Source organism: Nelusetta ayraudi, unplaced genomic scaffold (genome assembly GCF_046127955.1).
Source record: "Nelusetta ayraudi isolate G7.1 ecotype Tasmania unplaced genomic scaffold, CSIRO-AGI_Nayr_v1 ptg000174l, whole genome shotgun sequence".
NCBI classification, from domain to species: domain Eukaryota; kingdom Metazoa; phylum Chordata; class Actinopteri; order Tetraodontiformes; family Monacanthidae; genus Nelusetta; species Nelusetta ayraudi.
The window spans coordinates 785,111-929,289 of NW_027466223.1; the positions used below are offsets into that span (position 1 = coordinate 785,111).

General features: G+C 47.8%; 1 protein-coding gene across 2 annotated transcripts; it reads left to right on the forward strand.

The window, feature by feature from the left end:
• Positions 1-36,844: 36,844 nt before the first annotated feature.
• Positions 36,845-100,607, forward strand: mmp16a (matrix metallopeptidase 16a (membrane-inserted)). Of its 2 annotated transcripts, XM_076014854.1 has the most exons (11): positions 36,845-37,456; positions 55,430-55,578; positions 56,957-56,971; positions 57,522-57,644; positions 62,603-62,907; positions 81,938-82,099; positions 86,134-86,351; positions 93,812-93,950; positions 96,477-96,627; positions 97,328-97,443; positions 98,765-100,607. In XM_076014854.1, the coding sequence occupies exons 1-11, from the start codon at positions 37,328-37,330 to the stop codon at positions 99,097-99,099; spliced, it is 1,842 nt and encodes a 613-aa protein (XP_075870969.1). In that variant the 5' UTR covers positions 36,845-37,327; the 3' UTR covers positions 99,100-100,607. The 2 variants fall into 2 exon arrangements, with proteins under 2 accessions (XP_075870969.1, XP_075870971.1); XM_076014856.1 differs by lacking the exon at positions 56,957-56,971 and having other exon boundaries at positions 36,846-37,456.
• Positions 100,608-144,179: the final 43,572 nt, after the last annotated feature.

The window sequence follows — 144,179 nt, forward strand, 5'->3', positions numbered from 1 at the left end:
TCCATGACGACGGCAGGCAGCGCTCGCCCTTACCGTTCGGTTCAACGAGCGACAGTTGGAAATTCAGCATCTTCCGCAACGCAGGATCTGGAGACGAAATCAATCAGATAATGATTGACAACCCCAATTAGTTTCTTTCATTTTCATTTTCGAGGCAGCCAGTCGGGTGCTGCAAATTATGACTATCATTTGATGCATCTATTTTTGCTGCCACACATTGGTGGATGGCGCTCCCCCCCAGAAGGTGGCGCCCTAGGTGACCACCTACATTGCCTGTGCCTCCAGTCGGGGAAAGCGTGGCTGTGAGCACTGCCAGAGGAGGAGACCAAAGTGTTCGTCAACCTCATTCACAAAGAAGAGTCTTTTTTTTTTCAAGAATGAATAATAAAAAAATAATACATTCTGTCTCCATACTTCAGTCTTGTTTCCATTGCTGCTTCTGATAGACATGCAGCAGCATCATTTGACCTAAACACATGTTATGATATTACGTAGCCTCATTTTTTCATACATCAAATCACCACATTTGTTAGCCTAGCCTGCTAGCTTACCTTTTGTACCAAATCCTTGTTTTGTTTTATCCCGACACGGCGCATCAACGCGAAGTCATTTGGTACAAACGAAAATGTGTCCCAGTCCATCTGCTTTGGGGATAACTGAGCTTCAAACTGCTTCCAAAAAAACACACACAGTAGTTGCAGGTCCAAGTCTCTTCCTCAAGGCGTGGACACGACTGTGAGGTCATTTGCATGCGGGTCAGCCGAGTCACTTGGTTCACACGCTGCATGTAAAATTGCTCCAGACTGCAAGGCTGAGTTGAATCATAAACTTTGATCGGACGCGGTGATCCAGATCTGTTTTGCGAGTGATCCAGGAATTTATTATCAGCCTCACCCGAACTTGGGAGTCGCAGTCCATGTTTGATGTCCGACAGAACCATGCACACTCCCATCTGTGTGAGTACGTAAGGATCTGTTCATCATCCCTCCTGTCAGTGACCTCATGAATTCTACACAAAGGCACACAAAGACGATAAGTCTGTACAATAGATGGTCTACACAGGAAATAAAACGGAGGAAATGTTTTTGGAGCAGCATTTAAAATGGAATACATTCAAAAAAAATACAGCGCACAGCTAGGTAGGAAACATAATATGGTGTTACATGTGGCCCCTATTTTCAAAATATGTTTGGGTGTTTTTTTAAAAAAAACAAAAACTGTAATTATGGTTCTTTTGGTGTCACATCTTAATAATGTTTGTGTGAGCAGCAGCCAAGACTGAATGCGTGAATTAAAAACCCACACATTGTTTGGACCTTCGGCTGCGGAACCCAGGCGGCTTTAGGAGACGCGTTTATTTGTTATTTGGAAGAAAGGAAAATGCTCACTTTGGTTTTGTTCGTGTGTATTTTGCTCAGCTGCCGTGTGATTTGTGCGCCTTTATAATTGACAGATGCCTGCTGTCAATCATGTCAACATGTGTGCCTGCGTGCAAAAACGTACCCCCCCCCCCCAACCCCCCCCACCCCACCCCCATTTTAGCAAATCCTACAAACATTTCTCCGTGCGGCTGTGGCGAGCTGATAACGAATAGGAACAATAACCATAAACACATCAAACAAATAAAAGATCGCCTTCCCAAACACTTTGCACAACCCTTCATCATTTTTAAAAGTGCCGACCAAGCCGGGCACGAGCCAATCCCGCGGAGGAACAAAGACCATAAAAACCAAAGAGATGTGCTGCTGCAGATAAACGGAGCACGTTGACTGAAGCAAAGCAGCCTGTGGCGCCTCGGGGGGGATTTATTATAAAGAAAATGAAGAGAGAGGTTTTCAGAAACGGACTGAAGTGCAAGTTCGTTGGAAGCGGTTGGACGTCCACTTAACTGGGTTTGATGGCGCGGAGGTGGGAAGAGACACAAATACAGTACAAATAAGTATCTGTGCTTCGCTTGACTATTTCTTTTTACTTTTACTCCCTACATTTGTACACCAATACATGCACTTTCGACGTATTTCACGTCTTTACTATGGTCGTTTTTGCTTGAAGTGGAGCTATTTGAACTGTGCTGTTGTGTAGTTCATCACGTAGAAAAACGTAAAAATGTTGAAAAGCTACATTTGTTATTGTTATTAATTGAAAGTGTGAACACTCAATGATGACTGACAGGTCATAACTGCCACTCATTACGGTTTGGTTGTGCTGGCAGTTGAAAAGGAAAACAAGGACTATGGTAAAGCTGTTAACAATGGTGATCTACATGCTCACGTGGGACGTCCGGTCAGTGCAAAAATAATCACAAGCGTATTGTTTCGTTAATGGCGAAGAAAGAAAGAAAGAAAAAAATTACCGTCAGGGCCCGCAAGGCCACCATGCTAACCATACTTGGATAAAGTAAGTTTTCCCGTAAATGTGTTCTTTTTCACGTCGTATAATATCCACTTGAATGCGTTGCGCCCATTGTCGAACATTACGGTAGAGGTTTTATCCAATCGTGTTTCAGCGGGCTCGTGTTGCCAGGTGCCGAGAAATCTGCCGAAGGCCTTCGGAATCAGAAGTGAAGGCTCCTGGCCCCTCCGAGTGAAGGGAACTCGGTCAGTTGCAATGGCCAATCAGATCTCGGGTCTGCGATGCCAAGGCTTTCTCGAAGGCCTTGAAGTACGTGTCCCTGTGATTGGATAAGAACCTGAGAGCCTTGCACACTGAACTCAGCTCGGAGATCCGGCTGCCGCCGCCATATTTGTGGCCGCCACGGAGAACCCACGACGGCTAAAGAAGAATATAAAGTTTTAGTTGCCGAATTATCAGCAAATTAAAATGCAATTATCGTGGCGCATTGGTGCAGCCCCTGGGCCAACGTGTTCAATAGTTTAACAACTTAACAGTTCAATAGTTTGTTTCGTTATCGTCTCGTTGGTCTCTCATACGAATGGGCAGTCTACTGGACAAGTGTTTGGTGAGTAAAATGCTATTTTCCAAAATAATATTGCCAGTTTATTAGGTTATTATTGATGTGTTTTGGTTTTTTTTTGTGTGTGTATGTGTGTCGCGGCATTCATAAAGGCATTTATCGTGGCTACAGGAGTTATCTATCTGCGATGCATTGGCTCTTTACACAGTATTTCTGCATATTAAGATCGTTTTTAGCACCATGAATGAGTTGCAGAGGCTATAAGCCCACTGCTTGAAGCCCCTGGGAAAACTGCTTGACGAGCACCTGCTTGACCCCCTCGAGTTGTTTACGAACTCCCTCACGTCACATTGTCCTCGGCAAATAAGCTCGCTTGCCAGATCGCCTAATCAATATTAATCGCAGTCGAATGAACAACAACAGAGTGCGGCCCATCATCTGTCCTTCCCGGCGAGCGGCTTGGACGTTTTTCCTATCGAGACGAGCGATTGCATCACCGCCGCAGTCATCGCCGTTGTCGTGACTCACCGCGTCGAGCCAGACGACTTTTCAAACTGACGCCACAAACCCGTCGTCCCCTCTGCTCTGCTCTCCGCTGCCGCGCTGTAACTCGACGTCCAGTCGAGCTGACCTTTTATATATATATATATATATATATATATATATATATATATATATATATATATATATATATATATATATGTATATATATGTATATATATATATTTATTTATTTATTTATTTATTTATTTATTTATTTTTCTTCCTAGTTTGCTTTTTTTGCTGCCGGTGACTCACACTGATGACTCCTGAGCTCCTGTTGTGATGAGTCAGCAGAAGATCACAACAGATCCAGCTCGGCTTGCGCCCGAGTCAGAACCGGCAGAAAGGCTGCACACTCAGCCTTGGCGGAGAACGACTCTTTCCGCCCTTTCATTTTCTTTTCTCGTCTTTTATTCGTTTTTTTTGACGTTTTTTTTCACATCTTAAACAGTTGATAATGATCATTTCGCTAATTTTATTCGTTGGTCTGGACTGTCCTGTCCTGTTGTATTGGAGAGCTGGGTACTTGTTGAAATAAATAGCTTTCTGTTTACTAAACCCGGATTTATCTGCACTTGGGTCCTAACTCCAACTACAGTGGGGTTGGCAGCAGGGATTGGCGATATGGACTAAAAATCTTATCGCGATAATTTATTGCGATAACGATAAAAGTAAAAAAAAAAAAAAAAAGTATAAAACAATTCAACTCCATTTTTGGGGATTTTTCTTTTTGAAACCGCACTCGAAAAAAAAAAAAAATCCTGTTACGCTGGAAACGACTGAAAACGATGTAGTACCTATGTCCGGCCTGGTGTGGCGCTGCAAGTTCACTCCCTGAAGGCGGAAGAAGAAGAAGAAGAAGAAGAAGAAGTCGACAAAATTAGCGCCGCAGGGAACAGAGGGAAAGAGCCTCGTGAAAAGACGGTGCGGACAAACGACAGAGTTGAACGTCTGCTTCGAGTTACTTTCCAACACAAAGCCCGAAAAGGTCACCGCTGATTTGTCTCCGCGTTGAAACGGTTGGACCAAACAACCGTTTCGAACTCACGGCTCCGGCCAATTCTGGAGTTCCCCATTCGCCGAGCGTGCGTGTTGGATTGAAAATGTTCACTCTGCCTTCGGGGGGGACCATCCAAAGCGGCCAACTCGACGGGGTTCTGATGGGGTCCGTTCGAGTCGGCCCGCTGTCAAATGACGCGGCAGCAGCACGTCGGATGACGCTTCTGGAGCTACAGTCGAAACTGTAAACTTATTACCCGTCTGAACAAAAGAAAACCAAGAGTACAGCGTGCATGTCTTTTTGGATGGCGGTAATAATTGCAGTGACATTAAACACCCTCTTGCTGTTATCCTGTGCTGCCCTGCCATTAGTTGGTACCAGACTCCTTCTGGAAGTGTCTCGCGAAAGTTCAAGTAACACGGGAGGAGTGTCGAGCTCTGAGTCCGCGGGAGTGTACCGTCTGCGGCCCGTGCGCACTCGCGGGCGCAGGCAGGTGTGTGATGCGGTGCAGCGGCCGCGGTGCCACCACGGGTCTTTTTGGTATTTAGCTTAAAGGTCGAGCTTGTTGGAGGGAGGGGCGGGGGGGGGGGGGCTTCATCTCTTCGCTCGCCGACAGACCCGCGGCTCGCGCAACAGGAGGCGCCCTCATCAGCGCCGAGCCGCTAATCGCGGCTGGCAGCATTGAAGTTCCTCTGCCGCCGAGGGAATTTTTTTTTTTTTACCTTTTTACGAGCGTCTTAGTGCCGTCTCGCCCGACTGCGGCTCGTCTCCTACGTCGCCGCTCGCGCTGCTCGCTGGCAGTCTTGTCTTCCTGATTACGCACCTTCGCAGACAGCTCGTGCCGGTTGCGTTGCGCGTGTTTGCGCGTGCAACGCTGTCTTTTTGCCGTAGAACAGGGATGGCGGATCTGGAATCGGCGACTCCTGAATAGTCGAGATCAGGATCCTTTCGGTGATTTTTCACCGTTGGATCTGAACTGCCCTGCGACGTGTCGCACAAAAAAAAAGCCTCACAGAGCATGAGATGTCACTTTGTTCATTTTTACCATCGGCTGCTTTTTTTTTTTTTTTTTCCACATGGTGAGTCTCGTTCGCTCCTCTCATCCCTCAAAAAAAGTCAGTGACTGACACAGTTCAACGCTCTCTTTTGCACTCCTTTCCTTTTTCCTGCCTTTCCATTGCCAATTTTTGTTGTCGCAAAATAAAAGCGGTATTTCTAAAAAATTTAGTACAATTGCGATTCGCAGGCGTTTCCGTTGAACGGTGTGAAGTGCATAAGTCATAATTTGCCGTAAAATCTCAAGATTTGCGAGAATTACAATTGCTTTCCTTTGTTTACGTTTGTTTTCTGTCAAGGGTGATTGTTTTGTGTATTTTAAAAATAAAAAAAAAAACATTCCGTCTCCTCCTCCGTCCGAACATAACGCACGATTTTCACTTGAGGGTGGACCCCCCCCGTACGTCACGTCTACCGACGCGTAAATGCAAAAAGAAGTTTTGCGAAAATTAAGTGTTTCCATTACCATTATTTTTCTATTGCGATATTTAGGTTTTGCACAATTCTAGAGGTCTGTCAGTTCAATTCTCATGTTTTTCTATGTTCAGAAAGCAAAGATAAAGCAGGAATTAAGCAGGAATTGAACAGAAATTTTCTGACCTACAAACACCCATCGAAATAAGAAAACCGCCGGCAGCGATCCCCTCATCTCGCCTAAATAAATTAGTGTGACAGCAGTGGGAAAGGAGCGAGAAGGCGTGACTCACTTGGCATTTCGCGTTTCCCATTACAACACAGCACTTGTTGCACTGTATCTACAGCATCGCGTTACCGCGAGAAGGCCCTGCACGGATCCACTGATGTCACCCAGCCAAGCTCCTACTGGATAATTTGCCAGCTTCTGATGGGCCTCTCTGGTCCGGGGAGATCGATAACTTGACCCCCGCCATCTGCAAATTGTTGGAGGCGAATGCTCACAAGCGCATCACGGCAGCGTGACGTCACAGACAAGGCAGCCTTGACTCTGAAGTAGTCCTCTGGACTTCAGGACCATGAAAAGTGATGAAGACTCCATCACGCTTTCCCACCCAAAGTCCAAATATTTTCATTTTGGGGGGAAGATTTTGCCCTGATCCAAAGCATTTTGAGGAAGCCGGCAACAACCAAAGCGCCAAGGAGCAGCAATGCCATATTCATCCCTGACGGATTTACGGAAAGTTCCTGTCTGGTTCTGTCTAAATCTGGCAACAACAAAAAAAATGTTTCATTACATCCTCAAATCTCAACTTTGTAAAGAAAACAAGACCTATATAGATAGATAGATATATAGATAGATATAGACTTTATTGATCCCTTTGGGATGACTCCCTCAGGGAAATTAACATTTCCAGCAGCAGTAGTACAATGGAAAAGAAGAAAGAAGAAATTTAAGCACACAACAATATATATATAATTTTATGTATTTTTTTCAATGCTCTGAGCCACATCTGATCTAAATGCACATTATGCAAATTGGATGATGATGATGAAAAAAACCACAATCTGTCTCTCCCTTGAAAATGACTTGCATCTACAACGGTGCCTCTGGCCATTTCGCAAGCAAAGCCGGTCCAGCAAGAGCAGCTTCTCCATCCACACACATCTGGTGGAGGCAGCGACATAAACAAAGTCCACAATTGTGTGTCAAAACGTGTAGAATAGTTTGAGAAAAATGAAAAGCAACATTTTACAACCAATGAAGGACAAATTCATAAAGTCTTTATCAGACTCTTTTATACAGTCTGGAAGAATTATTACTTGCATTGCAAAGGTCCACGTTTCAAGTGGCCAACTGGCAACCTCTCAGAAAGTCCTCGGAAAGTCTCGGCCGTACGCTGCCCTCGATTTTCTTTCTCCTCGCGCTTCCCCACTCGTGCGGCGCGCAGTCGTCCCACGACCTCGGGTGGAATTCTTAAGGGAGAAGAAAAGAAGAGAGAGTGAAATAAAAAAAAAAAAATTAAACCCACCTGCGAAGGAAACAAGCAACAGACTTTGAACATTAATCTTATTGCGGTGTTCCCCCCCCAAACCCCCTCCCCACCCCACGTGAAGAGGCGTTAGCGTGCAGGCTAGTACAATCAGCATGAGGAGTGTTGGAATGGCAGGTGGTTGCATTTTAAGACTGAACTTTGCCAATTAAAAGGGTGAAATCATGTTTGTCCAATAAAAAAAAAACAAAAAAAAAAAACATCATCTGAGCACCTTCTACTAATTTGTTTTGTGAAAATTAGACTCCCTGAGAATTGCCATCTCATACTTTGGCAACTGGAGCAAAAGACAGACGAACGGGAGCAGCGTCGCATCAGAATTCTCCCGAAATCAGCAGCTAATCAGCAAACAGAAATGCACGCGTCACGACTCACTTTGACTCCTGCTAGCGCCGCCAAAAGCCGCGCAAATCCAGCGCAGCCGCGCCGTAATCGGACGCACATGCACAGCCGTCGCGCACGTGCGCTGGCGAGCACAGCGGAGTGCCCCTCACCCACCCACCCACCCTCCCTCCTCTTTCCCGCTTCTTATGGCTGGCCAGTTGTTGCAGTGTGGCGCGGGCGTTGACGTGGCCGATCTCCCTAATGCACCCCCACCCCCCACCCCCCCGCCTACTGCAGAGGTCATAAATTAGTCTGCAAACGCAGGAGAGCGGCCGGGCCTCCGCCAAGCTCATCTGCGAAATGAGCGAAGTGGAGCAGAAAGAAGTCCTGAGCCTGAGCTGCAGTGTCAGGCCGTTCTTGGCGCGCGCCGCCGCCGCCGAAGAGGAGGAAGAAGAAGAAGAGATATATTGCGCCCCTGCCATCCGCTCCGCACTCCGGCGGACGGCGGCCTGCCCGCGTCTCCTGCGAGGAGATAGCGCTGGGCGATTGGGATCCCGTTCATAAACAGCATTAATTAGAATTTGCGTGACTAACACAAATGTAATGGGGTTTTCGATTGTTACGGTGGAAGCGAAAGATAAGGGGGCGGGGGAGGGGCTTGATTGTGCGAGAGGATTTTTCTTTGCGCCGCGCACAAAGTGCCTCTGAGTCTTAAAAGCGGGAAAGCGAAAAATAGATATGGAATGGAGCAGATATCGGTTTGTTTTTTTTCACTCTCTCTCTCTCTCTCTCGCTCTCTCTCTCTCCCAAACTCCACTCCACTGCAATTTTGTTTCGCTAACCTTTTGAACCGCTAAGCACATTCCGGAGAAATTACTAATTTCATTTCCACTCATAAAGCAAGCATTTATCTCTGTCTCTCCATTGTGTTCTCCAACGGCTTCTTTGTTTGCGTTTGATTGGAAGGTAATTGCCCACTGTTTTTTGGGGGGTTTTTTTTTTCTTTCTGCTAGCACTATATTTTGCTGTGCACACGCACAACCCAGGATAATTCGTAAAACGCGCTCTGCACAATCAAAGATAAAAGAAAAACAAAAAATTGAAGATGGAGCGGAACATTTCCGGTAGGAAGTCGGAGCTTTGCTGTTTGCCCTGTGCGGCGGCTTTTGTTGAAGTTGGCGAGAACAATGACGAGAAATCCCTCATCACGTTCAAGGCAACGGCGTTTTTTTGTGTTGTACCCGGCTGTCGTCACGAAAGGCAGCAGGATGAGAAAGTTGAGAAATGAGGTTAAACCCCAAGACGTGAGATTTTCAGCGCACTGGTCGGCCCATTGTTGGGAATGGTTGTAGATGGATATGAAAATGTGTCGGCAATTCAAGGGCTCTCAAAGCAAAAAAAAAAAAAAGATAAAATAAAAAAAAGCCTTCATCCACCGGTGCGGAGGACGTGTATGTGCACATATGTTTTAGTTTCAACATCTCGCTGCATGGAAACAAATCTTTTCATGAAAAATGCATTTCACCAACTTTGGCACCGGATAACTTTCTAACCCCCCCCCCTCCCCTCCTCCCTCCCCTCCCCACCCCAGGGGTTCCCGGAAACTTGATAGCGCTGCTTCTCTTTCATGTGCCTGAACAAATTAGTGTGAAGATGCACATAAATCAAAAAAATATGTCCGCCATGAAAATACGCTTGAAGAAGCTTTGAAAAAAAAAAAAAAAAAATTATCACCTCCTCTGAGACTCTTTTGCTATCAAACAAACAAGCGTTTTAAAAACATCAGTATCAAGTATTGACTGTATTTAAACATCGTGACTTCACCCCTTGGTTTGCTAATTAGAAGCCTAGCGTCGGTGCCAAGAGCTTCACGACCTAGCGTCGGCGCCAGCCTGAGTTTCTGGTTTGTTTTTAATCGGAGGTGAGCAATGATTGGGAGCGCGAGTGCAGGGTTTGCTCCATTGCTCATCCACCCGCTGGGAAGCCGACTACACTTACTAAGCCGTAGCCACGGTCGAAGCTTAATGGCCTTCCTTGGTCCTGGTTGAAACTAGACCAAATCAGAAAAAAACGGACATTGGGGGCGTATTTATTGTGGCGGTCTCTGCTGGCCAAACGATAGAATTGCAGGTTGTTGCCACTTTCGCATTTCGAAACCGGAAACTCCGCCCATCTTTATGCACAGTCAGCGGCATCAAGCTATTCTTTCAAGAAACCAGTTTTCTAACGTAACTTAATGTATCATAACAAAACAATGGATGGGTTGATCGTGACATTTTTCTTTTGGTAAATGAAACGATCACTTGGATGTTTGGTCATTTGCAGGCAGATTTTGATTGGGGCAGTACATTTATCACTACTAAATGGAATGGAATGCAGAGTATAATAGAATAGCGGTTGAATTAATAAACCGAGTAAAACTATTGGACAGGCGGGTGGTAGTGGGAGTGGTCATTGGGCGGGGTCGTAGAAAAAGGACATTTACGAGGATGGGCCGGCGTCTTTCTTTCAGATGGACTGTCTTTCTGTCCCGACTACCGAGAAACGCTCTCTCACACTCCTCACTGTTGCTTTTATCTTTGATTTCTCGAAGCCCTCGTCGCCAAACAGCGGGACGAAGCGGAACACTTCCTTTTGTCTCGCTCGAGCCGCGGTGGCCACTTTAATAGCTGCAACTTTTTAGCCGCGAGAGATGAAGGAAGTGAGTTCGGGGATTAGTTTAATGAGCCCCATCCCGCTGCTCTTCCTGCCTCATTAAGGTGACAGTTTGATACACACCAACAGGTGAGGCTGATTAGCCTCGGCTCACGCGCGCACGCACGCACCTCAACACCGTCTGCTCTCTGACTCTTCTGATTTGGCAAACTTTATTTCCGATTAATGTAATCGGAGAAAGTGATGTCATTATAGCAAATAATTGGTGTGTTTATGGGCTTGGCAGGTCCGTTGTTTTCTTTTTTTTATTGCTAAATTGTAGTTAAAATGAAGAAAAGGAAGACAACACAAACGAAACCCCCAACAGGGGTTTCCGATATTTCTAATTTCATGTATCTACTTTGCGTAACCCGTCATTTCCACAATTGCTCGGCTGCTGAGGTCGCGCGGGGAGCCGGTTTGTTTTGGTTTTTTTCGCGCGGTGCAAAACGACGACGTCTGTCGCTAAAAACCGTACCGCCTCTTGGAACCGTGGTTTCACCGGAAACCCCCCCCCCTGCATGCGCCGGAGCAACATGGTCAGCAAATGATTAAAAACGGTCGAAAATTTGGAATCGGAATTGAAGCACCGCTAGCGCTAAATTAGCGCAGTCACAGCATCGTCCACGTTGCTATTATTGTCATCTTGTCGGATATTTATTTTTCATTAAGGCAATAAAAAGGGAGTAGTCGGATGCAAGCGTATAAGCTCCCGTACTGTTCGCCGTCTCATTTGCCATCATGCACTCGACTGCATACCCCCCCCCCCCCCCCGCGTCCTCAGAGATTTGGCAGAAGCAACACTCAGCCATCTTAATCAGAGGCTTCACATCCTCTGATTCATTAACAGATCCTCCCCTACAGAAAGCTGGTTTCAGCATTCCCTCCCATGGCGCATCTGAACTCTCCCGGCTCGCTGTCTGCTGCAAGGAAGGGAGAAAAAAAAAAAAAAAAAAAGCCCACTCAGGATAATAAATGGCTGCGGGAGGCTGGCAGTATCTACAGTGGCCTCGTTTTTTAAAGGCCACTCTATCAGGATCCACCAGGCTCAGGCACAAAACTCTTTTTTTTTTTTTTTTTTTCTTTTTTTTTTTCTTTCCGGTAGCAGCTGGTGGGATCGCGCGCCGTAGCGTTATGGGTTCCAACGATATCACACAATCACGATGCCGCCAGTTTATTGCCACACGAAAGAGAGGCCAGCCAAATTCCATTCTTTCACACTTCCTGATTGGAAGACTTTGGGGGGGAGGAGAAGAGGGGGGGGGGGAGAAGGTCACTGGTTTGCCGAGGCAAATGGCTGTTCTAAAACGGTGAGTGTCGGGTTTGTACGAATGGGGCCCAGCTGAGATTACATTGGTACCGTGCTTGTGTTTCACTTCAGTGTCCATCACCAATGAGCCGATTTCATCTTAAACTTCAAATGAACCCTTTTGGAAAAACCACAGCAGTTCTTACCGATTGTAATGGTGATTCATTTGTAGTTTAGTATTATGAAGGTTTGTGAGTTTCATTTGTCCAGGAGAGATTTTTTTTTTTTTTTTTCAGGTCTTCCTGTTTTTCCATTTGTTTTCCAGGCCTCCAGCTGGTTTTGCTGGGGCCGTCTAAATTCTATCAGGAAGCTTGAATTTCGGTGTTATAATGAAGGGGCACAAACAAAAACGGAGAAATGTGCTGACGCACTGTTTGGAGAGGCTGGGTGGGTGGGGGTGGGGCTGGGGGGGGTGGGGCTGGGTTCTGATTCTGCTCTGTCTTGCATTAGCATTTTGTTTGGCTAATTTGACAGACGCGAAATTCGCGACGCGTTCCTTGACCCCACTGACATTCCAGTCGCTGAAAAAAAGCATTCCAAATCACATTTAAAAGACAAAGCAACCATAACTGTAAACAATGACGATGCCCTGCTTGGATTTAAGACTAAACATCTCAAACTGCTCCACTAAAAAACTTTCACAATTGGCTCAAAAAAAAAAAAAACCCTGAGATCTCTCTTTTTTTTTTTTTGTTTTGTTTGCACCGCTTGAAAAAGTTTGCACACCTCACTCAACATACAAACCATTTGCTTGAAAAAGATTAAGCTGCTTCCAACTCAAGCCTGAAGTGGGTCAGGGGGATGTTTGAGGGCAAGGCAAAGGGGCTTAGTGTGGGGAGGAGTGGGGGGGCGGGCTGAAAGGGCAGAGTGGGTCAGGGGGGTTTAAGAAAAAAAACAAAACAAAAAAACCCCCGGCTGTTTAGGTCATCGTCGTTTGAGGCAAAGGGACTCGCGGGTCGTTTTCATCATCTGCCGTAAGTTAAATCAAGTTAAATCGGGTCGAAAGGCCAGCGGCGGAGGAAAACAAGAGGGAGATCAGGCCGACAACTTACTGTAAGCTATTTACACGCTGGATGGTAAACATCTTTGGGATTAGATTTGCTGCGGAGCCGCGCGCACGGCTGAAATGTCACAAGCGCAAATGAAATAAGTGTCTTTGCTTTTCTCTCTTTTTTTTTTTTTTTTTTAATCTTTTGTTGTTTTGTTGTTTTTTTTCCCGCCGGTGTGTTCCTACTTTTCCAAAGTAGGAAGACATTGTCCCCCGAACCTCACTTGTGGTCCCATTTCACCTTAATGAACGATTGGGTTCTGCAAACAGTCCAAATAATAACAGTTTTTTTTTTTTTTTTTCATTTTGAACAGTATTTGGAGCAACGTTAGATGCATATTTTTTTTTAATAATATTGCAAAATTAGCAGTGTTTTTTTCCATTACAAGGGTTGAATTTTGGCTCGTCTTGTGTAAAGGAAGTTGTCAAGCTTGAGAAAGTAGACATAAAAATCAGCAAAGTTTGGTGTTTTTTTTTTTTTTTAATTATTATTATCATTTTAAATATAAAACATAAATAACTTTGAGCCAGTCGGAGAAAAACCTCCGGTGCCATTTTCATGCCGGTCTCTGTTTGAAAATGTCATCCAATTCCTGATGGAATCGTCATCCTCACTCGCCCTTACAGCTCACCCTAAGCTTCGTCTTCTCTTTCACTCGTCGCTTTCATCACAGCTCATCCTCTCTTCCACCTCACGGTGGAAGCCGATTGGCTGTGGCATCCAATCAGAAAGACAAGACATGGCAACCTGTCATCAGGTGTTTCATAAATCCGTTTATTTATTCCTAAATTTTTTTTTTCCCCGTTTTGCTGCGTGACGCTTGCGCCGCCGAGGGGGCCGCGCGGGTCTTCGGTGCCGTCCGCGCGAAAAACAAAAACAGAAAACAGAAAAAAAAAGAACAAACAAAAAAAAACCACGCACATATGCAGGGCTAGCGTGGACACGCACACAAACCACAAATAGGTCCTTTGTCGCTCCGGCGCTCTCCCACCAGTTCAAACATATGAGCACACACGCTGCGCGAGGAGGCCAGATGGAATCACAGCGTGGGCTGTTGGCCTTTCACACTCCGGAGACTTAATTTCTCACGGATTTCTTCTCCTCCTTCGCCCGTCGTCCTCCCTTCCCTCATCCCATTAACCCCATTTTCCTCCTGCTGCCGCTCATCCCCCCCCCCTTTGCCTCACCTCACCTCGGCTTTACCCCTCCTGCTCCGACCTTCTCATGGGCTCCCGTTCGGCAGGCGACGCGCCGCAAACAGGAAAAAAGTCAAAGCGCTTCCTCCTTTATGATCCGAAGACGCTTCGGCGGGGACCCCAGACGTGTGACGAAAGGTTCCGGAAGAGAAGGAAAAAAAAACAACAACGCTTTTCCCGAGAAATCGGAGACCAAAATCGGAGCGAGAAAACGAAAGCGGCTTTGGGCTGTCTGTGCCGTAAATATTGATTACAGGTTAAAAGCAATTAGGATAATGGAGAAAAGGGGAATAAAAAAAGCCTCCCGTCGGTGCCAAGATACGCTTAGCCTTGGCGAGCGCTTCACGGAAAAAAAAAAAAAAAAAAGGATGGCGACAAACCCTTGAGAGTCGACCGATCTCTGAGGAAGGGCCAGACGTCTTGCAAAAAGTTTTTTTTTTTTTTTTTTAAATATTATTCAGAGGACACAGTTCACATTTGGTGATGAACGTCCTGAGCAGAAGGAACTCTTTCGCCAGCTGAACTTAGAAGGTGAACTCCATATAAGCCCGGGAAGTGTTTCAGGAAACTGCCCCCCCCCCAACACACAGAGGATTTAATTACAAAGAAGAGAAGGGCCGGGGGGGGGGGGGGGGGGGATAAAAGAGTTTGAAGTCACAGTTCAAAAGAACGGAATGTCTTTTTGGTAAACACACTATTTCCCGTAAAATTTAAGGGTTTTTTTTTCTATTTTTTTTTTTTTTTTTTAAATACTGTCAGCGGTTAGCTCAGCTGACTTCCATCATCTGATTTTTGCAGCCCCGCCGAACACATCCCGGAAAGTCTGAGAGGGGCGGAAGGTTCCACACTGCTGGCTTCGGAGGAAAAACCGAGCCAACGGGAAATCCGGGCAAGCTTGTGACGGCGTTCTGCTGAGTTGACAGGAAATCCTATGAGGTGCCGTCATCGTCCTCGGGGGGGGTGGGGGGGGTAAGTGACAGCAATTTTACAGTGGCGGTCTCTGGTAAGTAAGGCCTTTGGTGTGGCCCTCGATGGGCTAAGCTGCATTAACTAACGCTAATGAAATGTGGTATGCTAGTTTTCATCAAGATGAGATGGTTGAAAGCCGCGGGTGCAATACCTCAGCATTTCTCACCAGCAGCCCCAAACTTTATTTGCACCACAGCCCAGTTTAATATGAGACAATATTTTCACGGACCGGCATGAAAACTGTGGTATTTTCATCGGGAACTTTATTAGCAGTGTCTTCTTAACATGGCAAAAACAACGTGACGTGAGTAACATACGCGTTTTTCTATCTCAATACTTCAAAGGCTGCAAGTCTTTTAATGCAGGGTGCTTGGTTGGAGTGGCAAAGCAGTTTTGAAGGTTTCTTTGCCTCATTAGAGAGCCGCCAGTCGCCGCGTGTTAAGCAGAGTTAGGTTGTTGCGCAGCATCCTTTGTCGAGATAAGGTTAGCAGTAGGGACTCCTGGTATTGTCTGTTAAACATTGCTTTCTTCTTTCTCGGAAGTCGTGGGCTCTTGTGTCTCCTCACTGGACCATTTCCTCTTTCCAAAGACGTTAGCTAGCGCGCTCGCTAGCTCGCTGGCTCGTGGGTTTTTAATCTAGCTCGTGACCGAGACGAGCGCCTTGACTTGCGTCAAGAGTTGAGCCACAGATGGACGTGACGGAGAGAATCCGGTCATTTTTCAAAATGAAATTGTTCAGACTCGGATAACAAATAAAACAGAATTAATTGAACGGAAGTTGATTACTGTTTCTGTGTGGCCCGGGACCAAATGACCCACGGACCGGTAGCGGTCCGACGGCCCGTTGGTTGGGGACCGCTGCTGTATACCATGTCTTTGCCATCTTTAAATGAAACTTAAAACCTGTCGATTTCAAAACGCACTTTGTTAAAGTTGTTTTATGGGTTCTCCCTTTTTCTTTTCTTTTGTAACAATTTATTGACCTTGATAACTTCTTTAAAATGCATTCATTTTAATTCATTTTTTGATTTTTTTTTTCCTGCTCTGGAACACTTTGAGATTGCTGAAATGTGAAGTGCAATATCAATACAAAATATTGTTATTATTGTTATTATTAGTAGTAGTAGTAGTACTATTGTCTTCTTTTAAAACTTTCCTACATGTTGCTTGCCAGTGGCCTTCTTGACGGCAACCCTGACATTCAATTAAACAGCACGGAAGAGTTACACCTCCTGGACAGACTCCAAAAAAACTCTCCCCGTGATTGAGAAATGTTTTCAGCGGCCACGTTGCGCACGGCCATCGGGTTCGACGGCTGCAGAGGGCTCGAGCAGCGTACATGCAGCTGTGTCGCTCCCTGTTTCAAGTCCGTTAAAGAGTTATTGGGGGGGGGGGGAGAGTTTATTGCACTTCTCACGCACAGGCACACACACACACACACACACACACACACATGCACACAGAGCCCCGCTCTCTTGACTCACTGTCAACATGTCATATAAATATTTGAGGAGTGATCCGGGGACAGCCGACCGGCCAGACATCGCCTCCTCCCTCCGCCTTCCTCCCCCCCCCACACCCCCACCATCTGAACTGGCTTCTCTCTGCTCTCAATGCGATCCATTTTCTGGCCAGTCGCGACCCACCGACACAGACGCGCGCATTCACCTTCTTTATCAATACAGCCATTCAATCACCGGCGCGCTGGGGGGTGCTCTGTTAAATATAATCCCCAAAACTAACAGTGGTTCTTTTGTTGTTGTTTTTTTTTGGGGGGGGGGGGGTGGAAAAACAGCCACACACAAGCTCAGTTTCCATTTCAGAAAAATGAAAATAAATACGCGCGTTTCCATCGGGTGGTTTTTGAGAAGATAAACCGGTCCGCTCGGCTTTCAGGCGGATTACCATATAACTAATGTAGCGTAAGATGGACCCTAATGAAATGTAGATGTGGTAGAGATCACGGAGCGGAAACGCGAGTCGCCCAGGCAAGTTGACAAAGCGATACTGGGGGTTGGGGCCTGCTTGCTGGAATTCATTGAGAAATATTGTTGTCGGCGCTATCGGTGGCCGCGCACACTTTCCAAACCCGAGCAATCCCGTCAGCGTTTGCGTCTCTGATAGGTTAAACTGCGTGTCTGGCAAAATCTTGGCGCAAGTCGAACATCGAGTCGAGCTAGCATCGTAACGTTTTGCTAACGAGATCATGTGTATGTTTTACTGTATTTTGGAAGTTATTGATGCAAGTTGATGCAACACCCCAAAATGTGCATAATCTCAATTTTATTTTTAGATTCAAACAAGAGAGAGAAAACAAGTTTCTTCTCAGTTTGACGAACTTTCGGGAATGCAGTAGCGAGCGGCGCTAACGGTATCATTTAAAGCCCCCGAACAACCGCCTCCGTCCACGTATTTGCACGTCCCACGACCCGACGTCGGCCCCTGCTTTTGCAAACAAACCTGGACCTGCACCCCTCTCGCTCCCGCCGTCGCGGGGCAGAAATGTAAACCCGGCCGACAGTTTCACCTTAAACAAACACAGGTTCGCCTTTTGGCCTATCGCAGCGTGCGAGCCGGGTTTCAGAGATGGGGCCCGGGCCCCAGTGGCTAATCTCAAACAGACAACATGCGTGCACGCTCTGTATATATATGCGCGCGCCGCCGGAGGCATGTGTAGGGGCTGCGCACATTCGCAAGCGTCCGTAAACACGCCCGTCCAAATCCGAGTCAGTGCGTATGCTCATCACGGGGCTGAGATATGATTGTGTCTGAGAGGAGGAGGGCGATGTCCTACTTTCATGTGAGGCTAATTTTTCACTCCTCCCACAGTGCTCTGAGGGGCCCAGAGGCGCTTTCTTCGAGGCACGGGCGGAAAAAAATTGACACCGCGCTCGTGTTTGGCGGCGATGGCGCGAGCGCTTAGCCCAGCGTAAAACTGCACTCGGTGACAAAAGTGGTCGAAGAGGCATCTCGGACACTTTCAAGATGAATAAACAGGTTGTTTTTCCCTGTGAATCAAAAACACGAAACTATATACGACGGGAGTGGGGGGGGGGGGAAGAATGAAAGAAAGCCGAGCTAATTTCCCTCTCTTGTTTCGGTTAAGCGCGCGGAAAATGGGAGAGAACGGTGAGAGGCGAGAAATTATAAAACCTTCCCCCCCCCCCCCCCCCCCTATCGTGCGCACTTACACATGTGCAGCACACACATGTTCTCGCGCAATGACCCCGCTCCGTAGCCTGACCAGGCGGGGGGGGCGGGGGGGCTCCGTGTGGCAGTTTGCCAGAAATCGATGAAACAAGATGTGGTTATGAAATATTCAGGCTCCGTCGCTGCCAGGCCCGATTCCTCCTGGCAGCACAATGACTGATGGTGGAGGGGATCTAAAGCAGGCGGCCGCGAGTGAAACGCTGCTAATCTAGAGAACCCGAGTGTTACGTTTGCTTATCTGGGTTCTGTCGATTCGGGTTGAATGAGGAAAACGCAGGTAAAAAATATTTTAATTTGAACTACACTCTGAAGACGGATACAATTTTTTTTTCTCCTTTTCTCACTGAGGAGAAAATATTCCAGCAGCTAATGTATCGTAAAAACCACGCCAATGTCGGCGTCTTGGCCGGTGACGCTCTCTGCTTTTACCCCGACAACGCTTTTGCGTGTGTGCGCTGAGAACGCGGAAGGAGGTTTAGCCCCAGTGATCCTCTGTTATGACTCTCCGAGCCGGGCCTTCCAGTGTGCTCGCGTGGCAATAACTCTGGCGGGGGGGCCTGTAAGTCAGAACGCTCAACGCCAGTCCTCACCGTAAGCCTCGGTGAGAGCGAGCGACGTACTCCGTCCGGCTCTCCTGGGCGGCCCGATGAAGCGTTTAACCACTGAGCGAGAGGGAGACTGAGCGTCGTCTCGAAAGGAGTTGTCTCGCCAGTTTTAGCACTCTAGCGTACACCAAAACAAACCCGGCTGCCTGCACGTCCTGAGCAGCCCCCCAGTGAACCCTCGCTGAGCAAAGAGCGGAGGAGTGAGTACACAGTATCGCAGCCAGAGGATGTCCCTCTTGGTTTTTCTTGCGTTGTTGTCGGACTACCGTTCTTAGTTGCAAGCTGCAAGGCTTCCTAGCAACATGCGCTAGCTGTCATGTGGCTTACTGGGAACACGGTATCGGGAACGGCAAGGGAGCCGTGGTACCAAAGGCGGTGATGGGATTTGATGGCGATAACGGGAACAGGACGGCTGGATGAAGCGGGTGGAAAACGCACATAGAGGGCGCTGTCAAGTCACTTTTTGCTGTCAGCCGCTAGGTCTGTTGAATGTTGGCGCAAACGATGGTTTTCTGGTTTCAAAATGAAACAAAAGCACAAGCCGGCACTGACGTTGAAACCAATCTTTGTCTGCAGTCGGTGGTACAAAACCCGAGCCCTGTGTCTGGTTTTGTTTTCAGTATTTAAAAAAATAAATAAATAAAAATACTCTCTGAATTTTAAAAATTTATTGAATGAATCGCGTTTCAACTCCTCTTGTTGCAAAACCTAAATATTTTACCCCCGTGTGCCACAACCACAACAAAAAAAAAAACAAAAAAAACAATCTCGCTGTTTTTGTTGTATCCAGCGATGACACCGGCTGAGTGAGCCAGCATGACGACGTTAAAAAAAAGAAAAAAAAAAAAAAAGCTTAGCGCACACAAGCCTTTTTCATATCCAGGTTGACTCCAAATCAAAGCAGCGCAAATTGACCAACTTATGACTTGCAAGGGATCAGCCGCGACCCGGGCTTTGGCGTCTTTGATCGCTGATCCCCACACCCGTCCTCCCGCTTTGCATCTTCAAAAGGATTCACTGAAGTTCGTGGATGAAGAAGAAGAAGAAGAGGAGGAGATCAAAGGGAGATTTTTATTTTTTATTTTTTTTTAAATGCAAAGCTGATGGAGTGGCCATGAAAAAGCTGACCTGCGTGTTTGCGTCTGTGAGCCATTCGACTATTATCATTACTTTTTTATGATCTGATTTATTGCTCGGCATTTATTCATTCTTGCGTGCCACTGCCCTCACACGCGTGCGTTTGTGCCGGGACAAACGCGCGTGTTGCATACGGCCTGACGTATTGTTCGGGAAGAAGTTCGGGAAGAAGAAAAAGATTGCTTCCAGCTTCAAAGAAAGGAAATTCCATTCTCGGAGGGGAGAGAAAGGGAGCGCGAGATCCTCTCCGTCTGCGCCGAACGTCATCGAAGGCCGAGATGTTGGGACCCGTGGATAGGTTTAAAAACCTCAGCTTCGGCTAACGGCCGTTCTGCTGTGCTACGTGTGTGGACTTGACTACTGCTCCACTGTCAGGCAACAGACCCACAGTGGCCCCTCTTAACCAGCGTTGTTTGGGATCGCTCCATAAAAGTAATCCAACGACTGATTACGCCTTAAAAAGCAATCTAATTACTTCTTCAACCACTTTGTTTCATAAGTAATCAGTCAGCAGCAGTTGAGAACGTCGTGTTTCCTGCACGCGACGCACGACGAACCACAATATTCTTTCCTTTTCGACGGGATGAACTCAGTGATGTTTGTATTTCCAGCTATCAAACGCAATCGCTGTTCTTCCCTTTGGCCGCCGCCATTGCTTGTCTTGATGCGCTGTGGCACATCACTGACATCACACGCGCAGCTGCATCATCGGTCTGCAACGTCGTTGTTTTCGGTTGTTTTCCTAAATTTCAGACAACTGCTCGCGTCAGAGTGCGAGTGGGAAGGAGGCCCAATAACGCCAACGCTGCAGTGTTGATACTCCGCCGTGAACAGTTTGTTGGACGTCGGCGTTCGGCGACTGGCTTTAAAAGTCTCGTTCATGATAAGATGAAATACAGGGCGATGGTGACACACGGTGATCGGTGATCAGACGCTCGCATAACCAAGAACCACTTTTTTTTCCTCTTTGATCGGTGGACATGCTGTCATGTATTTTTGGTCCCCCCCCCCACCCCCCCCCCGGCAGAGGGCAAAGTTCGAGCCGCCCACGTGGTCTCGCGCATCCGTCTCTGGCTCATCGGATTCCTCCTTCCCGCAAAAGTGCACAGTGCACGCGGCAACTCGTCATCAGCCATTTGGGCCCAGCCTGGAACACCAGATGGATAAAACAACAACCTTCAATTCTGTGAGGGGACGGGCGGGGGGGAACGGGGGGGGAAATCTTTAAAAATCGAGTTGCTCAGAGAAGAGGAAGCGCAAAGCGTCACTCATTTCAACCATCGTGAAAGGCAGAGTTGCCTGCAATAATTATCCATAATTTAACTTTGACAGACCTTCTCGATTGATAAAAAAAAAAAAATATCAATAGGTACATATCTCGGCTTTAGGTTGTTCCTACTTTAAGTTTTGTTCCTTGCCTTTTAGAGTTCATAAACAGAAACAACAACTGATTTATAGACTGATCTTCAAGATAGCTTCTACTAAACCTACAGGGCAAACACGTTGGGGGTTAATGTCCTCGGTGTGTCTTCCGTTCACCCGACGGGTCCTATAAATACTTTATAGCTTCAGCATGACTCTTAGGTGGGATAAAGCAGCCTGAACCAACTGATCACCGTGGGGAGCACAGTTAACCCAGTGCTGATGCTTACGGGGGGGGAAGCCAGCGTACTGTACTGGGCGGCCACTGGACGCACACAAGACGGGGCATTTGCGGTGACTACACGAGAGAACACAGAAAAGAGAATACATGCTTTTACATTGAGCGGCAGATAATAGTGACAAGAGGGCGGTGCATTCGTGCACCACCATGGAACCAACACTGCACCTTGCAAGAGCTCGCGGGCCTTTGACAAACACCCTTTTCCACCGACCTGGTTTCCAGGGCTGTTTTGGAGACAAGGTCTGACTTAGCATCTCTCCCTCTGCTTTTTTTTTCTTTCGCTTCTTGGTGCTTTGCGAGCACCAACTGGGGGCAGCGCCGAGAGCAGAAGTCTTTCTTATTTATCGTGGCTTGGGGTCGGGGTTCGCACCGAAGTGCAGTTTTTAAAACGGCAGCCGTGCGAGTTTCGTCAAGCTGCAATTTTTTGATGACCCGGTACCCCAGCGTTTCCTGGCACTGTGGGCTTTGGCTGAAAGTCAGAGGGCGCAAACCTCGGACCAACCGAGCCCGTATTTGAAGAAATCCAGAGCGTCTATCAACTTGTCAGTGAACCCAAGATGCTGAAAAAGAGCTGCAGGGACCGGGAGAAAGAGCCGGACCTGACTTTACCCATGTACAGGACGTACGTGGCATGGATCTAACTTTCTTGCCGGAGGTGAGAGAGTTGAACCCACGAATCTTTCGAACCAGCGCTCGTCTGAAGGAATAGGGGTATCAGAGACACGCGGGGAAGATTGTCAGAGTGGTGTTTGTACGATGCGTCCGGACCTCCAGCGGACTGCCAAAGCTGGCACTCTAATCTGACGGAGCCGCTCGCACCGGGGCTAAATTGCCAAAGTCTCTGAGTTGACCTCCTTCCGCGGGCACAGGAGGGAGTTTTCTACCTGCCGGAACGTCGCGCTTGTTGACTCAAATTCCACTCAATTACTTGCTCTGGTAAGTGCAGCGTGGTGCCGACGGAAAATATAGAGGGGTGGAGGCCGTTTCAGGGGCGCTGGGAGATGGACTCCCTGTGGCAACCACCTGTAAGGTAGCCCGGGATGATAACACCCGTAACCAACCCCCCGGTGTGTCCAATTTTTCAAGGTTTCACAGGGTTGCGCCATAAAACCTCAACCTCAAGGCAATCACAGCAGTGTGATTTTTATGCTCCTGTATACTGTGACTCCATAAAATCATGTTCTCTCCTCACACGGCCGCACTGGCGCCGGTGCATTAACTTTTTTTGTTGATAGTGATTGTTTTTTTTTTTTTTTTTTATTACTATTATTAATGCAATACTTTATCCTTCCATCTCTTATTGCTCCCGCCTGCAGCGAATGTCCGTAGCAGCGCCTCATTTCTTTTTTGCGCGTTATCGTATCGTTTCTCTCGTCGTTACTATTGTTTACGTACGCCGCCATTAAAAAAGTTTCCCCAGTTCAGCAATACGCACAAATGGTACTTGAGCAACTTCTGGGGGGTGGGGGTGGGGGGGGGGGATTATTGCCAGTTTGCCCAAAGGGAGACAAAGAAGAGTTGGCCTGTTATTTTATGATAATTGTCAGATTGTTGGCAAAACCGTTGGGTGTCTTTGGACTCACTGAGGGGGCTCTTATGACTGGAAGGTTTATTGGCAATCGGCCTTTCGAAGGGATATGGGAAGGGAGACGGCTCAGCACGAAGACCACAGTGAATCAACAGGATCCAAAGGGAAACTTTGTAGACATCATTCTGGGTGAGAGTGTACTTAGTTGTCAAGGATGACTTTTGAAGCTACTGTGAACTAAGCTCTTCCTGACAAAATCAATAACGAAATTGCATTATTGGGTGTGATCAGAGTAAAAAAACAACCAAACAATCTTTCGGATTTAAAATAGGAAAAAAAAAGAAAAAAAAAAAAAGAACAATGTGGCAAATGTATGTACTGTACATAATTACCAACGCTGGTGTACTTGCCACACGGACACAGACTGATAAGAATGAGAGTCTATCTGCGTCTTTCTTAACAGAACATATGTGAGTAGAGTTCACATTTGCCGCACATTTCTGAATTTGATCCAATAACACACTTCCGACATTCGTCAAGAGGTCTCTTATCTTCTTTGTCTCCCCTTGCCCGCGAAATTTTTTTTAAGGAGGCCAGGGACTACTCCGGTCGGAGGAGTTTATAAATTTTAATGGGAACCTGTCCGAAGCAGGTGCTTGGCTGGAGGGCATTAACAAAGTGGCCTTCTGAATCTCCTCCACGGTTAAATGAACATTTGGTGGAGCCTGTGTTCCTTTGTCTGACACAGCAGGTGAGAGCTTCTGCTCAAGTGCATCATTAAACCTTTTTTTTTTTTTTATTATTATTATTTTTTGCCGGGCTTCATCTGAAGGTATAAAGCGTAAAAGTGCTGCTAACAACTAGAGGAGACCAAAAAATGTATTTCTTCATTCACATCTGAAGAAGATGTGCATTTTTCGACCGTTTTGCAGGTTTCGAAAAGTGCGCCGTGAGATTGCAGGAATCGCATTGGATTCACAGCAAGTTTTAGAAAAAAAGTCGCACAAATAGCAGCCTACATTGTGTAAGCCAAGTAAGTGGTGTGTGTGTAGCGCAAATTGCTTCCAGAAGAGGTTCATTTGAACAGGGAACGATACTTGGAATAATTTGAGTTGGGAAGCTGTGACGTTAATAATTAGTAATTCCGTAGTTTTGTACATTATAATGCAGCATTTTATTCAAGGGGTCCGTTACGTTTCCATTTTAATGACCAATTTTCACCCTCTCTGAATAAAAACAAACAAACAAGCATAATAACATATTGCCTTGTGCTTGTTAGTAAGCGATACTCTCTCTCTTATACACACACGTTCATGTCATTACATTTCATAACAGCACTGAAGACAAAAAAAACCAAACATTAACGTGTAAAACAAGGTCGTTTCAAACTTTTTCAACTCCAAGATTCATAACAATCCAATCCCATCACAAATACATTAGGTCCGAAAGCATTTCATATGTGTATAATTTCCTCACAGCAGCCCAAGAAGCAGGCGCACGTAGACATTTTTGAATCGCAGTGTGGGATCAACTGTGTAATACTGTGCCAGGATTCAGCGAAACACAAATGCTGTATATGGATGAGCGACTCCCACGTACGGTCGCACACTGGCGGGGGGAGGGGGGGGGGTGCTGTTCTTCACCTCGTTTTGGAGTAAAGTGGGATTTCAGCCGGAGTTTAGTCCCCCGATTTACATTCCCATTCAGCGTTGTGTTGATAAATATCGCTTCCCTTAATACCGAAGCGCTCGGAGCTTTGTGTGCAGCCGCCACTGCGTCTCGCTGCCTCCTCTGCTGGACGCGAATCGCAGCAGGAGGCGTTCGTTGTTTTGTTTTGTTTCTCTCTCTCTCGCTCTCTCTCTCTCTCTCTCTCTCTCTCTCTCGCTCTCTCTCTTTGCCCTGCAGCTAATTTCTCGGCGAAAGGTAGGTTGCTACTTCGCCTGCATCGGCTCCATCTGGACGCCAAATGACAAGTGGGTGGAGGAGAGAGGTGGAGAAAGACACAGAGTGAAGGAGAGAGAGAGAGTGAGAGGGAGAGAGAGAGAGAGAGCAGAGGGAGAGAGAGAGAGCAGAGTCCCACCCCAGTGTCAGCGCTGTAACAGAGACAGATTGCGGTGGGAGGGACACGTCCCATTTCTAAGTGTGAGTAACGCTGTAAGCAGATGACGGCATTATCTCTGTCAAAAGGGGTGATGAGGGATAGAGGGATGGAAGGGTGGAGGGATGGACGTGTAGAAAGAGAATAAATGCAAAGAGTTGATTGTGAATGACATAATACGTCTGAATTGGTTAAACTCGTTGACTTGTTGAGTGGAGCAAGCGCCGCTCTTTGATCTGTCGTCTGTGACTATCGTGTCCGTACCTGTCAAATAAACCACATTAATAACGATACTAACAATGACAGTAAATTTGTTGCCAGAGGGAGCCTAGTTAGTTAGTTAGTTAGTTCGTTCGTCAGTTGATTTATTGTCCACAATGTGGAGATTTGTCTTTGGTCTCCTAAAACAACAAGCGGAACGGCAACAACAGCAACAACACTTGCACACAAACACCTTCAGGGCAAAAAGCGAGACAGCCCTGGCAATTACATTAAAAAAAAAAACCGCATCAACCAGACATGGTATTCAGTGCTCCAGTGGCATTAGGGATGAAGGAATTTTTAAAGATGTTACGGTTTGCCTCTGGTACTTTGTATCATCTACCAGAGGGAAGAGGTTCAAACTCCCCATTGAGTGGACGAGAGGGGTCGCTTTTTTCCTAAGCACTTCCTTGTAAATACGACTTAATCGTAAATTGTAATTGTTAATTGTAGCCTACACAGCTAGTCTTAACGCTTGTGTTAAGTAATTGCTGACGATTTTTAAGAACTAGCTTTAAATGAATCCCCCCCCCCCCCCCGGCTTCCTCTCTTCGTAGTTAACTTCCTGTCTTGGTCACAACTGAAGCCCAGCTATAGCTAATGCGCCATTCACCACAGAACATGCCGATTGGTTAGTCCATGCTAACTCCGTGTCGAAGTAGCCCGATGAGAAAATCACTGCTCTGGCGTTGCTGTGGCTCAGAAGACTGATTACAGTGCAACACCTGTTCTGCAGCTGGCCACGTCGCTCAGCGCCCACCCGCACGAACGGTCAACGATCCAATAAAACAACCCGATTCCACCTGGCCGTCCAGGATGAGCGGCTGGGCAGCCTCGATGATTATTAGCCATTAGTCCTCGGATTGCCTACCGTAGAATTAGAAGGAGCACTAAGTGCCGACGCGCTCACGCCCACTTTGGATCAAACGGGTGATGAGGTAGCTAGCAATTAGCGCAATTGATGGGAGTTGATTGCCTGGCAGCAGACCGTTGGTAGAAGACAGTGAATTAATTACCAGTGGGAGTGAGACCGTTTGGGCATCATAGTGTCAAAAATCACTGTTTGCTTTCATAATTGGGATTTAGGATGACAAAGGCTTTGCCAGGGGGACTCTCGCTCCCAAACCGTGAGGAGACACCATGGGAGGATGACGCAACAAGTGTAATCCGGGTCAAAAGCCTAAACCCGATCTCTCATCCCCGTCTGTGACTGCCGCGCAACCCCTCTTTGCTTGATTGGTTGAACTTTAGGATGTTTTTTCCGCTTTCCAGACGCGCTCCGGCTGCAAATTATTTAATACATAGATAATGTAATATTTGCAAGTACCCCCCCGCCGCCCCTCCCCCACAGCCGTCACTTTTAGACAAGTTTGACCTTTCAGGTGAATATATCCTCTTATCATGAATTCAGTTTTGATGGATTTGTTTGACCAGCTGCTGCCTCTTCCGCCCTGCCGCATACAAACGCGCGTTGTGATCACCACCGCCCAACTCCCCCGCCAACCCAACGCCGCCACCGCTGCCGCGCTCCTGTTGCTGGGGCATTTTGATTCGCTCCGTTCACTCCCTCGCTTCAAGCTGTGAGCTGCTTGGCAGCTCTCGTGAGGAAGCTGCTCACTCCAGAACGATCTCGGGACAAAAAATACTCATCCTCATCCACAAATCTGTCTGAAGATATCCATTCATTCATTCATTCATTCATTCATTCATTTATTCATTCATCATTGTGCGTGTCAGCTACCTCATTTATCTGCTCACTTTGACTACATCATCTGCATACAGTACAGTTCTCCGGATGCAAGAGGTGGCAAAAGTACTCACATTCTTTACTTGAGTAAAAGTGCAGATACGCGTGTGAAAAAAAAAAAAATGTTCTCTGGTAAAAGCCAAGGTACTGATTCAACGCCTTTACTCAAGTAACAGTAAGAAAGTACAGGTTCTGAAATGTACTGAAGTAAAAAGTGAAGTCATGCACGTTTTTAAGGTATTTTCTATTTGTTTGTTTTTCTCTGTACTGATAAACTTTTATATTGAACACCGGCTTTAACGATTGTGCAATGAGGTGCCGTGCGGTCGGTTGTGTTAAAGTGACAGTTCAACAAAGTCACCTGTTGCTGTAATCCCTGTAGTCGTATAAGCATTTGCATGAGCAGGTGCTTCCCTTTTCCTTCAGTTATCGGTGCCTGTTGTTCTGATATCCGGGGTCTACCAGGCAAACAAATTGGAGGATCTCCCTCCCTCAAAACTCATCAAATACACAATACAGCAATTTCAAAACACTCTTGTTGACAAGCTGTGACCTGCACATTCATGCTGTGAAATTGCGTATAATTAATCAAATTAATTTGTGTAACATTACGACGCAAGAATCACATCCTTGAGTAAACCACTGGGCCGGAGTGACACAGTGCAGACTTGAAGCTGTAGTTAATGACTTGGTTTGGGGCTCAGATGAATAAGGTTCTGGCTCCACCACTGAGTCCGCCGCCATGGTCAGACGCTCCTCTCAACAAACGCAGCAAACGTGCGCTTTTGAAATGCCTCCGCCCCCACAGGAATGTCTGGTATGTCCTTCTGCCCAGGCGTTTGCCTTGAAAGCAGCTCTGTCTCGCGGTGTTGCATTATTATTTGATGCGGTGGCGAATGTGCACTCGCGGCTCACTTCTCCGCCCGCTGGCTCTCAAAACAACAGGTGCCAATAGTTAAGGGGGACGGACCCAGTCATGTGACCTGTAGGGATTAGGAACTATAGTTCACTAGTGTGTCGCCAGAAATGTCACCACAGATTAGAATTATGAGATCATTAGTAGTTATGGCCAGTCTTTGAAATGTGTGAACTGTAAGAATGCAGCGCTGAAGAAGCAAACACACACACACACACACACACACACACACACAGTTTTAGTGTGTAATATTTGGAGATTTAGAGAAGAAAAAAGCGATTCTAGATTGAAGCGCTTTTTCACTTCCACTCCCAATCTTGCCAGTGAACTACAGTGGCCTGCATACACTTTTATCAATGTTTCAAAACAAGCAGTTTGTTAAGCTTTCATCTAAAAATCATAATTTCAGGCCAAATTTTATACACTGGACCTTTACCACCTTCAACATAAAAAAAAAAAAAACCCACACAAACTTAAACAAAAACGCTTAAACTCCTCACCCCAGTTGGCAGTCAGGCCATCGGCAGCAGGTGAACTTCCTGTGATGCCACCATAGGACAGAGCCGGCCGGAAGGAGGTGCCAGGAAATGACACGTCGAGGCGGCGCTGCCAGCTCTTGACCCAACACACACACACACAAGCGTGCGCACGTAATCCGTGTGCGTGTGCACGAGCCGTGAGGCTACCATATGTTTTCTCGCTACGCTCCCGTTCTGTCAGAGCGCGTCCAAAGTCCGACCACGTCCACTCTGCACGGTTACTGTGAAAATATAGTGGCATTTAAATTTTATTCATCTATTTATTTATTTATTTGATAAAAAAAAAATAAAAAAATAAAAAAGGTACAGACTTTGACACGCAGCTGCAGAATTCGCACTGTGTCCCCATTGCGAATCTTAAACTGTCTTGTAAACCTGAACCCAAGCAAGCAATGTGCCCTTTAATTGAGAAAGGAGACACACACAAAAGAGTCGGCTCGCGACAGTGTTTTTCCTTTCAAGCCGGCGTCCACATTTGCTTTCGCAGGATAATTGTGGCGTTCTCGCATGTCCGAGAGTGTAAACGTCGATGGCTGAGATAAAAAAAAAAGGACCAAAGTGCTCGTCGCCCCAGTGCGGTTAAGCAGTTAAAGCCGGGACACATTGAAACGCTTAATGGCCATCGCGCTGTGTGCGTGTGCGTGTGCGTGTGTGTGCGTGTGTGGCCTCGTTGCCGTGTGTGTCAGTCCGGCTGAAATACGGTTGGGGTTTTTCAAGCACTAAGATCAGGTTTTTGGCTATCACCCCCCCCCCCCCATCCACCTCTGCCATCTGGGAGCTGACAGTCACTCCTTTCGGTGCGTTCGGTTGTGTTGACACCCGAGGGCTCGCCGGTCTCCCCGGCGCTCCGCCCGCCTCCCCGTGACGACTTCATCCGAAGCTGTTTCGACTGGCGGCACGGAAAAGGATCGGGCTCCCCGAGTCGCGTTTTTTTTTTTTAAAAAGTCGGCGGCGTTTCTTATTTAAAAAGCCGAGGGCTTTTTGCCCGCAATTAGCATTTCTAAAGGCCTCTAAACACGTTGGTTTTAATGCAATCATTCAGCCGAGAAGCATCTGCAGGATAATGGTTTTCCCCCGGCGTATTTTCAGCTCATGATTATTCTTTTGCCGGAGGTAATTTAGCCCATTACATTTTTAGACTGGTAGCTAACACTTAGGCGCCCGGATTTTGTGCAGCAGTGGATGCACTGTTGTAGATCGTGATGCGCCCCACCGTACAGTGTGTGAATGGACACATTGACAACCTCGCACGACCAAAAAAAAAAAAAAGAACCTATATTTTTCTCCATTGTCACCATTTGGGACAGTGAGCTCCACGCCTGGAAGCTTCCAGAGGCGTCACCGAAAATAGGAAGAGGCAGAGGATTCCAGTTTTCTCATCTCTCCACTTTCGGCCAGAAAAATCAAGAGATTGTGAATTTCACATCCCTGCTCAAACTCTGACACGTGCGCTCCACTGTGAGTTGCAGCAGCACAGCTTTGGCCACAGACTGCTCGCACGCTGTCACGCCGAAAGTGTACATTGTTGCTGCAATTTTCTCTTCAACTCCCCCGAGCGAAACTGACAAAAACGTTATTGTCCGCCGAGTCCCTCCGTGCTTCACACTGTATGAACTCCGCTTGGTCTGCTCCAACAATTCAGACACACTTCAAAAAGCATGTGAACCCCCCCCCGCCTACTGGCCCCCGAAGTCTGGACTCCACTCGGCAAAGGTGTGCCTCTTCACTACTCAATGCAGCTCAGACTTAAGGTCCCCTGCAGCTGTGCTTCCTGGAATAAAATAACCTAGCATGGCGCTGCATTTATTCATTGGCTAACGTTGGCACGCTGCTATTACAGGGCTATTAGAGTATGCCTTCTTTTTAAGAAAAAAAAAAAAAAAAAAAATGCCCACTGTGAACTGGTGCCGTGCCCAGAGCCAAAACCCAATTTAACAATTTGGGCCAGTCTGGGAATCGCTTTGCTCGCGCCGCAATCAATCATAATTGCCGGGACCGGGGCACTAAGTGAATTGTTCATCTTCCTGCTGCAGCATTCAGCTACTGCTCAGCAGCGCGTCGGGGGCGCAGCGCGTTGTAAACAGTGCCTTGACATCGGCAGCGGCGAAGCGACACTTAAGCCTGATGCAGTTTTTTTTTTTTTTTTTTTCTTTTTCTTTTCTCCCTTCCTCAGCCCCACAGTCAGAAGGCACGCGCTGAAAGACGCGGTCGCCGGGGGAAGACGGCGCATTTTACATTAGACGGCTGACTGGTAAATTATAGATTAGTTGACAAACACAAAACTCTCTCGCCGCGCCGGGGGTTTTTTTTCTCGAGTGCTTCTCCGCATAAAGAAATCATTCATGACAGGGAGCACTTACAATAATAATGGCCGTATTTGGTTAATTAACAGTAATTAGCGGAACTGCATTTTTTTTTTTTTTTTTTTTCCACAGTCATATTTATTTCATTAAAACGCATCGTGGAAGGAAAATTATTACCAAGCGAGAGGATTCATTTCTGCAAAGTTTTGCCGCACATCCATTCACACGTTGAGTAGTTTGCTAGTGCGCGCCAGTTAGCAATGGATCCTGCCATGGGTGCTGGAACAGTGACATGCCAAGAACTGCACTCAAGATTTTTTTCAATTTTTCTTAATTTTTCAATTCGTTTTGCAGAGTTAAGGTAAAAACAAGGGCATGTTGTAGGTATGCATGTACTCCATGGGAAATATTGCACAGCTTGGTACCTGTATAACTCCTAAAAGAGATGATCCAGCATGAGTCCAGCTAATTTTAGCACGCTTGTGGCGTCACGTTCTCACATGGTCACTCAGCGTTTCCTTGCTCACTCAGTGGGTGTTTACCGCTTGCATATGTAATACAAGGGAAGGGGCGGAGCTACACTGATAGTTTACCTGCTGTGCTCGGCCGTGCCCTCCGGCGCTGTGCAAATCGCTTCTTGCCCCCCTTTGAAGTATATTTGACCCTTCCACCTGTTTCCTATACGTTGCCATTGAAAGCAGCCACTTCTGCCCCGCTGTCGTGTCTCCCGTCCAGCTCTCTCCCACGGAAGCTATTAACAGCTCGGTTATGGAGCCGCCCTCCTTTATTCCCATAAGCGCAAGCTTGGATGGGGATGGAATCTGTTGGCCACAGTGAGTGGGAGAAGGGGAGAGCGAGAGAGAGAGAGAGAGAGAAGGGAGGAAATTTGCTATGAGCGCCAATCGACCTACTTCCGCCTTTGCGGAGCAGATCGCTTACAGGTTTTTTTTTGGCCACCGGGCGACTGCGCGTTTCCCCAGGAAGGGGTGGTAACACATTGGTGCGGACTAAAGACTGCAGGATCCAACGATGCCGTAACCACGTCCAACCGCACTGCGTGCGGCGTGCGGTGTGCGGTGGATGAGGTTTTCATTACCATGATTCCGTCGTGATCTTTTTTTTTTTTTTTTTTTTTTCAAAATAACAAGCTGTTACATCACATTGCCATCTCGAAAGAAGGGTACTGAGCATTTGCTGAAGTGCTCGTCCAAGCACTTTTCGCAATTGCGTCGCTGATGTTTCTGTCACTGCAGACGTAAGTCCAGCGTCGATGTGTTTTTGTGGGTTGGATTTGCGTTGCGTTGCGTTCATACTTGTGCGTCGCTACTTGTGTAATCTGAACGGTGGCTTAGGATCAGGGTTAGCTTAACGTGAAGATCTTATACACTGCAGCTAGCACCGGGCTGAGACAGCACTTTGAGCCACATCACAGGAAGTCTGGAACAAATTAAAAAACAAAACAAAACAAAAAAAACCATCAATATAACTGGAATTAAAATTTAAAAGGTAATCAAAACCATTAAAATTCTATTAGCTGTGATATTAGATGGTAAATGGTAAATGCACTGCACTTATATGGCGCTTTTCCGGCACCTTCACGGTACCCAAAAGCGCTTTACAGAGGCCTCTCATTCACCCATTCACGCACACATTCATACACCAATGGTGATTAGCTGTGCAACGTCCACATGACAGCAAAAAAAAAAAAAATATATATATATATATATATCTGTTTGACTTTAGGTCAAATTGACTTTTCACAGTAGCCGCCAGTCTCCTCAGAGAACTTCTTGAACAATGTCCTCAGTGATTAAAATGTCCAAATATTTTTGCGTTATTTGCTCATATGGATCATGGACCCCCCCCCCCCCCCCCCCCCCCCCACACACACACACACACACGATAATAAGTGAATCCCGAGGAGGAAGAACAACAGTGTATCCCACCAAACACACGGCTCCGCGGCCCCCCCGCCATGAATTCCGCTCACGCTGCGCTCCGAGTAGCGTCTCTCCGATTTTCTTCTCCCAGGCCCCCCCCTTTTTTTTTTTTTCCCCCTCCTCCGAGTTGAAAGCTCATCTTATCGCAGTTCTGCTTGCACCAGCAGGAACGCCCCCCCCCCGCCAAAGCCTTTTCATCTCCTTGATGGGTCCCGGGCCATTCCGATCAATTGTGAACTCTCCATTCGAGCGGCCGACGGTTCGGTCGTCTTTCCGGCTTCCGACAAATCTAACTCGGGCTCGACGACGGGCGCCGAGGCTCCTCGTTTGATGCGTTCGAGCGCGCGAAAGCAGATCGCACGTATCTGCTCCCCCAAAACACACCGGTCCTCCAAAACCCGCACGACTAAGCTCGAGCTCATTATGTAAAACGCCCCAATCTGTCTCGGCGACGGCGACGTGGGCTGCAAACGGGCTATTTTTGTACGCGGCAGACTCGTTTTTTTTCCCTCTCTTTTTTTTTTTTTTTTTTTTTTTTGCTGTTGTCTCAACGCCAGCGGCCGAAGTTTCGGCAGACCAGTTCTCGGCTTCCCCGGGACCGGGGCCACATGGCAGGGGTTCGAAGGGGGATGAGGTGGCCTTATGGATTAGTGAATAGAGACGAGCCATCTGCCTTCTGTCGGAAGTTCCTCAGAGGAAGTTGCGATCCGATCGCTGGTGCGCGCTGACGAGCGGCTGACATCCAGATGTGTCGCTTCCCACGTCATTTAGGCCCCCCCGCCCCGGTGCTCAGCGACTCGCGTTCGGCAAAGTAATTTGGTCGGTTTAATGATTTACGAGTTCATGAGATATTCTTTCTATTTCTCTCCGTACAAAATGTCACACTGCCAGCCGAGCACAAGCGGAGGAGACATTTCCCGTTATAAGCGCCTGAGATGCTGCAAATTGTCAACATTCAACCCCTGAGCAACGCAAAAAATATATATAAATATGCATATAAAACTATACATTACAGCCTTCCGCGACACAATATTTCGTTTTTATCTTCCGGCTGTATTGATCACGGCAACAACAGGAGACGAGTAGCGATCGCTCTCTTTTCATGAGGCACCTTTCGAAGCAAAGTTACAAGGTGCCTCCAAAGTTAAAAGCCGAAAGCCGCATTACCGCGCATTTCAAGAACTCCCCTGTGACTTTCAGCAGACGCAATAAAGGTCGAACTTCTCACATTTCCGAGAGGCTGGAGACGGATTTGCATGATAAGCAGGTGCGCCTTCAAATCGAAAAAATAGCGGTAAAATAAAATGAAAAACAAGCGAAAAGCAATAGTGATTAACAATCATTTAGTCCAATTTGATCGAGATGAAATTCTTTCTTTGATTTAGACAAAAGCCATGAAATGAATTTGTTTTTCCAGTCAGATGAAAGTGATTTTACTGCGTAAAAGGCCCTTTTTTTCCTCCTTTTTTTTTTTTTGGAGAGAGCTGTTTTTTTTTTTTTTACCCAAGTGATTTTTTTTTTTTTTTTTTTTTACTTCAGTGCACTCGGCCACAGCTGGCTGATAGCACTGTAATCATGGCGAGGGCTCGTTCAGAGCACGACTTCTCGCTGTGCTTCCGCGCCGACCCCCTTGCCACCGCCGCAGCTCCGGCGGAAGCGGCTGTGAATTATTCCCATTTTGTGTTTTTTTTTTTTTTTTTTCTTTTTAATAACTTGAATTACACGGTCACTTTGGGGAGAAGTCAAGGAGCCGTTGTAGACGGCTGCTCTCTTCATCCGCGGCACTTATCCCCGCTCTCCTTATTTATCCGCCTTTGCGAAAATGGCGAAGAGAGAGAGAGAAAGGGAGAGAGAGAGAGAGACAGATGGGAGGCAGCTTTGCGACGACGCTGCCAGCAGATCCAGGAGGTCTGACTGGGAGCAGATGCAGCAGTTATGAGACAAATTCATGTTTGGACAAGGGATGCTTTTGAGGATCCTGGCTCTCGGCTGGTGGGAGGACCGACTGGAAAGAGCCAGAACCTTTCGAAGACATTTGAAGAAAAGAAAAAATAATAATGAGGGTGATTGAGGGTTGCGGGGCGCGAGAGAGGAAGCCGTTATGATGGATAGAGGAAGAGGCGACGGCAGAGTGAAGGGGTCGAGAGAGGACGAGGGGAAGCTGGCGCGGCTCGACCTGCCAGGAAACTTTTTAGAACGAGCTCAAGATGGCCCGGAGAAAGGCAAGCGTATATAAAACCGGTGTCGATTTTATCGCGGCAAATCCGAGGAGGATGGAGAGAGAGGAAAAAAGAAAACCCCCCAAAAAACGCCTTTTACATCATTGCTCAGCTGCCTGCCGGACTGAAGAGCAACCGGTGGAGTGAACGTAAACGCACGTCGTGACAAAACAGAAGCGTGTTTCAGTCGTCTTGACGGCGCAAAGTGCAGTAGCGTGTCTGGTGATGGTTGTGAAGAAAAAAAAAAAAAAAAAAAAAGGGAAAAGAAGAAGCAAAGAATTAGGTCTGATGTTGTCGAGCGAGTTGATTGCAATTGAACTGCAAATATGTGAGAAAAGAGAAGGTCAACGTTCCACTGGGGGAATTAAACATGGCTCGACTCGCTGTTGGCACGTTTGTTTGTTTCGCCGTTTTTGCAACAACAACAACAATAAACATGAATAATAATAAAAGACCGGCATAATAAAGCTCTTAATTCACTGCTGACAACTCCTGAGAAGAAAGCAGTGCTGTCTGTGTGTGTGTGTGTGTGTGTGTGTGTGTGTGTGTGTGTGTGTGTGTGTGTGTGTGTGTTTGCTAGTGCAAATAAATATCACGTCAATACGCTAATGGTGCGGCTAACCCAATCACACAAACGCGCGCCGCGCACACACACACACACACACACACACACACACACACACACACTCATCCGCACACATATTGACACACACACTGCCTCCTTCCATTTTACTCAGTCAGTCGCTGATTCGCCTCATTAAATGTGACCCTGCTCTGGGGGAAACGGAGAGAGGCCTGGGTCTGATACGGGGCTTTCTGCTCGGCGATGGCGGTGAGGTGCGACGTCGTCCCTCGTGCGGCGGGCATCTGCAGAGTCGCGTCAAAGCAGGTCAGCGCGCCGTGAGCCCTCGGGGTGATTGCATGGCGCGGTGACAGGATCTCCTCTCGGAAGCGATCACCTTGGATCCGTTGCCTGAGTCAACGGTGACTGCTGTGGCGGTCAAAGGCGTCATCCTCGCTTGCCGTAATAAAAAGCGGTGGGTACCTGCGGGTGTGTTCATTATGACGGTTGGGTTTGGAGGGGGGAGTGGGGGAGGGGGAGAAAAATCAAAGCATGAGTCCGTGCTTGTCACCGCCCTCTAGTGGAAAGATGTCGCTGGATAATGAAGCGAACGTCGGATGGGAGTGTGACGTGCACACACGAGGCTTTGTGTATTTTATGAGTGTATAAAGAACAATGAGTAGGCTATTAGGTCGGATTAATACAATTTTGTGAAGCAATATCTTTATGCATCAGACAATGTACGTCTCCGTTGTCTTAACAGTGAAGAAATGTATGTTTTCTTTCCGTAAACTGAATGTTGAGAAGTTGTCTTTGTAATGAAATACAACCGTACGAGAGGGGGGGGGGGAATAAACATCAAAAATTCCTCTTTGTCGAGACTTGCTAGCTTATTGACAACAAACCGGTGCTCTCGAGCTGTTTGCCAGCGTGCTCCGGCTTCGACAAAACTCGACAAATCGTCGTCGTTGGGACCGCGGACACCGTTTTTATAGGAGCGCTCCTCGTCGCGGAGGGCAGGAGAGGGGGGTGGCGCTAGTGGCAGTCGGCGCATGCGCCCTGGGCGAGGCACGGGGCAAGTAGAAAACGAGGGAGCAATGCCGCGCGGCGCGGAGAACGAGCAGGACGCGTTCGCTTGGAACAACGGCCGGTCGCGCCGGACTTTACCTCCCGACTAACCCCGCGTCCAACCCTCCGAGGAGGAGGAGGAGGAGGAGGAGGAGGAGCTGGAGCGGCTGACGGGCCGCTGACAGCAACTTAAACGCGGGGACGACGACGACGACGACGACGCCTCCTCCCGAGAGCGCCTGAGCGAGCGCGCGGTCGACGAGCGCCGCCTCACCGCCGCCTCCTCCCGCTCCTCCAGCCCGCCTCTGAGCAGAGACACACCGGGGAGAAGCGGCGGCGGCGAGGATGTCGCTGCCCGACGCCTGAGGATTTTCGCGTCCGCCTCGCACCGCACACCGAAGCGGTAGAAACACGAGAGACCCGAGTGGACGGACGGACCTCGGCGGCTGCTCCGGCGGCGGCGGCGGCGGCGGGGTTGTTTTTCTCCCCCTGCCAACCTCCACCTCCACTATGGTTCTATTGGCCGCCCGCAGCAGGAGATGTCTTCACGGCTGCTGCTGCATGGGGACGACGTGCTTGCAGCTGCTGCTGTGGATTTTGTGCGCCGCGGGCGGAGAGGAGCAGCCGTTCAACGTGGAGGTGAGTGTGTTGACATGGCAGCATCCTCCGCGAGCCTCCTATTCTCCTAACGGTCCCGTCGGTGCTCCTTGTTGTTGTTGTTGTTGTTGTTGTGCTCGGCGTATCTCTTCCTCACACAACAACGGGGACCCATTGTGTCATTCATAATCCTTTTGTGTGTGTGTGTGTGTGTGTGTGTGTGTGTGTGTGTGTGTGTGAGAATCGCTTTAAGGGGGAAGTTAAACCATACACACACGTCCTGGAGATGGTCAACCGTTTTTTTAATTTATTTATTTATTTATTTTTATCGTCACCAAGCATAGGACGTTGTGTGTGTGTGTGTGTGTGTGTGTGTGTGTGTGTGTGTGTGTGTGTGTGTGTGTGTGTGTGTGTGTGTGTGTGTGTCGGGGCAGCGGGAGCAGGAGCAGTTTCACTGTTGGGACTTTTCACTGTTGCCATCCCCGCCGAAACACACACGCACACACACACACACACACACACACACACCGATGTAAATCGATACCAAGTCAACAAACGCCTCCTGTCAGCGACTGGAAGTGGAAATTGTAATGGGAGTATTTTCAGTGCGGATCATGTCAACAGTCTCTCCCTGCCAGTTGTGTGTGTGTGTGTGTGTGTGTGTGTGTGTGTGTGTGTGTGTGTGTGTGTGTGTGTGTGTGTGTGTGTTTTTAATACACAAAAAGCTGGCTTAACTTTGGGTCTTTTTTTTTATTTATTTATTTTTTTTTCATTAAACTGTCAGGGTGGGCTTGCAGTCCCACGAGATTTTCAACAATGGAACTTGGGAGGCGTTTTGTTTTCCTTCGATATCCAGAATGCCTCTGGGCTACATGTAGTCACATCAATAAAGCCCTAAACGTCCCATCATTTTGTGCATCTCGCGTCTCGCCTCGCCTCTCAGAACCGACGGCTCCTGCAACCCGAGACGTTAAAAAAAACAAAAACGTTTTGGGATTTCAGATTTTTCATCTCCTTCTTCTTCTTCTTCTTCTTCTTCTTCTTTATCAAAGGAGGCCCTCTCTTTGTCGTCCCCGCTTTCTGTGATGCACGGGACTGCGACTTAAAGTGTTGAACTGAGCCCCTTCCCCATCGCTGCCTGTCACTCCTTGTCGCCCCGGGCACTGCGTTCACGGGAACACCACACACACACACACGCACACACACGCACACACACACCCTGGCACGTCTGCCAGCAGCTCGCCAAAGTCCCACGTGCGCGTGCGCATGATTTATGGGCTCTGCCGTGCCACCCTCGACGCAGATCGAGTCCAGATGCGGCCCGGCGATTTGATCCAACCGTCCGAGGCCGCACGACACCGACGTGAAAGATGCAGAGATTGTGTTCTTTTTTGTCTTTTTTTTTTTAACACAACGTGCACCATTTTTTTCTAATTTGGTCGTTCTTCTAATCTGACCCCCGTCCCACCAATATGCCGGCTGGCGTCTTGCAGCCTCGCCTCTTCGCGGCCCCTCGGCGAAGCGCTCCGCCGTGACCCTGTTCAAACTCCCAATTGCCTGCGCGTGCCACGAAACACAACAGTCGCTCCCCTAAATTCTTATCCGAGAGCCCCCCCCCCAAGACATCTTTTGTGTCTCAGGGAGAAAGGGAAACCCACGAGTATCTCTCCTTTGCCCGTCGCGCAAAGACGCCGCAACACAACATTTAATCCCTTGGGTCCCCCCCGCGCGTTGCGCTGCAAGATTTGCACCTGTCAACGTCCTGGTTTCCCAGAGCTTCTTGATGGCCCCTAATTTTGCCGTCGTCGCGGGGCGTCGCGAGGCTTAAATTGCAGACGTCTCAGCTGTGGCGGCTTTTAGCAAAAAAAAAAAAAAAAAGAAACCGCTAAGGGGAGCGTCTCACCGCCGGCAGAATTGTCCTCGGGCGATTGTTGCATTGTTTTTGCGCCGCAGACGCAAGAGTGAAAACTGCTGACGGAGCCCCGCTTGAACCCTGCTGAGGCTTTGGTAGCCGGACCAGCCGAGTGTGTCCCAGCACCACGAGATCAACCGGTGGTAACCGTGCAGACGAGGGTGTGAAACTAGAGCTCAGTGGATCGTCGACGTAGCTTATTAACCGACGAGCCACACGCAGGCGTTGTTGCAACCGCGCTATGCTTGGTACGTTTTCAAGTTAGGACGATGAGAATAAAGACCTCAGAGGTTTTTTTTGTTTGTTTTTTTTTTTTGTTTTTTTTTTACTTAGAACCCGCTCAGACGCCCTACCGTGATCAATGAGACGCGGATACAGATAGACATTGACGTATTTCCTTCCTGGTTTAAAGGCTCTTTTGAGAGCCAATCTGTTCGGCAATCGACTCGCTTCGCAACTTAATTCCGTCTCGAGTTGGCACAGCGCTCAGTGGGTACGCTTTAACGCGCTGTTTTTAAGCCCCTCCTCGTCTCTGCCAGTGGCGCGTCCTCGGACCTGAGGACTTATCTTTGCTGTGAGATGTCTGGAGCCGAGGTCGACTCGGGCTAAGGAGCCACGCTGACCCGTGTAGACCCTCTCCACCCCGCTGTGTTCTGCAGAAAAGTTTGGCGTCAGTCGCAATGTGATCGCACCATCGCACAGAAACGACCAAAGTTCATCCTTCACTTCTTTTTCGCTCACTGGAAATCAACCTATGCCAAAACCCCAGCGCCAGTCGGATTTTTGTCCAAGATGTACCTTGGACCAACAACCTTGTTTGCGGTTCCGTTAACACTAACAATCCTTGTTTCAATGCTATTTAAGTCATGGTTTGTGTGTGTTCAGTCGAATACAGTCTGGACTCGACATTAACTGTACTTTTGGTGAGTAAAACCAAAGGGGCGGAGTGACCTCGGTGTCGTTTCAATCAGTGACCAATTACCTTTCAGAAAATGTCAATATTGGGCTGTGTTACCTTTTTTCATCTGCCACTAGTTTTCCGTTTTGCTGGAGCCGCTCCAATGTAAATACGGGAAGTCAACTCCGGGAATCGCGCCCCGAACCCCGTTTTTTTTTTTGCGAGCTCACCTGGCCCGGAAATGGCCCGGGCGGCCGGCCTCCTCTGGAGGCTTTCGCCGTTGAACGGCGACCGCTTTATCGGGCGGACTTCCCGGATTGTGCCTCCGCGGCGGGCATTTCTGCATTGCCAATTTTCCCCCACCTCGATTTCCATCCGCGCCGGCTCACATTTTGCACAAAGTGCAGCCTGCTGGCAGCCGATAAAGCCGGTAATGCCAACTTGTCACACCTGACTCCGGGCTAGCGCCGGTGATGAGCCGGCGCGCGCTGACGGGCAGAGATGTTTCCGGAGAGCTCCTCGTCGCTCCTGTTTGTGCCCAGTGTGCCTCGAGTGCAATTCTTCTCTTTGGGAGTTCTTACAGTTTCCATTATCCACCCAATGGCCCAAATTTCATGCCATTTGTCTTGCGAGTTTAAACCCACATTGACGAAGAAAAAGCAAACGTCTCGGCTGCACCGAGTGAATTTTCGTTTGCGTTTTATTTTTTTAAGGAATCGCTATCAGATGGGGTGTTGGTATTTCAGCGGCGTTGGCAGAGCATTTCTTCAAGTCTTTTTTTTCCCCGCCCGGTCGTCCTGATATTGCGTAAGCGCCCGACGTGGGGCTAGCTGGCCTCGCGCACCTGTGTTTGGGTCTCCGCCGTCCCGTCCCGTTTGTTCTGAAGTGGTTTGTCTCACGCCGGGGCTTTCAGGCTCGAAGATAAACAGTCGCGCTTGGGAGATTTAAAGGCCAACCGCACTGCCCAGACGTCGTCGTCTCAACGTTCACGGTTTCCCAGCTTTTTGAGAGCAGGGGCGCCGTTATGAATTCGCAATCGCCGCGGCTGTGTATTTATGGCGGGCGCCGTTTTGTTTTCCCTCCCCCGTCCCAAAATGGATTGGTTGCATAAAGCCCTTTATTGTCTCACCCACTGCCGCTCTTCTTCTTTTGTATTCCTCCTCCTCCTCCTCCTCTTCCTCCCGTGCCCCTGGGATTTGCGGTGGAAAGAAATTTGACTCACAGCTGATATTTCTCATCTCGCCAGCTCGCTCCTCGCGCAAGCAAGAACAACAACAACAACAACAACAACAACAACAACGACGGGGTGGGGAGCGCCGCCGCCGCCTTGATTAAACTCGCGCGGAGGCATCAGGTGCAGGCGCCCGCGCTCTGAGTCACATTAAGTGTTTTGAGTCGCGACGCTCCCGGGAGGCAGCGGTAGAGTCGCGGCCGAAAGCTCTGTCCTCGCCTCGGATGGATTGATAAAAAGCCTCGGCGCTGGCCGAGGATTTTATGGCGTCTCACCTTTTCCCTCGCTTCGTCAGAGAACTCGACAATCGAAAGTGCGTTTGAATGTCCAAAACCGAGCCGGCGCGGAAGAATTTGGCTTCGATCCAGGTTTTTTTTTCTTTTTTTTTTTATTCTCTCTCTCTCTCTCTCTCTCTCTCTCTCTCTCTCTCGGAGCGGTACGTTGGCTTTGAGTCACCTCGGACTCAAAGCAGATATCAGGTTTGATCGGACGAGTATCGGGTCGATCAGTTTGATTGAGCTTTCTTCTCAGTAGATCGGACGAAGAAAACGAACAAAGATCAAACGCGCCATTTATTTCCATCCAACCGACGGTTACCTCGTAGCCGCCACCCACCACCCATTTTCTGTTCTTGTCATCTCGAGAGGCAGCTCACAACGACTGCATTCCCGAGTGCAGAAACCGGGCCGGCGGTTCTATTTTTCACCGCTCTGGCCTCACCGAATATATTTTAGGAAGGCATTCGTCCCTTTTCATCTTTTATACCCTCATTCATTTGTCTTTATTACATCATATTTTGACTCAGTCTGGAGTTCCTAGACGCGGTTATTTTTGGTGCGTCGCTACGAGCAGCCTCGCCGGTGTCCTCGTTGTGAAGGAATCTGCTCGTTGTTGTCGTCTTTGACACCTTAAACTGAGGAAACGTCTGAATGATTTTCTTTTTTTTTTTTTCTCCCACTCCGCTGTTTGTATACAAAGGATTTGTGTCATCAGTCGCAGCTCTGCCGAAGTCGCGTCGAGCTCCAACTCCACACACGCAGACGCACAGACAGACTTGTCCGATGCAAATCCGTGGTGTTGTCACCATGCGGGGGAACGTTGGCGATTCAGCGCTGTCGCCGGTCGGCACGCTCGGCCCCCGCCCGAGTAGCATTTGAATAATGGAAGGCAACGGGTGCGAATGCAAACGTGTGTGCGCGTCTGTCTGTGTGTATGTGTGTTAAAGGTCCCAGATTCTGCCAAATTCACTTTACCAATGTTTGTGTGTGTCTCTATACTGTCACTAAACTCAGCAGAGGGAGTGCCGAATGAGAAAAGTACACAATTCAGTTGTTTTTTTGTTGATTTTTGCCTCACTTTTAGAGGTCCAGTGTGTAAAATTTGGCATTTACAATTTTTCATATTGGTAAAAGCTTAAAATACTGCCCATAAATACTTCAATGAAAGTGTATACTCACAATACAATAAAAGTATTGTGATTTTCCTGGCCTTAGAACGGTTCTCATATATATATATATATATATCAATATATATATATATGTGTACATGTATATACATATATATTCATATATATATATATACACATAGATATAGATATATAGATATCAAAATAACCATACGGTATCCAGGTTTGTGTGCGCAGGCCACCGTAGTTCACTGGCAAGCTCGGGAGAGGGAGCGAATGAGCGCTGCATTCTAGAATGTAACCGCTTGATGTCGCCGTTTCTTCTCAAAGTCTCCAACTATCACACACTGGACCTTTCAAGAGCAGCGGCGAAGAGTGCACTTGTGGAAATCTCTTGCATCACCGCAAGGAGCTCATCATTCAAACACTGGGTTCCCACAGCAGGCAGCTAATACCTCGTCACTTTTTTTTTTTTTTTTTTTTTTTTTTAGCAGGGAGGCTGTGAACAATGGGCTAAACATGTTTTTTTTTGTTTTTGTTTTGTTTTTCCTGGAGTGTTTTTGTTCGAGGCTGCACCACTGGAGTGCAGGATGTGAAATGAAAGGTCGGAAAATTGGTACAATACGGACTCTTGAGAAGTGTTTCATTGAACAGCATTTCTTCATCGGGAACGGGCCGGTGAGAGTTTTAAACTCGTGCAATTCATTTTGAACTTCGTGGCCACGAGTGCTTCCGGCGAGACGTCATTGAGCCAATGTTCATTCACTTTCTTGTGCCTCGGTCGTGTGCAGGTCGTGTGTGTTTAAACTTGACCATTGCAATCTGAACGACCCATCACTTCAAATTAGCCCTCTATTGTTTATATTGTTATATTGTTTTTTGCTTTTGTTTACATGAAAACAGCGTTCTCTTTCAATGCCGCCGAGACTGTGTCAGCCTTTTTTCTCACTCCTCTGCATACACCTGTGCATGCGTAAAGCATGTATGAGGTATTAGTGTGCGTCTGAGCGCCGTCATCTACAGCAGCGGCCCCCCAACCTTTTCAGCACCACGGCCCGGTTTAGAGTGAGACAATATTTTCACGGACCGGCATGAATGCGCGATCGTTGACGGGACACTCATGTTGCTCGCTAGCCGGCTAGCTTGTGGGTTTAATCTCGCGGTGACGTATCAGGTGACCGAGACATGCGTCAAGAGTTGAGCGTTAGATGGAGAGGGAATCCGGTAATTTTTCAAAAATAAAATTGTTCAGACTCCGATAATGAATGAAACGGGATTGATTTTAACGGAAGTTAATTATTCGTTCTGTCCGGCCCGGTGCCAAATGACCGGTGGTTGGGGGCCTCTGAACTACAGTATATAAACATTCGCTTCTCGCCGGGCGGCCGTACGTGTTGCTAGCGTACCCTCGCCCGTTCCGTCACTCCGACGTCATTTGGCCCATCGACGAGAGGGCAGATTTTGAAAAAAAAACAGAGAACTGTCCCAGTGCTTCGTGAACACCTGCACTGACCTAAATGGATCAGAATCGCACGCACGGGCAGTGGCGCTGCTTGTTATTTATTTGCTGCTTTGCGCCGCTCCAGCGCGTCTCGTCGAGACGCAGGCTCTCTGGTTCCGCTCACCAGCGCGCGTCTTTGCTCGCTGCTCGGCTGCCTGTTCAATCTTTGATGTGACTGACAGCTGCAGCCGGCGGGGGCCTCGTGCGCGCGTCCTGTCAGTTGGGCCCGCGACAGAGCGACTTCAGCACACCAGGATGCATCTGGATGTGCGTGTGCGTTCTCTCAGCTTGTTGGAAAAGCAAGAATAGAGCTGAGGTTTTTTTGGTCCCTCCCAATGACTTCACAATCAGGTTTTTTTTTTTCTTTTTGGGACACAACTTGGTGTGAAACAGCCATCTTTTTAAACCATCCTTTCCCGTTGATGTGTAATTCCAAAAGTTGCTGCTGCAGCCGCTGCACTCGGATTAGCGGCAGTGGCAGAAACCTGAATCCACAGGACAAAGTTTCCGCGCAGCATCTTACGTCGCGCAAGATCGTAATTGGAGACCCTCCGCCTCAAGTGATCTTTCCAGTATCCCCCATTTAATTTCCATTTCATTCATTTGTGCGACGTTTTGTGCGTACGTGGTAAATGGACTGCGCTAGTATCCCAAAGCGCCTCACAATGGACCTGCTACCCAGCCCGTTGGGAGCAACTTGGGGTCCAATGTCTCGCCCAAGGACACTTCAAACACTGACAATTGGCACTGGAGAGGGGTTTCAATGTTCACCTTGGCGACCCTGGCACAACTCTTTTGCCAGCGGCCGGACGCTCGACCCGATGCGTTATTCAGATTCGCGGGTCGGAGGCGGCGGGTTCTTCTCGAGAGGGAGGGATCGCGTTCCGCCGAGTTAAGGCGCGCCAAAAAACAACAACAACAACAAACAAAAAAAACTTCCAGTCACGTAGAGCTGATGGATCCATTCATTTATTTATTTATTTGAAATACTGGGCGATGTTTTGCTTTTTTCCTTCTTCCTTTCAATCCAATTAATTTCCCGGACGCGTTTTTCCGTTGTCAAATGTCAGGATCTGAAGCTGTCAAAGCGTGAGTACGGCGAGCCTGGGCGTGCACAGCAGCTGTGGGGGAAACACGAAAACAAAAACAAAACAAACGTGGACGTAACCTTTTGTTTTTCCGTTTCGACCGTTCCAATCCTAGCATCTTTCCACCCATACCGTCACTGTCCCTCCTCTGTACGTCGTGTGCAAAACCCTCTCAGTCCGGCCTCTCCGCACCTGATCTCTAAAAACATCTGACGTGCGCTCGCTGCTCCTCTAATGTTTCCATCCCTGAAAAAATTACATTTTAACCACTCTGACCTCCCGAGGTCTCCTTTTGTACTTTCGTAATCCCCCTAAAGCAACCTCACAACGGACCTCGCAACAGCTGGATTGCTGCGTCCACTTGTGCATTCTTAGTGGATGCAGGTTGTGGAATTGCTTTTTTTTTTTTTTTTTTTTTTTTTATTTAGCTGAAGACATTTTAAAATCAGCCGGGAGTCCTTTCAGTTTAAAAAGGGGGGGTTGAGTTTTGCCCCAGGTCCAAGTTTTGCCAGAACCAGACGGACGTCGCAAGATTGTGTGTATTTTTTGTTGTTGTTGTTGCAACACTGCAACGACAATGAAAGCGGGAGTTCCTTTGAGGTGGGTGAAAAAGATTTCGAAAGAAGAAAACGTCTCCTCATCACAGCCAGTAGCCACAGTTTCGGCTTTTATTTGATGTTGAATGGCTTTGGCAAGAGTTTAGTCGAACCTCTTATTGGGTTGCATCACAGCTCAACCCTTTGGGTGGTTGGTGACGTCTGTCTCGAGTCGCCCCGCCAGCGTGCAGGAATTCTATTGGTCCCTTCTGAATTGGATTTTCACCCCAGTCTGAGAGAGAGAGAGAGAGAGGAGAGAGAGAGAGAGAGAGAGAGGGAGGGAGGTAACCGGGCTCGGCACACGTCCCAACCACCATTCCCCTACTTGAGCACCAAGACCGGCACAGTTTCAGGCTTGAAGCGCTGAACGCTGCCGCGCCGTTGTGGTTAATACGGTTCCGCCCACACGCGACACATTCCAAGAAAGCAGCGGGGGGAGAAGATGATTTTCAGGTTTATTTTGTTCGCTACATTTTGTTGGAGAAAAAAAAAAAAAAAAAATTCTGAGATGCCGTTTGAGCGCAAGTCAGGAGAGGGGTCCACCGTCCCGAGCCTCGCGCTGCTATCGAGTCCTGTTCATTGCCAGATCCCCATGAGCTGCTGAAACTTCACAACAGCTACTCTCTCTGGAGTCTGACCAAAAATAACAACAACAGAAAAAATTGGTAGCTCTGCAATGCATTTTTTTCTACTTTGAGTTATTAGATCTGCTTTGGGGGGGGGGGGGTAAGGAACAAAACAATTCATAATACTGAGTGAAATGATGAAGCAGGAAGCCCCTGCGCAGTATTTCTAGTGTTAATCTTGAGATAGGGGGTGTTAATCCAGACCGGTATCTTGGTCTCAAGCCTAAAAACATTCAGTAGATACTTAACCCGGGTGCCCGCTGTCTTAATGCAAATGAATTGGCACACTGTGTTCTTGCACGCTTGAGGCGGCGCCAAACGTAGGAACATAGGAAAACCATCGGACCGCGAGGGGGAAAATCACGAAAGGGCTCGACGCGACGGCGAACGAGGCGATAGCCGGCGAACGGGTTCGCGGGACGGAACCGAACGTAACCGAGCGCCAGTTTCCACACTCCGCTGCGTTACGCCGAGCGGAACCAAAAAAAAAACCCAAAAAAACGGACGGTCTCTCTCCGCGACGGGAGACTCCAGCGCTGCTGTTTTGCCCACGTGGACGCGCAGGAAACACTAAAGTGTGCTTAAGGTGAGTAATGGCGTTGGAAGTTGTGCGGCACAGCTCGTCTCTCCGCCGTCCCATCATGCCTATTAAAAAAGCTTCCGTGGGGCTGCTCACACTTGGAAACACGCTTCGCTCGCCCCGACACTGTGAATTAAAAGAAAAAAATGGTCTCGGGGACGCATCAAGAGATTTTATTTACCGGTCGGAGCCCGATTACCTCCCTGCCGTTTCTTTTTCCTTCTTCTTTTTTTTTTTTTTTTTTGATGATGTGAGGCAAACGTATAACAGAAATGAACATTTATTATTTACCGGTTCAGAGAATCTGAGGACGCGCGTCTTCCTTTAAAGGTAGCTTATGAAAAATTCACTCCGCCTTTGCCGTTCTCCAACCGCAGTAACGCTGCCAATTAAATTCCCAGAAATGAAACTCTCTCTCTCTCTCTCTCTCTCTCTCTCTCTCTCTCCCTCTCTCTCTCTCCCGCAGCTTTTACTCTGTTTGACTTGTTTTCCTGGTGCCATAAAGGTCACAGGTACCTCTCTCAGGTTATTAGCGAGGCCTCCGGCCTGATAGAGTAATATCCTGTTTTTCTGGAACTCTGGAGACTTGTTTTTGTTTTTGGGTGGGGGAGGGGGGATAATAGATTCTGCAGGGCTACGACCTTTAAATTATTTTTCACGCGAGGCGTCGTCGTTCGCACCGACGTCCCTCTGAGCCACTGACAGTGAGCCCGAATGTGATCTCGCCGCCGTCCTCGTAACCTGAGGTCCGAGCACCCTCCCGGCCTCTGATTGGCCCGCGAGCGTAAACATCAACGGCGGCAGGGCTGTCAAGCGCGGTTGCTGTCACGTTTCCATGCCGACCAGACCCACCTCTCCTCCCCCCCCGGGGTGGGGGGGGCGTATCTCATTCATAATGGAGCCACTCCCCGGCCCCGCGGGGTTTCGCCTTCTGATAGCACCTGTGAGCTTAATGAGCCTGCTTTCCACCCGCCGGGACGACGAGCCGCGCGGCTCCAAAGGTGGTGCAGGGACGCGTGCGCACGCATCTCGAATGCGAGCACGTCCCCGGAGTCACTCCCAGGAATCGGGAGTCTTCTTCTCTGCCGCGCGACTCCGAAAAAAAAAGTACTTTCCTTTTAACTGGGGTGACTTTGCCCTCATCTGACAGATCTTGTTGTAGTTATCGCTCAAAAGCAACAAGGGGTGCAACGATTCGTCGGCATATCCGATTCAGTTGACGACATAAATGTGTCGACTTAAAAAATTGAAGCGTCGACGCGTCGTGTTTTTGTAAATTGCTAATGCTAATTTGTACCTGCAGTGCTGTGCTGAGCGTTGACGGTGGCAGTGTCGCATCTTGCAACAAAAAAAAAAAAAAAACAGAAGAAGAACGGCATCTTCTCTGTAAAGGCTTGAAAACTCTGACCGAAAGTTTTGGAAATATTTAATAGAAATTGAAGCAGCGAAACACGTTGCAAAGCTCACCTAGCATTCCATGGTAGCACTACAGCTTAAATGCCGACACGCCCCGGAGTTCACAAATAACGCCGAGTATAGATATTTCGCAGGTATTTTTTTTGAATGACATGCTTATTTGTTAATTAATCGACAACCTGTGACGTGAGCACATAATACTTTTTTTCGCATGTGGGAAAATCATGGAACGAGCTAGCTTAGCAAACGATCGTTCACTTGGGTAAATGCGTGCTTTGCTAGCTGGCGTTTATACTGAATTGTAACACTTATCACTTGTCAACTGTGTTATTTAGGGCATATTAATTCCGATATTTAAGTTGTAAGAAATCTGTGTACGGTATTTAACTGTGATAAACATCGCATATAACCATTAAATCGTGAATTTACATACCTATATTTTACATTGAAAAATACAGTTAGGTTAAACAGAAGTTTAAAAATAGGTGGTAAAAATAAAGAAGTTCCTTGTGACTAATCGGAAAAACAATCGATAGATTTGTCGACAACAAAAATAATCGTTAGTTGCAGCCTTAAAAGCAACTTGTGTGTCCTTTGGAGGGAAAATGTGTGTGTGTGTGTGTGTGTGTGTGTGGGGCAGGGGGGGGGACCAGATGTTAAACCGCCGTTGTGTATTTGTTTATTTATTTATTCCTGTAAATCGCGTTTGCACATGGTGCGGCAGAGGTGGAAGTAATGTGCACCCCCGTCGAAATGGAGGCCAGCGAGGCCAGGCACGGCATGAATCAGAAGGCATGAGAGAAGTCTGCTTCAAAGTGGAGGGAAATCAAGTGGAGGACCTAAAAATAGACGCCGGTGCGCTCAGACATGCCTGGCCCTCGTCGCAACGCGCCGGTCGACTTGTCTTTGCACTTCAAATTGGTCTGTGTCCTAATTTTCGGTGGGACGGCGGGGGGGGGGGGGGGGGGGGGGGGGGATTGAGGGGAGTTTTAACCTCATTACAGCTGAATTATTAGATTGCACATGAAGGATGCGACATGCTCCGAATTAGCCGATTGCATTGGGCTGCGTCATCCCGGGGGTTGAAATCTGGGTGAACGCAGAAATAGATGAAAGAAACGGGGAAAATGGGGGCGGACTTGGCGGTTTCTGTGTTGTTTTTTTTCGTACATTTTAAAATGATTTTGTTTGATGTCAGTCAAAATTTTTGTTCTCTGCAGGGAATTAGCTTAGCATGAATCACTTACACTGACTGAAAAAATTTAAAATATGTCGCAGTTAATCTCTAAATATTAAACATGTTCTGAGTCTTAAAATCACTCATAAATGTAAATGCGTGTGTGTATATATATATATATATATATTATATATACATGTACATATACATATATATGTGTATATGTATATATCGATAACTAATGAAAGCTCAGCAACAAAAGGAATGTTTTGCTCAATAGTTGTACTTAATTTTCTTGGGCAACTTGTTTTGTTTCCTCTTAGCCTCGTCTATTTTCCTGAAATGCGGGAGGAAATAAACACGTTCAGGGCACAGAGTTGATATAAATGCGACAAGAGGCCTCTAATGAATAATTTTCCGCTTTGTTCCGGAGAACAACGTAGATCTAATACTTCCTCATTATCATTTTCTGAGGCGGTTACCCTCCCTGTTGTGATCTAACGCTCGTGTCAAAGCAATGACTGTGCCCACGTAGCGTTGAGTCTGACGTCTTGCCCCCGGCGTACTGCCGCCGTGCGCTCCTGCGGACCGCTAAACCACTTGTAAAGCAGCGCGCACACTAGGGACGGCCGCCGCACCGCGTCGTTACCGTTGCAGTCGCGAGAGGTCCGAACCGCGGCGCTGTTGGGGCGGCCTCGTCGTCCGTTTTCGCGGCGGAGAGAGAGAGAGAGAGAGAGAGAGAGGACGCGGAGGAATCTCGCCGGCGCCGAACGGAGGCTGCGGCGAGCGCGGAAAAGGCCGTTCCCACTTTGGCCGAACACCAGGAGCCATAAATCACGAGGAGAAGGAGACTCGGAGTCGGTGGAGACGGGGGAGAAGACGGCAGACGGAGAGGATAAAAGAAGCTGATGGAGGAGTGAAAGGAAGAAAGAATCAAACCAGCTCGGGGCTGTCCTGGCAACACGCGTGTCCAGGGTAATAAACGAGAGGGTGGCCGACTCTCCTGGAAGTGCCTCGCTCTGGCGTCACTTTGACAAACGCCCCCCCCCCCCCTCCGCCGCCTTTCGCATTACGGACATCAAGTTCCCTTCTTCTGTTTTCGCCTCTTCAAGGATGAACGAGGACACGACGATGACGCTGCAATTCCAACCTCAGGTTTCGCTTCTTATCCTCATCTTACCTTGGCTATGAGAAGAACGCGGTGCTCTCAGTCGGCTTTGGGATCGGTCTGGAGTCCACAGCCAACCGCTCCGCCTCCTTCCGACGAAAACTTTGTCCCGCTTTACCGCGTCGACTCCGCCCACGGTCTCGTGATCACGGGGCCAATGAAAACACAGTCGTACCGAGGGCGATGAAAACGCGCCCTTAGCCGTCTTGAAAGCAAGTGCAGTGCTGAAGCGACAGTTCCATCAGAGTCACGTGACTGTTGTAGTCAGAGAAGAACCAAGAACAGTGCTGGGGGGGCTTTTCCCGACTGACGGTGTGTCTTCACTTTTCCCTTAATTGGCCCTGGCAAGACAAAAAGCAAGTTGAAGGTGTCGGCAAGTGGGAAAATGTGGGACGGTCGGCTGCCGGCACCGCACACTGCCACCATCGTCCGTCGCACCATCGTCACGTCACGTAAAACCTGAGTGACCAATTGTCACAAGGATGCAAATTTTTGAAACCGTCATTGTTTTTTTTTTCAATCCCAACATTTGGCAAGACAGATTCTCTATGATACCGTCAAAATCTACTCTGTAAGTAAGTGTGTTTTTGCAATGTTTTTGGTAATGAAAGCAATTACCACGTTGTATTTATGAGCCACGCGTCTTTAAAGTCCCCGTACGAAATTTGGTAGGGGTGCCGTTCAATGGGTTGGGAAGTCGGCTCGGTCGACCGAAACGCGGTGGACGCAGGTTTCGTTCCCAAGGTTTTCCTTCCCTTTCGCAAAATACCTCCTTGGAGCTCTTTGCCGGACGGATGACCTGCGGTGCTCCTGAGCTTCACCACATATATTTATTTATTTATTTATTTATTTATTTTTGCCGTGTTTTGACACCCGCACATCTAATTTCCTGCCTTAACTTCCCCCTCACGCTAGTGCGCGCACCCTCTCATATCCTTTTCAGCCAACGCGCCTCACCACAATCTCCGTGCTTTCACAAATACACCTTCGTATCTGATGAAAAGCCTTATCGCGCGGTCCGAAGTCCGACGTCACGCATCGCGTCACGGCCCGCTTAGGTTTCCGTCGTCCAGAAATAAATTTCCCTTAACGCTGAAGTTTCTGTGAACACGTCTGTGAGGCGAACGTAGATTCGCTTTAAATTGATAGACGCGGTTTGCACGGTCGCTTTCATCTCGCTAGAAAAGAGGGCCAACTTTTAAATTTCCCCCCCTACCCCTCTCCAAAAAAAAAAAATCCGGGACACCAGGAAGCATGTTTGGAATTAGTATGCGTCGACGAACGACGCCGGCGTCCCCCCAGTGACGGCCGTCCCCTAAATTAATTGCCTCCGCTTAGAAGCAGTTGTGGTTTGAGGACTCTGAGGTTTTTTTTGTTTGTTTGTTTGTTTTGTTTTTTTAATGTGGCTTGCGTGGAAGTCCCCCGACGGCGGCGAGGAAGGGGAATCACGTTAACGGGGACAATGGAAACAAAGACGTGACTCAGAAGAAGAGTTGGCAATGAGATGGCAAAATGCAGAGAGGGTGAAAATCAGAATTAAGCTGCCCGGTCCGAGAGTCGAGATCCTGCAGCGTCACGCCTGCCGGGTTTTTACTGGTAGTAAGTCCATTGTCTGATCTTTATTTTTCCGTCCCTGTCCTCCAGTGGAGCGACCTTCACGTTTGAAGAAAAAGAAAGAACCCTTTAAGATATTCCTTAAATTTGTCCCCAGTTTAGTCTACTTGATATGAACGGTCTCGCTTGGAAGGAAGACCTGGCCAGAAGAGCGGCGGCAGACAAGACACAACACGTCAAAGTACATTAAAAGTAGCATGAACCCGGTACCTGTGGTAGCATTAAAATACCTACAGATGGGAACCACCCAGTGTATTTTATCATGTACACTTTAAAATCAGGCAGTGGGGCAAGGCTCCCAAGAACCAACAAGTCTTTTCGGAGGACGTTTGCGCTAACGCTAAGGAACGCTGCTGGAAGTTGTCGTCGTTGCTACTATTTGCTGTTCTCCAGTCACAGACAACAGACAGTCTCGTGCGCCACTGAAATCCGAGCCCTCAGCTGGGACACACAAACCTGGCAACAGGGTGCCGTTAATCGTCCAGAAAAAAAAGAGAGAAAAAAAAATGACTACATTGTTTGTGACTACTTGCGGATCCTAAACTGAGCGCGCGGCGACTTGTGTGCCTTCTGTGCGACTCCCGCCTCGTTCCTCCGGAGCCGGAGCTGCTTGTCGGCGTCAGACGTTGTTTTTTGCGAGTGCCTCGTGAAGTTGTCGTCGCGTTAAATCCTCGCGCGAGTGTGAGTGGAGCCGCTCGGCGCACGGAATTGGAATCTGATCTCATCATCTGGGCCTGTATGCGTGTGTAAAAAAAACAAACAAAAAAAACCCTTCAACTGTAGAAGGTTTGGATGGATTCAGTGGCGCCCATATTATTTATGAATTATATACATTTTTGTTCCGTCAAACACTTTTGGAATGCGTCATCATGGTTGTCATCGCCCTCAAGATGAATTTATTCAAAGTGCTGCAGTTGTGAATGCAGTCGATTTCAATCAATCGACTCACCTTGGCCGTTGGCATCACTGGTAGCGCTAGTAGTAGCAGCAGCAGCAGCAGAAGTGGGAGTCGTAGCGCAGTAGTAGTGAAAGACGTAGTATGGTGCCAGTAGTAATGGTCATAGTGATAGTAGCAGAGTTAGAAGGTGTAGGTTAGCAGCTAATTGTTAGCTCATTATTGATCTGGAGGGGGAAAAAAAAACTCAGTTCTTAATGCAAACCTTTTTCCTTTTGCTGATAGTCAAACTTATTTGTATCAACTTTTCTTCAAATCTTTATGGTACCCAAAGTGTCATTATTTATTATTGTTATTATTTTACCCAGAATGCTGCACGTGGTCGTTAGGCGCGCACACACACTCCGCCCCCGTGTCTCTCTGAAGGGCCTCGTCGTCTTCCCGGTGGGGGGGGGGCGCCTGACACGAGACCGCAACAGAAAACCTCAGCCCCAGAAAAAGGCTCCGCCCGCTGCAATTCTCCCTCGCTGCCGGCGCTCCCATTATACCTGCTAAGCGAATTAGTTTCTCAGTGCGAGCGCCATTCCCGAGCAGCGGGCCTCCGCGGCGGCACGATCGGCTCAACTGCGGCGTGTTGGGTTGGGGGGGGGGCGGGGAAACAATGCTAAAGTTGACGCTGATGGCGCCGGGATGGCTCCGAGGCTGATAAGCGCGTGACTTTATTGAGTCCTCGAGACTCTAGGCTGATGCGCGTGCTGAAACAATGCTTCATTTTTATTCCCCCCCCCACCCAATCCCCACCAAGTGGCTTCAAAACGATCGGTTGGTTGCCTTTGTCTCGCTAAATGCGGCGGTTTGAGAATCGGCGTTTCGTTTTTTCCGAAGCATCGGGGACATTCTTAAAGCCTTTTGGCCTGAGATTCAACCACCCCCCCCCTCCCCATCTCCCACCCCCACCACTGCCTGCTTTACAGATCTGAGCTATGATTTCCTCTGGCAGGTTAAGGACACTGAAAGCTCCATTACACCCAAGCCTTTCCCAGACAGCCCTAATGACATGATTAAAGACGACACTCTGCTCTTTAACTCGGAGGCATTCCTCTCCTCTCCTGTTGTTTGCCCTTTTGCTCGCTCTGAAAAATGTTCTTTTCAAACTGGTGGGGTTGGTTTTTTTTTTTCGCACTTTGGTAAGAATCGGACTCTGCGCCGCTTCTTAATGTGAATATTTTTTTTATTTTTTTAAATTTATTTTTTTATGGGATCGACAGCATTTTACTTGATTTATTCAGTGATGGTCTAAAATAAATCAACAGTCCTCCGTGTTGCGTCAGTCCAAAACTTGGCCTCAGAACTCTTCAAGTTTGGTGGGCCGTACTAAAAGGCTTAAACGGCCTCATATGGCCCCCGGGCCATAGTTTGCCCATGACTGGTTTAGAGTGTTGGTGTTACAAGCCTCGTACATTTGCTTTTCAGTGTTTGGTCGCCACCGGGTTACGAAGAAGTAAAAGTCTGAAAAAAAAAAGGGAAGTCCAACAACATTAGCCCTCTGTTTACGGCTTTCCCCCAGAAAAATCAGTTTTAGCTCGCTGAAGCTGATGCTTTATTGGACCTTCCATAAGGAAAAACATAAAGTAAAAGAACAAGGTGGTCTCAGAGAGTGAAGCCAAAAGATGGTGGCACTAAACCGGTAGATGTGTCATTGCCCTTTGTGACATCACAAAGGCATAGTTTTCAGTTTCCACAACTGAGTGGTGTTTTAAAACATTGCAAAGGAAGCAAATCAAAACAACGAAAACGTCAGCGAATCTTATTTTTGATTTCTGAAATCTTTCTCAAAAATGTTGTGCTTTTGACTTCACCTCTCCTCACCGTCTCTGCGTGTTTTGTTTTTTTCTCCCTCGTCCACAGGCATGGCTTCAGCAGTACGGCTACCTCCCTTCCGCAGACCCCAGAATGTCAGTGCTGCGCTCCCCTCGAGTGATGCAGTCCGCTATCGCTGCCATGCAGCGCCGCTACGGCCTCAACGTCACGGGGAGTCTGGACAGCAACACCATAGAGTGAGTGGCACGCGTTTGGAAAACCGCTTGCAACGTTGGGACGTGCCCAATGAATTGTGTGTTCTTCTCAACTGCTAATCGCTGCTAATTTTTTTCCTGATTATTACTATTTTTTGTCAAATAAAAGACTTTGTCACAGAGCTGTCGCGCTGCGCGCCGCAGTCCGAATGTCTCGCCAATCAAAACCTTTTTATCGCCAATTAATAGCGACTGATTACATTAGTTGAACGCTTCAAGACAATCAGCCAGAAAGACAGCCGTGCCCCGATCGTATTAGCGCGGTCGACGCCGCCGAGGAGCGTGCGGACTTTTTACGAGGAAAGTCAACAAGACGAATGAAACAAATAAAAGGCAGTTCTTTAAAGCCGGCCGCTGGCGCGGAGAGCTCCGGAAAGAAGACGGCAGGCGAGAGCCGAGTCGTGGATTAAGGGGCGTTTTCACCGAGGGTGCAGATCAAAGGCTGCGACAGTGTCAAAAGTATTGATAGACGGTGGGAGGAGGAGGAGGAGGAGGAGAAACGACCCCTCCGCTGATGGGTTCGACCCCGAGCGCGGCAGCTGTGGAGAACAGTGGGTTTATGAGCGCGACGCGTCAGCCGCGGGTGACGAGCGATTGCGCGTTGAGTCTTTTTCACCGAGAGCCGCGCCCTACGATGGACCCTCTGCCTTTCGCTCGGGTTCAACCTTTAGGTCCTGCACCCAACCAGGCATCCTTTTCACCTGCGCACCTTGGGAAAAAGTCGCTGCTGACAATTCAAAGGTCCAGTGTGTAATATTTGGCCTGTTCTATGCTTCTTAAATTGGTAGAAGCTTAATATGCTGCCCATAAATACATTAATAAAAGTGTATACTCGCAGTACAATAAAGCTAATTTGGTTTTCCTACCCATAGAATGGTTCTTATATTCTTATAAGTATAATAATGTACATTGAGCAATATTTATTTTGCTCCCAGTTAGCTGCCATCTCGCACCACCATATTTCTAAGGAAGCCCGGTGTGGTCAATCCAGCCTGCCTGACAGTCGAATCGTGGGGGAACACTAGCATCTTCAATTAAACCAACGAAGAAGAAAGTGGACAAGGTGTCCAGGTTTGTGCTCGCAGGCCACCGTAGTTGATTGGAATAGCGCTGCAATCTCAAACGTAACCACTTGACGTCGCTGTTTCCTCTCAAAATCTCCAAATATTACACACTTAGCCCTCAAGTGCAATACCAATCCCTGCCACAGAGGGTAACAAGCTCCCTTTCCCCAGTGAGCTGGAGCGCAGCGGCAGTGGCGGGGCTGAGACTCGGCGAAATGTGACAAAGCTAACACTGCTTCTTCTTCTTCTTCTTTTTCTTTTCCCTCTCTACCGCTGCCTCTCTGTGTCGGCTCTAGGGATAACACGATAAGGTGAGGTTTGTTTTCTGTGTTTCTGCGCTCTGGTAGACTGAGCGTGAAACTGCATGTCGCCGTGTGAAATGTGGAGTATGCGTAGTGTTGCGTCTTTGGTTGATGTACGGTGTCCTTCAAATGAAGACAAGCATTTCTGTTCCAGTTGCAAAATGCACAAAGGCTTTTGCAAAGGGCAACAGTCCGTTTGGCTGCATTTGACTCCCATTGTACAAATTCTCCGTGGTGAATGTTTTGTTTTGTTGTTTTTTCCAACAGTTCCGTGTCTCAGTCTGTGTCTTTTGTGTTGAGGAGTAAAATTCTCACGGTGGTGTAAACTGACCCTTTGTGATGTCACAAAAGACAGAAACGATAAACACAGTGCTAACTATGTTATTTTCAAGGGATTTGTGGTTTTGGACAATGATCGTGCCTGGCTGCTCCCCTAGGTGGAAAAAAATAAAAAAGATCAGAAAAAATTGCTGTAATACTATGCCTTCTAATGCGGGTTAATCTTGATTAATCTGATACATGCTCCAAATTGTCCGCCTTGCTCTTGTCCTTGAAATAGGTGGATGAGGAAGCCCAGATGTGGAGTTCCTGATCAAGTAGGGGGCGCGGCCCGATTCAGCGTCAGGAAACGGCGATACGCCCTAACGGGACAAAGGTGGCAACACAAACATATCACATACAGGTGAGTGCGTCTCCTGCTCTACGTAGGGGCCTGGTAGGGAGTTTCTGGGGTGGGGGAGGGGCTCGGCAATGCAGCGCTCTAGGATGACTGCTGGCATCACGCATAGAAATTCCTGGCCACATGTTCTCCACATCAAGGGGGGTTTTGACGAGACGGCTCGGACGTCACGCTAACGAGATTAGCACGCCGCGGGCCCGCAGTCTCCACACACGCGCGCACCCGAGACACGTGCACGCCATCCGTTGCGGCCTGACCACCAATTTCGATGCACATTCAATGTCACATTCTTTGGTGCCTGCAACGTGCAATAAATGCATCTTTATAGTGCACCTTTGTTTTGCAAATTGCGTGCCTGGGTTTGTATGCGTCAATGTTGTACGCATATTGTGCAGCCCACTACTATTCCGCAAAGCTAATTAACAGTAGCGGCCCTGTTTTTCACATTTCCACGTCTGATCAAGAATCCGACCACACGTCTTGCACTGAATATGTCTGCACGGTAATGGCAACTATTATTAATTAGAATAATTAATTAATTAATTATAACAACAGTGTTGTTGTGGCTCTGGGCAGATTGTGTACACAACAGATGTTATTTGCTTCCAGTTTTGCATCTGTACTGTACATTCAGCAAACACATTCCCACCCTGCTGCTAACTTCAACACGGAGAAGTTTGTGCCCAAGCTCCAACTACTTGACCAATGGGGGCGCCTGTTGAGAGTGTGAAGTGTCCACCGCTCCACACTCAGCTTTGAGCGTGCAAATACTGCCTTGCTTTTTTTTTTTTTGCTTTTTTTTTTTTTTTGAAAATGTGAAGGCCCTTTCCGTGCTCTCGGCACTCTTAAGTGTTTTTGTACAGAAACAGGCCATATGGAACAGGCCGAAGGCCATTATCACGGCTTTGTTCTGCTTGTTTCGAATTTTAAACACTTAGCCTCTCAAAGTAGGAACACAGACAGATAAAAAGACAAAAGATGGTGTTGAAGAAGGTCAATAAACTCCGGTGACATGGGGTGCAAACTGGAGTAACTCAAGACTCCATCACCCGCCTCTTTAATGCATCGGAACGTTCCGACTCCCATTGAGCGCATGAGCCATGATGCAAACTGTACGTCCGTGTGCTTTAATGCCCTTCTGATTTTTTTTGTAATGTTCTGCCAACATTATAGCCAGTATATTGATGCCCCCCATTTATGGGATAATCCTCATGAAGTGGGCTCGTTGCCCGGCGCACGGGCGTATCATCGGGTATCACGAGATGACGTTAATCTCGTGGGTCAGTAGCCTAGCCGGCTGATATCCGAAAGACTGCACACCACCGATAGCCGGGATATCAGCATTCGCGTCTTTTCCCCTCGTATGTCAACACAAAGATTAGGTATTTAATCCCGGACGGTAGCTTTATTAGCCGGCGATGGCGCAGATTTCGAGCGAAGAAAACGGGCCGGCGTAATTGCGGGAGCGGAGGAGAAGATGGGATGAAAAGCAGCTGCAGAGAGGAAGAGATGAGCTGGAGGGGAGGAGAGAGAGAGAGAGAGGAGAGAGAGAGGAGGAAACCCCCCAGTGGAAAGCAGAAGGTGCTCTCCGACAGATCAGGCTTATGCAATAGGATCGGAGTGTTTTTAGTGTGCGCGCGTGTGTGCGTGTGTGCAGCCTCCAGTCAGCAGTCAGATGTGCCTGCAGCTGCTCCTTTTAGCACAAATTGGTGCAATGGAAGTGGAGACGGAGCGCTCTTTATTACATCGCAGACACATCCTCTAAAGCTCATCACTTCGCAGCAGCAGGTTCAAATATCCAAAAGACGAGATTTTGAACCGGGTTAAAATAGCGGCGCTGCAGCTTACCGTCATGTCTGTTCTATCATCTTTCTACTGTCTCAGGCTTTGGTGAATTATCATTATGTCCCCCTGAATCGTGGATGAATAATATTTTAATGTGAATAATTGTTGTTTTTTTTTTAAATTAAGTGTTGTACCTGCATAATGTTACATTTAGATTAAAAAAAAAAGTTTAAAAAGTTAGTTAAAAAAATGATTTTGCTATCAAAACAGTTCCCAACCCATGATTAAAAGTTAATCTACAATTTTATCTCATCATTTTCTCCGTTCTTTCCCATGTTGATCATGTCAATCCACTAACGTAACATTTTATTTACCTAAGGCTCTAAAACATGCAAGTATTGAGTTTTTAAAAAAAAAACTTGCGATGAATTCCGCTAGCGGTCGCTCGACCTCCGCCTTCGCAGCGGCTGCTTCCAGCAGTCAATCGCACCAATCCAAAAATAGGCACCGGGAAAACAACGTGGCCTTTCGGAAAAAGAAAAACAAACGCCGGTGTGCGTCTCGTCACAAACAGCACTCACCCTGGGGAGGCACTAATTAGCTTTGGCCTTCCCGCTGTCCCCCCCCCCCCGCCACCACCACCACGCGGATACCGTTATAGCGCACCGGTTGCGTCCGGAGTCATTATCGCTGCACGTTGAGCTTTATATTTAATGCGGCATCGGAGCAGGTGGGAGGTTTGCAAGTGTTTTCCTCTTTAAGTTGATCCGTCCCTCGCCGTAACATCACGGCACAGGGAAAAGGGGATTTGTGCAGCCACAGAGTGCACATCGGGCGCAAGCGCTTCGCGTTCAACGCCTGCCATAATCAAAGCTTCTGCGGACCGTCTCGCATTCACTTTCTTTGGAAAGCGTTTCCTTGTGATTATCACGCTTTTGTATTTCCGAGTGCACTACAAGAAGCACTTCAGGAACAATGGGGTAGTTGTTTTCCTTCGAACACAAGTGCCGTATAGTCGCGCCAGCCACACATGGATGAACACTTCAGTTGGTGTTCAGTCGTGACCAAGAGTTTGGATTCCCCTCAACCTGTTCTTAGGTCTTCAAAAATGGATTAAGAACAAAGATTTGTCAGAGAAACTGTCACTGAACACCACTGTAAAGGTTTGTTCCGACTGCCGGGTAAAATCTGATTTTTAGCCAATCCAGATTGAAAAACCGGATGGCTCTTTTGTAGTCTGAACAGTCACATGAAATTAGATTTTTTTTTCCAAAACGGATTGAAACCACCTTCGGGAGGTGCTTCCGAATCGCACTTGGACAGATGCGCCTCAGTCTGAACAGCCTTTGCTGCTGTCGCAATTATAAAACAGTGTGGACAGTCGGCCCTGACAATCGGATTTGAGAAGGAATCTGATTGGAATCTGATTCGCCTGCCGTCTGAACGCAGCCTAAATGTTCCGCGTTAGGCAGACTAATGAGATAATCCCGCCTTTTACTCTGTTTACTGAGCGTACCCCAGCCTGTGATTAGGCCACCTTGGTTGAACCCGACTAGTCCAGGCTGATAGAATTTCTTTGCCTCTCATTAAGCTAAAAAAAAAAAAAAAAAATGTAAAAGAATTCATCCTTAAACTTAACTAATAATTAAAGTAAGTACATCCAGGCTAAAGTCGATGATGCCTGTCCGGTCAATCCTAAGATTAAACAGTGCGCAAGTGCGGCCAGTTGCATTCAAATGGACCTGTTCCCACTTTCGTGTGTTCGGAACCTCGCGCATTCGCATTGGGAAGTTCACGACACCTTCCCGTAATGATTTTTGTTCCTCTTATAGACAACGAAACTGCGAAAGGAGAAAATGAAACGAGCGCTAGGAGGAGGTGACAGACAGTGCATGGTGGAAATAAGGTGAATGTGTGTGTGTGTGCGTGTGTGCGTGTGCGTGTGTGTGTGCGTGTGTGTGTGTGTGTTGGGGGGGCAGGAGAGGTGGCAGAGATTTCCTGAAATGGCATGAAACGCCCGAGCTCAGAGGAAGGAGCTGGCGCCGAGCGGCGTCGCCGCGCACTTTACTCAACAAGGCTGAACTTCCAAGCGGCAGCCGGCAAACTTTTTTTTAATTTTTTTTTATTTTTTTATTTATTTATTTATTTTTCCCTCCCCTCACCGCACAAAACTCTGTGAAATGCACCGCGGGCATAAGAAGACAGAGTGCTGTGTCTACAAACGGCCGAGTTAAGCGATGTCAACTATCCGTCTTTCCTGAGAAGGGAGCCAGACTTTAATAGAGCGTGACACCGAGATATTTTTGGAGCGAATAAAGTGGAGAGAGGATTTTTTTTTTTTTCCTCCCCCAGTACCCCCACCCCCCTCCAACACCCGCGCCATCCCCGTTCTCTGATTGCCCCGGAATGGCTGGACTGCGGCTCCGTGCAGGCAGTGGGCTGTTGATAATCCTTAATTAGAAAATAAATTCCGGAGGCTGGAAAATTGGTCCGGCCTTTCCTCACCTGCGGCACGTCGGTGCTGGAAGTGGAGGGGGGGGGGGGTCGGCGCCGAGCTGATAGATGTGTTTACCTCCGTGAGCACCGTGAGAATGCGTGAAATGGCAGAAAAATCAATGATAGTATCTTGTTTGTTTATTTATTTGTTTATTTATAAGTTTATTGCTTTTCGCAATCTGTCGTGTTGTAGATTGACATTTTTACGCCCCCCCCCCCCCCCCCCCCCCAAACCCCCTGTTGGTTACTGACTGACTGATTTTTGATTTTGATTTTAATTTTTAAAGAGGCAGACTTCAAATATATTTAGCTCGAATGCTATCCGAAAATGGGATTTACTTGGACACAACAATTGGAAGAAATTCCGATTGGGACGTTTCCTCACTTGCAAAGATATGTACTACTTAACGAAAATTAATCCGTAATTAATCCTTTACCTTTCCCTTTTTTGGGCAGCCACCAAAGAAACATAGTCAAAGGTGTGCAAAGGCGCCTAAATTCCCATGTCAAGCAAATATGCAATAAATTACCAGTTGTTTTTTTTTTTACAGTATACAGAAAGTCCCAATTTGAAGCTTTCTGCGACTTACGACTCAAAAAAGACAGAATTTCGAATTTCCCGCGTCTCCGCCGAGCTCACCCCCCCTTACCCCGCGTTGCGCCGTGTGTGTCTCCCGCAGCATAAAGAACGTGACGCCCAAAGTGGGCGCCGAGGAGACCCACGACGCCATCCGGCGAGCGTTCGACGTGTGGCAGAACGTGACGCCGCTGCGCTTCGAGGCCGTGCCCTACAGCGAGCTGGAGCGCACCAAGAAGGACGTGGACATCACCATCATCTTCGCCTCGGGCTTCCACGGCGACAGCTCGCCCTTCGACGGCGAGGGCGGCTTCCTGGCGCACGCCTACTTTCCCGGGCCGGGCATCGGGGGCGACACGCACTTTGACTCGGATGAGCCCTGGACGCTGGGCAACCCCAACCATGACGGTGAGTAAGCGCCCATTAGGACATTTCCCTTACGATGTACGCGAGAACGTTTGCCGGAATCGCATTGTAGCATCACAGCTTTTGCAACACTTGAAGTGTTTTTTTATTATTTTTTTATTTTTTTATTTTTTTTAAAAACAAAACATTTTCACATCTTTTTTTTTTTTTTGTGTCCACTTTCATGAAATCACACATTGTGCGCTTAGCACACCGCTCCACTGTGTTACGCAACTCTGGATAGTGTTGCGCTCCGCGTCTTCTCCATGGTTTCCTTCTCGCCGCCATTAAATCCAATCTTGATACTTCCAGGAATCACACTTGTGCTCATCTCCGCCCAGGCTCGTGGCCCCCCCACGCCCCCCACCCCACCCCCGGCCGCATATTTACCCCTAAGAGCTTTAAGCGGCCGGCCGGGCGGCGCGCGCGTGCGTGTAAGCCTTTAGCGGGGACGTGCGACGCTACGGCGCGGATTTTGCCCGCTGAACAGCTGTGCCGCTGCTCAGCGTCGCCGCGTGGCACAACAGATGTCTGCTTGTGTGTGCTGTATCGGTGGCAGTCGCCCGGCGGGCAACCTCTGAACTGTGGGGGCCCTTAGCGTGTTGATGAAAAGGGCTTTGTAAGGGAGTAGATTGAGCTGGAGGAGGAGAGAAGATGAATAGAGGATGGAAAACGCTGCAAAGATAAAGATCACAAGTCATTTCGCGGTCTAAAGACGATGTATTAACAGTGGATTTTTTTTTATGTGTAAAACATAGTGCACTTGGTTTTTGCAAACCGGGTCATTGTGGGTTTTTTTGGGGGATTTGTCCCTCTAATTCTCACAGATTGATGCCCTGTTTCAAAATTTCCCTCTGAGCAACTTAAATCCAATCGCCGCAGCGCCCCTCGGCTCACCAAAATCCACTCAGGAGGAGTTACGACTGCGGCCGGGTCGCGAGTCAAAAACAATGACGGAGGAGCCCTCGGCAAGGGGGACTGAGGTGCGAGGGGTCAGGGTTTACGGAGAGGGTGGCCGTCCAAGAGAACAGCGAGCGAGAGACGCGGAAACAAGGAGAGAGTGCGGCTCGAAGAGGTGGCAGGAGACGGGCGTGGAGGGCGAGAGCGCGGAGCGACAAAACATCTGAAGTGAAAAGAGGAGACCGGAGATGGGTGGGAGCTGTTCGCGGCACTTTGAGTCCAAAATAGAAATGAGGAAGTTGCCGCCGAGGTCTGAATTTTAAGCAGGAGCGAGGGGGGCGGGGGAGGAGGTTGCGAGCTCGCTCTGTTTTAAGTCTTGCCGTCAAGGTGAGAAGAGCCGCCTCTGCGATCTGAGCGAGGTAGCCGCGCGCAAACCGTTGATTTATTCATGGACCACATGATCTGCTCCGTCTTTAACTAATTTATCGGCCCCACGTGCAATGATGCGTGACGCAAAACTCACTTTTGCTGAAATGAGGAGGACAAGTCTGTCCGTTGCTTATCTCGCTCGCTCCACTTTTCCGAACATGCGTGCTGAGGCAGTTCAAACCGTTGCTGACAAACCCCTTAACCAAGTGGTGGTTCAACTCTCGAACCGCCCCATCAGTGTCTTGTCTTTGTGTACCCCAAACGAGTGGAAGTTACAACAAAACTTATTTTTTTCAACAGGAAGCTAACTAGGTATGTTAGTTTTTGATTCTTGATAAAGAATTTAATCGATCAAATTAAATGTCGCAATTAATTTTTAAAAAATGTGTTAAATGGTGTGGTGTATACCTGTGTACCTAGAACAAGTTCCTTTTAAACAACTTAAAAAAAAAAAAAAAACATTAGAAGTCCACCTTAAAGTCAGAGGAAAATCAATCAATCAATCAATCAATCAATCAATCAATCAATCAACTTTTATTTGTATAGCACCTTTCATACAATGACATGCAACTCAAGGTGCTTAACAGCAATTAAAATAAAATATGAGCAAAAAGATAAAAGAAAAAGCTCTAAGCTCAGAGCCTGAACCATGAAAATGACTGCGAAATGGGACTTTAGCACACCAGCACTGTCCAGGGCGAATTCAGCTCCTCCCCGCCTCTGAGAATAGTGACGCTGCCGTCGCGGGGAGAGACTGTGAGTCACGCGCTCTGCAAAGCTCTCGATGCAATATTAAAACAGCCCCGCTGCAGCCTACACCGTGTGAAAGCGTCCCATAATGCGTGCGCCTCTGTTACTCCGACAGGCATTTTTTTTATTTATTTATTTATTTATTTAATTCCCCCCCCACACACACATTTGAGTGTCCAGCGGCTGAGGACAGGCGGGGGCGGGCGCGCCGAGCACACTCCTGCACGATGAGCGCTGATAGACGGGGAGGAATGCGCCGAGGCTCTCAAACAAGCGCCGGCTCTGTTCCCCACAGACTCTGTCCTGTGCCGGGGAGTTTTGCGCGTCTTCGAATCACAAAGGCCCCAGCCCCCCCCCCAAAAAAAGAAAAGAAAAATACCACAAATACATCGGGTACTCTGTACTCCAGCTGGAGTGTTGTTTCAACTTGGCGCGGTAGCGTCGCCTCTTGAGGCAGTGTTTTGACGGGCGAAGACTTGGACAAAATGAAAAGGGGGTGGCCACCAACAATGATAGCGCTACTAGTTTTACTCACGGTACTACAGACAGTTAGACGGTGTCACCATTCACATCCGTTTCACCGCATTTACAGTCGGGGCTGCAACGATTCCTCGGGTAGTTTGAGTAACTCGATGACAAAGAAAATAATCAATAAATTTAAAGATCACGTTTCGCACGGACCCTTTTTCGTGTGACACAACCTGCTTCATTTGCCCGAATGCAAATTGGGAGAAGACGGAAGCGGCCGTTTGGCGACAATACCATGACGCAGCGGTTTCACGCTTCTGGGACACTTCTGAAACGCGTCTGCGCCCCGTCCGGCGTGAACTCACACGCTGACGCTAATGGCGGCGTTCATGTGTTTCATCCGGTGAATCGTCGGGTTGTTCCGTAGAATAATCGATCACCAAAATACTCGATCGCCGCAGCCCTAATGTATAGGCCTTTGCGTAGTTTGCGCCCGTCTGCGGGAAAATCCTTGAGCGTCGGCCTCGTTGAAACCTGCCGAACGGCGAGGTGCGCCTTCGCCCGTTTTTTCAAGCACAAAGTGGAGACGTGCAGAGTGGCGGCAACTGCGGGGGAGTGAAGTCGATGGGCCGTGAACGGGGGAAGTTGTGGGGAAAGTAGTAGTCGAAGCGACACTAAGAGCGTTTGCGTGGAAGAGCGCGGCAGATTGCGGCGTCCGCTCCGAGCGCGTCGCTGAAGAGCGAGCGAGAAGGTCAGATCTGGAGAACTCAGACGACAAGGTGCCAAGAGTGGTTGCCCTGCGCGAGGAACTCCCGTGACAATCGTGCAAGGGACACGCATGATGGGCTGTAGGTGTGACGGAGGGGTTCAGCGTCCCGCAAGGATCACCTCGGAGCCCCTTCGTATTCGCCGCGTCGATGATGGACAGCCAGACAGATGGGGTGAGACGGGAACCTCCGTTGAATGTGATGTTCAATATGATGCACGTGATGAATAGTCTGTAGCGCAGACGAGAGGGAGCCAGAGGAGGGAAGCGTGAGGCGGCGGAGGTATGACCCGGAAAAGGAGAGGAACGGAGATTAGCCACGGCGAAACAGAACGCATATATATATATATATATATATATATATATATATAAGGGCGCCGAGTGGAACGCTGAGGTTGCAGGAAGCAGAGATAAAGAAGGCGGAGGATTTGAAGTACTTAGAGTCAACGGGCCAGAGCAACGTTGAGTGGGGAAAAAAAGTGAAAAAGGGGCATGGAGTTAGCGCGAGTGACAGAGGAGGATGGGATGCAGGGGACGACTGCTGAAGTGAACAGGCCAACGGATCAGTAGTGTGTTGGAACTTGGACTCTCTTTTTGAAAGTCCAGTGTGTATGATTTGGCTTGATTTATGATTTTTATTTTTTTCCCACCCTTGGTTCTTATGTACATGGAACAAAAGTCTTGCTCCCAGTTAGCTGCCATCTCGCGCCGCCATTGTTCAAGGAAGCCCGACTGACAGTGGCCTAAATATGAAATACCAGGCTTCTTTAAAATTTCACACACTGGACTTTTAATCTGACTTTTTAACCGTACCGTTTCCTGAATCATCAATACCATGACACCATTTGGTAAAGAGCACATAGAGGGTGTTTATGGGCAATTTGGCCGAATCTCTTGGTCCATTTGTCGTTGCTGGTTGAGTCCGCTTGCCTAATGTCGGCGCCTTCAAGCACATGGGATTACGGTTGGAGCCTTGCAGCAGCTGCTGTTTTGAGTTTTTGGCAAAATTCTTGCCAAAGCCAGTCAAGGAGAAGAGAGAGAGAGGGAGAGAGAGAGAAAGAGAGAGAGTGTGTGAAGCCGCCAGCTCTTCCTTGTTTGACGTGAAAATACAATCCCCATTTGATCCCCAAAAAACAAAACAAAACAAAAAAAAAAACAGAATTGCACTGTAAGCAGGATCCTTGCTTTCAGTTGCAGCTCCCTGGCTGGCACACGCTGTGATAATGAGCACCGAGAATAACCGACTCGCCCGTCCCATCGTCGTGGCTCAGCCGCGTGTCCGCTGTTGCCTGCATCACGTCGAACACTTGTGTCATTGTGGCTCCGCCTGATGACCGTCATGGAGGCACGTTGGAGGTTGGAGGTTGGAGGATTAACTCCGGTCCGCGCCGCAGACCGTCACACTGTTGCGCACGTGACACACAAACACGCGCTGACACTCACAATGTTGTCCGTACCTTCACCATGCGGCCGAGGGCGTTTTGAGGATGGCTCATTCAGTGGGAATTTTCAGCCCACAAAAGAATTACAGTCTTGGTATGATTAGCCGTTGTCGATTCAAAGACTCTGCTACCAAACAGGAATTGAAAGTCGTACGCTCCGAAACAGACAAATACTCCACATTTTGGAAACTTTTTTTTTTTTCGTTACGTGTCATTTTAAGTTTGGTTTTAGAAGTTCCTTTCCCCTAACGTAACATTAATCACTGGCGCTTCTCCAAATCAAATGAATCTGTCTCAGCCATCTTCTCGTCATCTGCCTTGTTTAATTTTTTTTTTCGCTATCGATTGTGATCACAGTGGGATTAAAGCTTATAATCGGGAGGCTCATCTCTTCTAACAAACCTGCTTATCACAACATCCTACAGCATTGTGTGTTTTGTTGCCGAAACTGAACCAGAGAGCTGCATAGCTTCAGTCGGCAAGCGTGAAACGCAGGCGGCGCAGGTGTCCCTGCCAGCAGTTCCACTGGCTGGTGAGAGTTGCGGTAAACTCTCAGGAAAGCCTTCACCTCGGCTTGACAGTTGTGATCGCGAGGTAGTTTGAGGTAAAGCACGCTTTCGCTTTACACAAGCCTCGTGTCCATGAGTTGTTTTTTTGGTTTTTTTCAAAGACTTCTACGTCTTTGTGAAAAAGACGTAGAAGAGGCCGGAATCGTTTTCCTTCAAGACTTTTCTGCAGCTTTAGCCTATCTCCCTCCCACGCTCCCCCCAAAATGCTGCTGTTGTCGCTGTTAAACTTCTCAAGGATTCGCTTGAGCAATCGCTTCTCGTAAAATTACATAGCTACTTTTGGCTTGCGGAAATTGTTTGAGCTGTGTATTTGTTGAAGAGAAACTCTCAGTTCAAGTCCGTGTCACACCAGTAGAAAGAATCTTCAGTCAACTGGAGTCTCAGGGCCGGATTTACGTGATGGGGGGGGGAAAGGTAGCAGCCGGCCGGGAAAGTGGTTGTGTGAATTAAAAAGACACAACACGGCAAGAAACGCGTCCCAAAATGAGACGAAATTGGATGTAAAATAAAAACTTTGAGCTGGGACATCAATTTAGGTTTGTCAAGAGAAGTCTCCGGAACCCAAGATGAAGACGCTCACAAGGCTTCCAGTCGTAGCTAAAACATGCCACGACCCGGAACATGCAAAGTGGAATTTATGTGCAAATTCCAGCAGATGGTTGCCCGCCTCGTATCACAAGGTCATCTTTGTGACACGTTGACGCCTTCTTTTTTTTCTGTTGTTTGAAAAATGACAGTCACGCACGCCGGAATATCTAAAAAACCCCAACACCTTCACACCGAGGACGCGCTCGTGTATGAAAATGTCCTGGTACGCCTCCAGTGACCTCCACCCCGCGGAAATGTAAGCGGAATCCGCGTGACGCAAGGCGCCGCCAAATGCGGCGCAATCGGAGAGAAAGGTCAAGTTCTGGGAAGTGTTCTGCATCTTCACCTTCAAGATGAGTCAAAGCTCAAACGAGATGCACTGTCAACAGACAGAGTCCCGCAGTAATGTAAATATTACTGCAGTCAGAATAGGAAACTTGTGATTTTGCCTAAGAAAAGGTCCGAAGGATAATCTGCTCCGTGACTGACGATGATGGGAGAACCTTCGGCTCGACGGACGTTCAGCCCCGCGAACCTCGTTCCAAAAAATTCAGAGCGACCGTAGCTTTGTGCGTTTCCACCGGCAAACAAAAACCTCAGATCAGTGTGCATCTTCTCAGCGGCGGATCGCGACTGGCGCAGGTTACCTGGAGAGACCTCTTGGCATGGGACGGAAGCAGGAAAGAACTGAAAACAGAGCTGAGAAAAGCGTGGACGCTAGAGGCAGTTTATAGTCTTGAGAGGAAAGAGAGAGGCTGAGGAGTGTGGGAGCATATGGTGTCCTTGCAGGTTTATTTTTAGGTAGCCGCTCCTACTGGGCGACGAGGAGGGAGCAGCGGACTGTCGCTCCCTGCGCGATTGGCTCTTTGGCCCTTTTTGCTCAGCCGTTTTTCATTCACATCCGAGGGCTGGGCTGGGTTTTATTTGCCCACGTTGACGGTGTCATTTGAGATCACGATCCACAATATCATCCGTGCGTATGGGTCCGCACAGACTGGTACACTCGGACGAGGCCGCTTGTTCGGTCCGCTGCTAAAACGCAGACATACCTCTTAGACGGGGAAGAGGTACCTGGCAATTGGGGTATTTCGCTCTTCAGCATAACTATCAGTAAAATCCAGATAGCTACGCATCTTCTTAGCTATGTTTAGGCTACCAAACGGACTTGCGGACTTTGTTGCCGCCAAAAAAAACGAAACAGTGCAGGTTCCTCTGTAGGGCAACAAAAACCCTCTGAGTGGGCTAGCTGGGAGCAAGATCCTTGCTCTAGGTATATTCTTTTCAGAACCATTCCAAGGGTAGGAAATCATATTACTTTTATTGTCCTGCGAGGCTTAACGCTTATAAAATTCCCCGATATAAAAATCGTAAATCAGGCCAAATGTTTTACACTGGACCTTTACGCAAAAAAAGTACTAAGGGACCCGATCATTGACTTGGCATAATGCCAGCGCGTAATCGCAAAGGGATTGAAATGTAACCGTCAACCAAAAAAAAAAAAAAAACACGTTTGCGACACAAAACCCGCGACGGTGACAGTTTTTCGCGAGCGCTAGCCGGAATCGCAGGCCGAGGAGGCTCTCCCCGTGATGCGGACCCTAATGGCTCCTGCGTCGTCCGTCAGCCCCGGTTCATCTCTGAAGGTTCCCTTCTTGTCGGACCAGACCAGACCAGACAAAAGAACCAGTCTGTCAGTCAGCTGTCTCCTCCCCCAACCCCCCCGGATTGCCCGAGACGGAAATGCTCTTTCTGCAGAAATTGTTCAGCTTCTCAGGAAACCTCCCTCCCTCCCTCCCTCCCCCCCTTTTCCGGGCGAAGTTCATTAATCTTCCCCATGTCCTTCTGTCTCTATCTTTGTCCCGCTATCTCTGCCTACCTCTCTCTATCTCTCAGAGAGAATTAATGGCCTGAATGAGAAGCTTTTTTATTTAATTTTTTTTTTTTCTTTCTCCCCCTCACCGGGGAGATGTTTGTCTCTGCCAGGAAGCATGTGTGAGTCCCGAGGACGTACAGCTTGGCAGCAGCTGGGCGAGCAGCATTAACTGTATTGATAGCCAGGGCCACTGCAATTTGTACGCGCGAGACGGCAAAAAAAAAAAAAATACATTTCAACGTCGTCTTTTATCTTTTCCTGTTTCGGCGTTTTATCTGGGGGGGGGGGGAACGCGGCGTGACGGCAAACACGCGATGATGCAACTCTGTTAACGGCACAGCGCAATACGAGAGAGACCACGGGCTCCAGTCTGACCGCGTGACAAATGTCCTCCACGCAGGTCGATGTCCCTCAGAGCATTTACAGTACAAAGCACACAGTCCGTCTGTGGGGATATGGTAATATGTACAGCCTATTATGTTTTAAGGAGGCTGTTTGTCCGCTAGCGTTGCCGCACAACGTGTCCTTACCTTTTTTTTTTTTTTTTGGTGCAGGCTCTGAGGACCGGTGCAAAACAGAATCAACCCTTTACGGGGTTGAGGAAGCACGTATTGTCATATCTGAGGGTGCAGTATTGCAGACAACAAAATCATCGAGATAACACAGGCAGCTTTCGTGCTGCCCGTTACATGAGGAGTTTTAAGTCACTCCGTTCTTTGACTTATGTCTGAACGCTCAAAAAGGAATGCGTGATGCACATTTTCTTTTATCTTTTTTTCTACATTTGTTTGCATTGATACACCAGGATTAAAGTTTAAATTAGGTTTTCTTTATTGTTTTTGCTTTTTTGTTGTCATAAATTGGATGTTCCAAATTCGTAAGATGAATTAAATGCATATCGTTAGCCTAATAGCATAGTTGCATAGTTTTCGGAAAACAAGAAAAAACACCTTTTTTTTTTTTAACAAGCACTTTTTTTTTTTTTTTTTTTTTCCAGATATCACAATTTGGCCCAAAAATTACTTGGGCAATTATGCTAAAAAAAAAAAAATCTATATAGATATACATAGAATTGTGCTATTAGGCTAACGACATTTAAGCAAGACTGCCAGTGCCGTCTTGGCTGGCATAGTTTGCCAATACAAAGCGCGGCTCTGAAGGACTGAAAGGCAGCATCTCCAACATATTTGTAAGTGTGTTACCGTCTTTTTCTTCAGATTTGTCCCAGGATGAATCTTACAGGAAATATCTATTATTCATAACGTCGCTTTCTCTAACACAAACAAACAAACAAACAAACAAACAAAATTCGGTGGCAGGGACGTCATTTCTCACGGGCGAGGTGACACAATTGCTGTTGTGTTGGAAAGCCGGAGAAGTGAAGTGAAGTGAAGTGAAGAGAGGGAGCAAGAGGCGCCGCAGACAGACAGCGTTTCTTCTCACCGGGGCTGCAACTCGAAATAGACGACCGCCTACTGACGGCAGCATTAACTTCCACGTGGGCAGCAGTGGCAGTGCTGTTTTCCCACCCCCCTGCAAACAAACAGCAAATTTTATATTTGCTCCCATTACCTCATACCCACAATCCCTTGCAAAACAGCAGCACCTCTGGTGCCTTCCTCAGAACGCGCCGGAACATCATTTGTGGCTTCGGATGACGCGCGGCCCACCGCTGTTTACCTTGATTAAAAATGCATCGGCCTCGGCGCGCGGCTGCAACCACGTCTCGGAGAGAGCGCTCGCAACCACCGAAAGCCGACGCGCCGAGGCCGCTCGGCACTGGGGTTGCGTCGTCGTACCTGCCAGCGCTTTAAATCACCGAAGGTTGTCTTTTTTTCCTCCCCATCCGCAGGCTCGTCGCGCTGTCATTCGTAACCTACATACATTTAGTCCTCCGGGCTAGGAAAAACTCTTCACTTCCCACGAAGGAGGCAGCTGTTGTCTGTAAACATCAGGCCTGTGATTCTTCCCCTCCGTCGGGTAAGGAAGTAAAAAAAAAAAAAAAAACACACTCCCATTGATCCGGGCCGTGAAAGCCGGGGGAGTTTTGACGACTGTTGAAAGGCACTGAGCATCTTCATTTTACTGCGGGGGGGGGGGGATTGAACTAACAAGCAACGGTTGTTCAAAGTCGGTGGAGGTGAAAAGGGTAAAAGGAGGAATAATTCTAAGGAGCAAAAGGTGAAAGACGTGTGTGTGTGTGTGTGTGTGTGTGTGTGTGTGTGTGTGTGTGTGTGTGTGTGTGTGTGTGTGTGTAACATGAGAGGAAGTGATGTCATTTGATGTGGGTTGAAGAGAGAGTCGGGGCTGCTAAAAAACAGACGACGCAAGCGAGGGGCTTCGGCTTCCTGTCGGCGCTTTCGGCTAAACTGCAATTATGTCCCCCGTTTGTGCTCAACAAAAAAAAAACAAAAAAAAAAAACTTCAACTCCAGCTGTGTGTTGCGGGAATTAGCAAGTGAAACGTTGGACGGCAGCTGGAGAGCAGAATTTCCTTTTGTCCACAAACGAAATGCGCCAGAAAAACCAATTTGAAGTTCTGTTCTGTTTTTTTTAAAATCAAACCCCTTTTTGAAAGAAAAAAAAATATTCCAACGCTGTTAGCTTGTTGTTGTTGCTTTCTCTCTCTTTTTTTTTTTTTTTTGCTTCATATTTTGCATATTGTTCTTGTAGCGCCTGCCTGCCGCCTGCCTGCCGCCTGCCGTGAAAAATGCCTCCGGTTCGGCAACAATTTTCTGGCCTCCGCCGAAAACGTGCGCGGGCGTGCGGCGGAGCGCTCACGTGCGCGCACCGCGTCCTGCGAATGCATTATTAATGATTAACGATCGCGGCGAAAAACGTACACGCACAGACCAAATCCCCCCCCGCCCCCCCGCCGTTTCTCTTGCAGGTGCCGCGCCGAGATAAACATGACAGGAATAAAGGATGTCCTTCCCTCGCCGGCGCTCTTTCTTTCTTCCTTTCTTTTTTTTTTTCCCCCCTCCCACCTCCTTTCTGCCACTTTATTTACCTCGGGTCGGCGGGGAAGCGGCAATATTTGGATCCCTGTCAGTTTCACACACGCACAGACGCGCACGGTTTGGGCCTTGCGTGCACAATTACTCCGCCGCACACGTGTTGCTTCTGTCCGTCTGGATTTCGTCCGCTGACAAGCTCATGGGAATTAATGTAATGGATGCAGCCGCACACGTGTCGGCCACAGCCTGGGGGCCGAGCGAGAGGGCAATGGAGAGAGAGAGAGAGAGAGAGAGGAGGATAAAGAATGAAGGGATATAATATTGGAGGAGGAGGAGGAGGAGGAGGAGGAGGAGGAGGAGGAGGAGGGTGACGGAGTTTCTTATCGTGGACGACGACGCCACCGCCGCCGACGGTGACGGTGGCTGGGTTGCAAGATCTCCCCCTGTCGCTTGATTGGTCCAGGATTTAACCGTTGGCCAATCCCCAAAGATGCCACGGACACCGTCTTCTGAGTTGCCGCGGCGGATGCCCAGTGATCGGCCCGCGCGACTGAGAGAACCCAATTAGCGTCGCAGCGAATTTCTCTCTCTGCGCGATCGCAGGACATTAGCTGCTGATCAGCGGGCGGATCCCGCGCAGGGTACGGTCCACCTCCCGACTTCGCAAACGCAGTCTGCCGGCTGCGAGATCACGCGACGAGCACACGAGGCCGCGTCCGTCCCGAGGCCTGCGGTCGCCGCTGGTTCATTACAGCACAAAGTCCCGCAAGCTTATGAATGCGGCCCAGAGCTGCACAATTTTGGCTAACAATAATAATAAAAAAAAAAAAAAAGACTTTTATTGCAACTTTTTTACAAAAGAATAGGGAGTGGGATGTTTCAGGCATATCTTTTTTTTTGTGTGTTTCAAAAATAGCGAGCAAATTCAACCGGGTGGAAAGAGGTCGGAGGCGCGCGTGTTCGAGACGCCGCGCTCGTCGGCGGTGAAATTCACCATCAAACGCCGCGGCTGGCGGCCTCCCACGCTCGGCACGTTTGAAGCCGACGCCAAACGGAAATGGCACCGCATCTGTAACTCTTTTCCGCCATGCTTTCCCCGTCTTATCAGATGGAATGTTACTACAAGGGAAAAGCCGCTTTTATGATTGTTTTTCTATCCGCGTTGCCCTAATTGATTCATTCGATGTATGATTGAATATGGTGTGGACCCTCACTTGGACGAACATCTTCTGAAAACGTACGGAACTTTGCAAGGGCGCTTTGTTCATCTTTTCCATGTACTCTTGAGGGAAAACTTTGACACGATGTCATGTATTGATTTACAGAAGATCGTTACAGAAGTGCTAGAGGGAAGACGTGACTTGTAACCGCAACGAAGAGGCGCTCCGTCTGCCCCCCTCGCGTCTCCGTCCCCTCGTTAAGGACACGCGGAAGAGTGAGCTTCTTCTTCAACGTTCCCGGCTGCAGCCGCTCCGCACGCTGGTTTTGCGGCAAAGGCAGGACGGCAGGATGAGCCATAAAATGCTCCAAACGCACGCTGGCCGTGCTCTTCGCAACGGTCACTGTGTCAAGCGAGGCGTACGGCCGTGCCCTGACAGCCAGTGGAGCTCAGGGAGCCCGGAGCCCCTCTGAGCCAGGCCCTGAATCAGCGGCGCCGAGCTCCCCTGGCAGCCAGTCAGCGCGTCAGCGCCGCACGCGTGCGATCGGCGGGCGCTCTCGTCGACTTTGCGCTCCCATCCCGGGCCGCGTTTTTCGCCGGCCCCGCCGGACTTTCTACTTCTCGCCCCCCCCCCACCTCCTGCTCCCGGCTTCCTCCCGGGGTCAAGGTCGTTCGGGCTTCTGCTGAGGAAGGGGCTCGGGGAAACAGCGAGGCAGAGTCGGTGTTGCGTGCTTGACCTCGGCTCACGGATAACAGTGGATTTCCTTCCTTTTTCCTGCTATCCACCGCCGAGGTCCCGGCCGGGGTCAGGGACAGTCAGATACCCACCAGCAGCATCAACAACTCGCTCAGCAAGATCATTCTACATTGAGAAATGGCTTTGATAAATATGTGTTCAAAAGAAATGTATTAATTAGCATACCAATAAAGTGGCATTCCCTATGGTGGGCCTATACCGCAAAATATTCAGACAAATGGACCCTGGACGCCTTTGTGCCTTTGTGCAAACAAATCAAGTGGGACATCAAGCCACGGGAATTAGCGTTAGCGTTAGCGTTACTAGCAAATGGCTTCAATACTGCGAGCTGCTACAAAAATCTTTCACTTTGGGCCTTTTCCCAATGATTGCATTTCCCACTGTTTTACACTGAAACTCCTTTGAGTTTCCCTGAATGCATTCAACAGAGAGCTTGGTAAGCTGCTCTGGGAATTGTGGGTGACGAACAATGGGAAACACTCCTCTGGGACAATGAGAGCGCTTTCTCGGACTCGGTCGGCCAAACGGCATGGAAATAATGACGGCGGCAACAGAAGGTCCGCTGTGTTTTCTGTAGAAAGGAGCGGAGGAGGCTCGTGGCCGATGCCGTAGCTTTTTGTGCCCGCCTTTGGTAATTCATTATGTTTATGGGGCGGTAATGTCACAGGGGCCTGTTGTGCTTTGGAAAGCCTCTCCAGCTGAACAATGAGAGGTCCTTTTGGAAGAGCTCAAATGGTTCGCGTGCACATACCGAACAAAGACAGGCCTGGGGTGTATTCTGGGGTGGCAAATTTTATCAAATTTGCAAGATTTGTTTCATGCGAAAACTGTCTGCGAATTTTCACCATTCAGAGCTGTTTTGTTCTGTGCTGAAACAACAACAACAACAACAACTTAAATCTTCAATCTTCTCTTCTTCCGTGTCTTCCTCTGGAAGCTGACGGGCAGTTACATGTGACCGTGGCTCAGTTAGCGTAGCGGGACTTTTATTTATCAGAGGGTCGCTGGATCGATCCCCAGCTCTGATTGGTTGCGAGCCAAAGTGCCCTTGAGCAAGACCCTAGACCGAGATTCGCTTGCAAGGAGACGGAGGCAACCTTGCGTGGAGGTCACGGCCGTCACTGTTTGAACGTCTGTGTGTGTGAATGGGATGCAGGGGAAACGACTGAAAAGGGGTAAATGTGGTTAAGGAATGCTTAAGACCAGGGATGTTAACAATTAACCGATTACTGATTAATTGTCGATTAATAATTTAATCGATTAAATTCAATTCAATTAGTTGCAATTAATTGAACATTTTTAACACAGGTAGCTAATATCATGATAACAGTGTCGTGGCGGGAAAGAAATTTTTCATTGTGAAATTTAGGTTCTCATGAAAAATCGGCGCTCATCAATTAATCGTTAATCGATGAGGTCAATCAACTAAGGACTAATGAAATAATTGGTCATTTGCATCCCTAGTTAAGACTAATGACAAAATACTTCAACTGTGTATGCTACTGTAATCATGCAGATTTCCCCAATGTAAGCCAAGTAAAGCTATTCTATTCTAAGACTCGCAGTCCCCTGCGATAGAGCTGCATGGCAAGGATAGGAAGCGCTTGTCAAGGAACGAGGGGAAACCCCAGGCAAGTGGACGAGGCCACGAGCCGCACCTGACGTCAAATGTCAAGTGTGGGAGCTTTGTTAAACAGTGAGCCAACAGACCCGCCCCCCCCCCCCCACACACACACACACACACACACACACACACACACACACACACACACACACCGCTACTACTGCCTACTAACGACCTGGGCTATTAAAGCGACTGAAAAGCGGTGTCAGGGGCCCTGTATCTGATTTGTGGGGGGGGGGGGGGGGGGGGGCAGGGGCGCGTGCAGCGATCTGGCAAGTCGTGGAGCAGGATCCAGGTGGAGGTATTCTGCTTTCTAATCAAGTCAATCAAGTGCTGTTTACTTTGCTTGCAGCCCCCCCCCCCCCCCCGGGGCGGGCGGGGGAAAAGACAGAGAGAGGAAGGTCTCGACATAAATCCTGCGCGACTCTTCCCCTCCGCCTCTCCCACTCTGTCTTCCCTTTGTTTTTTTTCCTGACAGTTTTTTTTATTTTTTATTCATTTATATGTTATTTTCTGAACCATGGTCTCGTTAGCAGCAACCTTGACCTGTCCTTATGGTGAGCGTCTGTAAAACCCGCTGCCCACTTAGCATGGAAAAACGCACCAAAAAATGTAGGGGGATGGAATTTTTTGTGACTTGATATGGTGGACTTCTGTTTCATTGCTCATATTTATTTCTTCACTGAAATCTCACTTTCTCAGTCACTGTGTGATGAATTCCATAAGCGATCTAACGTTGCCATTGTGCATTGTGTGTTTCCATGTCTTTTCCCCTCTTGATCTTGCTTGAAGTCAGAATCTCAGATCAGAAAGACAGAGTTATGGATGAACTATATATGATATACATTCAAGCGTTTGATACTCACTTGCTCTGTATTTCCATGGCATTTTTTTCCCCCCAGTTTATAACTGGCAAGTTCAAAGTCTGAATTCGGACTTTTGTTTGTTTGATTTCTCGTTGGCGTCCGAGTTTCGCCTTTTCCTTTCTCTTGCTAACAGTTGCGATGCTTTAAATGGACTTATATGGACTTGCGAGGACTTTATTTTCAACTTTTTCTTTCGGCCAAGAGGTGGGTGGCAAAGCCAAAGTGATAAATCACAGCGCGGTGCACGCGGAGCAGTAACCGCCTTGGTCCGCTTCCACCCTCGGGAAGGAAACAGCAGGTTAGCTGTCCGCCGTCTGCCGCCGCCGTCTCGCGTCTGCGTTCGCCGGTGAAAAACCTTCTGCTCGCGGCTGAGATGCAGCTGTCGGCGCGTGCGGGTATGGGCGGAAGGGAGGTGGCGGTCTCACAAATGCCAAGGTTAAAGGGGGCCGGGGTGCAATTCATCATCCGCGTCCCTCACGACGGCCAGAGCGTCTCGCAAGAGGGGAACATTTAAAAAAAAACAAAAAAACCCACCCGACTCCTTATCTCGATCCTCGCCACCGCCCCATCCTTTATCATCCTGTTGGATTTTTCCCTCACGCAGCCATCAGGCCAAACGTCCCCTCTCTTTATTTTCCGTCTCTCTCTCTCCCACTTCCTCCAGCGTTCTTTTCTCCTTTCACGCTAGCCCCCCCCCCCTTGCATTCCCTGCCTTCGTTTATCTTTCGGCCTTCCTCCTCCTCCTCCTCCTCCTCCGACCCGTCAGCCGTCGCCCCCCTCGTGTGGCATCTGCGTACCTTGCAGCCAATAATTAGCCGAGCCGCGCAAACCTCCCGCGCCCCGTCTGTGGCCCCCGGAGCCACAAACGACGTGCGAACCGAGCCACAGCGACAGCGCTGACCTCGCTGGCTTCCGGAGAAATCCTCAGGATTGTGGAAAGTGGCCCTCGCAGTGTCGCAAACAGCGGCATGACATAATTGGATAATTGCGCTGGGAACGCTCGCCCCCGCCACCTCCCGTTTCATCCCAAGACACGTTTGCACAACAGCAGCTCCGGAGGTTTTGAATTGTAATTGCCGCTTCGTGGGGGGGGGGGCAAAGTAGTGACCGTGACCGGGGCGGCGGCGGAAACGTCGACGGAGAATTTATGCAACGCTCCGTTTGCGTTACCTGTAAGAGCGTCGCGGTCCGTTTGCTTTCTCGCCCCCGAGTCATTTCTGGAAGTGGGGGGGGCAAGTGTTTTTAGGCGGCTGTCACGTTGAGTACGAGCGTAAAAATAAGAATATACGAATTATGAAAACGCTCACGGAAGACGTGATTAAAAATGAGGGTTTCCTCCTGAAATAACACAAAAACACTTTTAAGACTTTAAATCTGCTTCCGGTGTAACTGCACCTGCCGCGAAAGCTTAGACTGTCGCCCTGTAAGACGTAAATTCCTCTCGTCGAACTCTCGACCTCAGTCCCCAATGTGGCCGGTGCTCCCGGCAGCGTTGACCAGCGGTCAGACGGGACGGAGGGGAAACCCAGCGCGAGTTTGCCGGACGCAGCGGGCCACCTTTTTTTTTTTTTGCTTCTCCCGGGCCAACGGCAGGCTTGTCGGGTTCCACAACCCAAGTGATATTTCAGTGTTGACAAAACTGCCAAGGCGAGCACTTTCTCCGTCTGCCGCCACGGCCCTGAAAGGAAGCCGACGGGGAGGAGGTCCTCGGCTAACAGACAGCGTGACCTGTTTTAAGGGGCCGTATCCGTATCTCTCACTGCTTCTTTCTTTTGCTGGCGATGAACACCGGCCTCAAACGCCCCTGCCAATTTTTTCCCTCTCTCTTTTTATTTTTTTTTTAACCACTTACCCCACTGTTACATCACGTGGCTGTTGCCTTCCGCGTCGTCCCCGTAAAGACTCGGTGACATTTATACCGTCAAGCATTCTTCGCGGGGCTCCAATTAAGCCATTCCGCCGGGGTGGTTCGGTCCGGATGCTCCCCCCCCCCCCCGAGCGTCGCGCAGCACCTGCTGGGAAGTGATCTGAGTCACCATCCGCATCCGCGTGGCATATTTGCAGCAGATAAGTGCTCCGCTTTAGTCGGCGTCGCGATGAATAAGTGATGTTCCACTTCGTTGCCGTTAGAGCCTTTCGGTGTTACCACCTTGACAAGAGCTGGATGAAATACAACAGTGGAGAGGGGCCGGGCGGCCGCGAGGCCGTCAACGGTCAGCCCCCCCCACACCTCGTGAAAAGGATTTGACCGGCTGTATTTCAAAGTTCGTGTCTCTAAAAGTCGAGGCTGCGATTCTTTTTACGTTCTTTCCGCACGTTTGGAAAGGGAAAATGATCGATGGCTTGTTGACACAGTCAGCCAGTCCCGTTGCCGCATCTCCAGGGTGTTTTGCGGAGAGTGGTACCAAAAAATGAAGAAAAGAAAATATCTGGTGAGCGGCAGAAATCCCTGGCTGATGTCAGGGGTCAGAGGTTAGAATTGGCCGACTGGTTGGAGGCTGTAAAAAAGCAACAGGAAGGCCCTGCTGGTTACATCCAGATTCTGCAGAGTAGCACCTCTGAACACAACACACATCTAACTTTGAAGCAGTTTGGCCACTTTATTGAGGTGCCTGTTGCTGCCCACGTGTACATAATATATTGGCCAGTATATGTTGTAATACCACATTTATTTGCACAAAATAAATTGGGTTTGAAGGTCCCGTGTGTAAAATTTGGCTCAATTTATATTGGTTAAAGCTCAACATCCAGCCCATAAATACATAAATAAAAGTGTATACCCACAGTACAGTAAAAGTAATGCGTTTTCCAATACTTCAGTTCTTATTTATATATAAGACTTTACATCGTTAGCTGCCATCTTGCACTGTCATATTTCTAAGGAAGCCTGGTGTGGACAATCCACCTGAGAGTGTGTTTCATATTTAGAGCGAATGCTCACGTCCTTAAAATAAACCACCAAAGAATTAGGTGGACAAGATATCCAGGATTGTGCTTGCAAGGCCACCGTAGTTCACTGGCAAATTTTGGAGAGGTTACGGAGTCCCTCGAGCGCCGCAATCTAAAATGTAACCACTCGATGTCGCTGTTTCTTCTTAAAAATCTCCAATTATTACACACTTAACCTAAAGCGGGGGGGTGTTGATGTCTTCCTCCATAGACTATTAGCTTCCCCAGCACTACTAGCAACTGCAAGTCTTCATCGGCTAAACCCAAGGCTTCTTCGCGCTGGTAATGAGTGCCTACGTGGGTTTGGGTTGACTTTTTGGCCCAACTGGGCAAGGGGAGGAGGTTTTCTCTTGACGTCAGCCGGGGGAAGATGAATGAGGCTTGGATGGCCGACTCCAAATCCCCAAATGTTCATATCCCATCAGCCTAGCCAGGGTTTCTGAGTCAAAAGGTCAACCCAGCATAGTCACTGGCTTACCACGGCTCGGGACTAATTACAGAGAGCCGTCTGGGGTTTTTTGGTGCACGTCTGGCTGCATGTTCCTCCATGTGTGTGTGTGTGTTTCCAGGCCAGTGCGGGCCGCCGCTGTCTGTTCACTCCATAATCCGCTCATTAGATGAGAAAGTGGTGGATTATCTGTGCCCGAACACACAGATTCACATATGTTTGGATACATGTTGTTGCGAGGAAGAAAGCGCAGGAAACGCTCAACCCCAAACGCTCTCTCCCAAAAAAAAGTTTTCCGGAAAAAAAGTCCGTTGGAGTCGGAATCTGCCAGCACGAAACTTGGCTTTGTTTATTTTCGGAAGGACTCTGGTGCTGCCAACCAGAACAGGTGCGGGTTGTGAGCAGCTACAAAATGCTGCGTACACACACACACAAACACATTTCTGACAGGCTCTTCTCCTTCCTCCTCTCTGTCTTTCCAATCTCAAGGCAACGATCTGTTCCTGGTAGCGGTCCACGAGCTCGGCCACGCGCTGGGCCTGGAGCACTCCAACGACCCCACGGCCATCATGGCTCCCTTCTACCAGTACATGGACACGGACAACTTCAAACTGCCCATGGACGACCTTCTGGGCATCCAGAAGATTTATGGTAAGGCCGGACGGATTCATGGCCTAAAGTAGTGTGCACTTTCACTCTAAATGCTCAGTTTTATGTCCTTGATTCATCGTCACCACACTGAAAAATCCAGACTCCAACTTCAGATATTTATTTATTTTTAATCCAAGTGCAGCGTCCTGCCACAAAACAATATCAAAAAATCTTTATATTTCCAAAATGCAGCATATAAAGCTCTCTGTGCAAAAAAAAACACCAAAAAAAAACTACATTTTAAATTCCTGCTAAAAAAACCCTCTGTTTTAAAATATGGACAGCTTAGCTAGGGAGTTAACTGACATGCTAAAGACAGGACTTATTGTAAATTTGCATTTGCAGTATTGTACCGCTACTAAGTAACAGGTAAGAATTAGTTGCAATCATTTAAAAATGAGAGAATAAAATAAGAAAAATCTCACTCAGAACAGCAGCGACTCCTTACTGTATTGCAAAGTCATAGTCGTCATCAAAATGTGCGACAGCTTGCATTGACCCCTAGTCAGTGTAATATGCAATATGCAAGTGTAATGTGTAAAACCCAGCGTAAGAATACGCAGTGACTGCATTCACTTTCAAAGGACCTGGAGACAGACTGGCCTCATCGTTCTCATCAAATTCCGATCCAAACTCGAGTAGATTCAAAAAAAACTGCTGCCCGGGCTTTTGCCTTTCTATCGCACCCACACCTGCGCCTCCATTGTTCGCTCCCTGTCCTCGCCGAGCGTCGGCGAAACGGAGACGTCCTTCAAGACGAGATTATCCGCGGCAAGGGCAACGAGAAGAGGAGGCGCCGAGTCGTGAAACCACGGAACCTCTTTTTTTTTTTATGAAGCAGTTGAGCGGGTCATTTGAATATTTTGAAGGCAGAAGCCACTTGACTGCGTTCGCTTGTTCGACTTGGCCTTTCATCGCCTGAAAGGACGCGGCGACGAAGACGGTACGACGCAGTCGCAATTAAATCAGTCCGGGTGAAACGCACGATTTGTACTCTTTTCTTTCTTTGCCGTCTCTTTTTGTGTGTCTGTGTCTGCGCAGGTGATGTGCGGTGTAGGCGTGTGGTGGAAGCAAGCAGCAAATTTAAATCTAAATTTGAGGCTTGCTGTTGCCAAGTGCCCATTCCTGTGTCTCTGCACGTCTCCAGTGTGATGTTTTCAGACACTTCGGATATGCACTCTGATTTTCCATCAGGCTGATGTATTTAATACTTGGGTGTTATGTTATAAGTTTAGTTATTTTTTTATATATACAGTACCTAGATACCTTTTATATATACCTCAGATATAAAAAAAAAAAAGGTCGTGGTGAGGCAGACAGTACCCTGCCTCACTGAAAGGGGGCGCAGGAGAGCTCGCAGGTCCACGTTACTGCCGTACTTCTTTGCAGAGAAATTAGCTAGCTGCAGTTCCAAAATCGAGCGCGCAGCTGCGGTTCATTCTGAAGGGTTTCTCCAAATGGAAGCCAAACACGTAGGAGATTATAGCTCGCTAACCTTAAGAAATAATCTCCAAACTGGACTACCGATCAAAACGGGGTCTAATTAATACAGGAAGACCAACGGAGGAGCTTAAAGATTTGCTTCAAACAGCAGCATCACTGTTAAAAAAAAAAAAAAAAGAAAGAAAGAATAAAGAACCATTTAACAGTAATCGGGGTACAAACAAAAAACAATGTGGTGGCCGCTTTATATCCAAAAGGTGAAAGGTCAGCTTAATCATGACATCACATTTACAGCCTATATGTGCGTGTTCACTGCCTAACACCACGGCTGCTAGCGGTGGAGACGGCGCACTACGACTGTTTGGATGGAGACACTCGAGGTTCGTGTTTTACAATTTCACGTCCTTGAAGGTGAGGTGTGGAAGTAACGGCGTTTGGGTTTAGGAGAGCGGTGCTGTCTGACTGTGTGGGAAGATGAATTCACAAAGTTGATTTACTGTCAGTGAGGGGGGGCGGGGGAGGGGGGGGGAGTCAAGGTGGATTGCGAGCAGAGAACATCTGACAGTTCGGCGGAGATTGACGCTCGGTATCGATTTACTGATTTACTGTGACAGTCGGTAGTCGGTAACATCAAGGCTCCTTTTATTGTTTCCCACCTCACTGACAAGGTCGCAGTAGATTATAAGGGGGAAGCTCCCTCGAGTTATTCAGCCCTTTATTTATTCATTTATTTATTTATTTATTTTTCCCTCCTTATAATTAGCAGCGTTAACTTCGCCGTCTTGTTTGTTGGACCGAAAGGCTGATGGTAGTTTACCCAACCCGCAGGTAATTAAAAAGAGCATTGACACAGCAAACGCAAACATTTGCACACAAAATGACCGTGGTGTTTGCTCGTATGCCACTGGCATGACAAATCCATCCATCACGTTTTCTACGTGGAAGTGCGGTTCCGCTGGACTTTGGGGCGGAAGTCCAGAAATTTTCTGGCCTGTATACATTTTCCAGAAAGATTAAAAGTCCACGACTTAAAAATATTCAAATGAAAAAGTAAGTTTTTATTATGAACGGTGTTTCAGGTCGCGGTCGTCCCTGTCAGCTTTATTACAGGCGTTTATTTTTATATTGCAGTTAATGGGAATAATGCTTTTTTTTCGGGCCGAATGGGATTTATGGCTGCAGTACCTCGAGTGGCCACTGGGGGAAGAAAAAGTCGGTCCAGTTTTTATCAAACATTCATGAGTCAGAGCCACAACCATCTTGCTAGGAGGCAGCAGTGGCAACCGCTGCACCACCATGATGCCCCGAGTGACACTGAATTTTCTTTTTTGTCCCCCCCCGCCCCTCCCGAGTCTCCAAAACGACCAACAATCACCTGAAGGCCTCTGGATAATCGCAAACACGAGTTACCGTCGCTGAATTTCGGTCCTGTTTTTAATTGTTTTCCTTCTTTTCTTTTTTTTTCTCGGCGGGCCGCTTTTGCGTCCGAGTCCGTCAGAGCTCAAGTCTTGCCGATGCTTACGTAACCCGCAGAGTGCTTTGGCTCCGCTAATCTGGGATAAATTTCAGGGGATTTAATTCTGCCAGTGAATGGAATCTCTGGCGCGCTGCAGACTCGGCGCCCGTGCGCACCGACCGAGTCCTCTCATCAGCCACTGTGTCAACCTCTTCCCCGCTTTATCTCTCGTGGCGTCTTTGCTAAGCCAGCCCCCCCCACCCCCACCCCCACCCCTCGCTGTACGTTCACTTTAATGAGCGGGTTGCTCATTTGCTTATTTTTAATCCCTGCGCGTTCGCCGCCATTGCGTTATTCATTTATTTATTTATTTACGTTTCAAGTCACACAGTCACTCCCTTAAAGCCGTTTCTTTCAAGGTCATTATTCCAGCAGGCCGCCGCCGGGCACCGAGATGCTTTTCGGGATCGTCACATTTGCATCTTACATATTGCAGTTGTCAAGTTCTGCATCTGTTTGGGCGACACGCGGAGGCTCGTACACTCATTTTCACAGTTACGCTGTGTTGCTCCCGCATATCCATGTACTCGCCTATCCATACAAACAGCGCGTTTGCCTTCCTTTCACCTCTTTTTTTTTTTTTTTTTTATCTTTGCCGCATCTTTTGCCTCGAAATCCTTAAATTTAGCATCGCAGTGAGGTGTCCTAATTTAGCCCTCAATGAGTCATTGCGTATTTCTGTCAATTACCCGACATGGTGTTGTTCAATCGGGGGCAAATTTTTTCGACGGCATTGCCAACACAGCCAGATAGTCAATTCAAGGACTGTGGTGCCACGATTAGCTAACGATGCTAATGGCGCCTCAAAATGTCTCTGATGAAAATAGCACGGGTTTATTTTTGAAAGGTTAAGTGCTGTAATATAACAGTGCCATCAGGTGGTTGCGCTCACCCTCTCTCCCTCCCTCTCCTGAGCTTGCCAGTGAACTACGGTGGCCTGCGCACAGAAACCTGGATACCTTGTCTTCTTTGTTGGTTTATTTGAGGACGTGAGCAGTCACCCTAAATACGAAACGCGTTGTCAGGCAAGTATCGCAACAGCTAATGTATTTTTCGTTCTTCTTCCTTCCTCCAGGACCACCTGACAAGGTTCCCCAGCCCACCAAGCCATTGCCCACGGCACCGCCGCCCCGCTCCCTTCCGCCCTCAGACCCCCGCAAGCCAGACAAGCAGACGCGGCCTCCGAGGCTGCCCCCCGGTGACAGACCGTCCCACCCAAACACCAAGCCCAACATCTGCGACGGAGGCTTCAACACCCTGGCCATACTGAGACGGGAGATGTTTGTCTTCAAGGTAAACAAAGTGGCCTTGATCATTTGATCGTTTTCACTGTTTATTTCTTATGAGAAGCTTTACCAAAAAAGAATTACACACTTTAAGCCAATGCAATCAGTCGTACATTAAAAAAAAAAGACAACAAAAACAAACTTTAAAGGTTAAGTGTGTAATATTTACAGACTTTGAAGAAGAAACGGCGACATCAAATGGTTAAGGTTCAGATTACAGCGTTTTTCACTCTGCCTACTCCTCCTGAGTTTGCCAGTGAACCACCGTGGCCTTTGCACCCAAACCTGGATACCTTGTACTTCTTCTTCTTCGTTGGTTTATTTGAGAACATGAATGTTCACCCTAATTGTAAACGCGCTGGCAGGCAGTCTGAGTTGTCCACACCAGGCTTCTTTAGAAATACACCGGTGCGAGATGGTAGCTAACTGGGAGCGAGACCCTTTGGTCTGTACGTATATTCTTATATATGAATGAGAACCGTTCTATGGTTCAGAAAACAAAATCACTTTAATTGTACTGTGATTATATACTTTTATTAATGTATTGATGGGCAGTATATTAGGATTTCCTAGTATAAATCAAGGCAAATATTACACACTGGACCTCAAGGCAAAGTCAGAGATGGCCGTGTTTTAGGGGCTCGAGCTGAGCTGTGGTACACGGAAGCACACTCTCAGTTCCAAACGTGTGAAGAGCAGAAACCTAATGGCTCGCTTGGGTGTAATGCAGTGTTTTGATAGAGGGACTGCGTGTCTTCAAATGCTCCTCCTTTTAAAAGTGCTCTCTGTTAGCCGGGGGAAAGAACGACTCGCTGCTGCCTGCGTATTTATGACCTCATTAAAAGAGCAGTAGCGAAGAGTGCTTTCCGGATTTCTCCGGGTCACTCGACAGAAATGGGCACGTGAAGGAGACGCACAATAGCGCGCAGAGTTTTTTTTTTTTGTTTGTTTTTTCGGGCACAGTCCTCCTTTCTCCTCGTAGAAGTCCCCGGCCCCCCCCCCCCACGAGCCCGGTTTTCATTCTGGCGCAGGAGAATAACGCACACTTGTCCCTTAATGCGTCTTTATCCTCGGTCTGAGCTCGTGAGCGCAAGACCTTGGCAACATGCAGGAAGGAACAGAGAAACAGCCCGGGGCAACACAAGGCTGTCCTGTGTTCTCGGCAGAAAAGAAGAAACAGGGCTTCTGATGCTGTGATTTCTTTCTTTCTTTTTTTTTTTTTTTTTTTTTTAACTGCTGGATATAAATAGACAGTATTCAATGTTTAAATAAGCGGCTTGTGAAGGAAGAAAAACCCCTCTTCTGTCCTCGCCAAGTGCGTTCTTAAACTTAAACCCTGCGACCGGTCCCAGCGCCAAAGTGCCTTCAAGCAAAACTTGAACTGTGATGGCAGCGCCTGTTGTAAATGTCCTAAAACGGTGTCACATGCTGCGTGCGGGGACTTTGGTCACAGGCAGCGAGGAGCAGCGGCGGCGGCGGCGGCAGTCCGGACTGCCAACGTGCTGAGGGATCATGTGATTTCTGCAGGACTTGGGAGGGATACCGTTGGGACAAAAGGAACATTCAGTTACCATTTTAGCAAGTCCAGGAAGTGAGGAACATGAGACCGGCGGGATTGTAGAAGATCCCTCACCGTGTCTTGCGGGTTTAAAATTTCATCAAATGTGCAGCAGTTGTCCCAGGGGCAGTTAAAAAAAAAACCCATTTTGGAGTGTGGTGGATCCTCAGGTTCTGCTTTTTAAGGCCGATCAAACATCCGTTTGGCTGTTAGAAAATGGAAAAACACGGGCGACGATGATGTACACATCTTGGATCAGCATTTACGGAAGCATGGTGCCCAGTTATATATACGCCTGGTACTTGTTCATTGGCCGATGATTTGGAATGTGTGCGTTATTGATTCAAAGTGCATGTTTGGTAGTGTTGCATAGATTGACAAGGATGGACCTGTTGAGCAGATTTAAGGAAGAGCCGACGTTCTACCAGCATTGCGTGGCAATTACAAGGAGAACAGTTTTGTTTCCCCTCCCTCGAAGCATTTTCTTTTCCTCAGCCATCACGTTGATGCAACCTCGGGCAGTTTTTTTTTGTTTTACGAAGGTGCGGAAATGTTGCAGAACCAAACCCCCGTGAGCCCGGTAGGAAACCCACCCGCCGCCTTCACATGGTCGGGACCACCAGAAAGACGATGACTCACGCTGGTTAGCTGAGCCAGCCGCACGGCCCACGCCCGCGAATCAGTTCACTTCAGCAAATTGAAATCGATAAGGGAACCACCCCAAAACGCGCACACACACACACACACACACACACACGCACACACACGCACACACGCACCTGAGTCACAGGTGGTCACAATATTTCTTGATTCTCACAGAGTGTTGGGCCAATTTTCCCCGGGTGGACCGACGGGATCACGCTGTTCCTTCCTTTCCTCCCCTGCTGATGAAGCTGCCTCGCCGTGTATCCGCTAATCTGGGATCATAATAACCGTTAGCTCACGGTTTCAGACGCCACCACCCCTCCCCCCCTCCACCAGAGTTCGCCAAGATGTGTAAATCAGACAAACGACCGTTGCGGAACCTGTGCCGCCGCTGTAACGAATCGCGTCTGATCGGTTTCAGACTTTCTAGCCGTTGGACACCCGTTGTTTTGTTTTTTTTTCACTATTAGTTTAGGACGTAAAAAGGAAGCATTTTTGGCGGAACAAACCGGCTGGAAAGTTCCTCGTAAATTTGGCCGGGTAGCCTTTTCTCTCCTCCACGTGAAGACGGAAGAGGGAAATTTGCACACGATACATAGCTAAGCAGGAAGCGTTAGCATCGGTCGCGGTGCAAGACCGACTTGCGACGATTTCGAAAACGACACACTGACACACTGGGCCTGTGCGCTTCCTTGTCCTTTCCTGTTTTACGCGTTTATGGTCAGCCCCCTCCCCCCCCCAAAAAAATACTAATTAGCCCCGTGTAAAATCGCGGCATTCCACGAAATTTGTACTAATAGGAGAGCGAGTGAAAACAGCCGCCCCACCGAAAAGTCCAGCATTTCTACAGACAGGGAAGTTGTTGTAGTTTTTCTGCAATTTTTTGAGCGATGGCCTGCTCTGCTTTTTCGTGGCAGCCACGTATTTAGGCTTTCGAGTCTTGGCTTTACTCACTCTCCCCCTCCCCTCCCCCGCCCCCCCTCCTATTTGATTGTTTTGGACGAGCGCCGTCGAGTCGATGCCAAGTCATTACAAACAGAGATCTCAACAGGCTCGCAGCCCCCGAGGTCTACAGGTGGTCCAACAGCGCTAAAGAGAGTTCCCTCGCAGGCTTGTTGTCTCACTGATATTGCTGCATCTAATGGGGGGAAAAAAAATCCTGAAGTATTGCTGCCTGAAGTCTGACCTTGTAGACTGCCTCAATTAAAAATGTGCATTTCATTTCAATCTCTGGGATATTTGCATCGCGCAGAAACGTCGGAAACAATTCAGTATTTTTCTGTCCGTGCGGCTGCAGCCTTTTTCTCCTTTCAAGCTATTTTGTTCGGGGGAAGAGAAAAAAAAAAAAAAAGAAGAAACAAACAAACAAACTGTGCTTTTCTTTGGCGATTTCATTTTTGTGCGGCGCCCTGCGACAAAAGCCTGTTTTGGTTGGCGGGCGCAGCCGAACCGGATCAAGCTGTGGTGCGAGGGAATAAGCGGAGGAGGGCAGCGAGCGCATTGTTGGGCAAAGCCAGTGACGCAGAGTGACATGTAGGAAAAGAAGGAAAAAAAATGAGAAAAAAAAAAATTAGATGTGCAAACCAGCCAGTCACTGGGGGTCTTGGCAGTGATTTGAAGCAGCGGCTTTACACGCTATAATTCCTCCCCCCCCCTCCCTCCCTCCTCCACGCCGGGTCATAAAATCCTTTTGAGCTCCACGGTCGGACTCGGGTTCGCCTGGATCCAGTGTCGCCGGCACAAATGCCCTCCTAAAATTCACAGCTACCGCTTCTACGGTCGCAGCCGCTCGGGGTTTCAGCTTCCCTCGTCGGTTCCGCATTCCGGCCCGCGTTTAGGCGGGCGTCCGCTCTCGCGGTCAGTTCGCTCTTTACGGAAAAACATGCCGCTCTAATTGCACCCGGGGCCACGAGATGCAAAGCAGACACAGAGATACCAGGGGTCCGATACGGGGGCGGGGGGGGGGGATAAAAAATGGACGCGGCGCGTTGCGCCAAGCCCAAGAGTGCTTTGCTGATTGGACGACTCCGCTCGCACCTCTCAGTTTGCCTTCCGAGCTCTGAAAAGTTTTGGACGCACGGCTCCGCACTCCAGCCCAGCGCGTTTGTCAGATGTGCGGAGCTGCAGATGCATTAGAATTTGTAAAACGTGGTTTCCCCCCACTGTTCTCCTCTGGACTTCTTATCCATTGAAAGCCGGGGAGACGTTGTGTTCTGGGTCAGCGCACTCCCTAAAATGAATAAACGCACACGTTTCCAGATTTACATTTAAATGATCACATCTGTGAAAACGTTTTTTTTTTTGGTTGGTTTTTTTGATAGACACACAAATATTTTAGAGGTGGTTCTGCATGAATATAAAAGCAACTCCTGAATAATTTAGGGGGGGAAAAACAAAAACCAAAAGTCGGTGTTGTTTTTGTGTTGCGACGGAATGCAGACGTCCCCGGCGGCGTCCGGGGTCGGGTCAGGATTGCGATTTCATTTCTTGTCGTTTAATCTCGTAATTAAATGAGATTAGAATGAAAAGGCCCGGATGCAGCTGGGCCGCCTCTCACTGAAGGCAACGACACGCTGAGAAGTTGTACCGATATCCTCAACATCCCCAATGAGAAGGAAAAAAAGAACGCATTGAATAAATTGACGTTGATTTCCCATCATTCTACAATTTCCTCAAGCTAAATTCTAGTTGCACCGATTTGATTGAGCATCTGTATCGCCTGTTGTCGAGGGGAGACGATCCGAGTCTGAATAAGGACGGCGTGCCGCCCCTTCAGTGCAGTCGCCATCACCGGTTGCTACTACACCAACGTGTATCTGACTCGCACATCCACAAAGCACGTAGTTTCGTTGTTTTTTTTTTTTTGTTTTTTTTTTACGCAAACAAGAGAGAGATTCAGTTATTGCAAGTAAATCCTGCAAAGTGCATTAATCTCGGGGCTCTGATCCTAATCCCCTCGACGCGACTCTGAATTATCGATACGGGCTTTGCCACCCGACCCCAAAAGCAGGCGCCTCTGCCACGTCGAGCCAGCGCGCGCTTGTTCCAGTCAGCCCACAAACGCGCGTCATCCGCGCAGTCCCGCCCAGGATTAGCTGCCTTAACGTGCTACGATTCGGTTTGATCGGAAGCAGACGTGATTAAAAGTCGAGGCCGTGTGATTTGTGCGTTTCGTTTCGTGTCTGACTGCTGAAAAAGGATAAAACGCGTCCGACAAATGGGTCATTCTAGATTAAAATCAGGAGAGAGGGAGAGAAAAACGTCTCTGAACGTACGACTGCTGTTGGTGTGCTTTCAAACGAAGGGCGTGCGCAGTTCAAAAGGCCACCCTTGGTCTTTTCCTACAAATGAAATAATAGCCCTTCAGTCATAAACCCTTCAAACTCGAGGCGGAAAACACGGACAAACTTTGAGATGTAACGACTGCAACTTTTGTCGGGCCGCTGTCTTTATTTGCGCGAGCGTTCCAAACGGTCACTTTTCTGTAAATCAAGGCTACTGGCCGCTGAACTTGTTTCTCGGGAGTTGGACGTCGGGGGTGGGAGAATGTACGTCTTCCTCTTCTTCTTCTTTTTTTTTTTTCTGATGGCAAAAGGATTTGAACGGCTTGTATTTCACGATTTGATCTGTTTTCAATTACCGGGGCGGGCGGGCGGGCGGGCGAGAAAACGCTGAGCCGCTGGATTCGTTGCCGGCGGTAGGTGGAGGCAGAGAGGAGGAAGCGGAGTCGGCGGCGATGGGGGGGCGGGGGGGGAATGGGAATACGAGTGGAGGAGGAGGGGGAGGGGGAGTGCGGGGAGCGAGTCTCCGAGAAGCGATGGGATTAGACGGCTCGGGGAGAGCGTTTGATAAATGGCCTGTTTGTTTAGCTTTCGCAGTGGATGAGGCGTGGCGCCACGACGATGATGATGATGATGATGATGCCTCGCCTCGCCTCCCCCTACCCTCCCTCACGCCACCGCCTCCCCCCCTCCCTGTGATGTTATGAGGTCAGGCCCATTGGGCCGAGCGCCGGTTCGGTAGACGCCACTGCCCCCTAGTCTGTCGCCAAAGGGCGGGGACATCTCGCTGAGTCCTAATAGCTTTCACAGCTGGACCTCCCGCCGTCATTAAGGTTGATCCAACATCAAAAAGGCACACCTTACACTTGGCCGCGCTCGGATATCACAACCTCCACCCCCAACCACTCCCCAAACCTGGAGGAGATCAGAGTCTTTTCGCTTCTTGGCAAAAACTCTCTTTTATTTTTTTATTTTTTTTTGCCTCAATAATCTTCAGCGTCTGTGTTTGTTTGTGTGTGTGTGTATGTTCGCGCTCGGCAGTCGTACTTGCTCATTATACGGTGATTTAAATTGGCATTTAAGGGAAGCTCACCTGGCCAGGTTCCCCATCACTGTGCCTCCATCTTTGCAAGCTCCTCTCTTCGTCTTCAGCAATTTCACCTGCTTTTAGGATTGAGTCACTCATCTGTGCGAGCTTCCAATAGCAAAAGAAGGGGGGGGGAGCCGCTGCAAGTTGCCCCCCCCGAGGACAAGATGGTCTCTTTTTAACAGCTTAACTGGCTTTCGAGAGAATTTCGTCGAAGGCTTGGATGGTGTCACACCGCACAGTAAGCGCTCGGCCGTTCTTGCGGTCAGTCCACTTTTGCGCCGGAGCACGAAAGCATCCTGTTCTAATTGCACCCCGGCTGCGAGACGCAAAGCAGACACCAAGATATCAGGGGTCCAATACCGGGGGGGGGGGGGATTGGATGCAGTGTGTTGCACAAAGCCAAGAGTGCTTAGCTGATTGGACGACTCGGCTCATCTCAGTTTCCAGAGGGAATTTTGTGTAACACTTGGACGGTGTCGTGCGACTCTCTGCGTCGCTCACACATCAATTGGAAGGCTTTGACTTCTTCCAATTGGCTAAAAGGCGCAAAACAGTGAGTCCACTGTTTTGTATTGCTTTGGGTTTTTTGGGGGGGGGGAAATATTCCATTTGGTGTATCGTGATAAGAGTCTGTGACGGGTAAAAGGGTTCAGTTGAAGCAACTGGAATGGTGGATGGGAGGTGAAACGTCTTCAGGGTTGGAAAAAAAACCAGTCCAGTCGCCGCAACGTTACCCTTCTCACACATGATGGGAGTCAGAAGAACTTGCTTCAAACTTTTTGAGCTATTTGATTTAAAGGTTAAATGATCCCAACATCTCATAGCAGTTTTGGGGTTTTTCTTGGGGTTTTTTTTTTTCCTGCGGGTTCAATGGTCCACTGTGCCTCTTTCAGGACCACTGGTTTTGGCGAGTGAGGGACAACGCGGTCATGCCGGGATACCCCATGCTCATCAACGTGTTCTGGAGAGGCCTGCCGGCAAAGATCGACGCCGCGTACGAGAACAGCGAGGGCAAGTTCGTCTTCTTCAAAGGTGAGAGACGCCGTCATACCGCTGTACCAGTGTGAAGTGGGAAATACTGGGGGGTTTTGAGAGGAAACGGCGACGTCAGGTGGTTGCATTTCAGATTGCGGCACTCACCCCCTCACAAATTTGCCAGTGAACTACGGTGGCTTTTGCGCACAAACCTGGGTAACTCGTCCACCTTCTTCTTTGTAGGTTTTTTTTTTTTTTTTCTTTCTTTTGAGGACGCGAGCGTTGAACATAGAACGCACCACCAGGCCACCTGGAATGTCCACACCGGGCTTCCTTAGAAATATGGCGGTGCAAGAGGGCCGCTAACTGGCAAGTTTTTCAGGGCCGCGTCTTCAGACCTGCTTCACATCCAGGCAGTCCAACTGTCGGCATATTTAAAATATTTAGACCAACGTAATGCAGTTTTGTTATTTCAACATGCCCAGCTCATTTCCCATAAGGCCCCCCCGCTCCGTCTGTCCCACATTTGGACTTGCGGCGGTAGGAAACAAAAACATTAGGTAGAAAGTCGGTCAGAAAACAAAAGATGCGGCGATCCAGCCCCCCCCCCCCCCATGTAACTAGCAGCTGCTCGCCTGATGAATTCTCTGGAAATAAATCCGCAGATGGAGGCTTTGGAATCTAGTTTGGAGGGGAGTCGTGGCTAAGACTCTGATTAGCTTAGCGCTGTCATGGCAGCGCCGTGCAGGTCAGTTGGCAGGCGCCGCTGAGGGGAATATTGGAGGCAGATTCAGCGCGTTTCCAGCATTTTCACAGCGCAGCTTTGTGCCAGTTTTGGAGTTGGTGCTCCTCTGCCCTCAGCTCTTCCGCTAAGAAGCTGCACGTGCAGGCCAAGAGCGTGTTGGGCGAATCATATCGAGCTATGCTAATCAGACCTTTTTGAGAGCAAGATGCCCAGTGAAGGAACCAGAAAGAAACGTTGGAAGATGCCCAGTTTGAAACCCTTTAATCTGACCGCGACAACAAGAGAACCTGTTTAGAAACAAGTCTCGGCAACATGTTCAGGACCAACATCATCATCACCGTCGCTGGAGTTGATCCAAGTCCAGGTGTTGTAGGCTGTTGGAGACATGGCTCTGATGCATCTGAAAAAAAGAGCATAGATGTATCATAAGAACTATAAGCTGGACATCCAATTTGGCAGTCCACTGTATTTTTCTTTTTCTTCCTAGTGGACACTCGTGGTACTGCAGCTGTAGACCGCAATACAAAGACACCTGTACTGCAGTTGACAGGACACCTCCGTGTCAGGGTTTATGACAAATCTTTCTGTTGCATGTGTTAATGGTCCCGGGTGTTAATATCTCTTCCCCCCCCCCCCCCCCCCCCCAAAAAAAAAAAAAATTTCTAAAGACCAGAAAATCCCCAGAAAAGTCTTCCGTTCCAAAGCGCGACCTCCCAGTTTCGGACGTGCGTGCCCGAAGCACGTGCACGCTGCTTTATGAATGAGAGAAAGAGAGAGTGGCGGCTGGGAGGGGGGGGCCGCCGGTTTCCCAGCGTGCCAGAGGAAGTGTGACCCGGGTCAAGAGGGCCAGCGCAAGAAATGGAGGTTAAATGACAGGAATTTCCTCTCCAAAACACACGGCTTCTACATTCCCACTGAAGACTCACGCGGCACTTTGTCCTGCTGCTGCTGCTGCTCCTCCTGCCGACTCTCCGTCCGCTGCCTTGCCGTCAAACTGCAGCGCATGCAAGTTTACGAGGCAGCCGAACGAGCGCAAATCTTTTTTTAATTGTAAAAGAAAGCTCAGGCTTAAAGCTGAGTGCCCGATTAATTTTATTTTATTTTTTTTTGGTCCCTTTATGGAAATCCCTCCCCTCCTCGAGCCCGATTGCGCCGACTGATCGGGTAACGCAACCAGAGATGAGCCCAGATTAGATGGGGATCAAAACTCCGGTTCTCCGCCGTCTTGCGTTCTCTCGTCTCTCTGTGTGCGTTGCGTCAGTCTTGCCCCCCCCCGCTGCTTCCCTCCTGGTTTGCCCTTCGCCCGCCAAGTAAAAGGAGAAAGGCGCTTCCCCTCGCTCAGAAACAGGCTGTCGGAAGGCGGAACCAAACAAAAGGAAACATCGACGTACGCCGCCTCTCCCCCAAAATAAAAGTCATCCCAGATGTCTGTCTGACTCTAGGATGTAAAACTCACCCAATTAAAAAAAAAAAAAAAAAAAAAAAAGTGTTTTTCTGCTTATCTGAACTCAGCAGTTTTTTGTTGTTGGTTTTTTTTCCTGACTCAGTCTGCCAGCTCAGTAAAGTACCCAGAGCGCCTCTAACCAAGGGCAAGGGCAACTTTTCACCACGGCTGCCACCCCATTTAAAAACGAGGAGAGCATCGACATCAAATGCCGCAACGCGAGGCAACAGGTTATTGCTTCCCGATTGTAACGAGGTCGCCTTCTGTCACAGCGACTGCCGCGTCGCTCCCCGGTGGTAATCGCAGCCCCCCCCTTCCCCCCCCGGCAGGTGTCCTCCTCCTCCGTCCTGTTTTCTCATGCATTTTTCTCTCCCACATTTCCCCGTATTTGCAGGCAAGCAGTTCTGGGTGTTTAAGGACACGGTGTTGCAGCCCGGATACCCAAAGGACATCATGCAGTTCGGCCACGGGATGCCGGCTCAGAGCATCGAGACGGCCGTGTGGTGGGAGGACGTGGCCAAGACCTATTTCTTCAAAGGGGACCGGTAAGAAGCCTCAAAGCCTCAGCGCCGGCGGCTCGTGATGGTTTTACAAACGACCCGAAAGTGTCGTTTTTATTTCGCTCGCAGTAAATGCAGATTTGAAAGAAAAAAAAAAAAAAAGGGGGGGGGGGGGGGTCAAGTATGACAGCTTTCGTCAGCCCTTGCGTACCCGTCATTTTTTGCCCTCTGCTAACAAATCTAGATCCTGTCGTTGAGGTCAAAATGGTTGGTACCGAACTAACGATGTATTTGTAGCACCGATCAATCGAACACCGAAAAATTAATCGTCTTTCAAATTCCAGTCGCCAAGAAAGTAAAACATTTCCCACGTGTGTCAAGATCTGATTGGCCCTTCACATTACAGAGGCGTGAACTAAAGACACAGGAACGCTTTTGTTTGCGTTAAAAGTGAAAATTAGCGTCGTGCCAAAGTGACAACTTGGTCGTTAATGTGGGTCCTTTTGGCCGAGGACGCTGGAAACTTCGTTTGGAGAAAATCTTGGTTTAAATCGCCAGTGAAATTGAATATAAAACGTTTGGGCGTTTACCGTTGTAATGTCTTTTTGTTTGTTTTATTCAAATTGGTTTGTAAAACAGTATCGTTCTGGAACCAGCATCAAAATCGGCATTGTATCATTGTATAAAAATAAAAAATAAAAATAAAAATCGCAGATCAGCCCATCAAGTCCGTCTTGTCTCCCAGATACTGGCGCTTCAATGAGGAAATGAGGACCATGGACCCCGGCTACCCCAAGCCCATCACCATTTGGAGGGGCGTGCCCGACTCGCCGCAGGGGGCCTTTGTGGACAAAGCCAACGGTACGTTCTGTCCCGTCCCGTCCCGCCGCATTCACATTTGGCCGAGCCGGCGGCGCGCGGCCTCATGTGCCAGCCGGCCGTCATCGATCCAGCGATCGGGCCGCCAATTGGACGGTGATTCCAGAGCGGAGTCGCATCGATTAGAGCCCGCCCCAGTTAGCGCGGCCAGACTCGGCGGTGCGGTGGGGGTTGGTTGCGTTGCCTCTGAAATGTAAAACAAACTCGCGCGTGAATAGCCAAATGGTGGGCCGGGGGGGGGGGGGGTGTAGTAGAATGTTTTAGTAGAATGTTTCGTAATCCGTCGACCCAGAAGACCCAGTTGGAGCAGGACTGTGGAAACGCTAGAAAGGACAAGACTGCCGCTGGGCTCTCGCGCCGCTCGCTGCCAGCTGGCCCCGGCCGAGCGGCGCTAGGTGGGATTTCAAGCTGTGAAGCTCAGGATATCACGGAGGGCGGGAAGCGCTTTTCCCATTGGACGCTTCCCGCCAGGTGGGTCTGGGCCCGTTCTTGGCAGTCACCTAGACTGGAGTGTGTGTGTGTGTGTGTGTGTGGGGTTAGGAGGGGGGGTCGGGAGGGTGCAGGTGGGGACGAGCCCTCGGCCATCTGCGCCACAGATCCAGCACCAGATCGGTAGCCGGGGCGGGTCGAACCAGCTGGGCCAAGTGGAGCGGGCGTCAATCAGAGCGCGAAGGGCGGAGCCACGTCTGAGGACTTTTTCATACGTCTATATATATATATATATATACACACATATATATATATTTTTTTTAGATTTGTTTAGTTTTTTTTACGCCTAGATGTGGCTGCCCTTGTTTAGCGCAGCCACAAGCCAGTCAGTGTGTCGAGCTGGTAATAGTGACCCAGATAAGCAGCGATAATTGAGCGACCGCCGCACCAGCGAGCCGCGTTTTTGATACTCGCACGCTGCTGACCCGACTCCAACCCGCAGTCGCGGCTCTGCCTGTCCCACCCTCTCCACGCTGTGCTCTGCGCTACGCACTAAAAGAAGTGAGCGGGAGATTTTTGCACATCAGGATGTACATACATATATACATATATATATACACATACATATATATATATACATGCATACATATATATACACATATATATATATGCATACATATATATACACATATATATATATGCATACATATATATACACATATATATGTATATATATATATATATATACATAAATATATATATGTATATATATTTGTATGTACATATATACACATGCTATATTAATAGCGATCATCCACTGTGTGCTGTGTGCATCCACCAACACCTTACCTCTTTCTCTCCCCTCCACCTCCAGGGTTCACCTACTTCTACAAGGGGAAGGAGTACTGGAAGTTCAACAACAACTTCCTGCGCGTGGAGCCGGGCTACCCGCGCTCCATCCTCAAGGACTTCATGGGCTGCGAGCTGCGGCCCGTCGAGCCCGGCCGGCCGCCGGGCGACGACGGCAACACGGACGTGGTGATCGAGGTGGACGGCGAGGCCGTCACCGTCAAGGCGGTGGCCATCGTCATCCCCTGCGTGCTGGCGCTCTGCCTGCTGGTGCTCATCTACACGGTGGTGCAGTTCAAGAGGAAGGGCACGCCGCGCCACATACTATACTGCAAGCGCTCCATGCAGGAGTGGGTGTGAGGCGGCCGGGTGGGACCAGGTGGGACGGAGGAGTTCAGGGCAAGGACAAGAACGCCGCCTCCTGTTTTTGTTTTTTTTTTTGTTTTTTTTTGGTTTAGTTTTGTATTCCCTCGCCTGGTGGCTGATCTGAAAAAAAACAACAACAAAAAAAACAACCTTCGCTCAGCAGTCGGAACCTGCAGAAACAGCCGAGCAGCCTGTCGAGCACCCCCACCCGCCCCCCCAACTCCACCCCTCACGCGCAAGGAGGACCCCCAGGACCTAAAAGTTGACTCCGCCAAAACCCCTTTCCGCCTTTTTAACAAAACAGGGGAACAAGAGAGACAATTTAAAAGGGGATCTTTTGCCTGAAATGTCAGTCAAAAAACACGAGCAAAGAAATTAGGAGCGTCATCATCACTTCGTGTCTCAGAAACTTTCCGTCCCATTTAAATTTTTTTTATTTATTCTATCTTTTTTTTTTTTTTTTTTTGCCCAACAGCTTTTAATCAGAGGTCAGATTTCCCGACACCCTCACACACACACACACACGCGCGCAGGGCACTGCATTGCCGTCTCATATCCATCAGGTTGTTAGAGAAGCAACTCTTTTCTATTTTCTGATCTTGGTGCCTCCCCCTCCCCCTCCCCCTCCCCCAACCCAAAACTTCATTCTGTGCCCCACAATTAAGTACACCAAAAAAAAAAAGTCAACCACGTTTAAAAAAAACTAAAAAAACAACAACAAACTTCAAGCCATTCTTCATGTTTTTACTCATACTTGCGTATTTCCATTTGAGTTCCTTCGAGAAAACGGTCCTCACTGTTCCCTTTAATACGTTCTTGAGGAAGAGACCAAAATAAAACCAAATAAAATCAATTTCTCTCCAAAGAGGATCGCTTTTTTTTTTTTTTTTACATACCTCTCATCTTCGTTCCCATCTCCCCCCCCTCTGGATCCTTGCAGCGATAAAGAGCTCTGACTGTTGTGGCGGTCTGTTTGAGACACAGGGGCCAAAATTATTCTGCAATATTTTCACTCGCCTTAATTATGATTCATAGTTCTTGTGCTTGCTTTTTGTTTGTTTGTTTTTAATTTGTATACAACATTTTGTTTGGTTAAATTTATTTTGTAATAAATGCTAATTGTGAGCTTTCTGTGACTTTTTTCTCTGTTTTTTTTTTTTGGTTTTGTTTTTTATCCTCGGATTTTAGTTACCCGGAATTCTCAGCACTGGCTTGCTGGGCTGCTGTGGACAGAATAAACAGTCTGTATTGAGAGTAATGTATTGTATCGTGAAACCGATGTGTGGAGAGGTGATGGAGCTAAGCCACTACTTTTTGTGTGTTAGGTATTTTGTCACTTTTATCATTTTTCATACTGCAGAATTGAAGCGAATTATGAGCTTTTTGAGTGTTGTCATTGGATTTACTGTTGTTTTTTGTTTGTTTTTTTCTCTGTAGCCCAGCCTCCTATCGTTTAAATGGTTTGAATCAGGAACGTTGATTCTTAAATCGCTTAATGGAGAGAAGAAGAAAAAAAACAAACTTTTTGCTTTGTTTTTTTTGTTTTTAATACTGTTTACTGCCTTGTTTGAGAGCGCTCACGGTTCCCAGAATGCTCGTCGTCTCCTGACTGAGGAAGTCAAGATCAGTGCCTGTGTCAACATGCATGCAAGCATTTACAGTCTGTACATCAAACCGGTTCGGCTCAACGTGGCTATGGAACTCCTCGAGAGAAAAAAAAAAGGAAGAAGTTTACTCTTGGAGAAAAAAAAAAAAAAAATCTTTCAATTTTATTATTATTTTTTTTAATTTCTATGACTATTATTTGCATTTTAAATGTACACAATCCGTCCACCTATTTTACTTTCAGGTACATTAAAATCGAGTTTGAAAGATTGAAGTGGTACATTCCTGTAAACTAAATAATCCGGAGGGTAAATTTGAAAATCGGCTCGTTTCGTAAGAAGCTTCTGTCGGCGAGGGACTTTGTATGTGTGTCTGGTTTTGTTTCACAGACTGATTTGTTTGTTTCTTTTCTTTCTTTCCCCCCCACCCCTTTCTTTGCTGTTTTCCAGTCAAAACAACTCGGACATGTCACCATGACTTGAAATGTGTTCAGCCAGAATGAATAAACTGATCAATACATGATTCGAAATGTGTTCTTGACTTAACGTCTGCGCCAATGTATGTACTTTACCGCCCCAATGTGTTAATGTGTGTAGATTACCCAATCTGTGACCGCCCTTCCGGCGTAAAAAAAAAAAAAAAAAAAACACGTTAAAAAATAAAAGCGTGGTGACGCCATCAGGCAGCGACGTAAGGCTCCCGGAAAAGTAAAACGGCGGATAATTTCAAGGTCGTTTCAGGGAGAACAACCTTGAAAACAAACTTTTCCCGTATGGCAAATTTCGCTTGACTTCAACTTGTGCGTTAAAACGCGGACCTTCCGTCCGTTCTACCCTCTCGTCTCGCCATTTCCCTCGTGCTATTTCTCTCCCTCCTTTCGCCCTACCGCAAAAAAAAAAAAAGTAGCCGCGCGCAAGTTAGCCAGTGCTAAATTCAACGGGCTACACCGCGTGCGCGCGCCGCAAAAAAGGTACACGCGTCTCTCTCTCTCTCTCGTCCGCCTGATTCCAGTGCTGTTGCATCACGCACGCCGGTTTCACAACCCAGAGCCTGAGCTGAACCAATATCGGCGACCGCCACGGCAAAAAAAAAAACAATCGGCCACGTCCATCCACACTGGCCAAAGCTGTTTGGGTTTATTTTTTTTCCTTCTTTCTTCATCTCCTGCAGTTCTATTCCTGTCTGCCCTCCTCTCCTCCTCCACCGCCGCCGCTGCTGCTGCTGCTGCTGCCATTGGCTCAAAGCTTGAGCGATTGCAACAGGGACACGAGCGATACGTTTTCATTTAACCCCCCCCCACACCCCGGTCCTTACGGTGCACCACCTTAAGGCCCCTCTCAGGTTAAGGACCATATATCCTGGTGGCGGCCAGCGCCGCCGAGAGGAGCTCGCGCAAGGTCGGCAGGTTTCCGGCTGTAACTGTAGAACCGATGATAAAAGGCCCGGACACAGAGATTAATGGTTATTGCATGTCCGGGGTCTTTGCAAGAGGGGAGGTCCAGCTGGCGTTGAGGAGATCGGACTGCAGCGTGGTTCACGTCAATCATTACGATGGATGGATGGGACGCGACGTCTCCGGAGCGCTTGGCAACTTATTCAACGTCAAAGTGAATTATTTCCTCCGCTTCTCGATGCTCTATCGTCTTTCAAAAATGTATTTTCCATTCACATATACACATATATGTATATATATATATATATATATATATATATATATAAAAAGACCATTACTGGCCAGCTAAGCTAAGCTATTCCTGTCCAAGACGACGCAACGTCCAGCCTTATTTTGCCCGAAAATTCCGAAATGTAATGTTTTCAAAAACCTTATGGGGATTTCGCTCACATGACCCAGAGGTCACACAGGGGAATTTGATTTAAAAAAAAAAAAAAAAAAGGGGGGGGGGGGGGACTGATTTACAAATCTGTCAATTGGAGCAGCGAAGCACCATAATGTTCAAAGAAACTCTGACTAAAGCCCGTCTGGAGTAAAGTGAAAACGGCTCCCACCACTAAAAAAAAAAAAAAAAAAAACAACGCCGACCATCCGCACCATCCGACGCACACATCTGCGGCCGACTTCTTCAAAGGGGCACCGATTGGTTGGGGATGTTTCAGACTGGAGCTCTTGCCAGATGGTTGTGTGAGACTTCGGGTCTTCAGAACCCATCTTGGCGTCGCCGTAAATTCCCTCCCCCCCCACCCTCCCGTTGACGCAAAGCAAACGTGAGCGGGCCCCGCTAGAAAAATCTCCTGAGCATCAAACTCTTCTTGAGCTTCAACAAACGCTCAGTGGCGATTGCCATCCTGAGAGACACGGCGATGATTTTCATTCACATTTCTGTTTCCTTCCTCACTAAACACCTTTCCTGTGTGCCGCTCATGACCCAGCTCGTTTCAGTGAGTCTCCGCCCGCTTCAGCCTGGTGTGCTTGCTCAGAAGTGACAATCTTTTTTTTTTTTGGACTCACAAAAAAAATTCTGTAAACTCCCCCCAATTTTTCTGACCCCATCAATTCACGCCCCGCATGCCATTGCACTCAGTCCCGTTCAGCGCCTCTCTACGCATTAAAAGGGCCTTCGGAGAACCCAAGAACTCGACAGCCATGCGTTTGTAGAGGAACGTGTGTGACATGATGGATGAGGACCATCACCCAACTCTCCCTCCCCTCCTTTTGGAGGCAACGCCAGGTCTGGCAGCAGCGCAGAAGGGGCCGACTTAATTTTCCGGCAGCAATCAATGATTTTTCTTTCTAAGATGGAAATCGGGTATTTAAAAAAATAGATAAATAAATAAATAAGCAGTTTCAATTCAGTTGCGGCACCACTTGTGGAGGTACTGAATGAGGTTTAAAGGGGTACCGTCTCGTACCGCCGCTACAAAGAGAGGCCGTCTTCATTGTCCGCTGGCACTAATTGAGCAGCTCAGACGAGACAAACACAAAGTCTGCTCCCAATTTCTACCCCTTCCAGGACCGGCTTCGGTTCTCCTTAGAACAACAACCCGCACGTATATGAAAACACACTCAGGCTGTTATTGTACATTCCAGACCCTCAACAGAGACGCATAATGTATTTGTTGAAAGTGTAACTGTAACAGTATTATTTCTTTTTGTTCCCCCCCTCTCAGGTCTGACACTTTGTTTGGATTTCCCACCGCGTCCTGACTGAGAGCTTTCGTAGTTTCTGCTTCCTGCCGTAGACGTTTGTTTCACCGTTGCGAGGCACCGAGGCGGGAGACGCATCAACCTGCCAGAAGTTTAAAAACCCCAAAATGTCGCATTTTAATTCAAACGCGGACCACGTGTTTTGACGCCCGCGTCTTTCGCCTGTTCCTGTTGTTTTTGGAAAAAACGGGAATAACAGAAAGCAAAATGCAACGCACAAAGACCGTCGGTGCGGTAAGTTCAAAAATATTTTTAGCAAGAAGAATCAGGACGATCAACCGAGGACAGAGCTTGCTCACCGGGGAAGTGAGAACATTGAGGTGGGCAACTGTTCTCATAAATAAATAAAAATCTTCCTCTAAAAGAAGGCGGCAGCAACAACAACAACAACAGCCTCCTATTTGAAGAAAAATGGTCCACAACATGAATCATCTTCCAAAAAGAAAAATGAATAGCACCGCTGCTACCCAGGGGAGGCAGGAGGCAGCGAGAAAAGGAGCAGGTAGGGATGGCGACGGGCAAAAACAAGCGGGAAAAGTGTGCTGGAGAGTTGTGAATAGCAGAGGAACAATCTGGCAAAGAGGAGAGGGGCGAGCAGGTGCGAGCGCAAGAGGCTGGTTGTGGCGGGGACTTGAAAAAGTAAAAACTGTTCAACCACTTTTGTTTGATCGGTTCCTCACTCCCTCTCGAGTCAGTCGGATGGCCAACGGCTACGTGCCTCCTTCGCTCGACAGGACGAACGAAGGACGAACTCCTCTGCACGCTTTCCCTCAGAGAACGTGTCTGCTCAGATATGCAATCCTAGAAATCAATTGCGCAATGTCACCGAGGGCGGTCCTATTACCCAGCGTAACCTGTCCTCGGTTAAGAAGGACCATTGCAAAACTCAGCTTGTATCTGTTCGTTGGACATTCAGAACAGAAGACTAAATGTAGAGCTCGAGTTTTGTTTTTTTTCTCGAACTACACTCTTACCAAGTCGAGCCAGGAGTGGAGGAAAGCCTCGAGGGTTTGCCCCTTGAGAAAAGGGCGGCCGAGGAAACATCTGCAAACCCTCCTCCTTCCTCTGCCACCATTGGCTCTGTGCTCCCGTCACTGCCTGGCAACCGCAGCTCCCAGGGGAGTCGGGAGGGAGATGCAAGGAAAGTGATTCGCTATGCTGAAGGGCTCATCGGGACACTGCACTGCCCAGCCGTCACCGGTACACCAGTTTATGCAGGTCCAGGGCGTCGGTGGATCATCAAGGATCCCAACCGTCTCAAGCAGAAGCTCGTTTGTGGCAAACAAAATCTCTTCAAATATCAAAATTCGAGATTCAAAAAGATGGCAAACGGAGAGCTTCTGAACGGATTTAGTAACTTTGGCAGGGAAGTTCTGCCGTGCTGCTGCTCCACGAGGTAAGACGGCTCCCACCTCACTGCAACGTTTGTGAAAAGCTACAGAGAGCAAACACAATATGGAAAAACTTGGAAGTGCCTGCTGCCCAACAATCGTGCACAAGCTCGCTCTGATGCTCAACATCAAAGCCCTCTCAGCGGCGCTCGGCTGATTCACATTCACTGTATCACCAACTACTGATGTTTCTTCTTTTTTTTTTTCTTCTTTTCTCATTTTCTTCCAGCACAGAACACAAGTAAGAGATTTTCGTGCTCGTCTTGAGGGGGGAAATATTACATCTGTAGGTGATGGGATTTTTTTTTTTTCCAGGGGTTCTTTTACGTGACATGGCAGGCCGCACAATTTAAATTCAGAGGGAGGGACCGCATCCGATTCATTCTGATTTGTCCCGCGTCCAAACAAAGCTTAAGGTTAAGGTCAACGAGAGAGGCTCAGTTGTGGCTCGAAAATGTTAAATGCCATGACACATTTCCTCATGTTTGGAAAAGAAATCATTGGGGTGGGGGGGGTGGGGGGGGGGGGAGAGAACCCCTCTGATGAAACACATAAAATCGTAAACCGTGTTTTTTTTAACAGTTTACGGGATATATAAGTCAGTGTCAAAGGTGTCCCTCCTCCGCTACAAATCTTAAATTCTCCATCACAACACTAACAATTTCACTCTGCGTGGCAGCTTGATGTGCCACTCAGTTGGATTATTTCATTCACAAGGAGGTGGGAGGAGTGACAGTCGCAGTGTCTCTTAAACATCCCAGAAGATCAAGAAACTACTGGCGGATGCAGTTAAGGGGATCACTGTGGACCCTGGTGCAGTGGCAGTTTTATTGGAGGTGGCCGACCTTTCTGTATTCAAAAAGAACAAAAAAGGAACTGAAGTTTTCTTGATGGAGCACACCTTCTTCGTTGACTTTAAACAGGCTTTGAAAGTTTAGTTAAACTCCATGGCACTGGCCTTCATGACCCCTCACACCATAAGGAAGCCTAGTGTAAAAAAAAAAAAATTATCAGGCTGGGGCAAGGATCAGACCTCCAAATCTGAGGCCATGGTCCTCAGCCGGAAAAAGGGCGTAGCGCTCACTCCAGGTTCAGAGGAAAGTCCTGCCCCAGGTGGAGGAGCTCGAGTATCTTGGGGTGTTATTCACGAGTAGGGGTCGAATGGAGACAGAGATTGACGGACGGGTTGGAGCAGCGTGGGCAGCGATGCCGTTGTGGCGAAGAGGGAGCTCGGCTGCAAAGAGAAGCTCTCGATTTACTGATCAACCTACCTCCTGACTCTCACCTATGGTCATGAGCTTTGGGTCACGACCAAAAGAATAAGGTGGCGGATACAAGCACCCTCTCCCTTAGGGATAGGATGAGAAGTTTGGTCACCCACAAGGAGCTTGGAGTAGAGCCACTGCCCCCCCTCCGCCCCCCCGGGGAGGTCTTCCAGGCATACCCAACTGGGACGAGGCCCTGGGACACGCCCAGGACACGCTGGAGAAACTGTATCTCCAAGCTGGTCTAGGCATGACCTAGGTATGCCTTGGCGTGCCACTGGAGGAGCAGGTGGAATTGGTTGGGGAGAGGGCAGTTTGGGTTACCCTGCTAATGAAAACTGCCCCCCGCGAGCTGGCCCACGGGTAGGGTCGGCAATGGGTAAAAGCGGTAGACGACGAGGCACGAGGTACATTTAGCGAGTCAGGTTATAGAGAAATACATGTCAGAAAGAAACTGATCCTACGTAACACAGTTACGTAACACAGTTACGTAGGATGTATGTTTTAGATCAGCAAGTATGGGCTGTACATTTGGGTGCTTAAACATACAAGACATGGAAAAGGGGGAAGTCGGGCCATTGCTTTTGAACGGATTCACAATGTGTGCTTGACCATCGACTGTCCCCAGCATGTCTCTAGGACTCTCATTAGCGAGGCAAAGGCATTATCCACTCCCGTATAGACAGGAGGAAGGAAGAGACGGAGAGCAGGAAGTAATGATCCGCAGTGTCCAGGTAAAATTAGCTCCATTAATCACGCTATTGATTGGCTGGCTGGCTGCAGGATGCGACGCCCCTCCTTTCGCGGCGAGCGCCTCAGACAGGCGCGGGCCGTGAGACATTTGGTTAACTATAAATGATTTGTTTTGATTGCGGGGAACGCTTCTCGTTAAATGTCTTTGTTTCTCTGGAGCCTCTTTTCTCCTCCCGTCGATACCCATCTCTGCCGTAAATATAGAAGGATTGGCCTCAAAAACAGCCGCCGTCCTGTGCTTATTCACAGGAGAAGGGGGAAAAAAAAGTTTGCCTTTTTTTCTGCCTTATTTTTTTTTTGCAACCAAAACTTTTGAATCCGACTCTGCATCACCTCACTCAACTCCGCTCTCACTCACAGATGGATTTTCTGCCATCTTCTTGACCCAAAGTGTTCTCTGTTTTTCTTTTTCCACGTCCTGAATCTGATGGGGGCGGGGGGGGTGAGTGTGCTTTCTGTCGGATTGATATCGACCTTGAAGAAAGATGCAGCCGTCAACAAAACCCACAAACACCAATATATCCTGTTGTTGTCCTCCAATCGAGCTATTTTCCATTTTCCTCCAACAATCCAAACATTGTCAAAAAAAACAAAACAAAACCCTACTCGCGCCCGTTTTGCATGGCAATCCTCTTTGGGTGGTGTCTGTTCGTAGACTTGTAATTTTCAATAGCTGTTTGCAATGCAAATGAATACCGTCAAGAGGCAGAAAACAAAACTGGTCAGTGTGTCAGAAAACCATGTTTGCTCGACAGATCATTTCAGCCACAAGGGGCGTATCTCTGCTACAAGCCACTGTGGCAACTGTCAGTTAGACATAGTCCGTGTACTTTAGTCTGCTGCAAAGGAGAAATTCTCAAACAGTCATTGAGAGAATTTGAACATATCCGTCAATGAGGGGGGCGGGGGGGGAACTGGAGCAGCAGCAAAAAAAAAAAAAAAAGGGAGAAAATTGCTGATCGAGTAAATGCACTGGTTTAAATGTTGCTTGCTTAATACCTAATTGGGCATAAACACACGGTGTGCAGGCGAGAGTCTTCGAGATCATAGCCTGCTGAACATAAACTGAGAGCGAGAGTGTTTCAGAGGAGACCGAAACCGACTCTTGGTTTGCGTGGCTGAACCTGCCACCGGCTAGGTTAGCTTCACCGTCTGTCGCCACAGTGGCTGACACAGAGTAAAAGTTACCTCTCTGCGAAATGGGCAGCAGGTATTGCTGCTCCTCGAGTCGGACTTGGCTCACGACGCCACGAGGAAAATGCAGCTTCCCTCGTTCCTGAGGTGACAAACTGAGTGTCCCGCGTTGGTAGGCTCTGGCGGCTCACAATCATCATGAACCTGACCTCGTACCTGGGACCTTTTTTAACGGCCTCCGCCCCGGTTTCACGACTGGAACCAGGGTCAAAATGTACTGCTGAAGTACCCGGCAAAGAGGAGAAAGTCATTTCCAAAAGAACCTGCGACCTCTAGAGCAAGGCTCCAGACACTCTCAGTCCTGACTTGCTGCATGCTAACGCTTCCCCCGAAAACTCTAGAATTAAGTTCATGATAATCATTTTTATGTCATGATGGTGAGCCAAAACCTGTTGGGCAATGCTATTTAGTTTTTTTTGCTTCCTTAAAATATAAGCTTCATTGCCTTGTAAGAGGGAAAATATTACCCCTGGCATTGACACAACCTCGCCGTTAGGGTTAGGCCGAATAAGCAACCAAAGTTAGATAGATATGCTGTTGAAATTGATTACGTTCGTTCTGCAAAAACACTGACGGACAGGCAGACAAAAATCCAAAATGACCTCAAGCTGATGTGTGTCAAATGTCCTTTTGAAAACAAAAGGTAAGGGAGAAGGACTCCACCCGACAGCAGAAACAAGAGTGCAAACGCTTTTTTGCCCCCCCCCCCCCTTCTTTGCTGAACCGCTTCATCTGACAGTAAGTGCGAGAGACAGACGGCGCAATCTCTTCAAATAGAACAGTGCCGTTTCTGAAGACCTCAGCAGCAAATCTGCTACGTCAACACGGCCCAGACATTTTTCATTCTCTCCTCTAATCTCTGATTATTTTCATGGGGGGTGAGGGGAGGGGACCTCCGGCTCAGGAAGTGTTACGCATTTCATCGCGGCCCAGAGGGGCCGGCTGCGCGGCCACCCGCTGCCGGCCCGTCTTATTTATCTCCTGCCTCCGTGCGGAGATGAAAGAGTATTTCTTTTTTTTTTACTATACAGCCGTTTTTTTTTTCCTTCCCTTTTTACATTCAGCAGAAAGTTTCCCTCGACGTGGGCCTCGTGTGGGCGATCGACGAGCCCTTCTCCGCGGCTCAAACGCGGCGCACCTGTGATATCAAACCAGACGTTTTTGACTGCCGGAAGTAGGCCCCCCTGGAGTTTGCAGGGGACCAGGGAATATGTTGAGGAAGGGCATGTTTATGGGCTGGAGGGAGATCACAGCAGCTGCACAGTCAGCCTGATGTAAACGAGTGTTCGCGGAGGCGGAGAGTGTACGTGTACGCATTTCTGTGTCTGTCTGTGTGTGCGGCGGGCAGGCGGGCGGGCGGGCGGGAGTTGGGGGGGGGGGGTCGTGCAACCGCAACGCTGTTCAGATATCGCAGGATGTGTGCTCAGTGGCCCGGACTGTCTCAGGCATGCTCTCTGCGTGTACATGACATGTGGCTACCCAGGTTACATCTGCGCGCGAGTCAGCGTGACTCATGGGAGCTCCGTTCGCCGAGCCAAACGCGCGCGCGCGCGTGCTGAAGCTTGACATACGCTTGCTTTGATGTGTACTCGTGTCCCACTGCGTCGTGTTTTCTGCAGGGTGAAACAAAGCGCACCAGACAAGGACCAACCCGGAGTCAAGCTTCCTGTCTCGGCCGAGTCCAGCGCATCGGTTCCCCCCCCTTGATCTGTGCGGATGACACGCTGCGCTATGCAGATGACATGCTGCACTACGTCCGTCGCGTCATCTCCGCTTTGTTTTACATTTTTGTGCACAAACGATTGGCCGTTTCCATTTGGGAGTCCATTCGTCTTAATTCACCTTTTCATTTTGGGATGAGCCCGACATTTTTGGACGGGCCGTTATCGATCGGGGAAAAAATTGATTGGGCCAAGCCTTGCGTCAGTCAAACTTGTTGTCATCCAATTATTTTTTTGTGAGCATTTTGTAAGACATTGAGGTATCAAAGGGGGGCAACGCAACAAGCTGCAATGCGTACGATTGAACCAGAACTTTGCTGCTGAAATCTTTTTTTTTCCCTACAGAAAACCCTGCAGTATTTCTCCTTTACGTTCTTCTTTGGTTTGAAAGAGCAACTGCAGCTGCGAGCCCCGACATCCCGGCAGCAGTTCTGAGACCGAGTGAAAACGCACTACAGCATTACAGTAGCTGAGCTCTACCCCCATAAATTTTCTGACAGGAGTATTTTCCCAATGGGTTTCGTACCTTTTTTTTTAATTTTTTTTATCATAAATCATTTTAAATTTTTTTTTTCCTAGAATCACTTTAAAATTTAATCCAATCTCACGGGTTTTAAGGTACCTTCCAGTGTTCAAAGTTGTTTTTTGAATGCACCATATTAGAACGGATCCAGAGGCAGTCCAATTACAGTAATATTACGGCTTATAAAGCCCCATGCGCTCCATGAAACTGTCAACTTGAGCGCCGCTTGCCCTCGACTTTATGAACTGATTTAAGACTTCATAATGGAATTTTAATTATTGAAGACAGTGGCGGGCGCATGAAAGCCAGCCGTGTGCTGCTGCTGCTGCGCTGGGGTGATGTTAGAACAGCCGTCCTGCAGCCCTCGGCTCAAAGAATAAGCGCACGCTGTACACTGAAGACGTGTTTACATCAAACCGGCACTGCTCTGCATGATGTGTGTATTTATAGCGAGAGCTGTGTTAGCGGTGCGCTGCCAAGGCTCTTAGCGGGGAAAAAAACCCCCTGCAGGTTCACGCGATCCATCGCTTTGTACAGAGAAGTCATTAAAGAAGTGGATTATTCCCAACAGCCGAGTCTCATTTCCACACCTCTCGGGGAACGCTGGCTGAAACATGCGGATTATAAATTCTCGGGCGAAGCTTATTCCAAGACGCGAAGTATAAATTTTTTCCGCTCCAACTAAAACTCTCCGCGTGTGTGCGTGTAAACTTTGGAGCGGGCGAGTTGTGTATTTATCGGCGCTCATTTCTCAAGTGAACACCGTCAGCCTCCGCTGGGTTTATTGATTGTTCACGCTGGCGCGCCGGGGCAGGAAGGCTCGATGCAAAAAAAGATAAAAAATAAAAAATTCTCGCCTCGTAACCGAAAGCGATCCCTCATTTCCGACTGATGCGGCGGCCGCTTGTGTGATCCCGCGTCCGAACAAGTTAAACTCTCAATTTATCTGAGAGTCACCAAAGTATTTGGTATCCTTGTGCGCTTGAGAAGACATTATGTCAAAGAGCACTTGAGATTATTGTCAACTGAGTGTTCTACCATTTTTTTAGTGGAGTTAATTAAATAAATAAATAAGACACTAAATGTATTTTACACACATTTGGATTTAAAGCATAACTTTAAAGAACTGCCAATTGCAAGACCCATGGTCAAAACTTTTACTTGAGTTCAGTTCATCGATTTTGAAAAGATTTGGAGACTGAACATCCTCCGTCGAGGTTTGAAAAATACATACTGCTTTATCATTTGCCACATTTTCTTCACGATGGCAATTTAGAAGTTTATTTTTTAAGATCCATCGTCTTGCGTTTAGATGACTGTTGACATTAAATGGAGTATGCTTTAGGGATGTTGAGTGAAAATTCCCTTTATTTGCTGATAAAGCGTTCATATTTACATAAAGAGGCGCACTTATAAAGCTACAGTCAGATCCCACCACCAAGTATATACAGGGGCCCAGCAGACTTACGAACAGATTGATGTTTGCAATATGTATTTGCATTACATTCAACTAAATCCGACACCACTTTGCCTTTTGGAGGACGCATTGTTTGTTTTTCTAAGAAATCGAAGTAGAGGATGATAGTAGACGACGTCTGTCTTACACAGTGACCACATAACGTGTGTGATGCTCTCATCCCCGAGGAGTCTGTTCCATCCCCCACTGGTGGAAACAACCCAGGCTTTGCCTCCTCCTGAGCTTGCGCTCATTATAGCCCTGAATGGACGTCTATTAATAGGCTGTTGTGTAAGACGCGCGCTCTCATCCGCGCGCGCGCGCGCTCACACACACACACACACACACACACACACACACACACACACACACACACACACACACACACACCCACACCAGTTGTCTTTTGTAAAAAATGTTACAAAAGACTTGACATAAGTTCTTCTGTAACAAGGTGGGCGGACCGTTTTTTCCGGAAGGAAAACAGTTGCTGGGTGCAGGTCACTGAATGCACCCACGGCCAGATGTGGACTCCATCGTCTCGGCCACCTCCAAATAAATACGCGCGAGTGCAGGGCGAAAAATTAAAAATCTCCAAATGGGTCACGCATCGCAAAAACGTGTCCGCGCCGAAATGCGATTTCAGCGGTCCCTCAGTTTTTAGATTTATTACATCATTAAATAAAACATAAATATTTAAGGCATAAATGTAAATATAGCCTGATGCAGGTGAATGAATACCCAAAAGTGGCACAAAATGACAACTCACAGCAACACACGGGGTGTTGGAGGTAATTTTATACATTTATTGCCTCAGGCCTTCTTTTTTTTTTCTCCCCCAGACCTCATTATTCAGTTGAGGCAGGCAGAGTGGACGCAGGCTGAGAGTGGAACGGAGGAAGGCTTTCATTGCAGGGAAACTGCTCGCTGCTCCCCCCCCCCCCCCCTCCCCATACAGCTGTTGCAGTTCAGGAAGAGAGGAGCGGAAGATACAATGCTGAACGGACGACCGATGTTGGCCAATCAAAAGTGAAGATCATCGCTGGCTGCGCTTCCATTGCCGTTTTTCGCAAAAAACAAAAGCGTTATTTCTAAAATTTCGACAAAGTACAATTGCGATTTGCAGGTATGTCCATTGAATGGTGTGAAGCGCATAAGTCGTAATTCTCGTTAAAATCTCATCCCCGTCCATTTCAATGTCGTTTGCCGTCAAGAATGGAACGCAATGTGCAATTTTCACTTGAGGTGGCCCCGTACGTCACGTTCAGTGACGTGTATCGGTACGTCTGGAAAAAAAAACACCCCACGAGAGCGTGAAAACCTTTTGGCGATATTTGAGAGTTTTTTTTCGAGGTTTAGGCGTTTCCATTGCCAGTTTTTTATTGCGATATTTAGGTTTCGCGCAATTGTAGGGGTAATGGAAACACAGCTTCTGAGTCAAAGGAAAAATTCCTGTGACAGTGTTGTGGTATTGTGGTTAACTGTCATTACCTTGACGACATGGACTGATATTCTACACGTTTTTCGCATTCAAAGCTGAATTCTTGGCTTTTCTGTGCAGCCATATAGTGCACTGTCGTTGCAGGCTAGCGGAGCTCACAATGGCAGCACCGGAATGCATCTTGCTTTTCCAAGTTGCATCTCGCGTTATCATTTCTATTTCAACTCCTAAAGTCAACGGAATGCAACGAGGAACGAGTTCGCGTCCAAGTGAAGCGGAAGAGGGGACGACGGCGAGGTGCCCTTTAAAGGCACAGAAGAAAGTCGGCAACAAGAGGCCACCGTCAACAATTGGAAAGAGTTAGCTGCCGCGAAAGAGGCGATCCAGCTATCAAGTTTTTATCCATTTGGCTCTTTACCAGATGGATATGAAGGGAAGAAAATAATCCAACAGATTAGGCAAACATTCCGACTCACCTCAAAGGATAAGCCAGCCACACAATGCAGACATGCATGATGTTGGAGGTGTTCAATGGAAGCATAAACGCACATTACCAACACTCGACCGCGTTCCACTGACGTCTGACCCCATCACATTCCCACACCATTCTCCCATTCCAGCAGAACCTCACCCCGTGAGGTCAACGGCAATCTAAATTTCAATTAAAGTGGAAAATACCGCTCATTGAGGGCCGACCAATGTGGGAAACAGCCTTGTTGGAGGGTTTCGGTGGCACTTGGGATTTAAAAATTTTAAAAAAAAAGCATTTGGGAGCAATTATTTCATTATCGAGAAAGTGTTTCCCAGCGGGCGAGGGTGGCAGCCCTCAGCTGAGATTCGGCGGCACCACAATTATTATTACAATTAGAAAGCAGACAGCACCCGGTTTCTGGCTCCAGGAGAAATGAAATGTCAGCGGCGGACTTTTAATGGAGGGCGGAAGATTGAAAATGTGAAAATCAAGGGAGGGGCGACGTTTTGTAAAGCGTTCCCTTTTTAATTGCAGTCCGCAGGCCCGGGCATCTGTTTGTGCTTCAAAACAAAGATTTAAAGGGCGTTCCAGTGAAAGATTAAATTAATCTCATTAACTGCCTGTCAGATACTGGCTGTGTCCGCTAGTTGTTGATTAAAGTAAACAACAGAAGCTCAGATGAACGTCACAATGAGACTACGGTCTCATATAGCATAAGGATAGTATGATCCAGACATGATATATTATGATCAGTCCAGCCGTACATATCATGAAAATAATGTTGCATTCTCTCAAAAACAAACAAATAATCTGTTTACTTTTTCAAGCGATAGTTTGATTCCTTATTGCTGTATACTATGAAACGGCAACAGTGCACAGTTTATTGGAGAAACTTGTTTGAGCTCCCATAGTGTACTTTTGCTGGGCTGATTAAAACTTTGTGGACTAATGTCTTAAAAATTAACATTTCTTTTTGAGTTTTGACAGGATTGATGGTGTTACAGTGTTGTTGGGATTACTCCATAAAAGTAGTCCAACTACTGATTACTCCTTTAAAAGTAATCTGATTACTTCTTTAACTACTTTGTTTCACAAGTAATCAATTACTAATTACCTTCGTGAAAAAAAGATAAAAGTAACAGTTGAGAACGTCTTGTTTCCTGCACATAACGTACAACGAACCACAACATTCTTTCATTTAGACGAGATGAACTCAAAATAATGTGTGTATTTCCAGCTACAAACGCAATCGCAGTTTTTCCTTTTGCCGCCGCCACGCTCATTTTGGTACGTCGTCGCATATCGATGACGTTGCATGCACGGCTGCATCATCAATCTGTGACATCATTGTTTTTTCTAAATTGCATACACTTTGTGGATAATAACATTTTTTAGCTTGCAAAATATTTCAGAAAAGTAATGGAATCCAGTTTTGCCGCAGTAATCCCGTTACATTACTCGAGTTACTTTTTTTAAAAAAAAAATTGGTTTAATTACAGTTGTGGATTACTTAGTAATAGATTACTCGGCAACACTTAAGGTGTATTAATTTCGGTAGGACGGAGTACAATGTCACTGAAGGCCTAGACGTGAAATACACAGCCCGCCACTGGATCCATTGTTGACCTATGCGAAGTTCAAAAACTAACATTTGGCTTTGTTCTTAAAAGCGCTAAAATTGTATTTTCACAGCTTTATTTTTATTTTCCCATATATCAGTGGTGCATCTTTGCATCCTAGTGAGGTGCAGCCTGGTAGAGGTGTTGGTGCTTTTAGAAACAACACAAAGTGTAATAACTGCTTTGCTGTTGTGTCTACAGAACCTCTTTCTGAAAGTTGAGGCAAAAATGGTGGATTTTTCTCATTTCTCGGGAGTTTACCGTCAGGCTGAGGATACAGATTATTGTTGGAGAACACTTTGATTAAATAAAATGGGACCTTTTTAAATATACCGTTTGCTTGTTCTGACCGGCCACGCTGGCAGAGAAGGAATTAAACAGCTCTTGACGCCCGGAGCAAGAGGTGCACTCTGTTCCTAAATAAATTAAACTGATTTGTATTGCAAATCAAGCCCAGCTGCGTTTTACTTGCTCGTCTAATGAACAGAAACGAGCGTGCAGCCCACAACATCACGTCAGGGAGGGAGCTCAAGGAGGCGAACACAAACAAGAAATTTGGTTTCGGGGCGACAACAGAGTCAACCCGAGATTTAAAACATTGATTTTGAGAGCTACAAAGTTGTGTTGATCATGGTGATGATGGGATGAAGAAGAGCCAAGAGAAATTCTTAGTTGTCGTCTATGTTTTATGGCGCCATTTATCACTGCGGTAAATCTTGTAAGGAATATAGCCAGAAACTGGAACTTGGGAGCGGCAACAAATCCTCATCCCCAGGCCTCGGACAACAATGATTTGTCCCTCTACGTAAATGCAGGGCTACTAGCGTAAATAACTGTCTTTTTTCAGTAAATGATCACTGTTATTTCAAGATTTCAGCTTGATAATCTAAATAAACCAAACTAAAATAAACTTGAAAAAAAAACAAACGCGTTTGAGTAAGAAAAAAAAATCCAGGAGGAGGACAAAATATACTATGTTGACGTTGCTTGTTTTGAGACAAATCGGATTGGTCTTGAGTCTTTTTGAGTCTTTAGGACCCTTTGGTGATGTCACACACACACACACCCAAATGGCATATGTGTGCATTGTGAATGACTCAAATAGCAATTAGTTCAACTATTGAACATTGAAATACGGCCAAGATACTTTTGCCAACTGGTCAGTGGCAAACATCCATCCAGCCATTTTCCATCCATCTCACGACTTCTCCTCTCCACTCAGGGCCAAGAGGGTTGGTGACGCCTATCCCAGATGGCTGTCCAGTTCACCACGCGGCCACACAGAAAGACAAACAACCACTTGCACTCACTCACTTTGAGAATTTAGAGTTCCCAATTCGCCTCTCGAGCATGTGTTTGGACCGTGGGAGGAGGATGGAGTACCCCCCACGCAGACACAGGGACAACGTGCACGCACGCAAAGACCCCATGACCGGGGATTGAACCCACAACCTTCCCGCTGAGAGGCGACGGCGCTAATCACTGCACCGTGTCTCTACAATTACAGGTAAACAACCCGTTTCATATCAACAACACAATAAGAAGCAGGTTAGAGTAAACATGTTCATCTCAGGGGCGCAGCCAGATTCACGGTGTGCACACATGCACTCTCGTGCTACTTCATAAATGGGAATTAGCTCTACTTAGCAGCGTCGCTGAAATGCTATTAAGGCGGCCCGGCGTCAACCATAGGGGTTTTCGGAAAAGGGGATAATAATTGGGGACCTGAACAGGTCGTTCTCCTCGCTAATTGACTCGGGCTCAGGAAGTGGGCCCCAGCCGACCGTTTTCAAGGCGCGGCTCCCGTCGATATTAGCGCGGTGCCGGCGACGCCATTTCAGTGGCGTAACTAGTTTTTGATTTGTTTCGCAGGGGAGAGAGAAATGAGAACGAGGTCCCCGAGAAAACACATGGCGATGATCAGAGTCATAACATCGGCGTCTTGGCTCGGCGATGTGGCCGCGGCAGTCGCGGAGCACAGAGGAGCTGATGGGAAGGTAACGACTCAGAAACAGTTCGCTGGCATGGCGGGGAGCGGTCCAAAGCGGAATATAGAAGCAGGGCGACGTGCGGTGACTGTTGAATCAGCGCCCCCGTGTGACCACACGCTGTGATTTAATCCCTCTGCTAAACTTTTCAGTTTTTAATTTTTCTGAGCACAAGGTGCTGTGCACAGTGTGCAGGCCTTACCTTCGTAAAACAATACAATGGCAACCTGGTGCACGTTAACATCAGAGTGGTCCTGTGCAATACATAGATCCATCATTGTAGAGTTGGTATAATATGATAAAAGTCAAATACTTAATATCAAGTATTTAAAAAGCCAGGAAGACAGGGAAATCCTGGACCCTGAAGTCTGTGTTTCTCAAGTAGGCATGCAATGCAGTCAATCCTGAAATACATACAAATGCGTCAAACTCCTGTTTATATTGAATTTTGAATAAAATTGTTTTCATAGCAAATGTATTAGCAATTTACTGGAAAGCTGGGAAAGCTTATTTTTCTAAGAAGTTCACTGGTGGTCGACGGTTATTGCTCAAAAATACTGACAAAGTCCATTTTCGCACAGCGGAGGGACCCTTCCTCATGAATGTAATGAATACTCTCTGCATGTTCTCACCTGCCGCTTGAACAGAAGAAAAAAAAAAAAAGAAGGGACCAAACAACTTGATTGCTGCAGCGACAGGCGCGCCCTGTCCCGCAGTAAATTAAACTGATTTGTGAGGCAAATCGAGTGAGGCTTCATGTAACTTGCTCTGTGATTAGCAGAGCTCAGCCGGAAGATGTGCTCACTGCTGTGTCCCTGAAGACGCCACAGAAGGACACACGCTGCCGTGTCGTGACGGACGTTATTGTTAAGGGAACGCCGGTAAAGGCGGAAAAGCACATTTGAAGTGAGTTTGGCGTACGACGGATGCCCGTTCCATTTCCTATTTTTCCGACTATTTACACGCAAGTCAAAATGCAGCTCTCCGTAGAAGTTCCGGCATCCACGTATTTTTATCTTTTAAAGTTAAGTGTGTAATATTTGGAGATTTTGGAGAAGAAACAGCAGCGACATCAAGTGGTGACATTTTAGATTGCGGCGCCTGTCACTCTCCCTTCCCCTCCTGAGCTTGCCAGTGAACTACGGTGGCCTTTGCACCCAAACCTGGATACCTCGACCACCTGCTTCTTCGTTGGTTGATTTGAAGATGGGAGCAGTTATCCCCTAATTACAAAACGCGCTGTCAGGCAGTGGATTGTCCACGCCAGGCTTCCCTAGAAATATGCCGGTGCAAGATGGCAGCTAACTGGGAGGAAGACCCTTGCTATGTGGATATTCTTATAAATACATGAGAACTGTTTTAAGGATAGAAAAAACAAATCACTTTCATTGTACTGTCATTCTACACTTTTATGAATGTATGAATGTATTTATGGGCAGTATATTGAGCCTTTATCTACATAAAAATCATAAATCAAGCTAAATATTACACACTGGACCTTTAAATGTTTGCAATGCAGCCAACGAGGTTCCCAGTCTTGCTCTTGCCTAACTCCTCCCACCCCTCCCTCAGCGATCCGTCCACTGACGCGATGTCACGCTCACCTGCAAAACTCTGCGGCCGCATCTGAACTCAAATGACCTCTGAGTAAGTGGAGCAGCAGCAGCAGCAGCAGCAGCAGCGGCCTCCCTGCAGCTGACCAGCCTAATTGCCATTTCCCGGCAAAATGGATCGCGGCAGCAAATAAGCCGCCGCCGCCGCCGCCCCATCCCGCTCCCGCGCTTCGTTCGGCCCTACTCTTTTGCGTGGCGCCGTCTTAAAGCCGTTTAAAAAAAAAAAAAAGAAAGAAAAAAAGCGTGCCGTCGGGTGCCATGTGCGGCGGACTCAGCTGCCGAGCGAGGCCGCCGCCATTGATTGGATGTGGATGCGAAATGGATTCAATCTTTCCCCCGCCCTCCAGTGTCTCAATAAATTTTCGGCGGGGTAATGATAGGTGCCCGAGCATTACATGCGGAATACGGCTGTTTATCAGTAATGGCCAGCAGTTTGGCTCATTTGATTGCACACGCGGGCGGGTGCATGCCTCCGTGTGCACCAACATTACCCTTCCTTCTTTTTTTTCCCTACCCATCCCTGCCCACCGCCATTACCCTGCCGGCCTCGCTCCATCATCGCGGGCACACCTGCTCCTTTCAGCGGCCCTCCGCTCTCGCTTTCCGTCCTGCCAAATGGTGTCATCAGTCCTTATTGAGGCTGCGGTTCCGGGGCTCATTGTGCGCAAAGCAGTGGGACAGTGGGCCCGAGCGTGCAAACATTTCTGCACGAGTCCACGGTGGGTTTTTCTCCCAGGATCCCCGTTAGCCAACACGCATTTGTGGGGGGATTAATAGCCACTCATTCTTCTAACAATCTAGAATCATATTTGGTAATAACAAAAAGGAAAAAAAACTACACAAAAACCCTGCAATAATTAAATCTCAAGTGTGTAACATTTGCTTTATTTATGACAGACAGACAGACAGATAGTCTTGCACCGCCATATTTCTAAGGAAGCCTGGTGAGGACAATCCAGCTGCCGGACTGCGCATTTTGTAATTAAAGTGACGCTGTAGTTCACTGGCAAGCTCAAGAGGGGGAGGGGGAAGCGAAAGATGCTGCAATCTAAAAAGTAAACAATTGATGTTGCCGTTTCTTCTTCAAAATCTCCAAATATTACACACTTAACTTTTAAAATGTAATAGTTTATTTCTTTGTGGACTGCTAATTGAAATTGGAAACAATGAACACGTGACTGGCAAAGAACTGACGCTGGCCTCATCTCGCGCTCGCACAGATATCTGGGTGACGGCCCATTTTCCTGAGAGCATCTGGAACACAAAACATATATATATATATATATATATAAAAACAACCACTGCCAACCCTCTCTGGCCGCCTCTTCCTCAGCCGAGGGGAGATTTACTCCCTCTCCGACGGAGTCTTCTGTTTTCCTCCCTCGCATCGCTCCCAAAATCGCCTTACCCGCCCTCGCTCTGAAATATTCAGCGTGGAGAGCCGAGTGTTTCTCGGAAAAACCTCGCTCGCACTTTGGGGGATTTTCGCCGGGGACGCTGGGAACGCCGCAGCTGTCGCGCTAACAATGATAAATGGCGGGGAGACGGGCTTTTTCGTCCTTTGTTTTTGCGTCGCCGCCGATTGCCCCCCTGAGCGGAGCGGCGGTAATGTCTTTAATGGCTCAATCTCCATCGCGCTTTGCGGCGAGGAGAGGATCCCCTCTCCTCGTCCCCTCGCAGCCCTCCCACTCATCTGGCCTCCAGGTCTTCATCATCCCCCTGTCCAGCTCCAGCTCCAAACCCTTGTCTATGTCCAGACCACCTTAATGAGTCTGACATAAAATAAACACAGAAATTCTGGAATACTTCAGTCTGGGTTCATTTCAAAAGTTCAATCTTTCACCCTAAAGCCTGAGATGGTTTCCTGAACTGCTGATTGCACAGTACTTTTTTTTTTTTAAATCCCCTCCACACAGAAGCCCTACAAAACACTGCAAAAGAGTTTGTATCAAAGGCGACTTTTTCAGAACTTTCGCACTGAACCTCAATTGGCGATGACGGCTGTGCCGAACAGATGTTGCGAATATCCATTGTGGGCAGCGTTCATCCTTTCCAGCATTGTCCCACATCAGAAATAGTTTCTCTTCTTCACCTTGTAACACTTCATAAATGGCCAATTAGAGTGACTCATCCCATCCAGCCCGTCACTTCTTTGATCTATTGTCCTCTAAGAGACAATGCAGGCCCATTAAAATGTCCGACAGAAGAACCATGAATGGTCTCTTTACCATAACCCATCAAAAGTTTTTCATTCATTTTCATTTTAAATTGTTTCGTCGTCGGAAAGTTCGGTTGCAGCTGTTGCGAAGAGTTCCAATCTGAACATTTTACAATTTTTCCTGCGCGTTTCGCAATTCTCTGATGTTTGTTCGCTATGTATCTGTACTGAAAAGGCCTCATTACTGGTTTTACTCTAGTTAGAAAAGTAACTCTCAATGGTACGTTTCAGCTTTACCACACAAGACTCCTGGTTCCAAGGCAAAATTGCACGTTGAAGTCAGACTCCAACCGACGTTGTTTTAGCTACATTGTTCTGGAAATAAACATTCAACCACTCTGTTGGGAATCGTATTGACTTATAACTTGAGATTCAGTTCTGGGTCTTTACTGTTTCCATCTGATCTGTTAACACAATAAGCAGCACTTCCTTTGAAATCATCTCTTTTAGCTTAGAGAGGCCACCAGCCGGCTGATTCATTGCGCATGAGTTAAGTGGTCAGTACACTGATTTATTTTTGTGGAATCAAAGCAAATAAAGAAAAGCAGTTGATGACAAAAAAAACAGCCAGTGTACTTTACACCACTCAGATTAGAAATACTTTTGCCTGCATTCGGTGAGTGTGATCGTAGTTTCAGGAAGGAGGAGTATCAGCAGCAGCAGCAGCAGCAGCATAAGGGATTGAAATCAGTTTAAAAGTGGTCTGTTTGTTTAATACCTTGTCCAATATTTTTATGGGTTTAGACTGGAGGAATAGTGCGGTAGATTAAAATCTATCTTCATTTCGGTGCAGTCCCACAGGGGGGGTAATCACTCTTGGAAGTATAGCTATTAAAAATTTAACTGAGGAACATAGTTGAAACAGCTGAGAGGCCGAGCACAGGCGGGGTAGGCAGACTATATACAGCATTCAATACTCTGCCTGTATATAAAACTGTGTCATTTCGTATCAGACACGTCATTTCGATCATGTTTCATGTAACGTACGGCTTGTCAACAAATCAATAAAAACAGATGTCACAAACTGACATAAATCATCAGACTCGGATCATCAGTTCCATAGCAGACAACTGAGGTGGGCGCATCATGGCCACATGCTTTTGTGTTTGTGGTGAGCTGAAAAGAAATACACCGTGGATTATTTGTCTGTGTCTGACTTCTCGGGGTGACGGTGATGGTAGCTCAGTCTGTGATGCGACACATCTCTGAAGGCTCTGCAGGCTGAGGCCTCACTATTGTTGGACAAAATAGTACGACAGTATGTACGAAAGTAGCTTGTGAAAATAACGTATGGCAAAGCATTGACTCGTCTTCAGCAGAGGAGCAGTTCTATGATGGATTGCATTGGTAATGTGCCGAAAAATGTTTTGAACAGAACTGGATGCGAATATTGTCCAACTCGAGGTTTCAAGAACCATAATCATGACGTTAAATCAACCAAAGAAGCCCTAAAAGCTGTTTGTTACCGCTGCTTCCACCTGTTACGCAACATGAATAAAACATGAGCCACATGAAGTGCCATTCAGTGGTTTGGCAACTCGGATTCTGACGAGGAGTTCGAATTTAAAGGCTGATGTTTTTAAAATCTCCTCAGACCACGGCAGCTGTTCTCACGGATACGCATGCATCCATTATACTAAAAAGAGCCGACGTAGAAGAGGCGAAGAATGAGAAAACGCTCCCAGCTGAACTTAAACTGAAGCCCGAGACAGTAAAAACTGCCTGTGTGTTTGGCAGAGCGCTGGGCTGAGCTGCAGAGCAGCAGAGGTCTCTGCTTTTTCCAAATGAGACAAGTGTGTGTGTGTGTGTGTGTGTGTGTGTGTTTTATTTTGACAATTGGATCTTGAACCTGAAACTCAAAACTACGGCGCGCAGTGTTGACAGCATGTGCGCACCTGGTCCCAACAGTCATGGCATAATAATCGTAGCTTGGCACTGAAAAAAAAAAAAAAAAAGGTTTTAAGGTTCGTTGTTTTAAAGGCTTGTCTGTGTTTTGCTATCAGATTTCAGCATGTCACTGAGGAGGCTTATGGGAGTTCTCTCTTGGACACGTCGTGTGGGCTGAATGCTAACATTTTAGGACAACGGGAATCAAAGACGTGGGCGGCTGGGTTGGGCTTGGAAAAGGCAGGGTTTTGGGGTTTTTGTACCTTGTCGAACTGCAGGGAAAGTATTTGCTGTGACACGTGTTGTATGTATTTGAAGCCAAATGCAGCACTATGAGGCACGGGATTGAGGGAGGTTTCAAGATCCAGTGTATAAAATTTGGCTCGATTAATGATTTTTATATTGGCAAAAGCTCAACATACTGCCCATAAATGTTAATAAAAGTGTATACTCGCATTTCCTTAAAAATTTCTCACACTGGGCCTTTAAGAACACAGTACCGTGACAGGACTGTTGGTCAAGACAGGTCGAACAGCTGAGTAGCACAGCAGCAGGCTAAATGATCAATTTAGTGAAGAGTAGGCGGGACTCGTGGTCAGGGACAGACAGCCGAGACGATTTACCGGGAGACGGACAAAGCAGGTGAGTCAGAGCCGAGACCTTCTCTAAGAAGACGGAGAACTCACCGTTTTGGACGACAAAGTTAGCATAAATGCTTTTCATGAACAGTCAATCACCGACGCTGTCATAGACAAACCTGCAAAATTATCGGGTAACCGTATTGCTAGCTTTGTGCGCACTAGGTAGCCAACGTATTCCCTCATGCATTAGTTTTGTCTCCAACATTATAGAACATCACAGATCCGCTCACCGCTATTGCCAGCACGGATTTAGTCGTAATTGAATACAATATGTATAAACAATAACAATAAAAAATGTGGCTGAGTAGTGAGTGTGTAGCTGGTGAATATGTGTTGGTAAGATTCAAGTGGAAGAACATAGAGACATGTTGGCGTGGTCAATTGATGACAGGGGACAGCGGGGCAAGGAAGCTACTGTGAAAATTAGGGCTGTCAGTCGATTAAAATTTTTAATCGCAATTAATTGCATTAGCGTCCTGAGTTAACTCACGATTAATCGCAAATTAATTTATTAAAATTACCCTGCACCCGCGGCACTTCTACGTCCGGTGTGAACCGGGCGTTAACGTCGACAGCCCTAATTAAAATGTTTAGTAAAAATTCCCTGAATTTTTAGAACGTCGTTCGGGGAGAGTGCCAAATTTCAGCACAATTCCATCGACTGCTGATGTACCAATATTAGACCTAAGTTCACCTCAGTGAGTGGTAGGCATCTCAAATTTTCTATCCAGGCATCACGGGCAGAAGAAGACACTTGCTTGTACAGATTGAGTGGTATTTCGCCCAAATGGTAAACAATGCAATCGTAATGGGAGTTACCAAATAATCTAATTCAAGACCAAAGCGTGTTTACAGTTGAACCGCTTCAATAAGATATGGCAAAAAAAACAAAAAAAAAACACCTCCAGCAGCTGGATCGTAGTGGAGCTCAGCAACGTCCCCTGAGCGCTTCACTCCGCTAAGGCTGCACTCAATGAGTCGATGTTGTCTGACAAGTCAAGTCGCTGCCAGAGAAAGAAGCAGGAAACTCCGCTCGCAAGACATCTCCGCCCCGTCACCGCAGTCGCACGAACGGAACAACGGACATTTCACCAGCAGGCATCCGTCCCATCATGCATCAGCCGCCGAGGCTTGGATACCTTAGCCCGGAGCTATAATGAGCCGGCGGTCGGCGGCTTGTGCGGTAAAGGGGTTAACTGAGAGGGATGTGATTGAAAGTCGATGGGGTAGAATGAGCGGTATTGATCTCCGTCGGGGGTCCACGCTGGGAGACAAGACAGGCTGGCTAATGACCCCATTTAGGTGTAACGTATTAAGCCCAAAGTTATCCAATTAGGCTTCAGCCAGCTCGTCGGTGTAGCTAATCGTGCAGGGCACAGTTGTGGGGTAGTGTTTAAACTACCTTTACATTACCATCAAACTTGAATATAAATAGACTTGCTAATTTAAACCCCCCAATAGAATTTTATATATAATATTAATTGATTGTATTTATATAGGGCTTTTCAAGGCACTCAAAGCACTTTACATTGACTCCCATTATTCATTCACACCACATTCACACCGGTGGTGGTAAGCTACATGTGTAGCCACAGTTGCCCTGGAGCAGACTGACAGAAGCATGGCAGCCAATTTGCGCCAAACGGCACCTCCGACCACCACCACCCAACATCCACTCGCATTCGTACGCAATGTGGGTTAAGTGTCTTGCCCAAGGACACAACATCAGATTGGGATGGAGCGGGATTCGAACCGCCGACCTTTCGGTCAACCCGCTCTACCTCCTGAGCCACAGTCTACCCCGTAGTTTTCATTTTGAGTTTTGATTCCGCTGTGCTGGTTTTACGCTCAGGGTCTATAACTTCACATCTTAGGTTCCCCAATTCCACTGAATGTATCCAAGGTGTCTGACGCTTGAGGTGACTGGATTGAAATGTCAGTCGTGAGCAAAGCCGCGCAATCTGATTTCTTTTTCCGGTTAACGACGCATCAAGGACTCCCATTGGTGGGCCTCAAACCCGTGGGTGGTGCAGAGGAGGAAAGCGACACCTTTTTTCCAAAAAACAGTTCGATTAGACTGCTGTTTTCCTTTAAAGCAACCACTTATGCAAGCTCACAGCTGCCTCTATTTCTTATCCCCCGTCTGCACTTTTTCCTCCTCCTTGCTTTAAATCTTAATCTCTCTCATTTGCTCCCTGTGACACCTTGGCTTCAGATAGAATTTTTATTTTCCAAACTTTATTGAGGTTGAAGACTTAAATTCTTGCCAGGTTTTATGATGTATCAGACGCGCCCAACAGAGAGCAGAAGCTGTGTTTATAATGCAGAGTGCCAAAGGGAAGGAGCACCTCAAGGGAACTGGTTTTACAACTAAACCTGACAGGAAAATGCCACCCGAGGCTTTGCACTGTGGAAGGACCGTGGAAGTTAATCACTATTGTGTGTTTACAACACCTGAATACCTGAACACTTCGCCAGAGTGGGGCAGCACTTCTGTAGACGGTTCAACCGATATAAGATGTACAAGTTTGTTCCTTCTTTGCAAGATCCTGCAGACACCTGTTGTGTGTGTGTGCTTGCGCGGAGCTCCGTGAGAAAAACCCGAAAGACCTTAGCATCTCCTCGTTGATCTTTAGTATTTTTTTCCACCACAGCCTTCGCCTGCAGGGGGGTTCCAATTGTTTGCTCTCTTCAGCCACAACCATTTTGTGGTGGACTCGGCTGCTGCGGCTATGTCCCTGGTGGCTTTCTTCAGCTGTTCGGGGTTCCTGGCCCGTCCTCTGTGGGAAGTAGCCAACTTCAATGGGGTGGCTGGTTGCATGCCACCCCTTTAAGACAGCCCCGTCTACTTGGTCTTGGTATTTGGCCTTTTTTAATAAATGAATGTCAATGACTTTAAAATCGAGACAACAACTTGCGGTCGTAATCCCGCGGTCCCCAAAAGCGTAGCTCTACCCTGTAGGCGATGGAATCACCCTGTTTTACATTACCCGTCATTCATTTTGCAGCCTCGGTGCAGCCTGATTTATTCATTAGCGTCAGAGTAGCTCAAGGCCCTTTTTTTCCCCCTCTGATAAAACAGTGGGCGACGGTCAAAAAGAAACGGCAATGAACTCCTTCTCGTGCGCTTGCGGTAGCGTGAATATTTGAAGTTTTCCTCGACTCCCTTCACATCCTGTGATCGCCCGACATCGCTTCCTCCAGCCACAGTCTCCGGACCAGTGCTGAGGTATATAAAAACAGCCAGGACATCCCGATTGCGTGGTATATTTTCATTCAGGCAGAACATGACCACTCCTATAAAAAAAAAAAAAAGGTGAACTGAGGTAGAGGGGATTCGGGGTCCTTTTGGCACATCCGTCCATTTTCCACAGGAAAGCCTCGCATGCTTCCCCCTCCAGACGGCGAAGATTGAAATCGGCGAGAGGGAAAAGAGAAACATCAGCTCTCCGCTAAAGTTCCCAGGCTCAGACTACAGCATCTCTCAGCAAGATTATTACGAGAGCGTGAAAAACAGGTGGCTGGTTGTGTGCGTGTGCGTGTGTGTGTGTGTGTGTGTGTGTGTGTGTGTGTGTGTGTGTGTTCTGTCAGGAGTCTAGTAGTTGTTTGTCAGACTCTCCCAGGAACGTCTGCTCCGCCTGCAGGTCACAGTTCATTGTCTTCGGTGTCACATCAGTCTGAAAGCATGGCCCCGCCGTCCAAGGAAAGCTCTGGTTACCTGAGGGGCCTCCTCTGTTCTCTGAGCTCATATCAAAGCAAAAAAAAAAAAAAGAAAAGTGGGGTGTGGGGGGGGGGCAGGCCACATTTCAGACGGCCGGAGCGGAGGGAGCCTGACTTTCTTTTTCTTTTCTTTTTTTTTTTTGCCTGTATTTCCGTTGGAAACACACGAGCGCGCAAAGGAAAGGGCTCTTTCCACGAAGACCTTGTTATGGCTTCTGTCACAAGTAAAAGATAATGGAACTGGGTGAATTAGGGCCACCCTTTATTTCCCCTTCAAAAAAAACGATGCTCATGCTGAAACCCAGGCCCGAAATTACCAGGCGCTGACATTTCTGCAAAACTAACAAGTCACGATGACAGACAAAATGAGACTTAAAAGCGGGAGGCGTACAAAGGTGAAGGAGACGGGGTGTCTTTTTTCCTCTCTTTTTTTCCGGGAGGCCACAGAAATCGAACGGACTGACAACCGTAATTTTGATTTGCAAGAAGTCAGAGTTTCCATTTTCTTTTATTTCCATTTCCACTGCGTTGAGTCGGACGGAAGCAAACTACGGTGAGGCAATCTCGCCTTGGAAACAATTTCAAAAGGAAAACTGCTGCATGCATGTATGTATGCATGCATGCATGCATGCACCTCGACTTTTTTCCCTCGGCACTGAAACTCTTGAAGTCAATGCGACCTTCCACACCGGCAGCGGAATTTCCACAGAGTGAAAAAGCGTCGAGCGGCTCGACCAATCACAATGTCGCTGGCATGTCGATGACGTCACATCAGAACTTCGGTACTTTGTTCTCTCCCTCGGCAAACGTGGAGCCAGTTGACGGAGCGGTCCTTCAGATTGTCCGACGGACATTCTCAAGAACTGGCGAAATGGCACTGGGGAGAATTTGAGCTCCTGGATCGTCGTGTTGAACTCACTCGTCTCCCCTTACAGGAAAAATACGTTGGCGAAAGATTCTTCTTCGCCTAGTGCCCGCTGTGTGAGGACCTTAACGGTCAGTTTTTCCACAGCCATACTAAATTGTACTTGTACAAAATTTTATGGCAATATTTTAAAACTATATCCAAACTCCATTTTCATCAAAAAAAATTGTTTTCATAAACGTATGCCGTTATTTTTTTTTTAGGCTAAACTTTGACCTGCTTCAGCAAGCATGTTTTAGGTAGGATATGAGCATTCACACCAAAGCACCAGTGAGTACATCCTCAAGATCACTTAGCATTGTGAAACACTATTATAGCATTAGCTAGCACAGTTAAGCACTTCAGTTGAGCAGAAGTCAGGCATATCTACGTAATTTTGGTTTTTGGTTGTTTTTTTTTGACACTCTTGCTCAATTATAATCCTTTCCATTAATGTAAACACAGGTTTTTCACAGCGCCAATCTATGCTGCTTGTGTCAAGTTAAAGTTACCTTTTCACCCACCAAAGCACTGTGAGCCAACATGTTACGTTAGCATTCACCCCACAGCTTCCACCAACAGCCAACAGTTTCTGCCGGTCCAAAGTCGTTATTTTAGCTTTCGCTCTTCATCTATTTTGCGGAGGGAAAAACGCTAACCAGCACGTCGGGGATTCGGGAGAGGCATCTTCTTGACTGCGGGGCTACATCTCAAAATTTCAAGCTGAACGCGAAGCCAGCTGTGTGAGCTCATACTTTTGAGAGGGAGGATGTCCCCCGGGGGTGAAACCTCCTTCCTGCAGCCACAACACACTTCAGCAGATGAATGGAAAAAAAAGGTTGTTGTTTTTTTTCTGCATTTCTCTATCTCACAATCTCTGCATTGATTTACATATATGCACACCTTCTTATTTTTATTTTTTTTTCACTTTAGGACCATTTAAATGTCCCATATTTTGCACAATTCACTGAACATAATGTTTTCTAACACTCATCTTTCCCTTAATTAATTCATTTTTTGATTGATTTATTCTTAACACCATCATGAATTAGTAAATTTGGTGCCAAAACACTCAATGTTGTGAGCGCATAGGGTGTCTTAGATGTTTTTTTAATATAGATAGTTCACGTCGTCCTATTTTGAAATTTATCGGATGATTTGACCGGATGACATATAATTTCCAGTTTTGTGAACAGAGGTAATGCTATTGGAAATATAAAGAGTTGACTAGATTGTGGAAAAATATTTGTGTCTTGTTTCACATGTTGAAAAAGCAACAAATCTGTAGGGTTTTTTTTTTTTTTCAATAATCACGCCCCGGATGCTGCTAAACTGGACAACAATCAATCTAACGATGTGCGAGCTCAAATGCAACTCATCCTCCCTTCTCCCTTCCGCTCCACATGTGGGTCAAACGTGGACGCTCCCATCCAGATGCCTGCCATGACGGCGGGCCGCTTTGGGAAATTATTGGCCGTTTGAGGTTGCCACGCAACGTTGCGAGGGGCGGAATTGAGCATCACGGGGGCATTTCGCAACATCGCTGTCAAATCGCACCAGCTGCTGCTCATTTAGGAACCCATTTGGTCCCGAGGTGCGCGCTCGATCCCCCCCGCCGCTGTCAGGGTTCGTGACGTGATTGGTAGGGCTGGTGGCAAATATGAAAACACAAAACCCTGAAGGGGAATCTTGTAAAGCGTTTTTCCCTGTTTTTTCGGGATGACTCAGCAGATATACGGACACGGTGAGCGCTATTAACAGGAGGTAAAACAATCTTTACTTGGCAGGTCTCGATGAAAATCTGCTGAATCTCTCCGACTTGCGATGTGAAACGGCTTTGTGGCGTTTTCACACGAGTGCTTTGGGGAAAATGAGCAATCTACCTATTTGATTGTGGGTTTTTTTTACACTGGCGCATGTAAACAAGAGTTGATCTTTCTTGATTGGGTTGCAAAAAACGATGTCTGACGCTCAGCCATAAGCGTGCAGGGCTAAATGTGTTTCCACTCCCTCCCCACCCCCCACCCGCCCCATCCTCCCGTCTCCCGGCTGAACTGGGATCACTTCTCCCGGGATGGAAGCCTTCCTCTACCCTCCCCCGCCGACAACAGCGGTGTAATGTCGTGGAACAAACTCCTTCCAGGCCCAGAGTAGCAGCCACATTTTGTCTGCTCAATCTACCAGTCGGAGCCTGACAGCCAGATTTATGGGGGAAATAAAGGCGGCTATCAGTCGCGGGTAAACAACGGAAGCCGACGGAAGAGGGATATGCATGCTTGTCCCATTACTTTGGCGGGGGTTTCGAGACGGGGAGCGCAAAAAAAGCAGATGGGCAAAAAAATAAAAAGTTCACGACCAAGTGGGAGGCCTGCTGACAAATCCCGGAGCAGCCTTTGAGGATGTGTGGAGAGACGAAGCGAAAGGCAGGAGAGAACAGTGGGCTGGAAAACGTGCAAGTCGCTGCACGGCAGCGTTGGCGAGTAATCCATTACTAAGTAATCCACTACTGTAATTAAACAACTTTTTAATGACGGAGTAATGTAACGGGAATACTGTGGCAAAACTGGTAATTATATCATAATTACTTTATCAAGTAACTATTCTGTTACTTTCCCGAAATATTTTGCAAGCTAAAGATATATTGTCCACAAAGCCCTAAATTGCTCCCAACTGGGGCTGGGCAGCGCCTTGCATGGCAGCAGCCATCCATTGGTGTGTGAATGGGTGAATGAGAGGCCTTTGTAAGGCGCTTTGGGGTACCGTGGAGGTGCTGGAAAAGCGCTATGTAAGTGCAGTCCGTTTACCATGTTTACCATAAACTGTTGAAAGCCATGTTTACGAGTAAGTCAGCAGTACTCTGCACAGTCGAGATCGTTTAACGACTGTGCCTCTAATTACTTTAACAATACGGGCAAAAAGGCACCAGTGCTGTGCACGAGCCTGTTCTGTGAAATGTGCAGTTTGTGTTCAGTGAGCATGTTAAGAGGACAGAGGCAATATTTGGAATTCCAAAATTTGCACTTTACTAAAGTTCATTCCAAAGCACTGAGCAACTGTTCCTCTATCTTTTAACTAAAGTAATTAGTAATTGCTTACTTATGAAACAAAGTACTTAAAGAAGTAATTAGATTAACTTTTGAGAGGAGTAATCAGTAATGAGTAGTTGGATTACTTTTATGGAGTAATCCCAACAGCACTGCTGCACGGTGGGGTGGAGGGGGCGGAGGGGGAGGAACATTCATTTTCCCACCGAGACCCATCCCTGAGACTTTTATTTCCCACCATGTGAGAAGCATTATCCAGTTAGGCTGTGCACACAAACGAGGTCAAACACAATCACCGCGGGGCTTTTTTCCTGGCGGTCGGGACGAACCGCGTCGCCTCGAACGCCCCGTCGGTGGACGCGGAGCAGGTGCCTCGTGTTTTGACGCTTAATCTCCGTCAACAACGCGTCTCCTCTTCCTCCACCTTCCACCTCCACCCAAGTACAATGTTGTGATTTACCCTCGCATGGCGGTAAACTGGATCCCCTCCTCTATTCCCCAATCCCCTCCGGTCATAATTTACCTAATTGCCGTCATCCGATCCACCACTTCCTGTGCTTTTCCTGGGCTTTCAAACGCAACGCCGCGTTGGTCTTCCAACGGCACAGCAAAGATCAATTAAGATAGGCGGCAACTTTCAACATACCGTCTATTTTAAAGGTCCCGTGCGACGAAAAAACCACTCCGCGAATGTTTTCTGCCAACGTGTAAACGGACAACCAAGAAATAAAAAAAAAACATCTTCCTTCCAAACTCCAGTTTGCTGCTATAACTACGTCTGGGATTTAACATTATGATACCATGGTTTCCATGCTGGTTCCAGAAGGATAGTTTATTTTTTATACCAGATGTTTTAAAAAACAATTTTGTTTAAAAAAACATTGGAATTACCGCACGAAAACCTTTATTTTTCATTTTACTATTGATTCAAATCAGGATTTCCTCCAAATCAGGCCACCACTCCCTGAGCCCAAACGTTGAGTTTTGGGATAACGCCAATTGCTACTCTAAGGTAAATCAAAGTTTTTAGTTTTGATCGCTGTTGCAGGTGCCCCTCAGCTAGGCTCCGCCCTCGGACACCGCCTTGTTTTTTTTCTCTCCCTCCAATCAAGAGGAGTCAAAAGGTCAAAAGTTTCAGCTGGAAGCTAAAACTGACCATCATTGCAGCATTTGCAGATGATCTGTAGTTTTTTTGAGAGGTTGATCACGTGACGCTGCTCCACTTGGATAGGCCCGTCATCATAAATCTAATCCATACTGCATGTGAAAGTTTTCCTCACTGTGCTGTGACCTTTTTGGCTTCTTTCTTTTTTTTGTGGGTCTGGGCTTCTCTGAGCCGTAATTTGCGTAATGTTCAGCTGTGTGGGAAATCTCCCAGAGAAGCGTTGGGCAGCCCTGTGGATAGAACCCACGTGAATTACAGGATAAACACACACACACACACACACACACACACACACACACACACACACACAGACAAGAAAAATGGGTGCAGCCTAAATATACTAGTTAGAGTAGCTCCAAATGGGAGAGTGAGCGCTCAGAGTTGAAACACAATGACAGGCTTTCTGCTCCGCGGAGACGTTTTTTGGCACGACACAAAGAGGGGTTTTTTTTTTCTCTCCCTAAAACCGCCAACACTCCCGAAAAACATTAAAATAATAAAAGTTAATGGAGATTACGGCAATTTGGATCCCTTTAAATAACTGATGAACAAGCAGAAAATCCGATTTTTTTTTTCTCTCTCTCTTTCTTTCTCAGCCCACATCACAGAGCACTTCGCCGGATCAATTATTCTCATTGCTGCGCACTGCAATAAGCCCCCGGAGGCCTGCTCTGTGTAGGCACAGCACGTAATTACACTTTCCACGAGTTTCAAACCTCCTCGGCAGCTACCAGGGCGAATCCAGCGAGGACGGTAAACCAGGAGGAGTCGGCAAAGTTGGCATTGATCGGACGCGATCACTCGGAATAACTTCAACACGCTGGCACTGAGGCACTGAGCAAAACGCGACTGATCCATTTTTCAGACGGGGGGGCGGGGGGGGGAGCCGAAGGAACGGAGACGCGGTCTGGTAAACGCGGGGTCCAAGTTTATAAGGAACTACAAGATAAAAGTCGGGGTATCCCATGTAATGTCATCCTCCTCTGTGTCCATCTGTTTCTTGTTAATCTTTGAACTCTGCCGACAGGAGACGCTAAACGCTGCAGGAGAAGACAGCCGTTTTTGTTTTTTTTGTTCGTGTTTTTCTGAGATGCACGTGGTCTGAATATACGTCGAAAAACCCCTTCTGTTATGTCGACTCCCGCACCAGAGAGCCGATCTGACCCGTCATCGGGCCCGTCCCCGGGAGAGAAGGAATGTACTGTATGTCCCGGGCCGGACACAGAGGTATATTGTTGTTGGCTCCAGCAGGACTTGACGCTCGCAGGTTTCGAATTTTGAAGACATGCCGAAAATGAGATAAATACAGGACGAGCGAGGGCCGAGAGGTTTGAGGTCATCTCTCGCCTGTTTACATTCATCATTAGAGGCCTTTTTCATCCCAGACTGGGATGGAGCACCGTGCGTGATTAATCACTGAACATCACTATTTGGACATCGCAACAAGCGGATTCCCAGAACTGGGCTGTTTTGGCGTGTTTTTCGGACAAATGCAGCAGGCAAATGGGGAGGACGGTGAAGCCTTTTGTTTTCCTGAGAGTTCAATGACACAAAACAGCACTGCGTGTCAAGCCCGCCTCCCTTTGGGGCAACAGAAGTGGGTCAAGGATAGCATTTGGATGCCCAGCCCATTATTTGTCGAAGTACTCAAAGTTCGCCCCCCCCCCCGCCTCCGCCAAGTTGGAAGTTCAGATCCCCTAATGCGATTCTCCCGGCGGCTAATTACATCATGAATAATTTGCGGGCCGGTCCGGCCGCTCTGGCGATCACATCTGGGGGTAATAAGTGTGTCTGGGTGCGCTCGGGTTCAGGCATAAAAGAATTAGCAATAAAGAATTAAAGAGCGGAGGAGGCAGGAGATCAGTCTCGGGGACAGAGGAGTGCACGAGGACGACATGCTAAATGATGTAACGTCAGCGTGGCGGGGCTAAAAAAAGGGGGCCGTAAAAATGGGCCATTCGCCCGACTGTGGGCTATAATAAGACAAGATAATGCATAGCTTTCTAATAAAGTCCTGGTGGGAGTGGATCTGGGCCTCGGCCGGCGCCGGTGAGCACATCCTCCCCTCCGGCGGCCAAATGCTAATTGTCCCAAGCGCGCTCTCTGCTATTTCCCCCCCTTTCCAAGATCTCCCCGCGTTGGTTTCTGACGTTTTGTGTATTGAGTCACAAAGAGACGGCAACTTTAACGGGGCTCGATGCATTTATTTATTTATTTTTCGCTAACCGGTGAATTCCACCGGTTAGGGGGAACATTTGCAATGAGGCGGTGTGAACGGCGCGTCTGGCACTGAATTATTATCTCGTCTCGCCCCTCGGCGAGGGAACAGCTGGGAGGGAGGGAGGAGCGGGTGAAGCCTCGCAAAGCGTCCCAGCGTCTCCTTTGCCTTGTTTTGATGCCGCCGCTGACACTGTAATCTGTTTCCTTTTCCTGTTGTTTCAATTTGTCATCCATGTAATGGAACCCCCACCTCCGCTACACATCCACCACCAGCCCATACCTCGCGTTGGACGCGTAATTGGTTTGCGGGGTGACTCTCAGATTGTGACAGGCGTGCTGAGTTGTGGCAGGGATTAATGGGAACCGCCTGAAGAAAAATTCCTTTAAAAACCGTGGCGGCGTGTTACGGGTAAATGGTCCAAACTGGAAGTCTGCACGGAGAGTCGGCAGCGAGAGTCAAAATCGTACCGTCTCCAAATGAGCTAAATATGCTTTGACTTTCAAGGGCACAGTCAGGTCAGAGGTCAAACTTGACCAATGGTCAAACAACAGCAACATACGACAGCCCAAGTCATTGTCCTCACCCATGATCTGGTTGCCCAATGCGGATCTCACATCAGTTTTGCAGCCCAAAGTTTACCAGTTTAGAAGTTTACTTATCAAAAAAGTCAAAAGTAGTCACATTATGTCCCTAAGTAAAAGTTTGGATAAAAGCAAAAGTAGTGATTCAACTCCTTTCCTCAAGTAAACGTTAGAAAGCCCAGGTTCTTGAAATGTTTCTTTTTTTAGATTTTGTTTAAAGTTTGTTTTTTTTTTCATGAATGAGAAACTACATTGGTTGATAACTCAGTGGTCGGAGGAGCTTGATAAGCATCTGGATCGATTGTGGATCAGTGTTTCCATTCCCCCTAGAATTGCGCGAAACCTAAATATCACAATGGAAACACCTAAACTCAGAAAAACCTCTCAAATGTGGCAAGAAGGTTTTTACGCTCTCATGAGTTGGTTTTTCAGACGTACCGATTTAGAGAAGTATCGCAAAAGCGTAACGGAATCATTTGTGTCGCATTTACACGTAACGTACGGGGTCACGTGGCCAGTTCACTTCAAGTGAAAATGGCGCGTTTTGTTTGGACGGAGGAGGAGACGGACTGTTTTTTACGAGTAGTCAAAGAGAAAACTTAACGACCATTCTTGACGGCCAACAAACGTGAACAAACCAAAGCAAACGTAATTCTCGTAAATCTTGCGAGACTTTACGAGAATTGCGGCTTATGCGCGTCACACCCTTCAACGGAAGCACCCGCAAATTGCAATTGTACTTGGTCGAAATTTTAGAAATATCTTTTATTTTGCAAAAAAACTAATGGAAACGCAGCTGATGATTATTTCCCTCTTTGGCTGGGACCGAACGTCAGCTAGAATATCACCAAAAGCATATTTTAAGCACTTGCACATATTTTTTAGCATTTGGACCCTGCGGGGGAAAACGGCAAGATTTCCCTCTCCAACTCGGGACTTCCCTGCCTCGCCGTTTCAAAGTCACGCTGAGTGACAAGAAAGTAAGAGGCTTTATTAAGCGCAGCTCGGCCTTCTCTTCCTCGCGCGCGTGCCTCACAGCGACCCCGCGCCTTCATCTTGTCCCTCCGATTGGTGGTTAAGTGACAGCTAGATGGGCTGGGGAAGAGGACCCAGAGTTTGGGTAGAACGGCGGCGGTGGTTGGGGGGAGGGGAGTAACGGAGATCCGGCACCAGAAAGTGACAGTGGCTCAGGAGGACGGCGGGGCCATCGGGAAAATGAGGAGGGATGTCGCGCTGGCGAGGCGAGGAGAGGTGCAAGTGGCGAGAGCTTGAGACAGACAGGCATAGTGAAGCGATGGGAGGGCATAGGGCAGCAGGAGGAGGAAAATACAGGAGTGATTTGAGACATTTGAAGCTTCTGTGCAACCCCAGCACGGCCTCCTCACGGTCTTATACAGGGTCATATTATTGCGTCATATTTTTTCACCTATAAAGGACCTATTTTGAGTAAATGTATTACAACATGGACATTACGATTAATACATTCTTCTCATTGTAAATGGCATTCTTTGGTTATTTCATTGACATAAATGTATAATATAAATTTGGTTAAATTAAAAACAGTAGTTCTAGGTGGAATTGTTTTTGGTGGACTATTCTGTTTTATACCTAGGAAGTACATATGTGCGGTTGCTTGGTTTTCCTGTTCTGCACTTGGCCGCTTCCCTCCTCGAGTGACGCTCAAACAGCGGGGCGAAAGTTTTTGGCCTCGGTCTTCGCCGTCCCTTGATGTACTGCGGAAACGGGATAAGAAACGGGGACCAAAGGCGAGCCGACCTGAGGAATTCATCTCCATTTGTAGGTGTTGCTCCGGTAATGGCTCCATTACCACGCCGCCCACCGATACCGCGTTAGGCAAAAGGCATCCACATCGATCTCGCGACGCTCTCAAGCAAAAGGGCCTAATTTGCTCCTTTTGTGCGGGTCGTTCACTATATCTGATGTCTCCGAACGCCGTCGTGGGAAAGGCAACGTGGAATTCATTCATTCATTCATTTTTTTTTTTTTTCTCCCACCATTTCAACTCAACCGGCAGAAATGACTTCACATTTATATCGCATTAGCGACTGAACTTTACGCAGTTTGTGGGAAATGGATTTCAAAAGCGTGGCCGATTGTGGGAACGCTTTGATGGCTAAATCGCGAGATTAAAAAAATAAAATAAAATCTTCCAGACTGGGAGACGTGAGCCAGGCTTCTTCTGAAAGCATTGTTAGCTGTAAGGAAACTATGACGGATATGACCGATCTTATCATTTGCCATTTCATGTAAAAAGGAGATGACTATTTATGTTGGGTTTTTTTGGTATCTTAGCAAACAGCTGTCTCTGTTTTGTGTAGATTTTTTTTCACGGCTAATTTGCAGAATTCTGATCTCACCACTTTGCATCTTCAGGACATTTCATGACAGCGGCATTCTATTAGCATTTTTTTCATTTTACTAGCCACAGCTGATTTGACGCTGTAGCTGAGGCAACGACTGCATAATCCAACCTCAATGAAGTTTTCTGGCTTCGCTCTGCCGGCGTGTCTGCCATAAAGAACAAAAAACCTCCACCTCTGGGTGGAAGAAAACGCTGTTTTGACTCGACTTGACTTCTGTAGGCCACAGTTGCCAAGCCCGATCAGGCTGCAGCTGCCAGCTGAGGCAATCTCCTGGACCAGTCTGAACACTTCTGGTAAGAGTCGAATCGCAAAAATATGTAAACATCCCTCGTTTTTTTTTTGGGGGGGGGAATTCCCCCTAGAAAATCTGTTGGGCTGAGTTTTGATAACTAAATCTCTGTTGGCAAAAGCCAAACGGGGTTTGGTGCTCCGAAGGGGGAGCTGTTCAGCTTCCTGCCAGTCTGACTTTTCACTTTACTGTCCGAGCTCGTCGGGGGAGTGAAGAGTTAAGAGAGTGAACCGTCAGAGAGCAGCCGCAGTGGTTTTTGGGGGGGTTTGAGGTTTTGGTTCAGCGCCGACAGGAAGAGTCGGGGGTTACGGTTACATCACCGCGCGTGCGGTTTATCGTTCGCCTGCTAACGCCGCCCGCAATTATCGCCAATTATCCTGTCAAAATTGCATTTTATTCTTTTATTTACTCCTAATAGCTCGTTGATTGGACGTTAAACTGATGCTGGCAGACGACGGAGACGCCTTTCAAATTCAATCCTCCGTGCCACTTTTAATTGTTTACCGAGCCGCCGCCAGAGACGGCGGCGCTCAGTTCGCGGGATCGTTTCATTGGGAAAGTCACTCGGAGAAAGTTTTGACAGCTATTATTTGCCACTCGACGACTCCTTTGTCACGCTTGTTGAGTGACAGCGGAGGAGAGCCACCAGCTTGAGTTGCTAGTCTTTAAATTCCACGAGGCATTTGGCAGACAATCTATCACACTTCAATTTTAACAAGAAAAGAAAAGACAATAGGAGGAGGAGTAATGACGACTAGTAACCAAAGAATCTGCATTGCGTTGGCCCTGATCATCACCTTACCGGACACCTGATGGAAACTGACATATTACATAAATATTATATTATTCAATGTTACGTTACACCGTCGGTCTTCTCACAGCTCTCACGTGAGAACAGCGAGAGCGTCCGAACACCCTAACCCACTTGGCCTCAGTCGTCAGAGGAAGAAAACCTTGCGGCTTCACTTCCCACACGTGGGTTTGATTTTTTTTTTTAAACCGCGACGATGAAAAGAAAAGATCGGATCCAGCAGTCGGAGCTCATGGTGGACAGCCGCTCGCCACACAGGCCACGACTGCACAGGTAGGCCCAACGGGAAAAAAAACGGTTCAACTTGAAAGGTCCAATGTGAACTTTGCCGACATTTCCTCCTGACGTTAGCGTCATTAGCTCGTCAGTGGGCTGTTTTTGTTTACCGTGTGCTTCACTTTGCAGGAAAAAAAGCATGCAAAAGCACACCAAATCAACCCTTTGTGATGTCATCCACGCCCTCTGACACCGCCTTGGTTTTGTCCGCCTCCAAATATGGAACGTGCATGAGCAGGGAGCTAAAAAATAAATAAATAAATAAAAAAAAGCCACATTTGACCGGAGGCTGTAAACAGAGGGCTAAATGCGCCACTCTGAATTGTAGCCCATGCAATCCTGCTCCACTTGAGTCCAGCGTGAAAAACAAAGATCTGGAAAAACTGGGCCCGGTGTAGGAACCATAGCACATCTGAGGCAGCCGTCCAGAAGGACCAGAGTCTGCTGTTCCACCCACCGCTGGAAAAAGTGAACAGGCTTCTCCCAGGAGGAGAACCCTACCTTCGAGGAAAACAGCCATCTGCCTGGCCGTGCTGCTGGACGCCGGGCAGAAAACGACACGCAAAACCCGTTAAAATTATTTAGTGCGTGGAAGAAGAAAAAAAAGTGAATGAGATGGATTTGAATCAACACTATTAATCTTCCTCACACACACACACACACACACACACACACACACACACACACACACACACACACACACACACACACACACACACACACACACACACACCTGCGTGAGCGCGCACCTCGCCTTTCCCACTCTGGCCTCCGCCTCGGTTGAAATGAATCCTCAGCCCTCAAGTCCGAGCAGCTGTAAATCATCCATATCTCCTGTCCACAAACTGGACTTATTTTTTTATTTTTTTTTTTTTTGGGGGGGGGGGGGGGGGGGGGGTTGGAGGGCCGTGTCAGGTCCCACTTTGGTCTTCTAGCCATGATCTTTTGGGGATTAATCCACGGAACAAGTTTGGTCCGGGCTCCGCGTGATCAGCTGCTAATTCTGCAGCATTATGCAGCTGAGCTATATGTTTAAAATAGTCAGAAATCAGGAGTCAGCGAATGAATGTTACCGTCCAGTCACCGCCTTGTCTTGATAGCAAGTAATAAATGCTGCCCCGTTATGTTCCCCACTAGTCTGCTCATGAAATGTGTGAAGAGTTGGTGAATATCGGTCAAGGCTAGGTAGAGAAACATCAACCTGCCAAGGGGCCACAGATGGAAACTAGCCTATAGCTACAATATGACATGTTTACATGTGATGTTCATTAATATGTGCTGTCCATTTTACCTAAATATAAATAAATAAATAAATAAATAAATAAAAGATTTGACCTTTGCAGAAACAAACCGGTCATTTTCCACCCTTCAGACTGAACTTGGTATGATAGGGAGCTACTTTTCATCTCAACCTCCCCATATTTTGTTGAATTTCCATTCTGATTCGGTGGAGTCCAGTCCATTTTAACTGTATTTGTATAGCACAACACTTTTAATTCAATTAACATCATAAAAGAAAAACCAAAAACCCAGTTTTCAGTTCTTGTTAAAACATAGTTTACTTAATTTGGCAAAGTTCTAGGAACTCCTTCCAAACTCACCTTGAAGTAACTTCCTTGCGACTCTTTATGCGCTTGATACCGAGGAGGGTTTTTTTTTTTTACAATCAACTTAAAGCCGCTAACGACATCGTCAATGCTGATTCGCTGCTTAAGAACCGTTCGCACTATTATTTTCATCGCGCGGGAGTCGAGCGGGCGCGAAGACGCGGGACACAAAGCGGGGGCCGAGAGAAAAGCGACGGCATCGGTCTCAAAAGCATCCGGGGCCAGACGCTCGGCCCGCTTCGGCCAAATGAATCCGGGCGAGGAGATGAGTTCGGGATGAATCCATCTCCGCTGCACGAGAGAGCGGCTCCCACATGCTGGTGGGCCTGCTGGGGAACCCGAGAGCTCGTATCCTCATTTCCCCCGAGGGGGCGGCCGCGAGGAGCCCGGGCACGAAGCGCGGAGGCGCTAAATGGAGCCGAGATAGGCGAGCGCTATCTGCGGCGACTACACACACACACACACACACACACACACACACACACACACACACACACACACACACACACACACACACACACACACACACACACACACACACACGGTACACGGAAAGCGAGCGAGACGAGCAGAGGTTCATATTCCTAATGTGACCTGCTCCTCCGTGTGTTACCGGGTGTTATGATAGCTTCTTATCTTCCGCGTCTGTCCATCTGTCTGTCTGTCTGTCTGCGAAGGCGCTCCTGAGGTGAGGCGCGCTGCCGGAGACGCCGCTGCGAATTTTAAAAATCTGTCCCGGGGGGGGGGCATGGGCCCACTCGGGGAGGCAGCGGAGGGCCGCATCCACGACGTTGATTAAGTTCCATTGGCGGAGGCAAAAGCGTTTCCATGTTTTTCACTTGAAAGCGTACTTTAATTGAGCCTTGACCTCTGGATCGGTGCTGTTACTGTTTGTGTTTGACTGCCCACGGTGCGGTAGCATGAACAGTGTGTGTTACAGGCTGTGTGGTCTTTGACAACACCGCTGTGTCTATTGGGAACAGGTGGATATGCGATGAGTTGGTTCCCATGTCCCTGACCTCACCGCTAATGTCGCGGAGGCTTTTTTTGCTCCGTTATTACAGTGTAATTATCATACTTGAAGATGTATTTGGCCTATTTGGCTACAGGAGATCAAATATTTGAGTCGACAAAGGCCAACGTTCACCATTGGACCAGGTGAAGGTACTTCTTTGGACTTTTTTCAATGTGTCTTATTTGTTATGTTTTATGTCAGTGATAATTTTACGTACTTTAACTCTCTTAGAAAACCAAGACTTTTTTTTTGCAAAGATGATAATATTTGGAAGGAGTTGAAACAAGCATCAGCATTTGAAGTTGAATATTCAGTTATCTTACGATACATCGAATAATCAAGTAAATTATACATATACATATAAAATACGATCCAAAAAATGAGTTTCGCTGTGTACCGCTAAAATTCAGGATGTTTGTTAGATGCAGTGGAAATAACTGCTGTTCAAGTTGGACATTTTCTTTGCGCCTTATGTATAAATTCATTTCACCCTGGGTAATCAGGATGTATAATGTAATCATAGCCCCTTGTCAAAAATGACTACTGATGCAATTAAATGGGAACAAACAGATTACATTAAGGGAGGCATTATGGGCTTTTTCTTTTTTTTGCCCCATTTCTATGACGCTTAATAATATATAATCTATAATTACGGGCTTTAAGACGACTTTTGTCATTCATCACAGCATTTGCACTGGCTGTTCCCCAACAGAGTGCAATTCCCTGCACGCTGGGTGGTCTGAGAGACTAATGTTCAGAAGCAGAAGTGGGTAGACTTAATCAGCCGCTCAAACTTAAATGATCGTATCAGGAAAAAAAAAAAAAAAAAGGGGGCGGGGGGGGACACTTTTTTACAATCTACTCCAATCTCAATCCTGATGAGTTGCACAAAATGTCTTTTGTATCAAGAGCTTTGCTGAGAATGTGGTAGGAACATGTACGAATGGCCGTATCAGGACGCAGAATTTGACATTTTACGTAAACATTAAAAAAAAAAAAAAAGACCTCCGAGCTCCATTTCCTTTTGCGGTTTGACCCTCGTGCATGCGGCAAACGCCGCGCGCAGCATTAATCAAGCGAGCAAACACATCCTGTGCAGTTTTACAGTTCTGGCAGGGGAGCGAAGTTCTCAGCCCAGGCCCCAATCGCGGGGACGCAAATCCGTGTATGACTTATACTTTGGATTTCCATAACTCCTACGAGTCGTACCGCTACGCTGTCAGGCAAAACATTGAGCAGAGATATTCATCCGAGCGCAGACTAAACACACAGTAATGATTTATCAAACAAATGGCGCAGCTGCATTGGGGCTACATTCCTATAGGGATAAGTGGGGGGGGGGGGGGGGGAGTGAGGGTTTCGCGGCACAGCGCTGCGTAAATCAACAGCGGAAACTCGGCCCTGCGGCGCGTCACTCAAGGTGAACGTCAAAAAATAGCCGAGGTTTCCGATAGCTATCGAGCGGGGCAGGACGTAAGACGTATTTCATTTTGTGCCAGACGGAGCAGAAACTCAAAAGACAAAGAAGAAGAAAAGAAAAAAGGGGGGGGAAGAAGCCAAAAAAAGGCAAAACGGGGTCAGAAGCAGCAAATGTTTTTCCTCGTGACTGTTTAAGTAAAAGGAAGAGAGCTGAGCAACGGCTGACCGAGGACACGCTCGGGCAAAGGAAAACAGTAGCCGCAGGATGATAAATGATGTTTGGCCTCGAGAGGTTGCACTTCATTAGGGAGGAGGACGAATTTTTTGCGCCCAGCTCAGTGTCCCGTCGACCCGGCGCAGACAATGAGAAAGCGCTGCCGGGCAAGGGAACCGGGGGCCCAGACCTCCTCTTCACCTCTTGAAGTTTTTCCCGCAAGGGGGCGCGAGAGTTGGCGGGTCGCAGCGGGTCTGTAAGGCTTACGGCTGGACACCGCGTGGCGCCCTTTTTCTCATCGCGCTTTGACACTTTGAGTTGTACTGCGAGCGCAACAAAGCTACTCCCGGCTGCGTTTGACGGTTCAGATTAGCCCAATCCATCGCGTGTGCTTGACTGTGCGTGACGCAGCTAGCTAGCCGACAGCCAGATTTAACTCAGAGTTGGTTTTTGTTACTTTAACCAAATCCGAGG

Bases quoted from the DNA above. Each gene is read 5' to 3' on its own strand.
- mmp16a (XM_076014854.1), top strand. From the start codon at position 37,328: ATGGTTCTATTGGCCGCCCGCAGCAGGAGATGTCTTCACGGCTGCTGC. The intron at 82,100-86,133 runs GTAAGGCCGGAC...TCCTTCCTCCAG, and splicing joins GGGCATCCAGAAGATTTATG to GACCACCTGACAAGGTTCCC. The intron at 97,444-98,764 runs GTACGTTCTGTC...CTCCACCTCCAG, and splicing joins CTTTGTGGACAAAGCCAACG to GGTTCACCTACTTCTACAAG.